The 144,179-nt window shown below is 38.8% G+C and overlaps 1 protein-coding gene across 1 annotated transcript; it reads right to left on the reverse strand.

The window, feature by feature from the left end:
• Nucleotides 1–19,503: 19,503 nt before the first annotated feature.
• Nucleotides 19,504–96,265, reverse strand: CLVS2 (clavesin 2). The gene is made up of 5 exons (XM_070377105.1): nucleotides 95,877–96,265; nucleotides 83,318–83,492; nucleotides 36,434–36,544; nucleotides 29,001–29,221; nucleotides 19,504–19,591 (listed from the first exon to the last, which is right to left on the reverse strand). Exons 1-5 carry the CDS (start codon nucleotides 96,263–96,265, stop codon nucleotides 19,504–19,506), a joined length of 984 nt encoding a protein of 327 aa, XP_070233206.1.
• Nucleotides 96,266–144,179: the final 47,914 nt, after the last annotated feature.

Genomic DNA, 144,179 nt, shown 5'->3' on the forward strand with positions numbered 1-144,179 from the left:
TCTAGGACTTTCTCTGGTGTTGTTGTGGGCAGTGTCAGGTCAGTTCATTATCAGCTAGTTCCTTGGTCCAGGTTATATTTCTCAAGATCTATAGGCCCCTTCCAATGTATTTGGTACTAACTACAGGGTTTTAATCTATTGCACTTGTCACTTCCAAGACGGTTCCCTCTGTTTTAGCTTCTTCTGTTTGCTGGTCTCTTCAGTGTCTGATTTCCGCCCTGACACAAGGGGGCGGTGGTGGACACTTTTTCAGGCTCACTTGTTCAGTTGCGCTGTGGGAAGGGAGGAACGCTGCTAACAAGAAACACTGGCCTGTGCTTGCAGTGTCTCGGCCACACTGGGACTGCCCCCACTCACAGCACGTGTGCCCTCCCTGCCCACACTGCTCAGGCTCTAGGTTGCTCCGCTGGGAACCATCCGAGGCCGGCCCTGGGTTGCATGCACCTCCCAGGTCTAAGCCGTTCAGGTTCAGGCACTCGTGTAGTCCTCAGAGGCGCAGACTCGGTTGGGCCTGCGTTTTGTGCCCTTCCCAGGTCCGAGCAGCTCAGGTGATGAAGTGTTTGGCGAGCGCCGTTGCTGCAACTTACAGCCTCCCCTGTCCCTGCCGCTCGATTTTCTGGGTGTACAACTGGCGCGCCTTCTCAGGTGGATGGTGACTGTCCAGAACCCCAAGAAGTCTTAGTTAGCAAAGAAGCCTGCTTGCAGTTTGGTAGATAATGCCTCTCTGGGGCTGCGACTGCCCCCTTCTGGCTCTGTCTGCCTGTCACTGGAGGGGGATGGTCTGCAGCCGGCTATCTGTTCAGTCTCTTGTTCTGTGAGCGGACCTGACGGTGTCTTAGGTTAGGGCTTTTCGCACGGTAGCTATCCCACAGTCCAGTTTGCTAGCCCAAGTTAGTTCCCTCAGATTGCCCTCCGGGCATTCAGGCCCGGTCCTTACACTAAGCAATGCAGCCTGCGCCTCCCTGCCCAGCCCCCGCTTGCTAATGGCGGGTGCAGGCATCTGCACTGCTTCTCCGCTGGGGGAGTTACCGCTGGGCTCGTAATCTGTGGGTTTTAAATATTTATTTATTTTTCCTCCCAGTTATGTTGCCCTCTGAGGTTCCAAGGCTCGCCACAGACTCGGCAGTGAGAGTGTTTCCTGGTGTTTGGAAACCTCTCTTTTTAAGATTCCCTTCCCGGGACAGAGCTCCGTCCCTCCCTCTTTTGTCTCTCTTTTTGTCTTTTATATTTTTTCCTACCTCCTTTCAAAGACAATGGGCTGCTCTTCTGGTTGCCTGATGTCCTCTGCCGGCATTCAGAAGTTGTTTTGTGGAATTTAGTCAGCGTTTAAATGTTCTTTTGATGTATTTGTGGGGGAGAAAGTGGTCTCCCCGTCCTATTCCTCCACCATCTTAGGACCACCTCTATATATATTTCTTAAAAACTAAATTACACTCATTATTCCAAAGCTTTTATTTTGCCATAGTTAAAAGTTCTGAAAATGGCAATCCTTATACTATTAATATGTAGATATTGTAACAATTTCTCTTTTTACAAAACAAAAAGAAGTGCTATATGTTAACAAAAAATTTAAACCATGCTAAACTGAGAAGAAAATAAGGGAAATTCTCAGATGATAAATACAAGACATGTGTGTGAATCTGAAGAAGGATTTCTAAGTCTGATGATGGTCACTAATCAGGAATTTTTGCCATTCCTGTTTCATTTAATGTTTTGGTTTAGATAACTACTGAGAGTACAGGAGATAAAGCAAGGGAAACATAAGGGGGCTGGAGCATTTGAAATATACAACAATAAGAGAAGTCAGGACTACCAAAGACTAAGGTTAGATGCTTGATGGGAGGCAATATTTGATCTCCACCATTCACTGCATATAAACAGTAATTCCACAGAGGTCAAGGATGAAATGTGAGAGGCAACAATGTAAAGTACTTTGGAACAAAGAGGAAAACATTTTTTTTGAGAAAAAAATCATAGCTTAAAATGTTTTAATATTCGAAAGACTCAAAATTAATAGTTCAGAACCCAAGTAAGAATTCATATTTTAAAAAAAAAGAATATCCACAAAATTTAACACAAAAAAAGAAGCAAATGAAAAATAATATAGTGGAGTTAGTGAAATAGGAAGCAAAAGTACAATACAGTTTCAACTAAGCTATATAAAGAAGGCATATGGCAATACAAGCAAAAAAATGTATTATTAATATGAGGAATAGGAAGCAGAGGTGAACACAAATGCAGCCTATATATTCAAAAAACAGAGATTAGTATAAAATTTAGGTAAATAAATTTGAAGAGTTTATTGAAAATGATCAAATTTCTAGAAAAAGAAATACAGAGACAGGCATGCCTCAGAGATATTGTGGGTTGAGTTCCAGACCACTGCAGTAAAATAAATATTGCAATATAGCCAATTACACAATTTTCCTGCCTTCTCAGTGCATATAACAGTTTTGCTTACATTATACCCTAGTCTATGACATATGCAACAACATTATGTCTGAAGAACAATGTACATAGCCTTAATTAATATACACTTTATTGTTAAAAAATGCTTACAGTCATCTGAGCCTTCAGTGAGTCATAGTGGTACCATCAAAGATCACTAATCACAGATCACCATAACACATATAATGATGATGAAAACATTTGAAATGGTGCAAGAATTTCCAAAATGAGACACAGAGATACAAAGTAAGAAAATGCTGTTGGAAAAATGCAGCCAATAGACTTGCTTGAGGCAGGGTTGACTCAAACCTTCAGTTCAGAAAAGAAAACCACAGTATCTACAAAGCATAATAAAACAAACCACAATAAAATGAGGTATGCCTGTACAATAGCCTAAATAACTCAACTAGAAAATGAAAATTGCAATAGTCCTGAAATCATTGAGGATATGCTATTAAGAATATAAATATTTACATAAGGAAAATATCAGCCCCAGATAATTTTAACTGTATTTGCCATTCAAAGAAGAGAAAATTTGATCTTGCTCTTTGCAAAAGCTATATTTTTCAAAGAACTACTCATAAGTGATAAAAACTACAGAGAAAATAAAATTAATAATCAACATAATTTGGGATAGCAATCTAAGTAAAATCAGATGACATCATATAGAGATGTGAGGAAGAGTTAAAACTATTGGCACTAGTCTTAAGCCGAAGTGTAGGTGTATGGGTACTCCTGTTAGTCTGTATATATACTACAAACTTTTAAACTATTAGCAATGTCAGAATGGCTTAAGACAATAACAATTTATTGCTTTTATTTGATTTTTCAATAAACAATACATGGACAAAGTTCAATTTAAAAACTACAGAAATGTGAAAAGTGCAAATCTCCTTCCCACCCTTGCTGCTGCTACTGCTGCTGCTAAGTCGCTTCAGTCGTGTCCGACTCTGTACGACCCCATAGACGGCAGCCCACCACGCTCCCCCATCCCTGGGATTCTCCAGGAAAGAACACTGGAGTGGGTTGCCATTTCCTTCTCCAATGCATGAAAGTGAAAAGTGAAAGTGAAGTCGCTCAGTCGTGTCCGACTCTTAGCGACCCCATGGACTGTAGCCTACCAGGCTCTTCCGTCCATGGGATTTTCCAGGCAAGAGTACTGGAGTGGGGTGCCATTGCCTTCTCTGCCCACCCTTGCTGGATCTACCCAATTTCCAACTCTCCCAACAGACAACCAATGCTATTAATTTTTTAATATTCTTCTGCATTTTCTTAATATACAAGCAAATATGTACATTTATTTTATTCCCTTCCCCACTTTTTTTACATTTTTTACATTAAATAAACACATTCTGTACAGTAGAAGACTGTAATAAACACAGTAGGTACAGGAGAAGACTCTTGAGAATCCCTTGGACTGCAAGATCAAACCCGTCAATCCTAAAGGAGATCAATCCTGATTATTCATTGGAAGGACTGATGCTGAAGCTGAAACTCCAATACTCTGGCCACCTTATGGGAAGAACTGACTTATTGGGAAAGACCCTGATGCTGGGAAAGATTGAAGGTGGGAGGAGAAGGGGACGACAGAGGATGAGATGGTTGGATGGCATCACCCACTCAGTGGACGTGAGTTTGAGTAAACTCCAGGAGTTGGTGATGAACAGGGAAGCCTGGCATGCTGCAGTCCATGGGGTCACAAAGAGTCAGATGCGACTGAGCAACTGAACTGAACTGTACAGTATTCTGTACCTTGATATTTTTCTGAACAATGTATCTTTCTATTTTAGTACAGAAAGTGTTTCCTCATTTTTTAAGGTTTGTATGGTATTCTTGTTTATTTAAGCATTTTGTATTAGATCTGTAGAGTATAGATATAGCACATATTTTTTTCTGTAGATATAGCATGTAGTTTTAGACATTATTTTCTTCCATATTTTGTTCTTGAGAACAATTATCCTATGAACATCCTTGGAAATATATTTAAATATATCCTATGAAATACTTCTCTTGTGCAAGTGTGTTTGAAGGATTAAATTCTCAAAAGTGCATTGGCTGAGTCTACGTACCTTTCCTTTTGTAGTTTTTAAAGATACTGCCAAATGGTCATCCATCCTATAACAATGTGAGGAAGAACTTATTTCTCCATCACCTCCTTGAGAGAGGGTGTGCTATCAGACTGTTCCACTGAATATTTCTTTCTCTCATTTTGAGCATTGGTACAGGATCTTTTTATATTTTTAGAGATACTATATTTTCTTTTCTGTGAACCAAAAGTTTAAATCATATTTCTATTAGGTTTTTCTTTTTCTCATCAATTTCTAGAAACATTTTAATGTATTAGAGAACTTAGCTCTATGTCTGTGATATGAGCTGAAAAAATTTCCCAATTGTCATTTAGCTTTTGACTTTCAAATGACTTGCATTTGAAATTTATCATAATCTGTGGTATGATGTATGAAGCATGCTGTTTTTCATCACAGTTTTGTTTCCCAAAGAGAAACCATATTTAAATTAAATTACTCTCAACTTAAATTATAATTGCATTATGAGTACTATGGTTTTTTAAGTGCATTATTTTAAGATAGTTTACTCTGTGTAACATTTATGTTACTATTCTCAGTATGGGTCTAACACCATATTTTCACACATTATTTTAAAAAACAAAAGGGAGGGATAGATGTATATATTAATATATGGCTTATCCACTTTGCTGCATAATACAAACAAATACAACATTGTAAAGCATCTAAACTCCAATTTAAATTAATTTAAAAAATAAAAGAATGCGGTTTAAAAGTCAACTAAAATGATAATGACCAAGTAACTCCAAAGCCACCATTTTCCAAACTCAACAATAGCAATGCTGAGATAATCTCAGGTAAATTCTGAAACAGAATCTTCTTACTCCCTTTTAGTGAACTGAATTAAATATTTTTGTATACTTAGATTAACGAATTTATTAAGACCCATAGTTCTCTCCAACTTTCTCTTAAGATTTGAGGAATCCAATCCATTAAAGATTTTTGTTGTTTAGTCACTAAGTTGTATCTGACTCTTTGGCAGTCCATAAAATTCCTATAGCAAATACCATGACAAAAGTACATAATAAGGTAACACATTAGGGGAAATGCGTGTGGGAAGCTCTCTCCCAGACAGTAGCACATCTCTCCCACACAACACAAAGTTGATTGGCAGCCACCATGACAGGAAAAGTCACCAGATTCCTGATCTTTGACTTGCCTTCAATCATTGCAAATGTAGAGAAAATAGTCAAGAGTTAAGCTGAGTAATTGTGCTGAGGTGCTCCCCACTCCATTTTCTTCTTGAAATAAAGAAACACATGGTTCTAAACACAAGATAGCTGGCTTCGTAGAGTGACTAGTGCTATTTTAGTCATAGGCCTGATAAACTTTCATCTTCCTGCAGGACTGGGATTGTGCCATATATGCTAAGATCCTTTCAGGGTCTTCCCTTGTGGCTCAGCTGGTAAAAAACCCACCTGCAATGTGGAAGACCTGGGTTCGATCCCTGGGTTCAATCCCTGGGTTGGGAAGAACCCCTGGAGAAGGGAAAGGCCACCCACTCCGGTATTCTGGCCTGGAGAATTCCATGGACTGTAAAGTCCATGGGGTCGCAAAGCGTCAGACACGACTGAGCAACTTTCACTGAAGATGGTTTCAAAGACTGGGAATAGTGGATATGTGGATATGTACAGTCTGAATACCAGACCACCTGACCTGCCTCTTGAGAAATCTGTATGCAGGTCAGGAAGCAACAGTTAGAACTGGACATGGAAAAACAGACTGGTTCCAAATAGGAAAAGGAGTATGTCAAGGCTGTGTATTGTCACCCTGCTTATTTAACTTCTATGCAGAGTACATCATGAGAAACGCTGGACTGGAAGAAGCACAAGCTGGAATCAAGATTGCTGGGAGAAATATCAATAACCTCAGATATGCAGATGACACCACCCTTATGGCAGAAAGTGAAGAGGAACTCAAAAGCCTCTTGATAAAGTGAAAGAGGAGAGTGAAAAAGTTGGCTGAAAGCTCAACATTCAGAAAACGAAGATCATGGCATCCGGTCCCATCACTTCATGGGAAATAGATGGGGAAACAGTGGAAACAGCATCAGACTTTATTTTTTGGGCTCCAAAATCACTGCAGATGGTGACTGCAGCCATGAAATTAAAATACACTTACTCCTTGGAAGCAAAGTTATGGCCAAACTAGATAGCATATTGAAAAGCAGAGACATTACTTTGCCAACAAAGGTCCATCTAGTCAAGGCTATGGTTTTTCCTGTGGTCATGTATGGATGTGAGAGTTGGACTATGAAGAAGGCTGAGCACCGAAGAATTGATGCTTTTGAACTGTGGTGTTGGAGAAGACTCTTGAGAGTCCCTTGGCCTGCAAGGAGATCCAACCAGTCCATTCTGAAGGAGATCAGTCCTGGGATTTCTTTGGAAGGAATGATGCTAAAGCTGAAACTCCAGTACTTTGGCCACCTCATGCGAAGAGTTGACTCATTGGAAAAGACTCTGATGCTGGGAGGGATTGGGAGCAGGAGGAGAAGGGGACGACAGAGGATGAGATGGCTGGATGGCATCACTGACTCAATGGACGTGAGTCTGAGTGAACTCCAGGAGTTGGTGATGGACAGGGAGGCCTGGCGTGCAGCAATTCATGGGGTCGCAAAGAGTCGGACACAACTGAGCAACTGAACTGAACTGAACTGAACCGAACAGTCTGTTTCTAATTTTAATATCTCTGAATATTGTGCTTTTTGCATTTGTAGATGGTTACCCAATATAATACTGGTTGAGAATTCCAAGCACATTAAATGGTATGGAAAAAAATGAAACGGGACCATACACAGGCAGAACATAGTTTAACAGAAAAGGGTGGGGAGAACAAGGAAGCAGCAACATTGCTTAAAAGCAACTACATTATCTCCAAATTGGTTGAATCTTCATTCTAGTACCAGCATTTCACTTAACTAGTTGTGTGACTTTTAGCAAGACAAACCTTATATTATACTATAAATAATAGTATATTTATAGAAATACTAATAAAATGAGCAATCTGGATTACTTAATTTCTAAAGGATCTTCCAGTAGTAATATCTATTATTCTCAAAGAAAGCAAAAAGGGAGCCAGTTTTGGGTTATGTTGAGGGGGGCCATGCCTGAGGGATGAGTAATAAGAAAGCTCTTTTTTTTTTTTTTTGCTTTTTTTCCTTGGGTGTTAACAATTCTTTGTTAGTTTTCATTAATCAAATATGTTGAATAATTATCAAATATTCTCATCATTGTTCCAAGTTTAAAATTATTTATGCCTACGAATTCTTAGATTTTTTTTAAAGTCTTGAATTATATCAATAATTTGCTTTATTATTTTGGGGAAAAATTTGTTATAACATCCATTAAATAACAAAAGAGCAACTGTGGCAAAATAGGTTTAAAATTCTTTCTACAAGAAAAATTGCTTTCAAATGCCTTTTTGTATGAAATTGTATAAAAGTCACTATTTTTTTTCTAGAGATTGGCTAAAATCTTTAGTATATAGTCAATGAGAGAAATAAATTTACAAAGACTTCATAAACATATCAGTTCACAATTATAGGCAATACTTTACCGCTTTCAAAGGCAGGATGTTTTATTATAACCATAATAGATCATCTGGGTTTTCCCCATGAATTTAAAGAATTAATTGTTGACCATCTGAAATATCCCTTTATGAAAGTATATGAAAGATGACTCAGTTTTTATTTTAATTAATTAACCTGGCATTCCATCCTGCCCTAATGTAGATACTTTTATTTAGTGATTTGTTTTCCTAAGATGGAAGTCATTTGCTGTTTTTTTTTTTATCTGTTTCATAAGAGAAACTTTTATTTGCTCTCAGCTCCTCCTAGATGAGTTATAGTCAATATTCATGGTATCCTGTACTCTGTCCAAACTTTCAGACTTTCCCATGACAAGATTCTCTATTTTACAATATGACCCATTTATAAAAAAACAAAACTCACTAAGTTTCACATACCAAGAGGAAGTAATCCTTTTCATGCTACCTAAATTAACACCTCTGGATGGACAATCAGAGCTCCCTTTAACTGTGGTACATAGAAGAAACACACCCAAACCCATCCAGGAAAACCATCGATCTGTGGTTCTCCCTGTGGATAAGTGAAAGTAACCTATTAAATGGAAAAATTAAATTACTCAGTCTATCAGGACTTATTTATCTTTGGTTCTTTAGTCTTATTTTCTGATGAAAATTCATGCTTATGTTTCACTCATAATAAATTAAAGCAGTATGGAATTTCCCTTAAAAGTGACAAAACTGAGGAGGAGACGGCACCACTGAATGATCCTGAAAGGCAGGATGCAAGATGCATTTTCTGTGAGCATGTGCAACCCTGGCAACCACCGCCAGTGCTGAGCAGAAAAGAAGAAACGGAAGAATCCTGATCACCATCCCCAAATAGCATGGATACAGAAAGATTATATTATATTTTTCCATGAAAAGTAAGGGCCCAGATTAACAAGAGGATATATAATGAGATCTAGCTCATGTTTTTGGTACAAGTATTGTCCTACTTCACAGCTGAGGAAACAAGACTGCCAGAAAATGTTAGTTGCTCAGTCGTGTCTGATTTTTTGTGATCCCATAGACTGTAGCCTCCCAGGCTCCTTTGTCCATGGGATTCTCTAGGCAAGAATACTGGAGTGGGTAACCATTCCCTTCTCCAGGGGATCTTCCCGACTCAAAGATCAAACCCTAGTCTCCCGGACCCCAGCAGATTCTTTACCATCTGAGCCTCCAGGGAAGCCCAGAGTGTCAGAGATGATACAAATTAACCTAATAAGTCTTCATTGTACTCCCACTACTAACTGACAGTATATAATTTTGCTTATCTGCTTTTTGTATGTCTTCTCCCCTAGAATGAGACTTTCAGAAGGACACAGGCTTGGTTTTGTTTACTCCTGTACCTCTGGAGCCTAGGACAGTACCTGGGACAGAATAAGTGCTCCAATAAATGTTTGTTAACATTAAAAATGAAATAAACTGAAATCATCATCCAGTCCATTCCTCTGCTTCAAGGGAGGACTTTATAACTAACACTGGCTTGGAGATATTTTGTCATTCCAGAAGTCACTAAGTTCTTTCTAGTGACTTGCTGTTTATAACAATCTCATAAAATGTATTTTATTGAGTCAACAATAAATTCAAAATAACATTACAATATGCCCACATGTTTAAAGTCTTTTTAAAAGTATTTTATACTTTCAAATACTAACAGCAGCTTCATGTCTCCATGTTTCAATGACAAATGTATTCATAGCTATTTGATATGATATGTCTTCTAAATTTACAGAAATTTAGTTTATGATGAAAAGATTGAAAGGGCATATACGCACATTCACATTTCAGAACCTGAAATTTCATTTAGCGACATTTTATTTAACAGAAGTCCATTTGTCCTCAGAAATCAACAAAGGCATGAAACAATCTAGACATTACATGAAATAATCTAGACATTAAATGAAACATTGATACTATGGGCTTAAGAATATAATAAAAAGTGACCTACTTTGTAAAATTTCTACATGCATTAAACAGTGAATGTAATTAATACATTTATCAAAGAACATATTGTTAGGATTAAATCATAAAAATAATTCATGAAAAAAATAAAATTGAGTAGAAGACAACACAACGTATAGTATCTTTAATATTCTATGTGTACTGAGCTTGAAGTCTATATTTCTGAAGTGGTACTAAACACATTCTTGAAGACTGACAAAAAAGGAGGCCACAGAGGCAAATGGCTTCCACTGCACAGACTGTCAAGGATATAAACACAAGAAAATCCTGCCTTGTTTCTGAGCAGGAGCCATTTAGTCTCTTCTCTATAGAAGATTTTCCAAACTATCCATTAACCCTGAATGCCATATTTTTAAGTAATTGACAAGAAACATGATCAACACTGAGTATCAGTGCACACAATATCCACCAAAAAGTCACTAAAGACTGGTTGTCTTCTGAAAACACTTTCAAATATCTATACTTTTCAACTTCTGGTTCCTTCTTCAATACCACTTACCCACCTTTTATTTTCAGTGTCTTCTTAACAGAAGTCCTGGTAGAAAACTATAAACCTGTTGGATTGAACTACTGTAATGTAGGAGAAGGTGTAGTGGAAGAAAAGGAATAGCATCGATTTAGTATGAATAAAAAGATAAACTGCAAAGGATAAAAATCAAAACTTGTCATACCAAGAACCAATATCTAATATATCTGTTTACTAAAACTATGAGGAAATCTGTCAAAATAGTAAAAAACAAAACAAAACAAAACAAAAACGGGCTGGGGGGGGTGGGATTGTTAAGGACCAAAACTGTGATTGTAAAATTCAGAAAACAGTATCTGCAAGTGAAATACAGAGGTGAAGGGAGAAAGTTGGAAATGCAGTTAGAATGTATAAGCTTGATCAATTCTTGTCATGTGATGTCAGGATAGTGAAAAATATGAAAAGATATCAAATATAAAACCCAGTTGAGATAAGACTTCTGTAAAGAGGGTTCATAGATGAAGTGGTTGCAATATATAGATTTCTAGATAAGAAGAAGATTTAGAAACATAAAAGAACTTCCTCATTTATCTTATAATTGTTTCAGAGGAAGGATGATCATAATCTATTTCCTTCCTTCTCCTCTTTTCCTTTCCAGTAAAAGTAAGTATATATGCATATTCTCTTAATCTTTCTTTCATATTGAACATTCTTCAATTTTTAAAGATTGGAATTAACTAGAGTAATCAACTAAGAACAATTTGCTATTGTTTTGAGTTCAAAATGACTTTTCATCTGAGATATCTTGTAGTCTCTCTAGGTGTAAATATAAGCCATGAATATTTAGACACAACATTTAATGATCTTGGCTTCCCTGGTGGGTTAGACGGTAAAAGCGTCTGCCTGTAATGCGGGAGACCTGGGTTCGATTCCTGGGTTGGGAAGATCCCCTGGAGAAGGAAATGGCAATCCACTCTAGCACTCTTGCCTGGAAAATCCCATGGACAGAGGAGCCTGGTAGGCTATAGTCCATGGGGTCGCAAAGAGTCAGACACGACTGAGAGACTTCACTTTCACTTTAGATAAAGCTTCCAAAGATGAAGCTCATACACTGATGTAAAACTTAGGCCCTGGGGTGGTAACCAGATTTGGGAGAAAAGGGAATGTAATTCTTGGTTGATGATTCCACCATCATCAGAGAGGTGAAATTCTCACTTTGATGATGAATTTTTTAAAAAATTCTTATCAATGAAAAAAAGAGCCCTTCTCAAATGTGTACTACCAGCTAATATATAACATGCTGAAACAACAAATTAAGATATTCATGCAATCTTCTTGGATTTGCTACTAAATTCCAGGCACTATTCAAGGCACTGGTAATGCAATGGTAAACAAGACAGACAAAAATCCCTGCCTGTGTGGAGTTCATATGCTATTAGAGGAAAATGTAAAGTGTATTAGGAGGTGATAAAAGCTATGGAGAAGAAATAGAGCAGAAAAAAAATGTGAAGAATCAAAGGGCCATGTAGTTTTAAACAGGGAAATCCAGAGAGTTCTAAGAAAGTGACATTTGAGCAAAGATCTTAAGGAGATGAGGGAAAAAGTTATGGGGATATCTGGTGGAAAGAAGCAGGAGCAACAGAGAGTGAAAGTTTTGAGGTGGAGGAATGCTTGACAAGTTCCTAGAATTGCAAGGATGACAGAAGACAATAAAGAGTAGATGAAAGCTTAAGAGATGACCTAAGAAAAATCAAGGTCAGGGTGAAAGAGTACAGTGTCTAGAACTTCAGAAGCAAGAAATTACTTAACAATTATGTTGGCATTGTGCAGGTAATGATGCCAGCCCAATCAGAAAATATGTTCTTCTGCTATACTGGTGCTTACAAACTTTCTATCACTCCTCAAACATCAACGTAAGAACCCTGGTTTTTACTCTTGCAGAGGGTTTTCAGAAGAATGAAATCACCTGAGCTCATCCTTGTTAATATGTTAGAAATTTACTCTAGAGGGCAAGAGCAGAAGCAAGGAGATGAGTTTTCAGATTATTATTCCAGTTGGAAAGTGAGGTCTTGGAACAAGGTACTGATGATGAAGTTTAGAGAAGTAGACAGAGTGTGGAAACTATGAGCTAGCAGATTGGATGTGGTTCTGAGATTTTTTTAAAAAGAGAGAGAAAGGATGACTATAAAATTTTAAGCCCTAGAAACTGGAAGGTTAGGACTGACTGAGTGAGATGGGAAGGTTATAAAGAGGAAGCAGGTTCAGGATAAAGAAATTTAGTTTCGTCAGTGTTAAATGCGGTATGTCCATTAAACATCCAAATGAAATGTTTAGATATATGGATTCAACAGAAAGGATATTACCAGTCTTCTCCATGAATCCCAGATACAAAGAACATTTAATAATTTTCTAGCAATAAAGTCTTATTATATGTATTTTAAAAATTTTAGGACTTATAAATCAGCATGCAAATATTTCAGTCCTATGCAACTGAGTGAATTGTGTTTTTGTGTATATAACGCAGCATTTTTTTTCCCTAAAAGATTACAAAGCATATACAGTTTCCAGAGGATACTTTTATGTTTCCAGTTAGAAAAATAGGAATAAGAGCATCTGTGTGTGCTAAGTCGACTGAGTCATGTCCTATGGACTACAGCCCACCAGGCTCCTCTGTCCATGGAATTCTCCTGGCAAGAATACTGAAGTGGGTTGCCATTTCCGCATCCAGGGGGTCTTTCCTACCCAGGAATTGAACCCATGTCTCCTGCAGCTCCTACACTGCAGGTAGATTCTTTAAGGCTGAGCCCCTGGGGAAGCTAAAGGGGAGTAAGAGGATATCTTATCTTCAGAGAAAAGTGATTACTCAGAGATAAGGGTTATGGTGCTGCTATACATCACCACCCTGCCCATCACGTCCCCATGGCCTCTTATCTTGATATTTAATTCTTGATATCAGAAACTCTTGACATTTTGAAATCATCTTCTGTATTTAGAATTAATGATACAGTTTAATGCACTTTTAGGCGACAAGAAGTACGGCTGTATCTCTGGCTTTTTGAGTATTCTCTGGTTGCCTGGGTTTATTCCCACTCAGAATGCTCCAGTAGCTGCTAGAAAACTTGGGCTTCTCCTGACAGAGCTGGGGAAAGAGGCAACTCTAAAAGACATGATAACCTCAAAAGCTGTGCACAGGAAAATCATCTGCATCTTAGCTAAAGTCGTACATCAAATATAAAGGGTTCCAGATGTCTCTTTCCCTCATCAGATGATTTTTCATCCACAGATAGGATAAACGAGGAAACTCACAGAAGATACAACTGTGTATTTATTGAGGAGGCATTTTTTTCATGTTAAACTGAAAATTTTATTTTACTTAATATTTTGAACCAGAATTATTTTATAGGATTTATTTAAATCAATGTTTTTATAATTAGCTTCTTGTTTAATCCAATAACTTTGCATGAAAATGCTATTTTACTTATTGATCATTCCCACTGCTCCATGAGACTTAAAAGTTAACTTTCTTCTTTCAAGCTGTCCTTTGAAGGCTTGACTAGAAGTTACAACATACTGAAAATGTAATTTTGATGAAATTATGTTTTTCCCTTTAACCCCAAACATACAAGTATCAGAAAATTTCAGGTGTCCTAACCAAAATGGCTAACTACAATTTCCCTCAAAATGAAATTACTGTTGTCCATTTTTAGATGACATTTTAGAAATCTCCATTTCACAGATGCAACAGATCCACACTACAAAATTCAACATTTACCATATGCAAAATAAAGACTTTTTTAAAAGCAGAAATGTATATTTATTCAAAATTATATCATTTATAATACTGTATTATAATAAACAACTCCCTCAAAAGGTCAAAGGTAGCTGAGCCAAATAGTAAAGAGTATGCTTAGTAGTATTCTTATTTAATCCGGACAGTTTTGAAAACAAAAATTACTTAGGTTGGAAAGTTTCATTTATCTTTTACAGAAATATGAAAACTGAAAGACTGAATTAGAAACAAGACAAAGCTTTGAACCTCTGTTATATGTAAACCAATTATAATCCATTGAAATTTTTTAATACGGTTTAGGATTTGTTCACTCTTAATTGTTTCGTTAATGTTTATTTTGATTCTCATCTAGGTCCCTCTCATTCACCACAAAAACTAATTTTGACAGAATAAATGCATCAGTATCATTAAGGACAAAAATATATGCAGGAAACTTGAAACTAAGTCAAATACTGACCAAACACTGTCTAAACATAACAATGTCCACTATTTACTATAAAAGTGCATTTATTGTATTTAATACCTATACTTATTTGGTTTCTAAATATATCTTTTTATTTCAACAGTACCATTTGCACTCCTTTAAAAAAATAGTACAACTTGGGTGTTTCAGTCCAGTGAATTACTATTTTATATTTTTTTCCTATGGTACAGGGGAATAAATTTCTACATAGCACAGAATAAATTCCACAGTATTATGTCCATGTGTGGGGCTAACCTATAGATATTTACAAAATAAAAACTTCAATTCATGAAAAAATTTATATTCTTTAAGTTGAGATATAATAATATTTCAAAGCCAAGCTTTCTTTTATATTGATTATTTTCTCCTTTTCAAATACTAATAGTGCTGGATATGTGTGTGTGTGCTGGGTCATGTCTGACTCTTTGCGACCTCATGGACTATACCCTACCAGGCTCTTCTGTCTGTAGAATTTTGTATTCTGTCTGTAAGAATACTGGTAACACTGCTAACTAGTGCTAATAACATATTAGAAAGCAGTTTTCTCAACTAAAACAAAAATTATTTAAAAAAATCCTTTTCATTGCTAAAGATAATTACACATGCTACCCACCTAGCCAATCCTCTATATTAATATTTTAGATAATCTGCTGATTCTTACATGATCTAATAGCCTCATAAATTTAAAATGTATCACTGTTTCTTAGACCATATATCTGTAATATCTATATAGCACATATAAAATGGAACATTTGCCTATTAGCTGGTTGATGCAAAAAATATAAATACCAAATCTGAACGTTCACACATCCTACCAGAGCTCTGCTCCATTTATTTTGTGTGTTGAAAATCATTCTGAAATAGCCTCATAACTGAAGGCAATGTTTCAAGTAATCATCAATAAATACCAAATAAGAAGCCAAAGAGATATTATTAACCAACCAAACCAGCTAGACACTTAAATAAAACAACAGAGGACCGTACAACCTTTCAGCAGGTTTTCTTGATAGAACTTCTGTAAAGGTATGTCCATATGCTTTTGGGTTATTTGTAGAAGAAAAGGAAGTCTGTTCCTAAAGACACACTGCCATGGCTCAAAGTTTCTTTTCGTGACAAGTCATAAACATATTTCTTGATGTCTAAAACAACTCTGCATTTTCTGGATGCCTTAGAGGGCCTCTGTTTCCTCAGGAATATTACAGAAACTTCAAATGTTTAATTTAACAATGTGACCTAGTTAATATTAAAGAGAACCCAGCTGCTTGGCTTTCCTGCTTATGATTGTAAAGAAAACAGGGATTTTACATGGAAACACTTGAGGAATGTCCCTGCTCATACCTACGTAAACCATTATTGAAATAAAAATAATCATGCATGCCCATTTGAAAAACCTGCTTACAAAACTCAATTTAATACTGTATTTTTGTTTGTCAATAATGTTTTCAAGTTACTATACTGAACTTACACAATAAAGACAATACTATACAAGAAAGCTCAAAGCAAGATCTCAAATATCCTTCTTCAAATGATATCTGTATCTCACCGTTATAATAGAGATGCATGTGTTTACTTTTTGGAAGAGAGAACAAATAGAATCCATATTCTAGTATCACTGCTTTATTCCATTTTAAAAGAGGCACTTCATATTTCTTAGAGGATATTTTTATGATAATCTCTTCCTTTAAAAATATCAGTCAAAAATGTGTGCAAATACCACTGAAAACATAAGGAAGCTCCTTATTTTTAACCAGCTTTGGAAGCAGCTGCCCCTGAAAAATTGGAGAAAAGAAATAATACCAGATGTAGAAGGTAGGGAAGGCTGAGTGAAGGGAGTAAATGAATTACGGGCCTATTCCAAATCAAATGTGATGATGCTTTGATGTCTACAAAGTTTAAGTAACAAGATAACTGAAAAGAGAAAGCACAGCTGTCAAAATAGAGAGGCAAATCATTAGGGCAAACAGTGTCGTGTTAGTGTCTGTGTATGAGTGGGGATGTACTATCTCAATGAAATCGAAAGAATATCAGATCAGATCAGCTCAGTCGCTCAGTCATGTCCGACTCTTTGCGACCCCATAAATTGCAGCACGCCAGGCCCGCCTGCGCTATATCGAAAGAATATAAGAGTGCTTATTTATTAAGTTATGTAACAGTAAACATAATCACATACCACAGAAAATCATGAGGAAAAAGAAAACTCCCAAATGGTGTCAGTTAGCTGGTGCTGAGGGGAAAATTCATAAAGTTGATCATATGTTCTATAAGCAGCTTTAAAAGATTACTGCAAGTTTTTTTTCGGGCTGAAGATACCATAGGCAGACTGAACTAGATACAGCAATTTCAAACACATTGTTGTCATTTGTTCAGGCATTTAAAAATAGTTCACACGACCCAGACCACTCTCAATTGCTCATTTGAAGGGGAGCAGTCGAGCAGCAGTACCAATGCAGGTTCCAAATGTTGGGTAGTGAGAGAGCGTGAATGACACTTATAAATGGGTAGGTACACATATAAATTATGCCTTCCGAGTTATTTTTACATATGACACTAGCATACGACAGGGGAAAAAAGCCGGCTATGCTGGTTGACGTCCGAAGCTGGTAGAATTCTGAATTTGGCAATAAATGGTGCATATCAAAGAAACTCATGAAAATGAAAAGTTGTCTGGCCTTCTGAGCTTAGTTGTTTCATTTTATTCCAATACATCATACTGTCTAACACTTGCTTGTACAGTATATAGAGCCCAAGGCCAAAAAATGTACGATGCCAAGCAGGAAAAAAAACATAAGAACACCTTTGGTCAGGGTTCTTAGAAAGATTAGAGTTGCTGTGGCTTTTTTTTCCAGTGCATTCCAATCTCTATAACATTTATGGGTAGAGCAGAAGACCTAATGGTCATTATTCTTCTGCACTTGATTGGAGGTTGGCATTTTAAAGGTATCTTTCATTCATAATATCTATGTGTATTTATGTATTTTTACAAATACTAGACAGTTCATTGGTGACACAGCAGAATAATGTACTGATATTAATTTTAAGATTCTGGGCTACAGAATTATAACTGGACTTTTTAAAGCTTTTGGCTAAAATGTATATTATAAAGGCTGCTACATGCCTTTATTTCTGTTGGTTTCCATAAGTTCCTTGAGATATTTTTCTTTCAAGACAATATTTTAATGGTAAAGTCTCAGTCTCAAAAATTACCACTCTGAAAAGGTGGTAAGAATCTTGCTTTTTCACACTAGAATTTGAAATTTAAAGTTAAATTTTTTAAATGTGCTATCCTTGCAAAATTTTTGTGAAAAGAAAACTTTAACATAAGGATTCCAAATCTAGATTTAAACTATAACATAGACTCTCAGATGCCCTCAGAAGCTTTCATTATGTCTCCTAGATGCAATATGTTCTTAAAATCTTTTCTGAGAAGAAAATGTGTGCTTCCAGGATCATTAGGATAATTAACCTAAATTTGAGAAAAACACTATTATTCTCTGTCACCTGATACTGCCTATGCTGAGACCTGTTGTGTTTTTTTTGAAGAAAAAATATATTTCACTGGAATGACACAGATACAAGATTGCAATACAAATTAAATTGAATTCCCTTAAATAAACTCACAGGAAGTCTGTTTCACAATACCTCATTTTCATTAACTTTAGTGGAAGTGGTTTTCCAGAGTTAACATCTCAGACAATAATCTATAACATCTCTAAGACCATTGAATATGCATGATTTATTTTATAAGCCTGTCACATCACAGATTTACCAAAGCTCAGTAAAAATATATATATGTGTGTGTGTGTGAATATATATATATTTTCAACCAGTCACAAGAATTAGAAATTAGCCCCTTATCAGTACTTGGCAACTTTTCTGCTCAAAATTAGCTGTCAAACACTACTCAAGTATTGGTTCTTTCTCTTGGTCAAAGAGTTTTTCGGGATAAAGTTCTTAAAGTACATCAGACAGGCATATAATGAGATCTTGAGTAAAGGACGCATTGTGAAGACAGCCGTTTATAAAGAATCCACTCTCTTTCAGAATTCCACGTCTTATTTTGGGGAACATATTTTTTCACAAGACTCCAGGAACTAAACAACATAGAAAGTTCAAGTGTTGAGTTTACCAGGTTATTTGCCATTTCTTGCCTCCCAAGTTCAAGGCCAGTGATAGTCACTAGGGTACATTTTCTGTGAACTGAAAATCCCTAGACAGGAAGTACATTTATCATAATAATTTCCTAGAATCATTTAGCTCCCTGTGCCCATTAAATGTACATTTGAGTATGACAGAGTTTCAGAGAAAACAATGAAACAATCACCATGATAGCTGAAATATGGCTTCATAGGAAACAGGGCTACATTTAATTAGCTTCGATGGTTTATGCGTCTTTTCTGTTCTTGTTACAGTTCATCTCACTGGCATGGACTCAAAAGCCAATCTTCCAATTTAAGTTACTACTAAAATTTACAAACTTGACGTGAAGATTACATTGTATTTACAAAGAACTTGGCACTTACAGAATAAATTATTGACTTTTCTTTAAATCTAGACCAGGGCACCCATGGTTCAGGCAAATGGGAAAGCCTGATGCCTTCCTATATATTATGCTACATTAACAAGAATAAATAAGTTTCCAGCTGGTAATTCATCCACAGCACTGGCCCTGGTGCTGAAAACATGTACCTTCCATTTCTAATCCACGGAGAGGGCAGAGAAGCTATCAGTCCAGAGAGAGCAAAGGTTGCATGTTTTCCTCCTCATTTTTATCCATGCGTTTTAGCACTGTAGGATCCACAACTGATTGGGATCTGGAAATAATAAAGCCAATGTCAGCGTGTTACTGCCAAACAATCACATTCTCTTCTATCTTTTCTCCTTTATTACTTCTCTCTTGGATGTGGATTAACTTCTACATCAAGGGATTTATGAACTGAGAATCTGCACATTGAGAGAGACGCACACTTATGGTGATTGTTTACGAAGAAGCAACCCCCTCTGGCCTCTAAATACAATAGTGCACAACAGAGGATTCTAAACACATAATAACAGGCTTAAGCTCTCATCTTTACAATCAAGAAGAGCCTTTTCTTTGAGACTGAGAACTTTTAGTACAGGACTGACATATTCCAAGAGGACATCACTAAAAGGGGAAATTATTATGGTGAATTTACCATTATAAGAAATGAAGTAGAAATAATAGGAGCCTTGATTTCTGGCTTAAAGGGCTCTATGAAAAAACTTCAACAGGAATGTGCATTTTAACCATCTTTTTTTTTAATGTATAATGAGCACATTAGGAGAAGATATTTCAATATGAGTTTTGTTAAATTTTCCACTAGAACATCTGAATAAAATCAGTCTTATTCTTGGAAATCTATGAAATGGTTTAAAACTTTAGAAGCCTCTCTTGTTTAGGCAGCAGTACTTTACTATTAGAGAAACAAATAATGTGAAAACCCTTACATATGCTTTTGATAGCAGGTGGGAATTACATCTCAATTCATCACCAGGAAACACGAAACTGAGAAGGAGGAAAGTCAATGAAACGTGCTACTGTGGTGGCAGGAAGCTGCCATCTTAATGGCTACGGCATTAAAGAAGCAGCCGTCCTTTTAAATTTCTCTTCCTTAATGAATTTTTCCCCTGCTGCTGCATTCCAGCCATTTGGCTATTGCTGAGACAATATGCGTCTTAGTAGACCTCATTAACTTTCAAAAAGGAAGACTATAAGTGAAAATACAACCACACATGCTAATGAAAATGAACAGCAATGGAAGGAATTATCAAAGCAAAAATAATTACAAGATTAACTGATAAATTGACTCTTTCATTGAAGTAAACTTAAATTCATTTCTAAAGAGAGAATGAAGAGGAAGGTGAGAACAGTTGTATCAGGAGGTTTATTTTCTAAGTCATTTTTACTGTTTTATCTCAATAATAGGTATTAGATGCATAAATCAGAATGGAGACTAACCACAGTTGAATATGGTGTGTGTGTGTGTGTGTGTGTGTGCGTGTGTCTGTGCAGGAGAGAGAGAAAGAAAGAGGGAAAGGAGCAATGATAATTTATCTTAGAACACAGTACATGAATAAAATATACTTTAACACAATTGACAATTGCACAAAACACTTAATAATTAGACCTGTAACATTCTTTTTCTTAGACTCAAATACAATAATTGGTTCCCCAAGATGAATCCATGCTAAAATATGCAGAGGTTCATTTAATGTCCTGCACTAGAGGGTTAACCTGACTACTAGCGCCCACTGGACTATAAGTTCCATAAGCAGGGACTTTATCAGTGTCTCTCCTTGCGACAGACACGATGTGTGTCACAGAGTCTGTTACACAGTAGGATTTCAATGTCTTAATTCTTATCCAATAAATACTTTCCAAACTGAAAGAAGCTGGATGTCACGCATTCAAACTGGAGAGTGATGAAGATAAAGCAATTTACCCCGTGAAGAAAAGAATTCTTTACAGAAAAGTTATTTTAAAATCTCACGAAGTATACAAATGTTGAGGTACATCCTAATAATATTAAGTACACGCTAAAGCTCTTCAGACAGCATAGAGTCTACACATTTAGCATTTGCCATAATGTTCTATTAAAACACACATTGTACACACACACACACACACACACACATCTTATATATTGTTACTTTCCTTAACTACTTCCGTGGTTCAGATGGTAAAGCATCTGCCTGCAGTGCGGGAGACCTGGGTTCAATCCCTGGGTCAGGAGGATCCCCTGGAGAAGGCAATGGCAACCCACTCCAGACTCTTGTCTGGAAAACCCCGTGGATGGAGGAGCCTGATAGGCTACAGTCCATGGGGTCGCAAAGAGTCAGACACGACTGAGTGACTTCACTTTCTTTCTTTCTTTCTTTCATGGCAATTTTAATAAAATATTTTAAATTGTAGTGCACTATTCAATCTGGGATTAAGTTTCTAGTTTGTTTTTATCATGCGCTACAGATGTTAAACTTGTCCGATTATAAACGCTGCTGGCTCCATATGCAGAGAAATTCCTCAATAAAGTAAGACAGAAAGAAACAATTTCTGATTAAGACTTTTTTGGTATTTAAGTGTCCCAAGTATACTGTTGTTTTAGTCTAGACTTTCTTTTTGCCCTCTTGTACAAAACAACAGGGTTATTTGTGCATGATTGGTTACTGAACTGGTCTTTTTCAACTACAATAAAGGAAGCTATCTGTCATTAACTCATGGTACATCTTAGTCTCCAGGCTCTGCTGTCTTTCAATGAATAACTTCTTCCCATGAAAACCTGTAGTTTAACTTTAATTATCCAGGTATCATTTATTCATTTATTATGCATTTACAATATTGTGCTATACTTTAGTGTTTGAAAGACTAGATTTTGGACAGAAATGGATTCCAATTCCACATCCTGTGATTTACTAGTTCCATGACCAAATGGAGGCTATTTGAATGTCCTAAGATTTTGTTCCCTTACCTGTGAAATGGGGAAAATAACATCTACATCATACAGATGTACTAAGGATCAAGTGCACTCAATAACGCATGCATAATCCCCAGCATTAATTCTGGCAAATAGCATATGGTAGCAGTTAAAGAAATGACTTACAGAATACTGCTGCCTGTGTTCCAATATTAGCATTGTAGCTTTGTAGCTATGGAACATGTAGAAGTTACTTACCTTCTCTGTATCTGGGTTTCCTCATCAATAAAATGGATACAGTATCACCTTATTAGTTGTTTAGAAAAGCAAAGGAGTTGATATATACAAAACATTAGATAGGATTTGACAGGTAGTAGAAATGGTATGGACCTAACAGAAGCAGAAGATATTAAGAAGAGATGGCAAGAATATACAGAAGAACTGTACAAAAAAGATCTTCATGACCCAGATAATCACGATGGTGTGATCATTCACCTAGAGCCAGACATCCTGGAATGTGAAGTCAAGTGGGCCTTAGAAAGCATCACTACGAACAAAGCTAGTGGAGGTGATGGAATTCCAGTTGAGCTATTCCAAATCCTGAAAGATGATGCTGTCAAAGTGCTGCACTCAATATGCCAGCAAATTTGGAAAATTCAGCAGTGGCCCCAGGACTGGAAAAGGTCAGTTTTCATTCCAATCCAAAGAAAGGCAATGCCAAAGAATGCTCAAACTACTGCACAATTGCACTCATCTCACACGCTAGTAAAGTAATGCTCAAAATTCTCCAAGCCAGGCTTCAGCAATATGTGAACCGTGAACTTCCTGATGTTCAAGCTGGTTTTAGAAAAGGCAGAGGAACCAGAGATCAAATTGCCAACATCCACTGGATCATCGAAAAAGCAAGAGAGTTCCAGAAAAACATCTATTTCTGCTTTATTGACTATACCAAAGCCTTTGACTGTGTAGATCACAATAAACTGTGGAAAATTCTGAAAGAGATGGGAATACCAGACCACCTGATCTGCCTCTTGAGAAATTTGTATGCAGGTCAGGAAGCAACAGTTAGAACTGGACATGGAACAACAGACTGGTTCCAAATAGGAAAAGGAGTTCGTCAAGGCTGTGTATTGTCACCCTGTTTATTTAACTTAAATGCAGAGGACATCATGAGAAACACTGGACTGGAAGAAACACAAGCTGGAATCAAGACTGCCGGAAGAAATATCAATCACCTCAGATATGCAGATGACACCGCCCTTATGGCAGAAAGTGAAGAGGAACTCAAAAGCCTCTTGATGAAAGTGAAAGTGGAGAGTGAAAAAGTTGGCTTAAAGCTCAACATTCAGAAAACGAAGATCATGGCATCTGTCCCACCACTTCATGGGAAATAGATGGGGAAACAGTGGAAACAGTGTCAGACTTTATTTTTCTGGGCTCCAAAATCACTACAGATGGTGACTGCGGCCATGAAATTAAAAGACGCTTACTCCTTGGAAGCAAAGTTATGACCAACCTAGATAGCATATTCAAAAGCAGAGACATTACTTTGCCAACAAAGGTCTGTCTAGTCAAGGCTATGGTTTTTCCTGTGGTCATGTATGGATGTGAGAGTTGGACTGTGAAGAAGGCTGAGTGCCAAAGAATTGATGCTTTTGAACTGTGGTGTTGGAGAAGACTCTTGAGAGTCCCTTGGACTGCAAGGAGATCCAACCAGTCCATTCTGAAGGAGATCAGCCCTGGGATTTCTTTGGATGAAATGATGCTAAAGCTGAAACTCCAGTACTTTGGCCACCTCATGTGAAGAGTTGATTCATTGGAAAAGACCCTGATGCTGGGAGGGACTGGGGACAGGAGGAGAAGGGGACGACAGAGGATGAGATGGCTGGATGGCATCACTGACTTGATAGACGTGAGTCTAAGTGAACTCCGGGAGTTGGTGATGGACAGGGAGGCCTGGCGTGCTGCAATTTGTGGGGTCGCAAAGAGTTGGACACGACTGAGTGACTGATCTGATCTGATCTGATCTGAACTATGATGCTGAATATTATTTAATAAAGTGGAAGCACATATTACCCATAATCTAATGAGCTTTGTATTCTTTCACTTGATTATGCTATCTCTTCACAAATTTTCACAGAACATAATCTTCTTCCTATCATGCTCAGCCACACAGTCGTGTCCAACTCTTTGAGGCCCCATGGACTGTAGCCCACCAGGCTGCTCTGTCCATGGGATTTTACAGGTGAGAATACTGCAGTGGCTTGCCTCTTCTTCCTATACAAGAAGCTGAATTCACCCAAAGGAATAGTTACCTACAACTCATTTGTGAAGCAATGACTTTTCCCCCTCTCAATCTAAAAATGATATAAAACTGGAAAAGACAATGAAGGAAAGGTGGAATCTAGAAACGATTTTCTCCCATCCTTGATGGGGAACTGCTATTCCCTGCCAGAGAGAAGATAAAAATCATGTGAAACAACTCTCTTGATTTCATTCTTCAAGAGTTTTCAAATAGAACCATATAACCTTCACAGGATGCAAAACCTATACCAAACAAAGGGTGTCTGAAATTCCAATCGGCCCAAGTTAGAAGCAAGAAACTCCGGGCTGGGGAAGTCATCATGCTATGAGCCACGTCTGCAGGGGACAAAATGGCCTAATTAATTGGAAAAGAGAAGCAGGATCCAAAAAGACTTCAAAAGGTGGATCTCAGGAACCAAATGTAACAAGATGATGTCAATCAATTAAAATAAATGTGCTGAGAAGAAAGAGCTAAATATAGAAATAGAGAGTTATGAGGATAAAGGTCTAGAAGTAAGGAGACTAGTTTTAAGGGGCTCAGTGTGAGTCAGCAGTGTGCCTTGGCAGCCTGAACGACAGCAACAGTGACGACAACAGTAAACAGAGAAAGCCAATGAGGTCTACGCTGCAGAGCCAGGATTCTGGAATCTCAGCGGAAGCAGTGACAGCATCAGATGTCACCTCTGCCTTTCTAAACACTGCACTTAAAAGGGGCCACTGACAGACAGCAGAGAACTCCTTCATTTGACTGGTACTTCGTGAGCATCCTTTCTGCTCTCTACACACTCTACTCCAGGCACCGAAGATTCAGAAGAGAACAGGATAGACAAAGCCACTGAAGTCTCCCTGAAGCTTACATGGCAGGATGAAAGGGATAAATAATTAAAGCAAATCAATAATTTCACAGGCTAATAATGAGCTATAAAGAAAATAAAGGAGATGATTGATTGGAAGTGGCTAGAAGGCAGAGTAGAGCTTATTAAGACCTGGTGACTAACCAAAAGACCTTCTGGAGGAGGTGACCTTTGATTGGGGCCAGCCATTGGAAGATAGAGGAAAAGGACATTCCAACCAGAGGCTGAAGGAGAATAAAGAAAACTGCTGTGAAAGGTGGAGAGAAAAGGGAGATAAACTTGGAGGAAAGAGGTAGGCAGAGTCAGATTATGTAGCATATTATAAGTCACAATATGAAATTGATTGTATGCCTTGTATAATTACCAGTCATTAAAAATTCAAAGCAGAGAAGTGAAACAACCTGATTTACACTTTAAAAACATTATATTGATTGACACGTGGATAATAAATGGAGAAGGATAAGGGTAGAAGCAAAGACAGCAGGTAAGAAATTCTGGAGGAAGTGCAGGTGATGAGGATACAGCTAAGGATGCAGAAGATATGAAAGAAGTGTGCTCAGAGGAAGGGACCGCCCTAGTTAACAAGTCACAGAAGGAGGGGCTGAAGGAAATAAGCATCACTAGCTGGCAAGGGAAAAAACTGAGGACACCTATGAGAGCTGTCTCTGAATCCTCCTATAGCTCAGTTCTAGAGTGAGGGCACTCTGTGTCACGCTGTCACAGAAGAGCAGAAAAGAGTTATATCCACAAAGTGAAAGACTCTGTACCTCATAGACTGGAATCCTGTTCCATTACATATAGACTATGTGACTTTGGGGATACAAATATCTGTGTAATAGGGTTGCTATGAAACTTAAATGAATTTTACCCAAAAAAAAGTACCTGGTAAGCGCTTAACTCAGGGCTTCCCTGGTGGCTCAGCTGATAAAGAATCTGCCTGCAATGCAGGAGACCCTGGTTCAATTTCTGGGTTGGGAAGTTCCCCCAGACAAGGGACAGGCTACCCACTCCAGCCTTCTTGGGCCTCCCTGGTGGCTCATATGGTAAAGAATCCACCTACAATGCAGGAGACCTGGGTTCAATCCCTGGATTGGGAAGATTCCCCTGGAGGACGGCATGACAACCTACTCCCATATTCTTGCCTGGAGAATTCCCATGAACAGAGGAACCTGAAGGGCTACAGTCAATGGGGTCGCAAAGAGTCAGACACGACTGAGCAACTAAGCACAGCACACAAGGGCCTAATTCACGAGAAAAGTGAAAGTGAAGTCCTCAGTCGTGTTCGACTCTTGGCGACCCCATGGACTGCAGCCTACCAGGCTCCCCGTCCCTAGGATTCTCCAAGCAAGAACACTGGAGTGGGTTGCCATTTCCTTCTCCAATGCATAAAAGTGAAAAGTGAAAGTGAAGGTCGCTCAGTCGTGTCCGACTTCTAGTGACCCCATGGACTGAAGCCTACCAGGCTCCTCCGTCCATGGGATTTTCCAGGCAAGAGTATTGCAGTGGGTTGCCATTGCAGTTGGTAATAAATGATAGATTGTAATAATTATCATTATTAGGATTTTTATTTTTATCAGAAGGAACCTATTCTTAGGCAATGGCTTTTAACCATTTTTGTCTTAGAAAACTTTGAGAATGTGATGAAATATGCCTTCTCTCCAGAAAAAAAAAAAAAATGCACTATACACACAAACACACACATGTATATGTGTGTGTATATGTTGGCACTCAGTTGTGTCTGGCTATTTGTGACCCCATGGACTGCAGCCCACCAGGCTCCTCTGTCCTTGGAATTCTCCAGGCAAGAATACTGGAGTGGGCTGCCATTCCCTTCTCCAGGTGTCCAGCACTGTAGACAGAATCTCTACCCTCTTAGCCACCAGGGAAATATATATATATATATATATAAAATCTATATATATTATATACACCAATATATATACACCCCCACATATACCCACACAGTTTTGAACACAACTTTAGCACTTAACAGACTCTTTTGAGAGCCCATCAATGAACCCTTTTAGCAGAGCATAAAACTCAAATTAGGAAGACTTGTTTTAAAGGGAAATGAGTTGAGAAGCCCAAACTTCATTTAAACATAATCTTGTCGATTAATGCAGAAATTAAAGCTGGAGATGTCACTAACTTTCCCATTTTGTCCAAGTTGTTGTGGAGCAATCTGGGAGAGAAAGGCATCCACATACACACACCACACACACACACACACACACACACACACCACACACACACACTAGCATCAGTAACAGCAACAAATAAAAGAGGTCAGTCTAAAATAACAGGGTTGTCACTGCATGAGTCAGTGGTAACTGAAAGACCACAAAATTGTCATCAGAGAAGGATGTAAGACATTGTTGGGGATGACATGTAAGATGCTCTTGGGTCCTCCATGAACTAGGTGAAGAAAAATTGTAGGAGCTGTGGTTCCTAAGTTTCCAGGACAGGAAATCAACCAAGAAATAATATTTGTTACCATTATCCAAATGAAGCCTGGGCTGGTACAGCCTAGGGTAGCATGAGAATTAGAAGTCTTCTGGTTTGCTACAGAATTCGAACACAGTGTCAGTTCTGTATTTGCATGTGTCTAGCAACTCCTCTGCCCTCAATCACCAGTAGACTATGGCAAGACATATGTTTTATACACACTGAATCCAAAACATTTAGGAAAGCTTCTATTACAGAGCATGTGTTGAATAAATACACATTGATTGAGAGAAAACAGGCCTAATAACACCGTAAGAGTCAAAGCAGAAAATTAGATATTCTCAAGAATGAATTCTGTAAAGATTAAAGCCGCAGGGAAACAGAAGGTTTTGCTCCAGGAATGGCTAGATAGAAATGTTTAAAGAGAAACCTGGCTGCTGCTGCTGCTGCTGCTGCTGCGTCGCTTCAGTCGTGTCCAACTCTGTGTGACCCCATAGACAGCAGCCCACTAGGCTCCTCTGTCCCTGGGATTCTCCAGGCAAGAATACTGGAGTGGGTTGCCATTTCCTTCTCCAATGCATGAAAGTGGAAAGTGAAAGTGAAGTCGCTCAGTTGTGCCCGACTCTTAGCGACCCCATGGACTGCAGCCTACCAGGCTCCTCCGATCATGGGATTTTCCAGGCAAGAGTACTGGAGTGGGGTGCCATTGCCTTCTCCGAGAAACCTGGCACAGATACTGAAAAAGGAACAGAAGCTTTGAATGATAATGTTTGAAGTGTGTGTGTATGCATGTGCTTGCTGTGGATCCCTTTCTTCAAATGAAATCTTACACAGAAGTCCAAAAAATTGGTTAGACCATCAGTCTCACGACAGTGGAGACGCTGTCCCCACGCCACCCCACTTGCCCTGAGGCACTCAACAAGAACCTTAAAATACAGTTTGAAAAGCCACTGGATTGGGTGACTTCTAAGGGGCCAGCTAGACTCTGTGAATCTGGAGCAGAACTCTGAGTTGAGGTTACCTTGAATGACTTTATCTTTGACTCAAAACTCCTAGACATCCAAACACAGGAGCATGAAAGGCTTCAAAATCCCACCAAGTATCTACTTTAGAAAAATATAAAATCTGGAGTTGTATGAAGCGTCCCCACCCTGGCCCAGCCCACTTCCCAGGTACCCGCAGCTTACCTCTTCATGGACTTGGGGGACAGTTCCTTCTCTACCTCCTTGACAGGCATGCTGTAGGAGTCCACACTGTACTCGCTGTCATCATCATACTCGTGGTCCAGCAGTGTTCTTGCCCAGGTTCCCATGTCGTAAGGGGGGAGCATTCCTCCAAACTCGGAGGGCAGAATCTCAGGGTGAATTAGTTGGTGTAGGCTGTTCAGGTTGTTACCATGCAAAAATATCTACAGACAAGAAGAGGGTGGGGTAAACCCACAGAGGAGAATGAATGCCATGTGGACGCCAGGGGTTGGGGTAGGATAGGAGGAGGGACTGAGGATAGAAAGAGCCAGAACAAGAGTTTTCCATGTCTGTTAGCATATTTAAGCCTCTCTTTTACTCTGTGAAACAGGCAGGCTGGTATCATAATCTTAATATTTCATATAAAAATCCTGAGGCTCAGGGACTTTAAGTAGCTTCTAGAAGGTCAGATCATTTTTAAAGAATTGGAACTGAAAATTTAGTGTCCTGCTTCATAGCTGGGAACATGAGCAGAATCTAATGTGCCTACTTCGATCTGCACATTATCCTGGTGTTAGTTGTGCAAAGCTGATGATGTGCATAATGAACGCTATTAAAACAGACTTTTCTCATGAGGGACTCATCAACTGCTGAGCCCATTCAAGTTACTGAACCCCAAAGCTGTCACCAGTATGGCTTTGTCATTATCATCAATAAAAATAAGAATACTGTAATCACTAAATTACTGCTTTATAATGTAAAGTATGTGATGTAAATAAAAGTAGATTAGCATCATCACAATGAAAGGTTGACTGAAGAGTCACATCCCAAAGGAGTTATGTCCTGTAATGTTGCCAGCATCTTCTCTGCTACAGATTTCCATGCTTATCATTCAAATCGTAAATGGAAAGAGTTGAAACTGTAAAGCTGTGTGTATATGTTAATCATTGTTATTACTGTCTACACAGAGCTTTTTGTTAAATTGGAGGATCACTTCAGCTACATAGTCAAGATTTGTTTCTCCCTAAACAGCTACCTCTTTTCTCTTTTATATTAATCTCAAAACTGCAGATCAGTCTTCTCTAATAAAGTACTACTGTCATCTTATATAGATTTATATGTTTATTTAAAGATTATAGCTTATAAGTGGCTTAGAAATAATCTCATATTTTAGGTTCAAGATGAAAGAGCTAAGACATTCATCTTGCTTTCCATACTTTTAGAATCCACTTAAGTAAATATTTTGGAAAACAAAGACTGTGTGTGCATGTGCTTAGTTTCTCAGTCACGTCCAGCTCTGCGACCGCATGGACTGTAGCCCGCCAGGCTCCTCTGTCCGTGGAGATTCTCCAGGCAAGAATACTGGAGTGGGTTGCCATGCCCTTCTCCAGGGGATCTTCCCAACCCAGGGATTAAACCGAGGTCTCCCACACTGCAGGCAGATTCTTTACCATCTGAGCCACCAGGGAAGCCCAAAGAAAGCCAAAGAAAGACTAGTCTATATCAAATAAAATGAGAAGACTGGGAGTCACCAATCAACAAGTAATACTAATAAATTATGGAAGAATATAAAAGCACGTGAGAGCAGGTACTGGCCAAAATGATCACAGCAAGTGGCTGGTGGAATACATAATACTACAGAGGTGGAAGATACTTTCTGACCCAAGTTAAATCAGGTTATTTGCAAATTCTCCACCTTCCCACTCCTTTTACAGAACACAACAGCCTAGGAAAATATACCCACCCCTATAATTTTCCTGGGAATATGAAATTCTAGTGCCTGAAATCCCTACTTTATTAGGTATACAACCTTTCTTTCATCAGACATGTTGCTTCACATCAGAAACCTTCTCTTTCAAGTCATGCAAGAGTTATGGTGATAAATCCATAGACAAGTAAATGCAATTCACACTACTTCTTCTCTTTTTTGCCAACACCCTGTTACCGCCTCCCTCAACATCGCTCTCAGCTTTGGCCTTGTTTCCTCTTTCCCAGAAAAAAAACAGGGCAACCAGATGAGATCCACCCACTAGCATCTGTGTCCATATGCTTCGCCTTTGCTCCCAGCACAATGGAAGAATCCAGTCTACAAAGGCCAACCCCTCCACCTGTGCACTAGAATCCACCCCTCTTCCACTCAGCTATATTTCCCAAGCAATTATCTCTTGTCTCTCTCACATCATCAGATTTCCTCTTTGTTCTGTACGTTTTCCATCAAAGAACATACATTCTAGCTCTACGCTTGCCTCCCCCCCATACAGATGCATTAAACCTATCTTGACCCTACTTCTATTTCCAGTTATTATCCTATTTTCTCCTTCTTCTTACTGCAAAACTCAACAAAGGAATTATCTGTATTCATTGCCCAAGTACATTTGTCCCATTGTCCCTGAATCCAATCCAAATAGGTTTGCCTCCCACCACTACACGGAAATAGCTCTTGTCAAGATCCTTCTCGCTGCTAAATTCAGTGTCCAATAATTCTCTATCCTTATTTTTCTTAAACTCTCAGCAGCACTGGGTAGAGTAGATGATTCTCCTCAATGAAAACACTTTCTCCCAGGATCTCTTGGTTTCCTACTATCTGATAGATGCCTCCTTCAGTCCCTTTTGCTGGTTATTCCACTTCTGTAATATCTTAACATCAGAGAGCTTCAGGCTTCAGTTCTTGGATTTATTATCTTCTCTAACTGCACTCAGGTAATTTGGAAATAAACCCCAAATATTCGTTGGAAGGACTGATGCTGAACCTGAAGCTCCAATACTTTGGCCACCTGATTCAAAGAGCCGACTCATTGGAAAAGACCCTGATGCTGGGAAAGATTGAGGGCAGGAGGAGAAGGGGACAACAGAGGATGAGATGGTTGGATGGCATCACTGACTCAATGGACATCAGTTTGAGCAAACTCTGGGAAAATGAAGGACAGGGAAGGCTCATGTGCTGCCGTTCATGGGGTCACAAAGAGTCGGACACAACTTTGTGACTGAACAAATACAAGGTTTAAATATCGTCCATACACTAAGACCTGGTGGCTCAGATGGTTAAGCGACTGTCTACAATGTGGGAGACCCGGGTTCGATCCCTGGGTGGGGAAGTTCCCTGGAGAAGGAAATGGCAATCCACTCCAGTACTATTGCCTGGAAAATTCCATAGAGGGAGGAGCCTGGTAAGCTACAGTCTATGGGGTCGCAAAGAGTCAGACACGACTGAGCGATCTTCACCATATACACTGAAAATGTGTATCCTGAATCCAGACCTCTCTTTTGAACTCCATATTACTATTTTTACTCTCTGTGTCACACCTCCACTTAAATGATCAATGGGCATCTCAAACATGTCATATCCAGAACGGAACTTATAACTTTCTCCCCTAAATCAGATTCTCCCTATTTTCAAGGTCAGCTAATGGTACAAATATGCTTCTAGTTACTCAGGCCAAAACCTTTGACTCATCTTTTACTTCTCTCATAATCTAAATTGTCAGTAAATTCTTTCGGTACTACCTCCAAAATCTATCCTGAATTCAAACATCTGAACAACTCTGCTGCTACAACCCTAACTCAACTCCTATCATCCTTTCCACTGTGTTACTGAACTAGCCTCCTAACTGCTCTCCCCACTTCCACTCTTGCCACCAGGACGCTACTCTCAACACAGCAGCCAAAGGACCATGTCAAAACTTGAATCAGTCAGATAATATTATTCTGCTCACAATCCCCCACTGGCTTCTCCTTTCTTCTTGCTCCAATCCTTTAAGATCCTCTACGAACGCCTTCAGTGAACACATCTCCTGCAACTCATCTGCTGGAGCACCCACGCACACATTTGTCTCATCGTTTATTGAAGTTTTACTACATTCTCCCTCTTACATATTTTTCTTCCTCCATTTTACTCAAGAAGTCTGGTTCTTAGGGGCTCTTTTGCCTCAGATTGCCTTACAATTATACTTAGGCTGAATTTTTAAATTAAAAATTAAAAAAAAAATTTTTTTCCTAAACTGTGCCATTAAAGAGATTATGGTAGGAGACCATAATTATAGGAAGAGGAGGGTAAAATATTTTTAAGAATTAGCAAGGAGTAGATGAGAAAGTCCGTGATACTGAGGAAGCAGTAGAAGCTTGTGACAACTAGTAGGAAAATCAGTTTCCTGTCAGCTCCTGGGGTGTGGCAGGACCACATCTATGGACCAGCTAAAAAGTTCACTGGGATAGTGGATTGAAACCTAGGCATTGGACTCTAACATCAACAAAGATGCTTGGGTCCAAAAAGAGACCTTCATTCAAGGAACTAATACTAGCTTGAATAGTGAAGATGTCAAAAGTGGCCATGATAGATTATAAGTTAGGCTGTACATGAAATATTCCAGACATTGGTGAAATTTTGAGAAGGGATCTCTGTAACACTTAAGGTTGACATTCCCATCAACCCAGCATGTTGGAAACTCAAAGTCTGCTTTAATTTAAGAAAATGAAGAACTAAATGGCCATTTGTGAAAGATGATTCACAACTTTTCTTTAGGTTTTCTTTTACCAGCTTTTCAGAACATAGATGTATAGCATTTGCGTTATAAGGTGCTTGAGTAATACTGTAAGGCTGAATCACTTGGGATTCCAGGAAGGAAATATAGCAATAGCATTGTATTGTGTATTGATTATATAAGCAGAAGTTAAGGGTGTTTTAATTTATAATTATTTTCTCATATAAAAATTCCCAAATCGTGTAGTTGTAATTAAAATGGTAAAATTCAAATACCTCCCTTCCATCTAGAATAGTGCCAGCACTGTCTTTTTTAAGGCATTGTCAAAATCATCAAATTCCACCAAATAACTCCCAAACCTAGAGCTTTCCTTGTTTTATAGATCTGACACTCTTCAGTTTTTTCAACAGAGCAGAATCATGTCAAAATAATGTCACAACAAGTCACCCCTGAACTCAGTCTTTCAAATGCTACTCATTTCACTCTGACTGAAAGCCCAGATCTGATGGCAGTGTGCAAGGCCCTCCAAGAGCTGGCACACCATGTTCCCACCCATCCAATGCACTACTATCCTCTCCAATAGCTCATCTGGCTCCAACTTTTCTGACCTCTTTGCCTGTGTGCTAACTCACTTCAGTCGTGTCCAACTCTTTGGACTCTATGGACTGTAGCCCACCAGGGTCCTCTGTCCATGGGATTCTCCAGGCAAGAATACTGGAGTGGGTTGACATGCCTTCCTCCAGGGGATCTTCCTGGCCCAGGGATTGAACTTGTGTCTCTTATGTCTCCTGCGTTGGTAGGTGGGTTCTTTACCACTAGTGCCACCTGGGAAGGCCTCCTTGCTATTTGTCGAATATTCCAGGCTTGTTTCTACCCAAGAACCACTACCTTTGCTATTCCCTGTACCTGGAACAGTCTTCCCAGTAAATCCGTATTTTCAGTTCTACTATCTCCTAGCTGAGATTTAGAGCAAATGGTTTCACCTTCCATGCCTCATTTTCCCATCTATAAAAGGAGAAAAATAATAATGCTTACCCTAAAGCCTTGTTGGAAGGACTAAATGAGTTAACATATTGAAAGTGCTTAGAACAGCATGTGGTGTAGAATGAATGCTACATTAGCGTTCACAGGTATAATTTGTACTAAAAACCCCAGCAGGTACTTTCGATCACCTGACCATCCCTTCACAAAAGATTGCTTGAAAGTGTTATTTCTGAGGCATGTCAATCCATTGTTTTGAACTATAAATTGTAAATTAACTTGATTTACAAATATTCATTGGAAGGACTGATGCTGAAGCTGAAACTCCAATACTCTGGCTACCCAATACAAAGAGCTAATTCATTGGAAAAAACTCTCTTGCTGGGAAAGATTGAGAGCAGGAGGAGAAGGGGGCAACAGAAGATGAGATGGTTGGATGGCATCATTGACTCAATGGACATGAGTCTGAGCACACTTCGGGAGATACTGAAGGACAGGGAAGCCTGGTGTGCTGCAGTCCATGGGGTCACAAAGAGTCAGATGTGACTTAGGACTGAACAACAAATTAACTTGAATCTTGGTGAAAGACATAATTCCTAATATAAATGATCATTGTCTACAGAATTCTTCCTCCTAAATTACTAAAACATATTCAACAAATTCATAAGCAGAAAACTCTCTGTTCACAAATGTTTGAAACCAACACACAGCTAACAATGACTTCACTTTTACACTTACAGTAAGGCTTTTATGGCACTAAAGTACCTGAAGGACCTTCTCATTCACTGAGAAACATGGAAAATTATCCTCTGTATGGATTTAGAAGTAACTATATTTTTCTGTGGAACTAATCATTTGAAAATTGGTCACAGCACAGTGGTAAAAATATCTCTAAATGCGAAGCTATTTGGATTCAAATGTTAACTCTACAACTTTACAGCTGTGTAAATGAGTAAGCAAGTTATTTATCCATCCTAAAACTTACTTTCCTCAGCTTTGAAATAGAAAATGATGCTACTAATCATACTTTGCAGAGATGTTTAAAGGATAAGATGAAATAATGTATATTAAATGCACTTTAAAATCATTATAATGATTAATGTGTTCGGCATTGTAGTATGGGGGTTCCCCAGGTGGCACACTGGTAAAGAACCCACCTGCCAATGCAGGAGACACAAGAGATGCAGGTTCCATCCCTGGGTCAGGGAGATCCCCTGGAGGAGGAAATGGAAACCTGTTTCGTATTCTTGTCCAAAAAAATTCCATGGACAGAGGAGCCTGGTGGGCTATAGTCCAGTGGGTCATAAAGAGTTGGACACAACTGAGTGACTGAGCACATGCACTGTGTTAAATGAGTTATATAAATCTTTGTATTCTCAGAAAAATGATTATTTTGGAACATATTTTGAGTATCCTAGTTGTTGGATAAAACTAAATCTTGGAATTCAAGTAACCTGTAATTTAAAGAAATATTAAAATTTCTACATATGAACATTCTGTCTGTAATGTATGATTGCTCATGACAATCACTACAAAATTATATTAAATATTACAAAATTCACCATATATAATGCGATACATATTGTGAAATTACTAACACCCATTTATCAACATATATAAAACTTCTGTCTAAACGTTACTTGAAATTAAGTATACCAATAACAATACAGTAACATGGCATAATTGTTTTTTTTCACTTTTAAACTGAGGCTTTAATATATGATGAATGTGCTAAAATGTTCTCCCCATTTGTGGAAAAGCAAGAGAGTTAGTTTTTAAATATTTCTTTCACAGATACACTGTTCAGAATTAACCACAAGGTTTTAAATTTTGTAAAATATCTTTTATATTAAATAGTTACATTCAGTATAGAAGCACACTTTTGCTGTAGCAAACGTTATACACGCAGTATGCATGATAACTTATTGAATGGGGAGGGAAAGGAAACAAACAAAAAAAAAAGAAGCAAGCAAATACCCTTTTCCGAGTCTTCTCCTTCAGGAAAGGCCGGATCACGGTGTACAGGGCATGGATGTACCATGGTTGGTTAACAAAATGAATTCCTCCAAATCTTGCTGGGAAACTATCCTAGAGTAACATGGAGGGGGAAAAAATCAAAACACGCTTTAAAACATTGAGAAGGTTAAGGGAAGGCGTTATGGTGAACAACTTTGTTATTTCACACACTTAAATGAGATTATCTGCATAGCAAAGGAGAAAAAGAAAAAAGAACCTTACTGCAATTAACACTGTAAATTTCATATGGAAACTGAAGGAATATGTAATAAAGCACATCTTTCTCAAGAACCGGTTGTTGATAGGAATTTCAGTGTTTTTAAGAGTGCCACATTTCAAGCTTGCAAATTCCTGATAGTCATTATAAACCAAGAAATATAAATAAAAGACCTGAGAAATCTGTTGCACAATGAATCTATGTTAGATATATGTATATTAAATTATATTTAAATTAAAATGTTTTATAATTTTCAATGTAGACATCTATAATGTAAGGACTGTCACATATCAAACACATTTTATTCTATTATCAACTTTACTATGAACACTCTCCTTATTCCAGCTACCAAAAAAAGGAAATGTGCTTAAGCAAAATAAAAACCTGGAAGTGTAGTGTAAGAAAATTCGCACACGCATTTTGTCAAGGTAAATGAAACTCGCATGCTCTGTTCTTATCCCACAGGAGGAAAATGGGGCTATCATAAAGCCAGCTTCTCTTTCAGTAAGAACTCTCTTGTGCAAGATTTGCATCTGAAGTGATGCAGAGGTGTTTTCTTCTCATCTGTGACTAAACAATTGCATTTCAAGTCCACCCCCAAATCTGAATAGAATCCTTAAATCAAACAGATTACGACATTTGACAGTCCTAAGATTCTGCATAAATGCACCTAATGGTTCAAAATTCCATGCTGAGCTGACTACAAAAGTCTCCTTTTAAAAATCCATCCACTAGAAGTCTCTCTTGAGTGGCATCATAATAATTAACATATTTCTGGATACTATATAGAGCATAAATAAAAACAAAGAACAGAAACTGAAATAATTGTAAATCTATTTTCTTAATTTAAATTTTCTCTTGAATAAGATTCAAAAGATTTGAAAACACTGTTTCGTTTTTAGGGAACACATGAGCATTAAGGGCTTGGTTGGCTCAGACAGTAAAGAATTTGCCTGCAATGCAGGACACTTGGGTTCGATCCCCAGGTGGGAAAGATCCCCTGGAGAAGAGAATGGCTAGTGACTCCAGTATTCTTGCCTGGAGAATTCCAAGGACAGAAGTGCCTAGCAGGCTACAGTCCATGGGGTTGCAAAGAGTCAGGAATGACTGAATGACTAACACTTTCATTTTATGAGCATTAGAAATTAATTAGTGATTTTGTACAGTGGCTTTTGAGTCAACAAACATTGTTTTAGCAAAGAAATTTCTATCTCTGAGAATAATATGCTATGAAAACACCATGGTACTTCCAATAATAAATTGGTAAAATGTGTCTTATTCTATGTCAGTGTCTTACTTCTTTTATAAATTTGTGGTTTTCATTCATCAAAAGATTATTACAAAACAGAAATGAATCAGGTAAAAAAAGAAGACATAGTTGTTTTTAAATCATGACATTTTTATACATAAAAAGAAGATAAATAATGTATACACACTAAAAAGAATACCAAAATGTGCCCTCCATTCAGCTTAAGAAATAGAATATGCTGGTAACCTTGAAGTTCACTGTATTTTCATATTCTTTCACTTACCCACATTTTAAAATTTCATATTTTATTTCAAACATAAGCATTTCTTTTGCTTATATTTTATGTTGTAAATATTGTGAATATATCATATTATTTTATATTTTGCATATTTTATTTATTTTTTATTTTATTATTTTGCTATGTGTGTTAGTTGTTCAGTCATGTCCAAATCTTTGAGAGACCATGAATTGTAGCTCACCAAGCTCATCTCTCAGGCAAGAATACTACATATACAAATATACTAGGCTTCCTCCGGTGGCTCAGCAGTAAAAACCTGCTCACCAAGCTCATCTCTCAGGCAAGAATACTATATATACAAATATACTAGGCTTCCCCCAGTGGCTCAGCAGTAAAAACCTGCCTGCAATGCAGGAGCCGCAGGAGATGAGAGTTAGATCCCTGGGTTGGGAAGATTCCCTGGAAGAGGGTATGGTAACCCACTCTAGTATTCTTACTTAGAGAATCCCATGGACAGAGGAGCCTGGTGGGCTACTGTCTACAGGGTCATAAAGAGTCAGATTCAACTGAAGCGACTTAGCAGCCACCACGTAAACTTTAGACAAAGGTCATAGTGAATGTCATCACATAATGGTGTTACTGAGGCTTGTTGGATCTGAAATATAAACATTTTGTGCACAGCTACAGTTCATTGTCACTATTATATAGCACACCATTGCATGGTGGTTGTTCATTCGCTCAGTCGTGTCCAACTCTTTGTGACCCCATGGACTGCAGTACTCCAGGCTTTCCTGGCCTTCTCTATCTCCAGAATTTGATCAAACTCATGTCCATCAAGTTAGTGACACTATATAACCATCTCATCCTCTGCAGCCTCCTTCTAGTCTTGACCTCAGTCTTTCTGAGCATCAGGGTCTTTTCCAATGAGTCGGCTCTTCGCATCAGGTGGCCAAAGTAGTGGTGCTTCAGCTTCAGTATCAGCATCAGTCCTTCCAGTGAGTATTCAAGGTTGATTTCCTTTAAGATTGCCTGGTTTGATCTCCTTGCTGTCCAAGTGACTCTCAGGAGTCTTCTCCAGCACCAGAGTTTGAAAGCATCAATTCCTCAGCTCGGTCCAACTCTCACATCCATACATGACTACCGGAAAAACCATAGCTTTGACTAGATGGACCTTTGTTGGCAAAGTGGTATCTCTGCTTTTTATTATGCTGTCTAGGTTGGTCATAGCTTTACTTCTAAGGAGCAAGTGTCTTTTAATTTTGTGGCTACAGTCACCATCTGCAGTGATTTTGGAGCCCAAGAAAATAAAATCAGACACTGTTTCTACTTTTTCCCCATCTATTTGCCATGAAGTGATAGGACTGGATGCCATGATCTTAGTTTTTTGAATGTTGATTTTTAAGCCAGCTTTTTCACTCTTCTCTTTCACCTTCATCAAGAAGCTCTTTAGTTCCTCTTCATTTAGAAGAAAGTGAAGTCGTTCAGTCGTGTCTGACTCTTTGCGACCCCATGGACTGTAGCCTACCAGGCTCCTCTCATGGGATTCTCCAGGCAACAGTACTGGAGTGGGTTGCCATTTCCTTCTCCAGGGGATCTTCCCAACCCAGGGAATGAACCCGGGTCTCCAGCATTCCAGGCAGACACTTTAACCTCTGAGCCACCAGGAAAGCCTTCATTTAGAAGAGGTGAGATCAAATTGTACCAATTTATACTCTTCCTTCCACCAGTTATGCAGGAAAGTTCTGGCTATTCCTCATACACTTGATATTGTCAATCTTCCTAATGCCAATCTAACGGGTATAAAATAGGTTCTCTTGACACTTTAATTTGCTAGTTGCTTGGTCTTTGCTGTTTGTAATTCCATCATTAATAACTTGCTTGATAGCATAACCATTTTACTCAGAGGTATTCTGCTTCTGAGTCCTTGAGGGCCTATCTGCTGACCTTGTTCATGATATCTTGTTTACAGTGAGTTTATATTTGGTTACTATTAATCATTGGGAATCCTGAAAGAGCTATCTTGAGGATGCTTCTCTCCAGGCAAGATCTATATCATCTCTACCAGGTTCTATCAACCTCGTTTGGCTATAATTTAATTTCTCATCTCACAGTTTCTCTGCCTGTAGGATGTATGTATGTGCAAATGTCAGATACATGAGACAACTATTACTTCAGAGTATCAGGGAAGACTATTATCATCATTATTATTAATACTGTTATTACTATTATTATTTTTATACCTGAGTATGGAAGAGGCGGACTTCCCTGGTGGCTTGGCAATGAGGAATCTGTCTGCAATGCAGGAGAAGCAGGAGATGGGGGTTTGATCCCTGGGTTGGGAAGATCCCCTGGAGAAGAGCATGGCAACCCACTCCAGTGTTCTTGCCAGAAAAATCCCATGGACCGAGGAGCCTGGCAAGCTATTGTACATGGTGTTGCAAAGAGTCAGACACAACTGAAGCAACTGAGCAAGCACGCATGGGAGAAGCAGACAGGCTTCCTTAAAAGTTTCCTGGCCAGCTGGGATTTTCCCAGCACAACCTTCCCCTAAGGATGTAGCACTTGGAGGAATGCAGGTTCTCATCAGTCACCAACTTGCCCTCAGTGTGTGGAGGCCTCATGCCTGCTCCTGCCAACCCCACAGCCCCAGCAACCATTACTCTCCAAAATCCTAGGTTCTTGTGGGTGTGTGCTCAGTTGCATCCAACTCTGCGGCCCCATGGACTGCAGCCCACCAGGTTCCTCTGCCCATGGAATTTTCTAGGCAAGAGTACTGGAGTGGGTTGCCATGCCCTCTTCCAGGAGATCTTTCCAACCCAGGGACTGAACCCTCATCTCTTGTCTCCTGCATTGGCAGGTGGATTCTTTACCACTAGCGCCACCTAGGTTCTTACAGTCAACATTTACCTGCAGAACCATTCAAACTTCACTTAAATTCTTTTTTTCTTTCAAGTAGACTCTGTGTGCTAGTCTCTGTTGGGACTTGTCTTATGTTCACGAGAGTTCAGTAGATCATCTAGACATATTTTCATTGTGATTTTTTTCAAAACTTTGGTGTTTCATGGCAGGGCGTTCTTGAAGAATTTTTAACCTATAGCACTGCCTAAAGCAGAACTACTTGGTACACTTTTAAAATATACTCCCGAGTGAGCATTTTGATCTCTAGAACAAAACTGAATGAACAACAGTTATCGATTTATTTAACCAAAAGTCTTAGCTCAGAGATTTTTCAACTTTGAGAATCATTTGAAGGTCATGCTTCTTCTATTGTGAAAAAGGAATATGCACACGTAAGCACATAACTTACAAATGATGCCATTAGACACATCTTTAAATACAGAATAATTTGGTCACAGTTAAGATGGTGTAAAAGAGAAAGAAAAGCACTGACTTTGAAATCAAGTAGACTCAGGTTAAAATTCTAACTTAATACCGCCTGTGTCCTCTCGGGCATCCAGGTCCACAACGAGGACATAACACTTGATTCCTTCCTTTCCTCACTGTGACACCACTCACTTCCTCTCTCTTTCTCTCCTGCTTGTGGTGTTACCATTATACGTATGATACGTCTTTTGTAGTTGCCCTGCAGTCCTTGGACATTCTGTTCTGCTTTTTTCCCTTTGTTCTCTTTGCATTTTGGTTTTTGAGGTTTCTATTGATATAACCTCAAGCTCAGAGATTCTTGCTTAGCTGTGTCCAGTCTACTAAAAAGTCTATCAAAGACCTTCCTCATTTTTGTCACAGTGTTTGATCTCTAGCATTTCTTTCTTCGTTCTTTTTTAGACTTTCCACCTCTTGACTTACACTGCCCAGTTTATCTATTAAACTGCTTTCCAGTTTATCTATTAAACCTGCTTTCCAGCTTATCTATTTAAGCCCTTAGCATATTCCTCATAGTTGCTTAAATTCCCAGTTTAATAATTCCAGCACCCCTGCCATGTATCATTCTGATGATTACTCTGTCTCTTCCAATTGTGCTTTCTACCTTTTTTCAGCTATGCATTATAATGTTTTCATGACAGCCAGGCATGACCTACTAGGTATAAAGAACTATTGTAAAAAGCCTTCAGTAGTATAATGGTAAGATGTGGGGCAGGGTGAAGCATTCTATAGTGCAGCAGACTAGCTCTCGTGCTTTTAATGATCCTGTCTCTGGACTGTGCACTCCCAAGGGTTGTTTTTTGTTTTATAATTTTTTTCTCCCCTCTTAGGTAGAACAACATGGCTAAAGTACCCAGAGTTGGGTATTTCTCTTCTCCCATGTGGGGACTAAAATTGGGAATTTTCTTTCCTTAGGTCAGTTGTGGTAGTTTAGTTGCTAAGTCGTGTCCGACTCTTGTGACCCCATGGACAGTAGCCTGCCAGGCTCCTCTGTCCATGGAATTCTCCAGGCAAAAATACGAGAGTGAGTTGTCATTTCCTTCTCCACATAGGTCAGTTATATTCTAAGAATATATTCTAATAACCCAGCCACTTGGGTTCTGGTTACCTGCACCTACCAGGAGATACTAAAATTGTCTCTTAATTTACAAACTGTGAGCTCTTTAAGTGCAAAGATCGTGTGTTCTCCTGAGAGCAAGCCTTGATGACCAGAACAGTGCTCTGGCATATTTAAAAATGGCTCCTTTTCCCCACCCCCAAAGCAAACACAAGGGGATTTTTCTCAAATACTTACTGAGAGAACTTGGGTCAAGATTCTGGAGGTAAATCTCACCAAAGTATGGATGGACCCCTACACCTGCACCCTCACTGGAGTTTTTCACTCTCAGAATTTTGTACAATGAGCCTCCAGCAATTTGTCAATTATAATTCAGGCTGTCCATCTCCAGCACTGGTTTCCATGCTGGTTTCTGATCGAGAGTTTCTGCCCCACTAAGCCAAGACTGCCTGTATTCACCTGTTTCTCCAGTCTTGGAGGTAGGGGATTGCCCTGTATCCTTGTATCATCTTTAAAAATCTAAGAATAGTCGTTGACTTTTCAATCTGCTCCATTTTTTCCTTGTTAGGACAGAGTAGCAACTTCCAAGCTTTTTATATGTGAAACTGAAAACCAGAAGTCTGATTCCTTCACTTCTTACCACACCCCAAGTCCTGAAATATTTATACCCAATGCTGTGCAGCTTCATATTTTCATATTCACCTTCCATATGATGCCAATGTGATCCCAGGAAAACCTGAAACCACTATCCCCATTTCTCTGCTTAGTATCATGTCACTTCCCTCCATCCCCTTCATGTCTGTTCATACTCATGTGCTGTTTATTATTTGTTGATTCTATTCCTTTTTTCCCCCCTTTTTAAAATAATCTGCTCATACTGAACCCTTAAGAATCAGCTCAGGCAACATCTTCTCCAGGAAGCTTTATTGATCCTTTTCCTCACTTCTCATCCCAGTGAAAGAAAGTAAAGTGAAAGTGAAGTCGCTCAGTCATGTCGACTCTTTGCGATCCCATTGACTGTAGCCTGCCAGGCTCCTCCATCCACGGGATTCTCCAGGCAAGAATACTGGAGTGGGTTGCCATTTCCTTCTCCAGGGAATATTCCTGACCCAGGGATTGAACCCAGGTCTCCTGCTTTGCAGGCAGATTCTTTACCATCTGAGCCCCTGGTAGCCTCATCCTGCTGCTGCTGCTGCTGCTGCTGCTGCTAAGTCCCTTCAGTCGTGTCCGACTCTATTCGACCCCATAGACAGCAGCCCACCAGTTCCCCCGTCCCTGGGATTCTCCAGGCAAGAACACTGGAGTGGGTTGCCATGTCTTTCTCCACTCTCCCATAAAAGCCTACCTCTACCATCACAGTGCTGGAGTCCATCACTCTACCTACCATGAGATACTAAAATTGTCTCTTAATTTATCTGCTTTCACTACTAAACTGTGAGCTCTTTGAGTGCAGAAACCTCTGCACTCAAAGTGTTCCATATGATCTGTTGGTGCTGGGCCTGGCATCCATTTCCACCCACTTCATGCCCAACTAAGAGAGCAGGGCATGGAAGGCTAAACCACAGGAATCTTACCACGAGGGTTCTTAACAGGAGAGATCTATATGACATCTACTTGAGTGAGATTTAAAGGACTAAAAGGAGGCAGCAGTCACCTTCCTGTGCAACGACAGCTGCTAAACAAGCACCAGGCTTCCCCAAGGGCTCAGGGGTAGAGAATCTGTGCCAGTGCAGGAGGTGCAGGTTTGATCCCTGGGTCGGAAGATCCCCTGGAGAAGGAAATGGCAACCCACTTTAGTATTCTTGCCTGGGAAATTCTATGGATAGAGGAGCCTAAAGTACACGGAGCCACAAAAGAGCTGCACATGACATAGTGACTAAATACCAACAAAAGCAAGCTCTAGAGGAGCAATTGTTTACAGCAGTATCTGGACGAGATCTTCCACTTGGTAGTTGTCACTTTGGCAGGTAAAAGTCTGCTGGGACATCAGTCAGTAAGAAGGTAAAGACATTTGTTTATTGACCTCTGAATCTCATCTGCAGGGTTGTGACCTCAAAACAAGAGATTAGTCACAGTTACCCCTAATTCTCATTCCTCCTGCTCTTCCAATGAGGTTTTAGGCACTCACTCTCTGCATTTAAATCAACTTGAACTATCCAGAGATTTCTGTTTTGTGCACTGAATGTTGATCCAGACTGTGCTTGATTCACCTTTATACTCCTAGTGTTTTGAAAATGTGTGTATATATATGTGTGTGTCCCAGAGCAAAGCTAGATGAATATTTATTAAATGAAATAGATCTTGATATTTATTATTTCAGTTCAGTTCAGTTTAGTTGCTCAGTCGTGTCCTACTCTTTGCAACCCCATGAACCACAGCACGCCAGGCCTCCCTGTCCATCACCAACTCCCGGAGTCCACCCAAACCCATGTCCATTGAGTTGGTGATGCCATCCAACCATCTCATCCTTTGTCGTCCCCTTTTCCTCCTGCCTTCAATCCTTTCCAGAATCAGGGTCTTTTCAAATGAGTCAGCTCTTCACATCAGGTGGCCAAAGTATTGGAGTTTCAGCTTCAACATCAGTCCTTCCAATGGATACCCAGGACTGATCTCCTTTAGAATGGACTGGTTGGATCTCCTTGCAGTCCAAGGGGCTCTCAAGAGTCTTCTCCAACACCACAGTTCAAAAGCATCAATTCTTCGGCACTCAGCTTTCTTTATAGGCCAATTCTCACATCCATATATGACCACTGGAAAAACCATAGCCTTGACTAGATGGACCTTTGTTGGCAAAGTAATGTCTCTGCTTTTTAATATGCTGTCTAGGTAAGCCATATTCTCTGAGCTACAATTTCTTGATCTGCAAAATGGGAACAACATTTAATAGGATTGCTACAGCTAACCATTGGTGTTACTCATTCAGCACACCTCCTTGGTACTAAGCTACCAAGTTAACAATGAACCCTCCCTTTACACAAGTGGAAATGACCATGGAGGAAATTTTACAATATGGCTTACCGGGCAGTTGCTTGGCCTTAAATAAAACTACAAAGTGCATGCATGGGCGCTAAGTTGCTTCAGTTGTGTCCTACTCTTTGCGACCCTATGGACTGTAGCACACCAGGCTCCTCTGTCCATGGGGTTCTCCAGACAAGAATACTGGAATGGGTTGTCATTCCCTCCTCCAACACTACAGAGTACAAAACAGTAATAAAAATATCAAGAAAATACAATATGCTAATCACTGGCTCTGCTGGGCACATTGCTGTTCACTGGAGACAATGAAACAAGAAATGCTTTGCAATTAATGAGAGAAGGGCCAAAAAGGGCTGAAGAAAGTTAATAGAACTTCTATCCTCCAAGAGCTTTTGCCAATTCCCCTGCTTCCATTCATTTTCCCTTGAGCAGAACATTTGGGCTTAATGCACAAACTCTTGAATAAATTCTTCAGTTAAATGCAAATGTGACCCACTAAAGCTCTAGTGGAATTCAGCATCTCTCCAAGCCTCTGTAGACCATTCAGTTCAGTTCAGTCGCTCAGTCATGTCCAACTCTTTGTGACCCCATGAACTGCAGCACACCAGGCTTCCCTGTCTATCACCAACTCCTGGAGCTTGTTCAAACTATGTCCATTGAGTCAGTGATGCCATCCAATCATCTCATCCTTTGTCGACCATAAACTTAAATAAATATCATTCTTTGGGAGAAGATGGATTTGGAAGTACTTCTATCCTGTAGTATGTGAGTTTCTTTAAGAGGTGACTGCCTTGACAAACAACTGCAAAACAAGCTCAGTTAAAGCACAGCCTTGACCATCTCCTCATTGGCACAGAAAAACTATAGACACTATAGACTTTGGCACCATTGGCCAAAGTCAATATATGGAGGAGTTAACATATTTATGGGGCCACCCAGGTGGCTCAGTGGTAAAGAATCTGCCTGCCAAGCAGGAGATACGAGTTTGATCCCTAGGAGGGAAGATCCCCTGGAGAAGGAAATAGCAACCCACTTCAGTATTCTTGCCTGGGGAATCTCATGGACAGAGGAGCCTGGCAGTTCGTGTGGTTGCAAAAGAGTCAGACATGACTTAATGACTAAACAACAACACAATGACAAACATATTTGTATCTATCAAATATACATAACTGATTATTCCCATATTTCTAGCAAAAAAATATGTTTGCTCCAAATATCTAGCCATTCAAGAAAAAAGCTGGAGAATCTATTAGCATATTAGTTTGATTTTTAACCAATCTTGATGAAATATAAAAATTGTGTAATAAGATTACTACTACTATGAATAAACTGTCAGATTTAAGAGCATAAATCAATATAATTTCTGGTGTAAAGTCTGACATCATAAATGTGAGGAAAATGAACTTTCTATTATTAAATCCACAACTTTGGTCTTGTTTCACAAGTAAGACTAGTTAGAATTCCTAAACCACACTGTCCAGGATTCCTAAACTTTTCAACTGTGTTAAGAATTGTCCTCCATGTGAATATAGGCAAAAATTCAACTTGTAGTTCACCCATTCAGAATTAAATCTATTCAGCTTCTTAAAATGTTTTTCTTTTCATCTTTTCTTGCACTTTTGTATAGCACTTAGTTTCAGCTACTGTATGTGCTATGGCAAAATGCATTTAGTGATAATGCACCAGCACCTAGAAATTAGATCTTTAATTCCATAACTCTATCCCTAAAGTTACATTAGAATAAAAAATAAAATACTATTCTCTTATGATGCTTTTAGTATAAATATAAAACATGCTTGTTGCAGAAATTTTTAACACAAAATAAGTATAATTTTTAAAAAGTCACTCATAATTTTACCAACCAGAGACAAAAGCAATACTCTAAGCATCTTGGGATATACTTCCATTTTTTTTTTCAGTTAAACTTTATATAGATGGCATGAAACTCTATCTAATAGTCAGGAATTATGATAATAGGTTTTTTTTTTAATAATGGCATGTATGTATTCAACATATGTAACATCACTCCCTCTAAAAGTATGAGCAGATATAGAAAGTAGAAGGTGATTATTATAGCAACTGATACTACTGGTTCCTTAGGTGGGCTTCCCAGGTGGCTCAGTGGTAAAGAATCTGTCTGCCAATGCAAGAGACATAAGAGACACGAGTTCGATTCCTGGGTCGGGAAGATCCTGAGAAGGAAATGGCAACCCATTCCAGTGCACTTGCCTGGAAAATCCCATGGACAGAGGAGCTCGGTGGGCTTCAGTTCATGGGATCGCAGAGTCGGACATGACTGAGGACCAAGCACACGTGCACATTCCTCAGGTAGGATCATGTGAAATGAAAATATTTCCTGCCATATCAACAAACAAGAAATGTCACAGCCATCAGCAATTTCTGGCCTCCAAAAGTGAATGCGGGCTCCCCAAACTGTGATCCAACAGATGCTGTCACCCCCACAGTAACTGCTGAGGAGCTGGGGAATTCAAGAAGCAACAAGAACAAGGAAAGAGGATGGGCCCCAGACAGCTGAGGTTCACATGAAAGGACTGAATTCAAGGAGCCCAGAGGCTTGCATCTTCCCATACAAAGAATGTTAAATTCCTTAACTGGACACCTGATCTTTGATGTTCAGATTGCCTGTTCCCTTTGTTGCAAACTTGTATATAGCCTGACTTCCCTTCCTTCCTTCTTAGAGCAGTTTTCTCAGAGCTACACATTCCCACCAAACATTCCCACCAAAAAAAAAAAAAACTCTTTCAGGTTGTGACGATATTTTTTAGTCAACAGTCAACATTAATTTCCTTCAGATACGTTCAAACTTCTGAAGATTGCTTTGCCATGCTAACCATACCATGTCTTCCTAAGTATGTACATTGAGGATATCCTTTCTAGATGGTAAAATAGTGTCTTACTACCTCATATCCATCTTCTAGAATGTTGTATTAGCTATCTGACTACATGTCATAACCATCTTCAAGGAGGTTAGATTCCTGAATGAAATGTTTGTTCTAGTTCCAAAGCCTAGCTCCCATTCCCTAACACTAGCATCCGGAGCAGTGTCTGGAACTGAAAATCAGTTGTGATCCTGTATGTTTAGTGTCATCAATGGTGGACAGACAGATCCAGGTAAGTCATTCAATTGTGTCCACAAGGGAAACAAGAATTTTTACCAAAACATTCGAACTAGTGCCTTCTGCCAAACTGTGAGAAGACACACAGGGAAGTATTTAATTATCAGCTAATTGGGATGTCTTTTTCTGTGCCTGTCTCATAACTGGTAATAAGCCATACGTAAATAAATGCAAATAACATATTGAAAATGAAGGACTTTGACCCTGGTACAGAGATAAGAGTTTACATTGAAATTGCACATGTGCAGAAGGCTGCTTCATCTCCATCCTCTTAATTTCTAACTGTCCATTAAAACCTCAAGCGACCTAGGTAGGCATACAATAAAAGAATTAGTTGGAGGCAAAGAATTGTTAAGAAACAAAATTTTACCCCCAAAAAAGCAATTGCTCTGATTTGTAGGGAAACAATAATGATTAACACTTTCTAGAATCAGTTTATATAACATTTAGAGTTTGTCATCAGAGAAAAAAGGGGGGGAAAAAAGTGAATGGTTGAAAAAATTAGTAAATTCCTGTTACAGGAAACAAGTCAGCCTTCAAAGATAGATCACATTGCATTTCGAAATAAGCACTTAGCAAAGCTTTTTATTTGATGAGCAATCTCTGAAACAAAATGCATGTAAATTACAGATTTAAATTTTTATGATTCCTCAGAAAACAGTGCCTTAATTTTAATAAGTATTTTAAGAAACATGGATTAACCATGATGGATCATTTAAAAGAGTGATGAATAGGGTACGTTAATTTCCCATTAATATGTGGCATTCTTTTAGAGTTAAACATTTTTGAGATATGAAAATAATTTGAAATGACTTTGCCCTTCTAAAGGTTAAACTCTTAAATCCAAATATGTGTTAAAATAGAAGTTTCTATATTTAAAAAATATAAAATTAAATTTTATATAAGTAGAATGTTAAATTTTTTGATTTGTAAATTGATGTTCTTAGATTTTCATTTACATACTTCAGAGTATCTGTTTTAAGACCTCTGGCACAGGTCAGCTATTGTTTAAAGTGTCTATCATGAACACAAGTGTATCAACATGTATTTCTCTTAAGGGTGATCAATAGGATGTGCTGTACCCAAGGGCAAATGCATATCATTTCTGACATTTCTGTTTAAAAAAATTCCACTTTCCTTCATTCTATATGCATCAATATTTGGCTAAACAAGACTTTATGACACTATAACTCCTAATAAATCTATCTTTTGCCTTGTCACTCTCCTTTCATAAAATTCAGTTCCCATTATAGAGACGTGCTAGCTTTGTTCTTTTTCAGTTTTGTCTGAGGGTGTTTTCTTTTTTTAAGTTAATTAGAAATGATATCCAAGTGCAATGATGTTGCCTGATATTCTCCTTTCTGGGAAACATAAAAGAAAGCTTAGAGGGATCACTGGAGGGCTGTATCTTCTCAATGCAAATAACTAGGAAAATGGCCACAGGATTCTTAGGGATTAAATTATCATGTCCTTTAAACTATGAGTGGACATGTGCTGTAGGGAGAGCAGGTCTCACACCAACATTTTGAAGGCAGAGGTATCTGACTGCATTACTCTGTTTGCACTGAGAGAGTCTTCCAACTTCCACTCCAAAGGACTAGAAGGAACATCTCTGGGTCACCCTGAAGCCAGTGGTGGCCACGGGCTGCTCCAGCTCACGAAGCTATAGACCTAGAGAAAGGGAAGGAGCGATCCTTTCCTCACCCAAGATGGTACATGATTATCACCTGTTCACATGAATATGAGACTTTTGTGATGTTCTTATCATTGTTGTAATCTTAATACAGATCACCACTTCCCAATTTTTAATTTTGTTTTAAGAATTTTAAATACACTTTAGTTGGCTTTCTTAAATCTATGAAGAACTTTAGAGAACTTTATCTCTTCTCTCATCAGTAAATCACTGCTTGTAAATCATGGTTATACACTAATTCCACAGGAAAAAACACAAGTGTTATTCCATTTTTTTCCTATCCTTGTTATGCTTCAAGCACATGTATTAAAGTAATCCATAATACTCTTGACTTTCCGGTTCCAGGGATAAATCCACTTACCTATTAGGTAAATGTGTCTCCATCAGCAAAAGTATCCTTGTCCCTTCCTCCCCAGCCACACAATCAGAATTATTAATATTAAAAAGACCAGAGGGGATTATTATGGAGAGAACACCCATGAGAGTATCTTATAACTTTGTGATCAGGGTCTCTGACATTTGTGAGCGAGAACTAATTTTTCTCAAAATCTCAGGTATATTCTAATTCCAGGCAAATCATTATTTTATTATTGTTTTCTTGTGCCTACAGTTGATCACCTGATGCTACTGCACTCTGTGATGACTTAGAGGGGTGGGCTGGGAGGGGGGAGGGAGGCTCAAGAGAGAGGCGATGTATAATTATGAGTGATTCTCGTTGTTGTACAGCAGAAACCAACACAACATTGTAAAGCAATTACCTTCCAATATAAAAGATAATAAATACAAAAGAAAGAAAAAATGACAAAAAAATCAAAATAAAACTTTGCTTCAAATACATCCCTTCCCACCCTGTGAAGAACTCTGGAACACAATGTTGGTCTATTAGTGTGGCTAAATCACTGCCCCTAGATAAAACTCTGAAATTACACTGATGACATAGTAACATCAACTTTGTACATGTCTGAGTCTTGAGCACAGTAAAATATAGGTAACATAAAGTGGGATATTATATAAAATATTCCTCCTCGAAAGAACTCTACCTAGCTAAAAATATTTCTTAACGTAAAACCAACACTGAAAATGAATTTGTAACATGTTTAGTCATCACATAACTGAATGAGCAAGAAGATCTCTTTTTTGTGAGCAGTTGGTATTTTCCCCAGCTACTTTTGCTGTCAGAGAAGGTCTGTGAAACAAATCACAGTCACAGAGCCTTAACACAAAGACACACAGCTTATTTGAATTAGTCACTGCTGGTGTGTGCCTGGTACATGCAGGGGGATGGGGGCAAGAGAGCCTGGGGGACAGGACACAAAGCCATTCTCACACCTCTTCACCATTCATGAAGCACCAATTTCAATCAGATGTAACAGCAGGAGGGAGCCCAAGGTAAAAACTACCGCCGCGGAAAATGCTAGGTTCGTCTATTAAAACAATGCAAAGCAAAGGTAAGAAACAATCGCACCATTTCTAATTAAAAGAGAATATATGGCAATTTTCTGTGATCTGTGTCATGAGTCTTGTGGCTTCAATCTATATGCTAGCTGTAGCAAGACAGCTTTACTTTTACCCCTAGCCAGAAGACCAATCGGAGAAGGCAATGGCACCCCACTTCAGTGCTCTTGCCTGGAAAAATCCCATGGATGGAGGAGCCTTGTGGGCTGCAGCCCATAGGGTCGCTAAGAGTCGAACATGACTGAGTGACTTCACTTTCACTTTTCACTTTCATGCATTGGAGAAGGAAATGGCAACCCACTCCAGTGTTCTTGCCTGGAGAATCCCAGGGATGGGGGAGCCTGGTGGGCTGCCGTCTATGGGGTCGCACAGAGTCGGACATGACTGAAGCGACTTAGCAGCAGCAGCAGCAGCAGCAGCAGCAGACCAATAACGAATCAGGTCTCCCACTTGACTTTTAAACTACTTTAGTAACACACATTCAGAAGTGCTGACGTTCTTATATTCATAATTGCCAAAGGGGAATGAAGCAGCAAAACTTCAGCCAGAGGAACTGAGAAGAGCAAATTATAAAAAGAATTAGGCAGAAGTCCTTAAGTGAATATTTCAGGTCACTCCTGCCGACTCCGGCAGGTGAAACTCGCCAAGATTGTTTGTGATGGTGAAATTCAACGCTGTAAGGGTTTGGCAAGACAGGACCTGTCATAGTCTGCCAAGGAAACAGAAACTGGTGAAACATTCTCCCCCAGTATCTCAAAGCATGTAATTTATTTCTCCTAATACCACTTCTGGAAATAAATTCCAAGAAATTATCATTAATTGGAGCAAAAATTTTTGTACAAGAATGTTTTGTACATATTTTGTAATGAGGAAAACACTGGAATCAATTTAAATTTATTTAACAAAAGAGTGAATAAATGAATGATGTATTTGTAATATATAATACTAAAGAGCCATTGAAAAGGCATTTTCAAAGAATTTTTAATGACAGAAAACAATCAAAATATAATATTAGGTAATAAATCAGGAAAAATTTTAATTTAACAAAGAATATAAAAGACTTGGAAATATACATCAAATATTGGCCTGGTTAACCCTGTGTAATAGAATAGATGGCTTTTATTTTATTCTTTGTATATTTTATATCTTTCAAATGTTCTGAAATGACCACATACTACACACATACATGCGTGCACACACACACACACACACTCTTAGAGAAATATTATTAAAAAATCAACACAAAGACAATATAGAACTAAGCATTGATTAATTCTAACAAATATTTACTGAAAACTGCTCAAGCCTAGGAAACATCAGGGGAATACGAATGAAGCAGAGTCCTTATTTTGAAGAAATATATATTCTGGTAAAGGGAACAAGTAATGTAAAATAAGGGAAGATAATGTCCACAAGATGTTATCAGGTTTAAAGGAGAGAAAGAATGATAGGTTGAACAGAAACTGGAATGATGAAGAAAGAATTTCCCAAAGAGGCAGTATCTGCAGTAAATCTTAGAATGTCCATGAGAATCCGGTCTCTGTGAATGAGGCAACAGAGCCAGGGGAAGAGGGCTTCTCAGAGAGGAGCAGTGGGGCCAGAGAGGAGACTGGGCCCTTCAGGATACAGACGCCAGGACTGTTTATCTGCAGCTGAAGCCAAGTGTGAAGAAGTATTGGCAGCACAAGTGAGAAGCCAGTTTTGCCGTCCACCCGAACTGTCCAAGCTGTCTCACAGCAGAGTTTGTGTGTATCTCGCATTGGGCCTTCGGAGAAGAGTGGCATGTTTCAGTCCTGCTGTGGGAACACTTATCTAGCAGGGCTGTGTAGTTTGCTATGGAAATTTGACATTTTAATATTTACGCTTTAGTGCAACCACTTTGACGTAGAGACGTTCTGTCTCAGGTTGAAAATAGAAAACAAGTGTCAGTTTTGTTTTGTTTTTTAAGACACAGACATCCATCCATCAGGTCCTCCCATCACCAGGCAGAGAGTTCAAGACGGTAAGGGTTAGCAATGGGATGGGCCCAAAGGAACTAACGGAGATAAGGGTGGAATGAGAGTCCTGGGTGTAGTGATTTTATGGTTTGACCTACCCAGTTCACTTAATGAAGACTTGAAAAACATCCCCCTTTACTTGATTTCAAGTAGGGAGAAAGGCAGAAGGAGGCATGAGGTCAAGGCTATTAGGACTGTGCCAGTAAAAAAACCAAATTCAAGTCATAGGAAGGTGCTACCAATAAAAGGAAAACAAGGCACACTCACAGAAACACGGGGCAGACAGACATTATATAACTGAAATGACTAGATGCAGAGGAAGCATACCAGAGAATGGCTGAAAGCAGGCTGGTACATTTTAATCTTGCTTAGTTGAAAGACCACTACTTGTACTAGAAACTGAAAGAGGGAAAGGATTATATTTGAAGGGAAGTGTGATATGTCGAATTTCAACTGGCAGAAGGCCATGTGGAGCTATCCTCAAGTTTGGATAGCTCAGACTGGAGCAGAGACACAGAAAAGCAGAAACGGAGCAAAAACTGGAGACTCGTGAATACCCTGAAAAACGTTTTAAAAGGCTACAAGCCCTCGTATATTTTTAATGGTAATAATACACAGTTGTCTCCCTAACTGAAGTTCTTGACCAATATCACGTGAGTTGCCGGCTTGAGTAAGGAGTTGGAGAGAAGAGGTCACTGAAGCCAAAGTGATGTTTTCCAATCATTCGCCAGAACATTTTTAGCTCTACCAACTCCTTCCAAGACCGTGTGGGGTCCATATGGATAGTGAAGCAGTGGATTATAAAGATAGCTTGAGAGGGTCTAAAGATGTTCAGGCACGTGTCCTTCATAGAAGTACACATGAAGAACAGCATGGCCGAGGCTCAGGGTGGAGAGAGTCCCTTCACCCAACACTGCTAATGAGGAACTCCTCTTTGGTCTCTGAGTGTCTTCTGCAAGGCCAAGGGTAAGGAGGATGATGCTTCAGTTTAGCCAACCTGGGACTATTTACTTTTTTTTTACCTGGGAGTTTTACAACAGGAAGGAAGCAAGGATATGGCTTGGGTTGATCACTCCCTCTCCAAATCTGAAAACACATAATGAATGTACATCTAAAAAAAAGAAATTCTAACTTCATTTCTCAAAGATTTGACCATGCTTTCCTAGTGTTTATTACAAAAATCAAAGGTACTTATCGATTTGGTTAATTTGAGAAGATGCTAATTAGATCACCAGGAAATTCACATGGCCTATGTAGGATTACTCTTCCTTTACCTTACCCGCTGTGATTTTATTGGCAGTAATAATTATCCAGAGTTATTCCCTGGAAGTTTGCCTTCATATTGCTGCAAAGTCCTCTTACAAATAAATCTGTTTGGGAAGTCGTATTCAAAAAGATCTTGCACCATGGTACACTTCTCTGGAGAGGAGATGTCACTAATTGGAACTTACTGCCCCCTCATAGTATTCCTACACACTGAAGGGCTCCTTTCACTGTTGAATCTTACAGTGGTATTGGAGAGTTCATATTAGTTTTTGGCCTGCCAATGTGCATGAGAAAGATATGCAAACATCTCTATTTGTCCAAGAATTCATATTCAGGCAACCACACATCCTCTTCCCATAATTTCAATCATGGCATATACATAAAAAATAAAATAAAATTCCAGCCCAGCCACATAAAGTTGCATAAAACCCTCAAGAAAGCACAGATTTCCTGAATAAAGAAATGTTATTTCCAACGATTGCTGAATGCATGGATGTATGTGTTTAAAAAGCTCCTAACCTTCACCTGTTCCTTGCAATTCATGAACAGAAGAAATTACACCCCTTTACCTGACCTTGAAATCTAAGTGAACACAACACTTCTGAACTAGTAATAAAGCTGGTAGATATCCATTTTATATAAGGTGTAAATCTGACTGGAGCATGTCATTTTAAAAATTGAAGTATGCAACATTTTAGGCTGATATTTCAATTTGTGTAATTTTTTAAAACTCACACTCTAATCTTTTGGGCTTTCTTGGTGGTTCAGATAGTAAAGAATCTGCCTGCAATATAGGAGACCTGAGTTTAGTCCCTGGGTTGGAAAGATCCCCAGGAGAAGGGAATGACTACCCTCCAGTATTCTTGTCTGGAGAATTCCACGGACAGAGGAGCCTATCGGGCTGCAGTCCGTGGGGTCGCAAAGAGTCAGACACAATGGAGCAACTAACACTTTCTAACCTTTATAATAGTCCATGGCTCAACTGTAACTTACAATTTAGGTAAATTCCAGAGATTTTGGAGACAAAACACCAGGAGCTACACCTTTTCTCTAACTTCAACACTCTCTCTGTCACATTCATATAGTTTGTCATTGGATCAGGTCTTGATTGCGTTCCTTTTTTTTTCCTACCATCCCTTCAACATGGGTCTTATCTGTGTTCATGTATGTATATATGTACATATTTGATAGAGAATTCCATATAAAGTTCTATTAACTCTAAAAAAATAACCCCCAACTTTAGGAAAAGACATCAAAAATTCCTTTACAAGTAAATATTAAAAATCAATGAGTGAATAGATAGATACAAGTACCTTCCAATTGGTGAAAAAAGTGAAAATATTATAGCCTGAATCTCACCATCAGCGTCATGGTATACTTAAAACAAATACTTGTTGAATGAGATAAACACTTTTAGTATTACTTTTGTCCAACTCTTTGTGACTCCATGGACTGTAGCCCACCAGGCTCCTCCATCCCACAGGCTCCCCTGTCCCTGGGATTCTCCAGGCAAGAACACTGGAGTCAGTTGCCATTTCCTTCTCCAGGGGATCTTCCCGTCCCAGGGATCAAACCAGGGTCCCACATTGCGGGCAGACACTTTACCATCTGAGCCAGCAGGGAATCCTTTAGGAAAAGGCATCAAAAATTCCTTTACAAGTAAATATTATCACAAGGGTAGATTTACATTAAAATGTACTGCTTTTATTTCTCTAATAGTCTCTGTCATACAGATCTGATCAAAAACAAAACAGCAAAAAATCTACTTCTTTTAATGACGCAAAATAAAAAATGTTTTCCTGAATGTTATTCTATGGTGTTCTTCAAAAGTGATAATAAAGTGTTTGTCTCATTCAACAAGTATTTGTTTTAAGTATACCATGATGCTGATGGTGAGATCCAGGCTATAATATTTTCACTTTTTTAACCAATTGGAAGGTACTTGTATCTATCTATTCACTCACTGAATTTTAAATTTTTAATTATAGACTTGCAGGAAGCCGAAAAACTGAAAGGAAGAGCCTCTGTACCATTCCCCCAGTCTCTTCCAATGGGATACTATTTTACTAGAATAAACCATCAAAATTAAGAAATTGATATTGGTACAATCCACAGAGAATGAGACGGTTGGATGGCATCACTGACTCAAAGGACATGAGTTTGAGCAAACTCTGGGAGATAGTGAAGGACAAGGAAGCCTGGCGTGCTGCAGTCCTTGGGGTTGCCAAGAGTCAGACATGACTCAGCAACTGAACAACTGAATGAACTGAGTTCAGCAACTCAGCAACTGAATCCACAGAGCCTATTCAGATGCCATCAGCTTGACAAGCACTCACTGGTGAGTGTGCACATGTGTAACTTCTATGCAGTTTGGATCATCTGTGTAGCTCAGCACATTCAAGATTCAGAAATCATCTGTCACCACAGGGCTCGCAACCCGCTACCTCTTCAAAGTCACATCCAATCTATCTGACGCCAATCCCACACCTCTGGTAGCCACTGATCTGTACTCCATCACTATAATTTGTTATTTTGAGAGTTATATATATAAGTAGAAACAAACAATAAAACCTTTTGAGACGCTTTTCTCATTTACATAATGTCCTTGATATACTTGAAAACTTTGTGTATCAATAGTCGCTTTTTCCTCATTTTATTACTAAGTAGTTGCTTCCCTGGTAGCTCAGGTGGTAAAGAATCTGCCTGCAATGCAGGAGATCCAGGTTTGATCCCTGGATCAGGAAGATCCCCTGAAGAAGGAAATGGCAACCCACTCCAGTGTTCTTGCCTGGAGAATCCCAGGGACGGGGGAGCCTGTGGGCTGCCATCTATGGGGTCGCACAGAGTTGGACACGACTGAAGCGACTTAGCAGCAGTGGCAGTGGCTTCCCTGGTAGCTCAGGTGATAAAGAATCTGCCTGCAATGCAGGAGATCCAGGTTTGATCCCCTGGAGAAGGAAATGGCAACCCACTCCAGTATTCTTGCCTGGAGAACTCCACGGACAGAGGAGTCTGGCAAGCTATAGTCCATGAGGTTACAAAGAGTCAGACACGACAGAGTGACTAATACACACACATGCCATGGTATGGATATACCAACATTCACTCATTTAAGGATATTTGGGCTGTTTCCAGCTTGGGGCTATTATGTCAAGAGCATCTGTGTGTAGGGTTTTGTGTGAACCTAAGTTTTCATTTATCTGCTATAAACGCTCCAGGGTGAAACTGCTGGGTCACATGGCTGCATGTTTAGTTTTATAGGAAACTACGAATTGTTTTCAGATCACCACAAGGAAGGTATGAGAGATCCAGTTTCTCTGGATCTTTACCATCATTTAGTATTTTCACTATTTAGCAATTCTGGTAAGTATATAGTGATATCTCATTGTGCTTGTTTTTTTTTTTTTTTTTTCAATTTTATTTATTGTCTGTGCTACATCTTCATTGCTGCAAGCAGGCTTTTCTCTAGTTGCAGTGAGGGGAGGCTTCTTCTTACTGTGGTGGCTTCTCTTTTGCTGAGCATGGGCTCTAAGAGGTTTGGGCTTCAGTCACTGCAGAACGTGGGCTCAGTAACTGTGGCGCAAGGGGTTGAACCCATGTCCCCTGCAAAGGCAGGCAGATTCTTTACCACTGGGCCACCAGGAAAGTCCTCATTGTAGTTTTAATTGCCTTTTCCTAAAGGCATAAAATGCCAAATATTGAACATCTTTTCTCATCCTTATTTGTCAACTATATATCCTTCTCAGTGAAATATCTGCTCATTTATTTTGCTCATTTTATTACTGGAGCTTTTTTGAAAATGTTAACTTCTTAAGAGTTGTTTCCTGGACAAAAGTTCCTTTTTTCAATATGTGGTTTGCAAATATTTTCTCTCAGTTTGTGGCTTGTCTTTTCACCCTTTAAACAGTGTTTCACAAAGTAAACATTCATTTTGATGAGGTTCAATTTATTTTTTCTTTTATAGATTGTGTTTTCAATATCAAGTCTAAAAAAGCTTTGCCTGTTCTTAGGTCCTAAAGATTTTCTTCAGTTTTTTAGAAGTTACAGTTCTGTCATTTACATTTAATTCCATAATCCATTTTAAGCTAATTTTTGCATAAAGTTTGAAGCTTAAATTGGGATTCATTTTTTGCCTATGGATGTCCAGTTACTTCCTACATCATCTGTTGAAAAGGCTATACTTTCTCTACTGAATAGAAATACAAAATTTCTGCAAAAGATCCAAGGATAATTTTGTAAGTCTATTTCTAGGTGCTCTGCTCTATTTTTCTATGTGTTTACCCTATACCAGTTCAACATTCTAATATTTATATATAATGTTACTGTGGCTGTATAAATTTGACACACACAAAAAAATCTACTTCTTCTAAGGATGTAAGTTTAAATTATTTTGCAAATATAACTTTATGTAGTTCTCTGAAATATAAATAAAAATTGATTTTTGAAGAAACAATTCCATCCCTAGAAACAGCTGAAAATTAACTTGCCATTTTATACCTTTCAATTTCATGGGCCAAATAGTGTTAGTTCGAAATGTTTCTGTTAGGCACAACACACAAAAAAAAGATTAATATGCCAGTATGAAAAAAAGAAACCCCAAAATCTCCAATCTGAATTAAAAAATGCATATCTAAAGATTGAAAAAAATTACTAGGAAAAAATATACAACTAAGAAATAATTTAAAAAAAAATCTCTGACATAGACAAAGCAACAGACAACAAATAAACTTTTGGTGATTATGATATACAGAATACCCATAGCCTCTTGGATACGTCTCTTGTTACATGATCTTAATTTTATAACCGAAAAAACTGAGGCACAGAAAGTTTAAAGATTTTAAAGGACTAAATTTCTAATGAAGCTGTAGTTAAGATAAGCATGGACTCTACCATAGTTTCAAGTCTACTTCTTAATCCACTCTTAAAATTTTGTCTATTAGTTAGTAAGTGAGAAAGAGACAAAAATTTGAATATTTGAGTTAAGTATCATACTAAGAAAATACGCCCGTAATAGTGGCACTGCTTCAGTCAAACTACAGTCAACACCCACCTTCATAATTTTGTTAGTTTAGGCAAAAAAGAACTTCTCATTTTATTGATGACATACATATTCTTTCAAGGAACTTTTGTTAAGCCTCATTTTTTTTTTTTTTTTTTTGCCATTCCCTTAGTGATGGTAAGAAACCATCCCTGCCACTCATAGATTTTGCCATTTAGTTGAAATAAAATTTTATATTCTATGCTTTATCAGAGAGCATTTTGGTGGCTTATAGTGATACATAAAATTATATGAAAGTAGATGAGTATTTTCTGATTTAAAAAGACAGAGCATGTATATGTGTTTTCCTTACTCCTGAGACTTCATTAAAATGATGAGAAGGAAATATTTTTGAGGAAATGAAACCATGAATAGTGAGAGGAGTGGAGGAAAAAAACATGATCACATAAACCATTTCAAAGCATTTTTAGAATAGGAGAAGGGTACGAAAGTCTAATGAATTAAGCAGAGGCAATACAGGCATGAAAACATGAAGGAAATAGATATTTTAATAAGAAACAATAGATTTAAACCAGAAATTCACTGAAGAACAACCCAACATGATAGTCATGAATCAAAACTAGAAAGCTATTAGACAAATTAGAAGAGAGAGGGTCTGGGCTAAAAGAAAAATGCTTTTTAAAAGAATAAAAAAAATTTCATGAGTAAGTATGAAAAGATGACTATAAGATACTGGCAGTAAACACCGGGAAAAAGTCTTTTAATTATAAGCTCTTATATTTTTTATGAAGAAGTAGATATCTTGATATAATATTTTGGGGGATTCCCAGGTGGCTGTAGCAGTAAGGAGTCTGCCTGCCAATGCAGGAGACATAAGAGATGCAGATCCCTAGGTCAGGAAGATCTCCTGGAAAAGGAAATGGCAATCCACTCCAGTATCCTTGCCTGGAGAATCCCATGGACAGAGGAGCCTGGTGGGCTACATACAGTCCATGGGGTCACAAAAAGAGTCAGACACAGCTTAGTAACTAAACAGCAAATAATATTTTCAAATAAAAATTAAATATAGAAAGAAGAAAAATAAGACCAAGATTCACAAAAATGATAATGCAGTAAGATATATGTAAGTACTTGTGGACTACAGATATATACCTGGGTGTTTTAGCAGCAGAATTTGGGGATGTAATTCCTGACAATCTTCAGGAAACATTCACTTAAAAGTTCATCAGATTGGTGAACAGATATGTGAGATGGAATTAGGATTAGCATTTGCTTGTGTGAAAACAAGCAGCTTTTAGAGGTGGCCTAAGAGAGACTAACACAACATAAATTCATCCTTCCTCTATTCTGTGATGAATTGAATGAAACCTTTCAGGCAGGATTGATTCTCCTTACAGAAGTATTTCAAACCTGCCCTAATGCGTAGAAACAAATTAGCAGTTAAAGCCCTAAGATTTACTCCATGTAGTTTGGCAGAGCAAGTTTTAGTGTAAAAAAGAAAGTACATGCTCTCATTGGGATCTGCACACCTTGGTTCCACCCCAACATTACCTGGACAGCAAGTCCAGTTTGGAGATATAAGAAAAAGACAAAGGGAAGCAGATTTAAAGAAAATGTTACTGAAGATAGGGCTGACCTTTACGCTTAGCCAGCAGAGAGTGAGCCATTCTCCAAGCAGTCATATATGAGTCTGAACAGAATACAGTTTTAAGTGGCATAAAGCTTGATTTCAACATGACTCATTCCTGCTGCTCACTCCCATAGCCCTGAGAACATTTAAACAGAACAGGAGATAAGGATTTTGGATACCTAGGACTCCACTGCAGATTAAACTTGACACCAAGATTTCAAGAATCCAGTCTCTTATCTGTCTCTTATAATAGCCCCATAAGACAAGAGATGAGATCAAAGATCAAGCACAGATAGAACTGAACAAGAAAAGACCTAAATTTACACACTTTTATTAACAGCCTATTTAAAAGCCTATTTCAAAGAAGCAAGGAAAAAAATGACATAAAACGAGATGTTAGGATAGCAAAAGGCAACAGTGTAACGGTGATAAACTCTTAACTTCCTGTCTTTTTCCAGTCAGGGCTGCAGAGCTGGCACAGGGCTTTGACTCGGCTCTCTGTGTGGCTCGGTAAAGGTCCCGTGTGCAGAGGTTATGAGCATTTCACTAAGGAGGGTGATGCTTCTTCAGGTCCAACAGCATTCTCCATGTAAGATGACGTATGAGAACTATTCTCATGGTGCTTTTAGCAAAAACTGCCTCATCAATATGTGTTTTCATACACAAGTTCCTTGCTACCTTTGAATTCCATGATCAGTGTTTACTACAAGCAGGGTTGATGATCTGCTTAAGTTAACCAACAGCATGCTGCAAATATTACAATGTTTGTCTCTGTTTAATCCATCCTTTATGACAGGCCCGCTAGATTTTTCTATTAAAATACATTTTTTTTCCTGTCAATTCAAACACTTGACTGATCACCCACAGAAAAAACATTCAAACTCTAGTGTAGCATTTATGACCTTTTACTATTAGGAGTCAATTAACTTTTGCAACCTTATTTCCTACTTTACTTTTTCATGAATGCTAAGATACAATTAAATTAATCTACTTTCTAATACCCATTATGTACATTATGTACATTTTCATCTCTATTTTTCCCCCCAGCTGCTCCTCAGCCTATAATGCTTTTAATGATGCATTTCCCTTCTCTCAAAATCTTTGCAGGGCCTTCTAAGAATATCTTTTTTCTTAATGGTTCCTTAAGTAAAATGTAACTGCTCTTTCTCCTCTCTATGTTATTTGCACTTTTACAGAGTATTTACAATTTTAAGTTAACATCACATTTGGCTATTTAATAATATCTTTTACTCATGATGGGCAATATTTGCACACTGATCTAAACATTTGTGGAGTAATTTTTTTTTATTTGGAGATACAGTGAAAAAAATGTTTTGAATTTAGAAGAAGGCAACTAGAAGGATACACTACTTAGAAACTCTGTCATGAGAGAAAAGGATGGAGGAACAGGCCACAGGTAACTGGAGAAGAAAACCATAAAATAGAAAATACCAGAGAGCTTCAAATGTCCCAGGGAACAGACACTCTATGATTCTGAAGTATTGTTACGTAAAGGGCCACCCTACTAAGTGTAGTAGCATTGATACTATCTTCGTGAGTTGGTCTAAGGACCCGTGGGTGCAATACCCAGAGGCAGATTTTAGCTGAAGAAAGGGCTTTGTTGCCACTCTTAAAGATGAAAAGTACTCCTTTTGAGGTGCTGTGCTAGCAGGCTCAGAATGCGTATAAACAGAAGCTGTAGAATCATCTCTTAATATTATCACAGAAGTAGTTATTACATATGATCGTCTGTGTAACGTCTGTGTTTCCTTCAAATGCTAAGATTCTAGCCACATCTACGCTAAGCTTTTCATGGTAGCATTCAACATAGAATGTGTGCCTGTGTCAGGCACCACCTGAAACTAATTTAGATCTATATAAAATGCTCAAGAGCCCAATACAGAATCATAAAATGCCAAGACATAGCATAGCTACTAGACAAGAAAGATCACACTAGGATGCTGATATTTTAATAATTGGCTTTCCATTCACATGTACTTAGTTACTAGTCCAGAAAGTCTACTGGGAAAAGAAGAATCCACTCATGAATATGTAAATGTTACACATTTAAAGTATGTTTATAATTTACCAACATTTGACCAGATTTTAGGAGAAAATCAATCCATTAAAAAGTCTTATAAAACAGAATGCACTTCCTTATAAATGTGGGGTTCTTCAATATCATAAATATAATTTATCATCATATTTTGAGCAAATAAAAGTATAAACCTTCTCAAGAAAATCTTTTCCACATAAGGCTTTTCCACGAGTAACAAGTAATTTAATATTTTAAGAGTATCTTTAAATGGCATTCTAATTTAGGTGCCAAACTCTTGCCTTCCCAAAACCTCTGGTTTGTTTCATTTGAGGTAAGCCTGACAAGCTCTGGGTCCAGGGAGCATGCCAGAACCCTTACTTCCTGTCTGTGCAAAGAGACCAAAGTGAGCAAAGACATGAGGTGGGGCAGAGGGTCTGGTGACCAGATCACGTTTTAGAAACACAACTGTGGTTTCCACATCCATGATGAGGAGGAACTGGACAGGGTACACTTGGAGGCAGGGCCACTGTTTTATCTTCAGAGAGAACAAAGGTGAGAGGAGGTAACAAAGATTTAAAGGAGGATAGGAACAAAAATGTGAATGAGAAAGAAAACAGACCAAAAGTACCCTCTCCTTCTTCTTCATATCAGCTGGCCGGCACAAATGCATGTTTTCAGCATCTCTGGGCTGGGATGCTATAAAAGTCTCCTAAATTCCCACTTTTCCAAGTTCTTTCTTTAAAACTAGTCCCACTCAATAGATACTTGTGGGTTGAAATCATGAACAAAAGAATTATGTCACATTAATTTTTCCATTGGCCGTTTTCCAAGATTTATTCTTTGACTGAAAATACTCATTGATTCTCCAGTGATCATAAAATACAGTTTAAATTTAAAATGTATCCCATTTTGACCTTACCCTATCAGATTTCTTCAGCATATCTTTCTTGCCTACCTTACAACAACTCATCACATCAGACTGCCTAGACTTATTACACATCCAAAATGCAATGTATGAATTTTCACCTCTATACTTAGCTCTGCTGTTTCCCTCCCTATGTCTACATACCAACTCTTGTCTTTGAAGATATGTTCAATCTTCAACTCTTCCATAAAACATTTCTAGCACTTTAGTCCACACACATCAACTCTTTCTTCTGATCAATTAAACAACTTCTGTCTGCAAATTTTATTTTGCCACTAATAGAATTAACTGTAATAATATAAGGATATGACTGACAGAAGAAATAAGATGTACTGTTTAAAAGCATGATTGTCTTTATCTTTTTAAGCCTTTGTTGAATTTGTTGCAACACTGCTTCTGTTTTATGTTTGGCATTTTGGCTGAGAGTCATGTGGAATCCTAGCTCCCTGACCACCAGGGATCAAATCTGCAGCCCACCCTTGCACTGGAAGGTGGTCTTTATCACTGGGCCACAAGGGAAGTCCCATGATTGTCTTTATAAGGTGTAATTTATGTCTACTTTTTGTCTTTTATTTAACTCATCCATGGTTATCATATTCAGATTTGCTTAAAGTGCTTTTAAATAGGGCTTATTAATGGCTATTTAACAATTCCACTTCCTTTTCTCCTACCAAAAACTCTTTAGTACATACAGATATATTAGCATAATATATATAAGTCTGGTAGCTTCATAAAACTTGCTTTTTTAAGCATGTCTGATCTTTAACTCCAAAGCATATTTACATTTTCACTGACTGTTTTCTTAGGTCTTGTTGTAAATTTCCTTTGTGCTCCCCAAATGTGACCCATCACAGTTATATGTGTTAGCACTGCATACTTTTCTTAAGATGAGCAGCTGCAGCTGCCTGATTCTATTAATTTTCTCATCAGACTATATCAATATCACTTTAAAACAGAAGCTAATCTTTTAAACATAGCACATTGTATACTTACTTGTTAATTTCCTTTATTTTTTACTGTATATGATGACTGCTTGAAATAAAATGCTTTATGATAAAAATGCAATGCTCCTAATGATAAAATGTATAAAATGCAGAAAGTAGGGGAAAAAAAAATTTCACCACAGTCTTAGCACTCCCATATAATCATTGCTTAGGTTCCAAAGCATCTTCTTCTCTTTAACATATTATTAATGTAAACGTGATCCTATTTTACATTTGTTTCTATCATGCACACCTAAGATTATTAATAACCCCCCTGCCCATATTACCATAAATTCTTTGTAACCATTACTCCTCATAGTTGAAAGATCATCCATCATAGAAATAACTTAGGGTTGCAGAGTCCTTCTTCATGAGGATCTATATTCTCCCTTAGCACATGGATTCTGAGTTTGAAAACTGCCTCAGGTCAGGAAACTAGGCATGTTATTCTAACTTTATATTCAGATAGCTGCCTTCATTCCTTCTCTCTCTCTCTATTCTTTGGTTGAATATTTTAAGCAAAACTTATTGTCTTCCCATCTTTCTTTCCTATAGGAACACCATGTTTAATAACCATATCCGTAGCTCCCTATGGTTGGATGAGATGGTTGAATGGCATCACCAACTCCTTGGACAGGAGTCTGAGCAAGCTCCAGGAGCTGGTGATGGACAGAGAAGCCTGGCATGCTGCAGTCCATGGGGCACAAAGAGTCAGACATAACTGAGAAACTGAACTGAACTGAACTGATAGCTCCCTAAGAGCCAGGCCCTTAGGATTGTCATTCCAACCTTGCTCCTCATTATAAAAATTGCACCCAACAGACTTCTGTTGTGTAAACGCCATCAACTGCCCAGTAGTATTTCTGAATCCAGTCATCCCCATTGCTCAGAGAATCCTTTCACTGACTTTCTCTAATGTACCAGCTTGCTTTACCACAGTCCTTTTGATTAGTAATTTCCCCAAAGCTCTCAAATGTCCTAGCTACTGCACTCTCCAGTATATGCTCTTCCAAGAGTATCCCATCCTATTTCACCACAGGTGGAAAGTTTTAAGGAATGCGGGTCTTAACACGCCTTAGTCCACCCAGAACCAGAGACATAATCCTCCTTGTCGGACAGTTGGTGAATTATTTAGCTGAACTAAATGTTGTTCTTATCGTTGAGGAACTCTTCATCTAGTTAAGTGAGGAGAGATATGTATAATAATCATGTAAATACAAATCTCTTAATTATTTCAACAGAAAATATTTGTGATATTTCCAAGAGGGAAATATCCTGTCTTACATCCTAAAAACAAACCGATGAGTTCCACATGTTATAAAACACAATATTTATTACACTTATTATAATCACATTTATCCATTATCTGAGCATCCCAGGTGGCACTTGTGGCAAAGAGCCTACCTGCCAATGCAGGTAGATGTTAAAAGACACAGGTTCGATCCCTGGGTCAGGAAGATCCCCTGGAGGATCTTTGACCTATTCTAAAGTTTGACCATGGCAACGCACTCCAGTATTCTTGCCTGGAGAATCCCATGGACAGAAGGAGCCTGGCAGGCTGCAGTCCATAGGGTAGCATAGAAATGGACATGACTGAAGTGACTCAGCACGCAGCACGCACCCATTATGTTACAACTTAGAAGAACAAAGGCAGGGACTATAAATTTCTAAGAGAAAATTATCCACTTAATTTCTTAAAAGATGGATCATTTGCTGAATATCCAGGTGGGGGAAGAGTTTCTTCCCACCTAACTTTAGTTGGTGAATTTTGTTATGATCTGCCAAATTAGACTAATTACATTACAGAACAACCATATTTTGTTCTAAAGATGTAATCATCTTATTACATAGTTTACTTAAACTATCTTCTCTGGTACAGAGTAGGGGAAAAGTGCGTGGGCAGGACTGACAGTAACTAAGTGACTTCTCTAACTAGATATCATGCCATTCTCTTTCATATATGTTACCTTATTTAATTCTCACAATAACACCAGATGCAAAGTATTAATTCCAATTTTATATGTGATAACAAAGCCTAGGATCAATTAAGCAGTCCTTCTAAAGTTGAAATCTGGATGTGACCAGGCAAGATTTAAACCCAAGAATACTTGATTCTAAAGCTTCCTATTCTAGCACTTGTCAGGAAGAGAGACAATTTTATTTTCAACTATATCCTATATAATTTTTGTCCAAATGACTCTTTATGAAGAAAGCATATAATCAAACCACCACTTTCCTAGCAATTTTCTTGGGTGAAAGAAGACAATCTCTTTCTTCCTTACATGGCCTTATGACGAAACACAAATCACTGTGTCATTTCTCTTACCCTATATCCAACTTTGGAAAGTCTTTTGTGTTTTTAAAATTAGAATATAAATAATTTATGGGAAGATTTCAAGAATAAAGCAAAGAGAGGAGATAGCTCTTATTCCAATGCCAATACATGAGTTTCCAGTAAACAATCCCAAAAAGATAGGAGCCAAATAATAATGGAAAAGAAGACTTAAAAGCAAAACCTTGGACCACATGAAAAATGTAGCTGTGACTCAAACACTGAATCATTGAAACTAAGGAATGAGACTAAGGAATAATGAAGGAAATCTCTACTTCTGTGAGGACTGGGACATATTCCAAGAGGTAGAAGGCTTACTTTAGAGACTGTGTGTGTCTGTGTGTGTGTGTGTGTGTGTGTGTGTGTGTGTGTGTGTGTTAGTCACTCAGTCATGTCCAACTTTTTGCAACCCCATGGACTGTAGCCTGTCAGGTTCCCCTGTCCATGGAATTCTCCAGGCAAGAATACTGGAGTGGATTGCCATTTCCTTCTCCAGAGAATATTCCTGAACCAGGGATCAAACCCAGGTCCCCCTGTATCGGCAGGAAGATTCTTTACTATCTGAGCCACCAGGGAAGCCCTTTAGAGGCAGTGATGGCCAGAGAAAAACAACTGCAAAGTGGAAAAGATAAACCACAGCATTGGAACTCAAGGAGCTCTCCGTGGTGCTGCTCAATTCAGCCTAAGCCTCCTTTGAGGGTTTCTATGGGCTTTCCTGGCACAGAAGGCAATGGCACCCCACTCCAGTACTCTTGCCTGGAAAATCCCATGGACAGAGGAGCCTGGTGGGCTGCAGTCCATGGGGTTGCTAAGAGTCGGACACGACTGAATGACTTCACTTTCACTTTCATGCATTGGAGAAGGAAATGGCAACCCACTCCAGTGTTCTTGCCTGGAGACTCCCAGGGACAGGGGAGCCTGGTGGGCTGCCATCTATGGGGTCGTACAGAGTCAGACATGACTGAAGTGACTTAACAGCAGCAGCAGCAGCATAGGCTTTCCTGGAGGCTCAGATGGTAAAGAATCTGCCAGCAATGCAGGAATCAAAACCCAGGGTTTGATTCCTGGGTCAGGAAGATCCCCTCGAGAAGAGAATGGCAACCCACTCCAGTATTTTGCCTGGAGAATTCCATGGACAGAGGACCCTGGTGGGCTATAGTCCACGGGATCGTTGACAGTCTGACACAACTGAGCAACCAACACTATGCAGCCCTGAAGTCACATGAGTTCTTCTTCGAGTTAATGCAGGTTCCAGATCCAAATACTTACGAAGCTAGAAAACAGCCTGTTGTGATTTACAGCAGAGTGCTTTTACTCTCCTTTCACTGACTAAATTACATCTCTAAGTTTAGCATATAGTAGTAACCCACTCTGATGCTGATTATCTACTTCCTACTGAGGCAGCAAGCCTCAAATATCACTAGTGTAGCTTGCCTACCAGTTCTGTAGTAACCCAGCACTGTCCTATGTGGGGCAGAGTGTTCTTTTCTTAGCCACTTTAGGAGAGATAATAGGTTGACTGGTAGCATTTCCTTGAGGCCTTCTTTTAAAGCCAAGTGATAAAACTGCCTATCAGCCTGAATTACTTCTTTGTTGTGTTGGTTAGTTGCTCAGTCATGTCCAACTCTTTGTGACCCCATGGACTGCAGCCTGCCAGGCTACTCTGTCCATGGGATTCTCCAGGCAAGCATACTGGAGTGGACTGCCATTTCTTTCTCCAGGGGATCTTCCTGACCCACGTCTCCTGCATTGCAGGCAGATGCTTTACCATCTGAGCTACAAGGAAGCTCCAAATTACTTCTTACTTGCAAATAAGCCTGGTTTTCTAAGTTTTAGAGTCTTAGTTGCAAATAAATCTGGCTTTCTAAGCTTTAGAGTCTTAGTTCTATAATGATTGGCAAAGAATTGTGAGTATATCTCTTGGAATTTTGGGGGGAGGGGAAATAAACTTACTCCATATTTCATTCCAAAAATTTAAAGAACATAATAATAATAATACAAGCTATAACTACATAAAATAATAATAATCTATCCCTTAGATCCTTGTCTACGGATAAAAATGATGGCTCATGACCTTCATTTCTATCATCTCATGACCATAAACTAAAAATGGTTGGTTTTAAGGAGTCAAGGAGCTTCCACGTCAATAAGGCAGACTGAATAAGCACAATTTCCTCACCTTCCCCCACAAACTTAAATGACACTAAATATTACAAACTATAATAAATTTACAACAGTATCAAAAACTAAATAAGGCAAAGTAACTTTATTAAATCAGATATTGGATTAAATTTTGAAAGGTGAAAAATACATGTTTATAGCTTCCACTTCAAGAAAGATGAAGTAATTATTTTTTTCCCTATTCTTCTCATTAAGTATAACTAAAAAGCCTGAGCACTATACATAAGATAAACATAGTTCAGTTCAGTCGCTCAGTCGTGTCCGACTCTTTGCAACCCTATGAACTGCAGCACGCCAGGCTTCCCTGTCCATCACCAACTCCTGGAGTTCACTCAAACTCACGTCCACTGAGTCGGTGATGCCATCCAAACATCTCATCCTCTGTCATCCCCTTCTCCTCCCACCTTCAGTCTTTCCCAGCACCAGGGTCTTTTCAAATGAGTCAGTTCTTCGCATCAGGTGGCCAAAGTACAGGAGCTTCAGCTTCAACATCAGTCCTTCCAATGAATATTCAGGACTGATTTCCTTTAGGATGGACTGATTGGATCTCCTTGCTATCCAAACAAATATAAGAGGACTATAAATGGTGTAGAGAAGGAGGCAGACCAGCTGGAGACTTTGGGATCCAAAGAAGAAAATGCTAGCAAATTCCCTGGGTTTGAATTTGCTTCATATAGTAGGAGTAGTGTTAGTCATTCAGTTGTGTCCAACTCTTTGTGACCCTGTGGGCTGTAGCCCGCCCTCCAGCATCCTCTGTCCACAGGATTTTCCAGGCAACAATACTGCAGTGGGTTTTATCCCAGATTTATAGTTCAGGAAATTGGCCACTGGAAACTACAATGGACACAGACCAAAAAAAGCCCTAACTAAAGTTTACTGTCACTGGACAGAAGACAGGGAAAGTTGCCTCGTAGCAATGCATAAAAGTTTTAGGCGATAACTAGTCTACTCCAGCCAAACACTATAGGAGACAAAAAAAATGTGACCTCACCCCCACCCACACAAGCAAAGGATGAGAGCACCCTCACCAAGCTGTGATGAAGTATCCCAGCCCCAATCAGTGTCATGTAAGAGAAGACAGAGTGGGTAGCCAAGACTCTCATCCCTGTTAGATGGATGTTAATATCCTGGTTGTGACATTACACAATATTTTTTCAAGACGGTACCACTGAGGAGAACATATATGAGACTTCTCTGTACTGTTTCTTATAACTGCATGTGAATCTAAATCAATTTCAAAATAAAAATGAGATACTTTAATTTAAAAACATGTGATCCAGAAACATTATGGTTCACGGAGGATTAAGTTCACAGATACAGTGTCCATACAATAGGAATACCAGAAAGGGATCAGAGAAAAATTGAAAGGAAAGAATCACAAAAATGTTTCTTTTTTAAAGTGAAGGATTCATTAAGGTCTGGTAGACACATAAAAAGATCTGCTCCCAGACGCATTCTTGTAAATGCCAAAGATGAAAAAAGATCCTGAAATCTTTACAGACAAAATACACAGAGCTACAAAAAAAAAAAAAAAAAAAAAGTCTGAATCCAGGCTTCTTGTCAGAAATAATGGATGCTTAACAACAATAAAATAATGATTTCAAAGTACTGAGGGAAATTATTTTGAGTCTATACTTCTATGTCTAGACAAAACTATCAACCAATGTGAAAATAAAAACACTTTAGAGAATGCATGTGTTCTGCAACTTTACCTCCCCTGTACTCTTACGGGAGGAAAAAAAAAAGGAAGAACTAAGAATTTAAGGACTTGAGGAAAGGAAATCTAAAAAGCAGCGAATAGAACACGAGTGAAATTCTCAAATTTTCTAGAATGATAGCTTAATATAGACTTAATAAACAAGAGGGAAAAAAATCATAACAGGAAATAAAGAGCTACTAGAATACATTCAAGAGGAAAGTGGATTCCTTATATTAATACAATACAATTCAAAAACTAAGTACTGATAATATAATTTTACTTTGTTAATTTATGTGCTAAAATTATATTGACGTTTTTGCATGTTTTGACTAGATGACTCAACAATAAGTAAAACTTCAACTGGTTTTTAAGGCATTTAATAGATATTGACAAAATGGTAAAAGTTGGTGGACTCTACATCTTAAAGTCTGACACTGATTTTAGTCTTTCAGTCTATATAATAAGACTTTATAGTGAAATCTTCTCAGTGTTTCAACAGCTAATAGTCTTTTCACGGAGTTTCTCAAAGTAATCTCAAGTTATTTAAAAAATCATGTTCTCACTTTATGAAAATCAAATCCCCAATTCAGAGGCTTCCTAACTTCCAAGGTAAAACAAAAGTATCACTATAGTCATCTTACATGCAGTCTTGAGACCCTAGAGGAATGATGTGCCTTTTTTCTCCTTTTAAAATCAGGATCTTAGGGGCACTGAACTGATTGAATCACACCTGTTCTACCTTTGTAACAGGGATACAGCTAAGTGATACAGGTGCATAGAAATTGCCAGCACCCCTACCTAGGCAAAACTAGCTGGGTACACAGATTCCAATAAGTGCATGAATTGTAGGAAAACTGCATTTACTCCTTTGAGCTTGAATGTTGGAATTAAACTTTCTTGAAACACTAACTATCACCTCTTCCTTTCAGAGGACATAAGCAAACATGCTATAAAGAGCTGACAGAAGAGTCATCAAAGCCATTTTAGGGAACCAGCCTTGCAACGAGGTGTCCACCACCCCTCTTCCTAGGAGGATCTCAAGCTACATTTCTTCACCTCCTTTCGAGTTATGCATGTCAACTTGACCAGGTTTTCTAGCCAATAGAATTCAAATAAAGCAATGTACACTGTTTTCAGCTTTGGCCCATAGAAATGTTATCATATGTGTTTCTCCATGCTTTTTCACCTTATAGGGAAATGTAATGAAATGGAACAAAGTGACCTGAGAAACCACACATAGAAAACAGCAGGGTAACAAGGTGGAAGGAACATGGGTTACTGACTCAGTAGGGAAAGCAACATACATGGATCAAAGACTCTATTTGACTTCACCATGAGATGGCTAAGCCAATGCACACATGTTTGTGTGTTACAGCAGCTATTACTATCTTTTGTAATTACCTCACAGTCACCCACATCTTAAAATTCCAATGATTGAAGCCTTGCAGTTGACTTGAAGTCATAAAAACACACTATAACTCACTGTGCATGAAATATTAGCCCAGGATAAACACAAGGACACATTCCTCTTATGAGTTTATTATGACTTCTCCAATTGCAGAAACTGAAGAAAATTAAGACCATTAAAAACAAATCCTCAGAATGGTTATAATGAAGAATAAAATGAAAGTCACTCAGTCATGTCCAACTCTTTGAGATCCCAAGGACTGTACAGCCCATGGCATTCTCCAGGCCAGAATACTGGAGTGGGTAGCCTTTTCCTTCCCCAGGGGATCTTCCTAACCCAGGGATCAAGCCCAGGTCTCCCACATTGTGGGCAGATTCTTTACCAGCTGAGCCACAAGGGAAGCCCAAGAATACTGGAGTGGGTAGCCTATCCCTTCTCCAGGGGATCTTCCCAACCTAGGAATCAAACTCGGGTCTCTTGCATTGCAGGCAGATTCTTTACCAACTGAGCTCTCAGGGAAGCTCTGATGTGAAGAATAAAAGAGTATTTTAATTTCCAGATCAATCTTGAGAATATAACAAGACTGCTATTCATGGATGGAACAGAAGAACTGCTCACCTCCCAAATTCTGGCAACATGGTACTAGAATTTTAAAACCTAAGAAAACAAAAATGACACCTTAATTTGTGATTTTTAAAGGTTTTGATTTAGAATCCAGGAGGTTACATTTATGAAGGGGAAATGACTAAGCATTTGAGAGATAAGCATGTCAATTTTATTAACATCCATGGGAAATCTGATGGCACATGGGTCTTAAACCAATTTTCTTTTCGGTTTTACTAAGATGATTGACAAAAATTGAATATATTTAAAGCACACAGCATGATGTGGTATTCCACAAACAGGCTAACAAATCAGTCACCTCACATAATAACCTTTCTTTATGTATGTGTGATAAAAAACATTTGAGATCTACTCTCTTAGCAAATTTCAAGTATACAACACTTTATTATTAATTATAGTCACCATGCTACCATTAGGCCTCTGGGATTTATTTATCTTATAACTGAAATGTTGTACCTTTGACCAGTATCTTCCTATTCCCCCCACCTCCTGCTGCTGCTGCTAAGCCGCTTCAGTCGTGTCCGACTCTGTGCGACCCCATAGACGGCAGCTCACCAGGGTCCCCCGTCCCTGGGATTCTCCAGGCAAGAACACTGGAGTGGGCTGCCATTTCCTTCTCCAACGCATGAAAGTGGAAAGTGAAAGTGAAGTCGCTCAGTTGTGTCCAACTCTTAGCAACCCCACGGACTGCAGCCTACCAGGCTCCTCCGTCCATGGGATTTTCCAGGCAAGAGTACTGGAGTGGGGTGCCATTGCCTTCTCTACCCCACCTCCTAGCCCTTGGTAACCACCATTCTCCTCCCTGTTAACTATGAATTTGACTTTTTAGATCCCACATATAAATGAGATCATGTAGTCCTTGTCTTTCTGTACCTGGTTTACTTCACTTAGCATGATGTTCTCAAGGTTCATCCATATTGTTGCAAATGGCAGGATTTCTTTCTTTTTTAAGGTTGCAGCTAAACTATTTTTTTGAAGATACATGAACATTCACATTTTGCCACTTTGCTTTGAAGAGAGTGAAAAAAAAATGTAGTTCTACTGGGAGAGAAGAATATATCAAGATACATTTACATTGCTAATAAAAAGAATAAGAAAGAACTTGCAGTTACTCATCTTCTTTGTTCTCCAGTTAAAGACTTGTCTAAACACAGCCAATAAAATGAAATGCAGAATAACTCATACGACTTGTTCAGTTTTTCTTTCTAGATAATTACTTTCTATCCATTTATCATTATTTCAATGACTCAAACAGAAAGATTATTTGCTTCCTTCCCTTTTATTGCTTAAATTATTTGACTATTTGAAACACAATGGTAACTAGTCTCCTTTTCAGTGGCTGAAAGTGTAGAGGTATTAAATTTTATTGATACTTATTGATATTCTCTACTTCAATTCAGTAAGTGTATGTTAAGTAAATTTAGAGTAATCATCTCTTCTTTTGTCAAGGTTGACAGCTACTTCCTATAACTAGACATTTTAAATAGATTTAACTGCTAATATAAAAAAACAGCAGTTTTAATGCAAGGAAAAAATTGTGATATATATGCAGATATACACGTATATAGGCACATAAATGTGATGTATGTGTATATAGGTACATAGAATTAACTTAGCCTGTTAGCAAAGATTATATAATCCTTAGCCTCCTTGCTGAACTAAATATTATATATAGCTTTTACAAGCCTATGGTCAGCTTTTAAAAAGATTTCAACATTCTACTTCTGGGGACTAAACCTCTCAACGAAACCACATTATCACACCATGAAATAAAGTAACTTTAGAGTTTTCACTTATTTGGTTTTAGGTTAAGAAACAACTGAAAGGAAGCACACTTAGCTCAGACAGCGAAGCATGTGATGCACAAAATGTCACTTTTTTTATACACTGCCCTTGTCACTGTTTCTCAATATGGTTCTGCCTGTGCATACAAAATGTGGAAATAAACGCTCCCACCTCCAGGCTGTCTGAATGAATACAGTTCATGAGGCCGTGTGTTCATTTTCAAAAAGATAGCTATTGTTTCAGACCTCTCCCATCAATGCACCATCACGCTGCCTTAAATTTACAAGGTAGCTTGCATGCAAGAGGTTTCTGCTATTGTCCAAAGTTAATAAGCATGAAAACTATTGGCAGGTTAACAACCATTGCAAAAAACAGTTGCAAAGCAGAGGCCTTTTGTTTTATTATGAAAGCCTAATTTACTCAAGATCTCACTGACTTCCTTTTTAATATTCTCTCATAACCGTCCTACATACAGACACACACACAAACACATACACACGTACAATTTCAAAGCTAGCGGGAATTGTGGGTAAGATCGGGGAAGACTAAATAATCCAATGCAAGACTGAAGTTAATGGAGCTCTTCACCCGCTGGCCTTGGATAGGGATATTTCAAGTCATTTGCATGGCCCCTGCTATTGGCAAGATCCCCTAGGTAGGACTGGGCTTCCAAACAGTTAGAGCCAGAATTTGTAGTGGCAGCACTTTCAGCCTTCTACATGAATGACCAGAGCTCTCAGAGCTAGCAGATTGGTGGCTGTTAGTAACACTGGACCCTTGAGTCAAAAGAAAGGGCCAGCACTAAGTGCTGTGAATTGATTACATATTCTTTATTCTTTCACAAGTCCCATTTATTAAGGGTTCTTACAAAATTTGGCACTGATTTAGGCACTTTGTGACAGCCCTACATCTGAGTCTTATGTAGCAATTCAAAGAGCTATTCAATTCCTTGTTAGAGCCAAACCCCTTGCCAGCAAGCCACGTCCTGACTACATTATGTACTGTTTAGCAGATGGAGTTTGGGGATTCCTGTGAAATTGTGAAAGCAAAAGCACAGAGACTCAGCAGGACAGAGCTAAGGGGAAATAGCAGATAAATGCATCCAAAAAGGCAACAAACAACAGAGTCAGGATATGTTTTTTAAAAATCACAAATGAGAGATTAAGGATTCACAAGAGAGTGAGTCTTTCATTACCCAAGAGTTTTAACAACTATAATATTTTATAAGAAAAAATTAAAACAGAGCAATAGCAACCAAAAAATATTAAAAGCATACCACTTCATTATAAATTCAATTTCAGCTGTTCCAGGTATTTCCAAATATTTCATGTTTTAATTGGCCTCCCAGGCAGATATCTTACGTCAACAAGTCACATCCACTTAATCTTCTATTGATTGTTCTAGGATGCTTCTTGTTACTATGACTACCTTAATCAATTAACGTCATGTAAGGTGCAGACAATTTTCTCTTTCTCGTTTCTTTCCCAAAAAAAAAGCCTGAATTCTTTATTTCCACAAAACATATCTGATGCTGCCTCTTATCTATCAAGGAGCACTATGTTGGTAAAAAAATGCTTTATGCCTTTCATTTGGGAAAAAATGTTTGAAGAATCTGCAGAAAGAAAGCCTACAGAGTTGCCTTGAATCGATATAATGAGTGGCTTACCAATTTGTGGTTGGAGGATAAAAGTTTTCTTTGGCTATCAGAAAAGTGCCTTGCCCTTGTCCTTCATCACAGGGAAATGGGAGGCTTGTAGCACTCAAGGAGACCACTCACTGGGAAGAAGAAAATAGTTCTGCCACTTGGTTTCAAAAAAGTGCAAGGTCAGCCATTGTGACTATTTTAGTACTGTACTATCCCGATAAAGCAATTTCATCTGTACGAAAATGTGAGGGTTTTTGGCATGGGGAGGGAAGCTACCCTAACCTGAGCTGACCCATGTTTTCTTAGGCGCAGTCTCGGAAACAACAGAAACATCAACAGGGAATGGGAGGCACAACCTATTGGATGTAAAAGAAGCTCAAGGATGTATTATACATAACAAGGAATATGTGCGATATTTTATACTAACTGTGAATGGAAATTTGTATAATTTTTTTTTAATGTTTAAACAACAGGAACAACAAGATTCACAGAAGATATTCATTCTTTGGAATCCAGACAACCTGGACTCAAGCCTTGATATCTGTTGAAAAAATTTAGGTAGGTGTCTTAAACTCCCTGAAGTTTTATTATCTGTCCTATAAAATGGGACCAATATAACTACCTCTAGATATGCAGATGACACCACCCTTATGGCAGAAAGTGAAGAGGAACTAAAAAGCCTCTTGATGAAAGTGAAAGAAGAGAGTGAAAAAATTGGCTTAAAGCTCAACATTCAGAAAATGAAGATCATGGCATCTGGTCCCATCACTTCATGGGAAATAGATGGGGAAACAGTGGAAACAGTGTCAGACTTTATTTTTCTGGGCTCCAAAATCACTGCAGATGGTGACTGCAGCCATGAAATTAAAAGACGCTTACTCTTTGGAAGGAAAGTTATGACCAACCTAGATAGCATATTGAAAAGCAGAGACATTACTTTGCCAACAAAAGTCCGTCTAGTGAAGGCTATGGTTTTTCCAGTGGTCATGTATGGATGTGAGAGTTGGACTGTGAAGAAAACTGAGTGCCGAAGAATTGATGCTTTTGAACTGTGGTGTTGAAGAAGACTCTTGAGAGTCCCTGGGACTGCAAGGAGATCCAACCAGTCCATTCTGAAGGAGATCAGCCCTGGGATTTCTTTGGAAGGAATGATACTAAAGCTGAAACTCCAGTACTTTGGCCACCTCATGTGAAGAGTTGACTCATTGGAAAAGACTCTGATGCTGGGAGGGATTGAGGGCAGGAGGAGAAGGGGATGACAGAGGATAAGATGGCTGGATGGCATCACTGACTCGATGGACGTGAGTCTGAGTGAACTCTGGGAGTTGGTGATGGACAGGGAGGCCTGGCGTGCTGCAATTCATGGGGTCGCAAAGAGTCAGACATGACTGAGCGACTGAACTGAACTGAGGGTAGCTTGGGGTTCTCTATATCTAACCCTTCCTCCTTTGATCCTGGTCATTTCTTCTACTCACCAGATCTTTCCAAAGCAGAAGGATGACCAGGTCACTTTTCTATCCCGAATGTCCCCATGTCTGGAGAACACAGGTCAAACCACAAAACATGCCTTCCTCCAGTCCAAAGAGCCAGGTCTCAGCCTGTCTTTCGCAGATCATCTCTGGTCACTCGTTTCATTTCTCACTCTAGCTACATCAAATCAGACTTACCACATACTTTCAATCCTTTATAACTGCTGTTGTTGTTGTTTAGTTGCTAAGTCATGTTTGACTCTTTTGCAACCCCCATGGCTTGTACCCCACCAGGCTCCTCTGTCCATGGGATTCCCCAGGCAAGAATACTGGAGTGGGTTGCCATTTCTTTGTCCAAGGAATCATCCTGACCTAAGGATCAAACCTGCACCTCCTGCATTAGCAGGAGAATTCTTTATAGCTGAGCCACGAGGTAAGCCCTGGTGGCTCAGACGGTAAAGCATCTGTCTACAATGTGGGAGACCGGGGTTCGAGCCCTGGGTTGGGAAGATCCCCTGGAGAAGGAAATGGCAATCCACTCCAGTACTATTGCCTGGAAAATCCCATGGACAGAGGAGCCTGGTAGGCTACAGTCTATGGGGTCACAAAGAGTTTTGGACACGACTGAGTGACTTCACTTTCATTTTGTTCAAATTACCTCCCTAAAGTTTCCTTGTCCAAACTGTTCTTCCTGCCCTTACCCACTTAGCAAACTCTTGTTCATCCCTTAAGGCCAAAATTATCTCTACAATCACCACCATTCCAACTGTGCTGGAGCTTCTTGCTAAAGAAACAAAGATTAATTTTTACCAGGTGAAAAAAACCTCATTTTTTGCCTGGCTTTCAACAAGAAAAAATATATTATTTGGCACCTGCTATGAAAATATCTAGATGCTATTTAACCACAAAGTGAAGCGATTTTTTAAAAATGTAATCTGAGCATCTATAATCTGAGCATTTAAGACAAAGTATGATATTTTTCAGATTCCCAAAGTCAATCATCTTTAAGTCTTCACAGTCAAGGTAGTCACTGAATTGTGAGAAAATCAGCACACATCCAGAAAAAAATGCCACTTGAAAAATGAGCTTATCCACATCAATTACTTTGATCATTAATATCACCTGCTAGGTGCAAGATGTATCACTTCTAATTTAATACTTTAAAATTAGTACAAATGAATAGACTGACATCCAAACAAGTTAAGTAATTTGCTCAAATATTTGATATGTGGCAGGGCTGCCATCCAAATCCAGGTCTGTCTGCCTCTATAGCCTTGTACTGTGAACAGGGGTGGATATTATAGCAATAGCCTACATATTTTATCCAAAGTATAAGGTGCTATCTCCAGTTGAGTCACTCAAAATACTTGAGAAAAAAGGGGATTGGTGAGGGTAGACAGGTTACATAGTCCCCTCAAAAGGGTGAGAGATAGGCCCTCTTCAAAACATAGCAACATCTCAATAATATACATCATTAAAACAAGTTTCCTCCCTGGCATTAGACCCACTGATAGCTTTTCTTACTTTGGGTTCAGTTCTCCAGGATATATTTTATGCTTGATAAAGTAGGTGTTCCAGGTGGTCCCACCTGCAATGTAGGAGACATTTGATCCCTGTTTCAGGAAATTCCCCTGGAGAAGAAAATGACAACTCACTCCAGTATTCTTGCTTGGGAACCCCATGAACAGAGGAGCCTGGTGGGTTACAGTCCATGGGGGTCACAAAAGAGCTGGACATGACTTAGCAACTAAACAACAAGTAAAAGTAACAATATTATAGCAGGATGATAGCATGATATAAATGATCACTGAGTTATTAAAAATAGTTTTACCTCTTAATTTCTCTGATTGGGTTAATCGGAAGGGGTTTATTATAGTAGTGGTGGTGATGATCTTAGTGATAGTGATAATTGTGTTTAACAATCAAAAATTGTGTATATGTATCTTTACTTCAAATATTTTATGATCTTACGTTATCTCAGAAGTTTATTCAAGCTCTGCATGAAACATGTCTCATTATACAATAGTATTTCTCACATAGTAAATGTAAAATAAAACAGTCTTAATTAGAAAAGTCAGAAAATGTTACTTTCGTATGTAAAACTGAATATGAAAGCGCACATGTCACAATGGAACATTTTTAGCACATCTTACATTCCTATTCAGAATCACCATTGTTTACAGATACCAATATAGACACAGACACAGATATAGATATGGAGCATTTAAAATCAATCTGAGGAGAAGCTACCACAGTGAAGAATAGCCCCTGGCTCACCACAAGTAGTGAAAGCCCGCATGCAGCAATGAAGACCCAGCGCAGCCAAAAGAAAAGATTAAACTAAAAAGAAATTAATTTGAACCAAGGAAAAACTGAGTTTAAAAGTAGTAACACGTCAAATTTATTCCCATGGAGGAGTTCCCTTCTTTTAAGTGGCTTCCCAATCAGCAACCAGGAGGAATCAAGCCTGCTTATGCAGTCTGGGTCCTGGTAGCAAGGAAAGGGAATTGGGAGAGTGATGGTGGATAGAGACAAGGAAGTTCAGTAGAGATCCCTGCAGGGAGAGGGGACCATTTCCCTCTCTGACACAAGCACAGATGTTGAATCTGACTGTAGCTCTTGCTGTGCTGACTCTCAGCACTTAAAAAGTCCTAATTGGGGCCATGAGTCATGGGAAGCTCCCAAATATGTACAAGCTCCCAAGCATGTTTTTTTCTCCAGTGGTGACTTATTACTATTAAATGACTCCGTAAAGTGTGTATATTAGTAAATAGCAAGATACTAGGCCTATCCTTGAGGTGATTTTTTTCAATCTTTTGGAAATAATATGTTTTCCAGTTCTTCATGTGCTGAAGGCCTAGCCTATGCTTCTTGCCAGCGAAACTGGAATCACAATAATCAAGGGCTAAGTTACCATTCTGTGTTAAGCAATATGCTGGCGGTAACTAATTTTTTCTGTGAAGAACACTTTACATGCTGCTGGCAATAGGGCAGAATTAGGACTGATTCTACCTGATATACACATTTCCAAGTGTTGCCCTCTCTCCAACTCATATTAACTATCGCTATGGAGTTAAAAAGGAAATGTTGTTCAAGATAAGGTAGCAGCAAGGCTGACTCACCACGAGCAAGTCAAGAAGCCTGCATCAGGAAAAACATATTCATATAAAAAAATCAGTTTTTTATTCACTCCAGAGGCAAAACCCAAACTGTGAATTCAATTTGGTTAGGACGCCCTGCTGCTTGGAAAAGTGACCCTATTTTAGGGGGTCATCATCCATCACTTTAGGTGCCTTTAGACACAGTCAGAAATTATTATGAAGAATGAAGGAGGAGAAGGGATGACAGAGGATGAGATGGCTAGATGGCATCACCGACTCAATGGACATGAGTTTAAGTAAACTCCAGGAGTTGGTGATGGACAGGGAGGCCTGGTGTGCTGCAGTTCATGGGGTTGCAAAGAGTTGGACATGACTGAGCAACTGAATTGAACTGAACTGAAAGCTCTAGATAATTTTAGTTATTTGACTTAAAGAGAACTAACATCCTGGCCTAATGAATGACAAGGATAAAATTAGTTATTTTATGATATTCTCATTGGTAAAAGTTACAAAAATTTAACTGCTTCAAAATTCTAAAATGCACGTTGAACACACTAAGAATAATTACTGAATAACATCACTTAAGAATTAATTTGCAAATCTTTTTAAGAATTTAAATTTTATTCCATAAATATTATATATAAAGTAGCAGACAGCAGAGAGTAGAAGAAGGACATCCTAAAAGCTAAAAAGAAATTGTCAATATTAGCTTTATAACATGCCACTAAATAATAATTGATTTTCTATTTCATAATCTGCAACCAGGTAAATGTCATTCACTGGAAGACACACCATTCCTATGTCAATTCCACATGATGGCCCCTCCACAAAAAAAGAGTAACAAAAATCCAAATTAAGTCTAAAGAAGTAATTCAAAACAGTGATTCCACATCTTAGGCATGAAAATACATATTGATTGACTGGCTTTCCAACAGTTGTCGGACCACATGAAGATATTGCTAATCATCCCCCAAATTCACCAGGTTAAACGTAATAATGAAGCAAACATTTAGCTAATTAACAACTATACACAGAAAAAGAAAGGGAAACAAAAACCTAAATAGCTAATAATTAAAGTCCAGATTTCGTTCTGATGAGCCAGATAAAAATCTCAGCTCATCATCCACTTAACGTTTAGACATAGTGAGGGCTTTGCCAAGTACCACAAAATTCCCTTCATTGAAAGGCCCACATCTTCTAGCTTTTCTTCTATGATCCTTTATCTTGTTAGTGTTTCAGTGTTTGTGCTTAAAAACTGTTTTTTAATTATTATTATTATTTAAGTAAGACATCCTGTTACTCTACTAGAGATAAGCCAAACACGGGAGACTGAGAAACTCGGCAATCTGTAAATCATTACCTGAAGGCCTTCGATAGCCAAGCGCAGCATGCTTGGTGTCAGTTTAGAAGCTTGCTTGAAGGTGAAGTTACTCCAGTCTATGATCAAAACAAATCCATTCACCTGAAGCTCAGGATCTTCAATCATGGCTTCTAAAGAAAGTAAGATGGCACGCAAAATATCCACCAGCGTGTACCTATCAGCAACAGAAAAGTACTGCATTAAATCTGACATTTGTAGAATGTAGAATGACCATTTGTAGAAACTATGGAATGTCTTTAGCATACTAAAAATTGCCTTTAAAATACCTCAGAAAGCTTAAGGAAAATATTTTGTTTACAAATCTTCTAAGATGAAGTTTACTTTATTCACTATACTCAGGGGACATATTAGAACTTAACATGCATTCTACCAAAACAAATTCCAATGCTTTTGAAAATTCTACAGTTTGTTTCATATTTTATAATCATTTCCTTTCTTTGCAGGCCTTCTTATAACCTTACAAAATCTCATTTTCAGCAAATGTACTATTCCCTAAAAACTAGGCATGGTACTTTTAAATAGTTCAGGAATGCTTTTAAAAGTACTGACATTTCATATCGTCACATGTGGAAAATTTGAGAATGAGATTTGAAGGAGTTTCATCAATAAACAACACCATGTGTAAACAGTTGTGGTTGAAAGTGTCAACCGATTTTAATTACTTGGACTGAGTTTATATCATAAAGATAAAAGAAAAGAAAAAAGGAAAGGTGGGATGGGTAGAAAGAAAGGAAAATCAGTAAAATCAATGAAAGGAAAAGGGAAAATGTATCTGCCTGTTACTACACAGGCCACCCACATTCAGGAGTTGAGTCTTTATCTTTTTCTACCTTGCAGCTTAGCACAGTCCCTGACACACTGTAAAAATCCAATAAATGCTCTTCCTTTCTCGTAAAACAGAGCTCGAGTGCAAAGACACTAATTGTACACGACGGCATTGTCTCAACAAAGGCAGTGGAAGTAAGAAGAAAAGAAGCCAAATTTGACAAGTATGTTTGAAGTAAACTTGTGAAAATTTAATACTTAATTAGATGTGGGGGCTAAGATTGAGGGAAAAGTAAAAGATGACACAGATTCTAGTTTCAGATCCTTGCCTTTGACAGTACCAGTAAGCTATCTAAAGTAAATGGTACTTCAGGTTTTACCATTTATCAAATGGTAAAATCTTTCATCAAAATCAATAATGCAAAAAAAGGATGCTGTTAAGGATGGCTGGAAATGTAGAATTTGGAATAGAATAGCTTGTATTTGAGAAACGGGTAGTATACCCAGGAAGATATATCAAGTAAACATCTGAGAAAGTAAATTTCAAACTCAGGAGAAAGCTCAAAATTGAACATTCCAGAACCAAAAGCATATCAATCCCATGTTCACAGAAGTGAAGGAGGTAATGCAATCAGAGCCGAGAGGAAAACGAGGTAATTGTTCTAAGAGGGAAGCCCTGCATTTCAAGAGAAATTAGTACATTTATGGAAGATAGTAACAATTTTCCTTTTTTAGCACCCTGCTTTCAAGTTTACTTTTTTGCTCATTCAGGTGGAGGTGTCCAGGAAAAGCTAGAGAAAGAGATCCTGATATCAGGGGAGAGGTGGGATGTGGGGGGGGGGGGTGGATTGGGAGTTGAAATCATTGGGATTTAGTGGAAGTGATGGGCTCACCAGGAAGATGTCTGAGACAATGAGCACATGTGAGGGAGCAGTTCTATTTTTACTTCTAAAAATATTTGGAGGAAAAGGGAGAAATCGTAGTAGTTCAGAAAGGAAGGAAAAATTAACAGTGAAACCTCAGGCAATTTCTCACTTTTTTGGGCTTCATTTCCTCATCTGTAATATCAGTAGTTTGGAATAGAATCTCTTTAGGGTCCCAGCATTAATCAAGCAAAGGGCCTGGTGTCAGAAGACTTCAAGATGGAATCTCTTCATTGTTCCTCATTAGCTGTGTGGCCCTGGACAAGTCAATGACTTATCATTCTGAGGCTGAGTTCCTTAAATGAGAGTGTCTATGACTATCTCACAGCAACTCACTGGCAGTGGCCAGGTGAGAGGAGGGGGAATAGGAAGGGAAGTCAAAGATATGATTCAGGTGAGAGCATGTGAGTAATGCTAAGTATACAGTGTGTTCAAGAAGGGTTTGTTGGAATGCACACACAGCACACTCTTCACTGTACTGGTGACCACACTCACAGTGCACTAGGCAGGGTGTAATCAGAACTAAAGAATATTTGTTTGTAAATTTTACTTAAAAAGTAAAGACAATCTTTAGATAGCTTACTGCTACTGTTAAAGGCAAAGATCAAGAGACTATTTTTAAATCTCTGGACAGTATACAGGCTATGTGTTTCATGCATTGGAGAAGGAAATGGCAACCCACTCCAGTGTTCTTGCCTGGAGAATCCCAGGGACGGGGGAGCTTCGTGGGCTGCCATCTATGGGGTCGTACAGAGTCGGACACAACTGAAGCGACTTAGCAGTAGCAAGGATATGGCATTCCCCAAATACTATGTAAGTCTATAAGATAAAACTTTTTGTAGAGCTCTGCCACTTATCTGTCTTTAAAACTGTAAAATATGAATGACTGAACACCTTTATCAGTCACTTCATGGCCAGCTCATCTCCTTTTTAAATATAATGGCCTAACACAGTACTGTGACCAGAACCCCTATGAACTTACACAGACTGAAAAGTTTGGAGCAGCAAGACTGTATTTCTGGTTAAAATTTAAAGTGAAAAGTGTTAGTTGCTCAGTCATGTCTGACTCTATGCAACCTCACAGTCTTTAGCCCACCAGGTTCCTCCGTCCCTGAAATTCTCTAGGCAAGAATACTGGAGTGGGTTGCCATTCCCTTCTCCAGGAGATCTTCCCAACCCAGGGACTAAACCTGTGTCTCGTGTAATGCAGGCAGATTCTTTACCATCTGAGCCACCGAGGAAGCTTGGTTAAAACTTAGAGCCCCCTCTAAAAAAACACTCACTTTAATTTTTGAAATTCATAATAATAACGGTTGAAAAAATTAAAAATTAGAACAATCCAACTTAGAACTTCCTCCCATTATGATCATTCTTAGATTTTCCTGTAAGAATACCAAATAGCATTAAGTAAAACTTGAATTTGAAATCAGCTTTGAAAGAATGATGCACTGTATATAATAAGAATAAACCATGACACCAGTAAGGGCTGAAAATAAGAGGCAATTTATTTTAAATAACACATTTTAAGTATGGTTTTCCAAAACTGTGTCAAATCAAGAGAAAAACTTACATGCATATCATTATTCCAAAGGAAATAAAATAAGGTAAATCCCAGGATCATCAATAGAGTAAATTTAACCAATGTTTTTTTTTTAATTTAATATCTTCTTCCAAAAAGAGAATTAAATGATCTTTATATAAATTATATTAATGTGTGTGTGTGTTTGTGCGTGCACTCAATCACATAGTCATGTCCAACTCTTTGCAACCCCATGGACCTTAGCCCTCCAGGCTCTTCTGTTCATGAGATTTTTCAGGCAAGTATATTGGAGTGGGTTGCCATTTCCTCCTCCAGGGGATCTTCCCAACTCAGGGATCAAACCCTCATCTCTTGCATCTACTGCATTGGCAGGTGGATTCTTTTCTGACCTGCCCTTTGAATGCAGTTAGCTTGGGGTGTTTTTATATTTCTTTTATTAGAAGTATATGTTATATACTATACATTTAATAGAAGAAATATAAAAAACACTCTAGCTATTAATAACGGCATTCAAAGGGCAGGTCAAAACCACTCTTGATGTTCCGATCCTCTGTTGTCAAACATGTCACATTACTACCATTAGCAGCTCAGCAGGTTATTCCTAAGCAGAACATTATTACATGCCAAAGTCCAAAATATCTTCTGAAGAAATGGAGTATTTTATGAATTTTCTGTCTTCAGGAATCTGACTTTCATTATCCTTGTTAAAACTGTTTTCTAACTGCTGTACTTCACAAATTAGATGTTACTACAGTAAGTATTTCTAAAGCTCATATTTGAGGTTTACACCCCAATTATAGTAGATCCACCATTGCTATTCTTCCTTTCTATGTTGAAAGAAAGCCATAAACAATAAACCAACATGTTAATGGAGCTCTTGACTCCTAACTGAGCTTCCCAAAGCAGCATTGGGTAAAGTCTGCATCCGAAATCGACTTGGAGATGATGAAACAATGACACCAGTAAGGGATTTTACAACTTGGGACTATGTAAACCATTGCTCTTAAATCAAAGCTGCTACAATATGTAAAAAAAAAAAAAAAAAAATTGTCCTTTTTTTTTTTTTTACTATCTGGGTGATCAAGAGCAGGGAAGCCTCTTCTCCTGCCTCTGACCTTGCAAGGTTTTGGGGAGTTTCCTGGCCTGTGCTACTCTCCTGGGGTTCACAAGGTCACATCCCCTACTAGAGCTGACCATCAGTGCAAAGAGCAACACAAATCACAAACAGGTCGTTTCCTTCCTACTCTCCAGCCCTTTCTTTAGCCTGACATGGAAAAACCAGCATCTTGGCATCACATTGAGCAGCACAACAGCAAGCAGCTTGCCTTGGTCATTAAATCAATCAGCCATTATTAAATTCTTCATTAAGGCTGCCCCCAACCCTCAGCTTTCATTAAGCCACATTTCCCAATGTCTAAAGCACTTGTGTTAGAAAGGTGGTACAGGGAGAGACAAAGGAGCAGAATTACCTTCATTAATGCCTTGGGGTATCATTGGTGCTAAAGTTGATGAATCCATCAAGGTGCTTTATATTACTGAGTGGTAATAATAATATCTCTATCTGTGTAACCATTTAAGATTTCCAAAGCAATTTCAAAAGCATTATCTTAATCTCAAAATAAGCCCAAAGTCTCTGTGCATGGCTTAGTTCCTATTATTTTGAAGATAAAGACGCAGAGGAGGTCTCAGAGAATTTAGAGTTTTTCTGAAATCACTGTAAGAGTAAAACTGGAAGCCTAGATGAGAAGCTAGGTTTTTCTGACACCACAGAGCTCTCCACTCCTTACGGTGCCAAGACCTAGAACAGAGTTTGATGAATAGCTGTTCTGTGTTTTTATGTGCCAGTGGCATAATGTACATCAGAAGAAGGATCAGAAAGTCGATACCAACATGGCACCAGGCCAGGTATCAGGGCAGCTCCAGCCTGGTCCCAGCAAGGGGCTTTGGCGGAAGGAAAACATCAAGACATCTTGAGTCAGAATGGGAAGACGCTAAGTCTACAAACCTTGGAGGCAATATGAAATCCAAAATCATCACATCATCACTAGGCATATGAAGCTGTCTCAGCCTTGCTGAGTGTTTTCCAGAATTTACTGCTATGGAAACATAGGTGAGTGAGAACAAGAAAATAATTGGAAATGAAACATCCAGAGGAAAAATGTCTTTCTTTGGAAAAAAAAAAGTTTAAAAATGTGCACCTACTGCCACCAAAATGAAATAAAACAGAATGAAGTCGTGTTGGAAAAAAAATACAAACATTGGAAAGGCAACTCTTCCTCAGGGCAAAATACTCTGTTTACTTAGCTGCTTAGTACAGTCTTTGTCTTAAGAATATTTATTCTACCAACTTAACTTTCTGTGCCTAATTGTCTACATTCTGATGTTTAATCAAGATTTTCTAAGCCATAGATGGATTTTTTTAATTATCAGAGCTTGCTTTTTTTGATATATTTGTTTTTTTCCCCAGATTTATGTTGGTTCACTATCTGTACACACAAAACAAGTTTGACCAATTCACTTACTCATTGTACAGTTCTGGGTGAAATACTTAGCTGCTCTGTGCCTTGGTTTCCTCATCTGCAAAATGTGGATATTAACAGGGCCTATCTCATGATTGTGAAGAAGATTTAATAAATGAATGTTTATAAAGTGCTTAGAATAGTGCCTGACACATATAAAATATATACGTTATATAAAATATATGACATGTATATATATGTGTGTCTGTGTATATATATATATATAAAATATTGTATATAATATATATAAAATATGACATACACTACAATATAGCATACTGTATAAAAGTGTTTTAAAATGAATGGATTAATTAAAATGAAAAAGTAAAAGTTGAATTACATTGCCCAAACAAGTGGTATTCTTTCCACACAACACAGAGCAGGCTGCTACCGCGTCTGCCCGGACTTCTCAGCACTAGCAGCAGTATCCTCATTAAACACTCACTATCTCTCTGATAGTCATTTAGCTTTTCATGTTTTTCTTCCCAGAGAGGCTGTAAGTTCCTTGATGGTAGGACAAATGTGCTATGTGTCTTTTTTTTGCCCCTAGCACCTATTAAAATTCTAAGTATGTAGCAAATGCTGGGGAAAAGTATACTTTTTAAAACACTGATTTGAATTAAGTACTATTCACACAGTTTACTTGATGTTGTAAAGATCCAGCCAACACACAAGGACATCTTTTCCCTCACATCAAGAGGGCCACTGACTATGTTAATGACTATATTAACTGTTTATATATATATATATATATATATATGTATACACATATATACCTGCCTTCAGTGGTGTAAAAGAGCTCAATCTTTTTCTCAGAATGGAGGAAATATAGTAATTTACTAAGGATAATTTGTGAATTTACTAACTGTTGGCTCATGTTTTAAAATATCTTTAAAGATTTCTTTTGAAGCATCCATTCAGAGCACTATAGTAACACCAAATCCATTGCTTCTTTTCAACTTTGTTTAAAGTTGCATATTTGAAACATGAAAACGGCCTGGTTGGGGCCAGACCCAATCAAGGTCCTAGTGAAGTCTGGCACTCCTGGTCATTGCTGTTATTTCAGGGTTATTTCTCTAATTACTGCATAATTGTCCTAGTTTTTAGAGACTGTCCTATTTTGTTCAGAGATTTGTTCCAGTATTTGATAACATTTCTCAGGACAATAATTTTTCTCTTTCATTTTTCATGGTATGAACCAAGGGCATATTTTGAAATAAGCTGCAGTTCCCAGAATATTTGTTTAAAGAGCATCCCTATAAGGAAGCAATACAGAAGCTCTGCTGAGACAGAAACCTCGTGGAATCCATACTTGCCATTTCTAGGACTGACCTAATCTTAAAATCAGGCTTCCCAGGTGGCTCAGTGGTAAAAAATCCACTTGCCAATACAGGAGATGCAGGAGATGTGGATTCAAATCCCTGGGTTGAGAAGATTCCCTGGAACAGGAAATGGAAAATCACTCCAGTGTTCCTGCATGGAGTATCCAATGAACAGAGGAGCCTGGTGGGCCAAAGCCCATAGGTTTACAAAAGAGTCAGGCACAACTGAGTTACTGAGCACAATCTTAAAATTAGCTGTAATACAGCACAGCAGTGCCTCTAGGATATTGAAGTTAAGGAATCCCGACCCTACCATGAAACAAAAAGTTGAGAAATATTTAAATACTTTAGTAAACAGAGCCAGGAAGACTTGAAAAATCAGTCCAAAAAATTAAACCTCTTTTTTGGCTTGCTTTTTGCAAATTACCAAGTAAAAGTGTTTCTCTGTAATTATCTAGTTAATTGCTTGTCTATTTTAATCTATTTCTAGTTATTTTATTTTATTTTATTGCACTTTCACAGAATAGTAAAGCTTTGTGGCTGAGAATAAAACAAATATGTATAGTCTATGGCTATTTTTTAAAAAAATTTAAGCTACCATCATCATAATCTTCATTCATTTTGAAGGTTGGCCAAATAATTTTATTTGGGACTCCATGGACTGTAGCCCACCAGGCTCCTCTGTCCATCTCCAGGCAAGAATACTAGAGTGGGTTGCCACGGCCTCCTCCAGGGGATCTTCCCAATGCAGGAATCGAACCCAGGTCTCCTGCATTGCAGGCAGATTCTTTACTATGTGAGACACCAGGGAAGCCCAATAAATTACAATATAATCATAATTCAAACTACAGCTTCAAACAGCTGGCCATTTGTATATTTTCTTTTGTATGAAAAAGCCATACTGTGGGAACAAAGAGACTGACAATAGCACATTTTTCAGGCAAATTCCAGGACAGGTTAGAGGATCTTAGCATGGTCTCACCAATCAGTCTTCCAGCCCTTTCAAACTTTCAGTACTAAAAGTGATAATCAATGTCCATTATGACAAGCCAAACATGCTGCAAGACGGTCAGTGCTTTCTGAATTGCCACTATATTAGAATCATTAACTTCACTGTACTTAATTGTTTTCTAGTGGTTGTTAATCTGATTCCAAATCGATGGTTGTCTGCTGGATTAAATATGGCATCACCAACTCAATGGACATAAGTTTGAGCAAACTCAGGGAGAGAGTGAAGGATAGGGAAGCCTGGTGCACTGCAGTTCATGGGGTTGGAATGAGTCAGACATGACTTAGCAACTAAACCACAGCAACAAATGTGACATACCAAATGTGACATACCACTTGCAGGCTAACTGACAAATTACAGGCCAATTATCAGAATATATGTTATCATTATGTTTTGGGTGAGACAATTTACTCATGAACATTCCCAATCACTACATGCCAGTGAATTTCAACCTCTCAGATACCTGCTCTCACGCTCTAGGGTCTAGAGCACAATCTACTTTCATTCCAAACTTCCTTTCTTAAGGTAGTGTAATCTGCTCTAGCTTCTTGGTACATTATCATCACATTCTGTTGATGAAATCAGGTGGGAAATGCGAAGGTATTGCTGAGTCGTGAAGCAGGGTACTGTCACTCAGGACAGCAAGACACCATGTCAGGCATGGAGGACTACTGCATCATCGTGCTGCAGGGTATCAATTCAATCGCTTTTAATTTCGTGGAATCTACTTTTGCTTTCAGAAATTATGGTGGACAATTTGAAAGAAAGAAGATAAGATTATGTGAATCTTTTCCAAGGATAGCCTGCTCAATAAATGTAATAAATCATCTGAACCTGTTCTATGTTTTTTTAAAAAGAACCACAACCACGCTGAAAGTCATTTTGACATTTCAGCATTTCGATTATTTTTTTATTTTTATTAGGTGGGCACACTGTAAATATTATACCTTCGTCTTACCGACAATTCCATATTTCTTGTAAAGGCTTTGGAAATGGTCCAGTTATTTGCAATAACCTGAAACTGACCTGCATTATATTGCAGTAGGAAGAGACTATTTTATTTATAGTCACCATCTCACATGTATTTACTGTCTCCAGTCTCCTGAGAAGCACAGAAAACTGTCCTAAAAATTTAATATAAGAGAAAGTATATATCAGATAACTTCCTACTTAGAAACCTTTTTTTAAAGAAAATGCATAATTCAATTCAACTCAACAAACATATACTGAACATTAACTCTAGTTTAGGTCCTGTTATAATACAAAGCTTAGTTTTGTTTTTGCTTTTTGTTATACAGATCAATTATTTCATGGGTCTTTACAAAGTTTTTCAAAATTCACAAAGAATATTTTGCTTATCCCCTTTGAGAAGTTGGAAATAAAAGGGGAGGATGCATTTTCTTCTACCTCATTTCTAGAATTTCCCTATGTAACCCTGATCAATTCCCACCTATTCTTTCTTTAAAACAATTCTATTTCTTCTAAAACTGTTTTTTTTTTTTTAAGTTACTGAAACCCAGACAACTCACTGAACAACTCAAGGAAGATGGCTAGAATTATGTTGAGATGTGCAGTCTTCTCCAGGGACCCAGGTTGTTTGGGCTGGAGGGATCAGAGCAGGAAGGGGAGAACACCTGACTCACAGAACAGGGGAGGGATGGGGAGCAAGAGAACCTGGCACATGGCATATCCAGCTACCAGAACAATCACAAGGTAAACATCGAGGGAAGGTGGCAGAAACTTCTGTCGGAGTCAGGTCAGATAAGCCCTGAAGATGTATGGTGAAGGAAGGAAAAGGATTCAGGCAGAAGGCAGGAAAAGGGCTGGTGACACCCTGGTACTGTCAGAAAGGCAGCTGTCCTGCTGATTTCAGAGCAGGGCAGAGACAGTCCTTATGCACATGTCCCCATGATAAAGCTTCACAGAAGATACTACGAGGATGGAGCTGTTTATCCACTGCTGCTGCTGCTGCTAAATCACTTCAGTCATGTCCAACTCTCTGTGACCCTTTGTATGTAGCCCTCCAGGCTCCTCTGTCCATGGGATTCTCCAGGCAACAATACTGGAGTGGATTGCCATGCCTTCCTCCAGGGGATCTTCCTGACCAAGGGATCGAACCCATGTCTTTTATGTCTTCTGCATTGGCAGGTAGGTTATTTACCACTAGCTCCATATGTATACTTAGATCTGGGATGGGGGTGGCAGGAGGCAAGGAGAAGCAAGGGGGAACTTTTTTAAAAGAATATAGGAGGAGGAAACTCAACTGAATTTTAGACAAGCTCTAAATACCGTGTATACATTTTGACCTTGAAGTACTATTACTTGATCATACCTATTCATTTAAACCTTAGAAATAGAATTCACAATTATTAGTCTATAGATCCTGTAAGGTATTTTTACAGGACATAGCTTTTCATTTTAATGTCCCATATACATTAATGTTACATATGTTGATTTAAAGAAATAATTCTATATATCAATTAATAAGTCCCCTCCCATTGTAGATTTCTAGGGAGATATTTTGATTACTAGCAACTTATACTTTATATGAAAGCATGAGATAGACAACTAAAACATAGTTTCTTTAGTAAATCCAGAATAATCACCTTCTCATATAGGTGAGAACTACAAGTGATTTTCAACTTAATTAGGTTTATAAATCAATGTGAATATTAGACCACTTATAAAAATAAAGGAAAATAGGTCTAATGTAGATTTATGTCTCCAAGGGCTATCTGCCTCCCTAAGGATATCTTTAACAGACTCTGACACATATTTAAACATACCATTTCCACAGCTCCCACTCCATGGTAGCTCAATAAACTAAGTTCCTGCCTAACTGACATATGAAATATTAGATTCTTTCTTGAATAAATTTTTTCAACTTTGATCTACACAATAACTGGTTTGCATAAATCTTCAATGTACTCCTTAGATGAAATAAAAACTTTTTAAAGAGAAATTGTGGTCAAAGATGGCATTTCATGAGACTTTCAACTTTGCTACCTGATAAAAAGCAGAGTAAAATCTCTATAAATAACCAAAGTAACAAACAGAAAGAGAACTTCATTTCACCTCAATGGCTAACTCCTTCAATGAGTGTCTTAGCTTTATGATTCTTCAGGTAGTAATTTATCTTTTTATTTATTTAAAAAGGAATTAGAGTAGTTCTCAACCTAAAATTAAAGAGAATAGGAGACCAATCGAAGAGTTAAACACCTGTTAAAAATATTAATTTGCATTCTAAGATCCCAAGACTCTGAGAAGCCATAGGAGATCTGTAAGATCTATAAGGCTTCCCAGTAACTATAAAGTCTTTTAAAATTGCTTCAGAGATGGTTTAAACTAACCAGATGCATCAAAAATCACGGTTCACAGAACTAAAAATACACTGATGTTTTAACGTAATAGGCTTCCTATTATTCATAATTCTGGTAACATTTTTAAGTTTCATGAAATTTATTTAACTTTGAACTTAATTGAAACTACCTTCCAACAAGAGTCTTTTATAATTTCTTATATCTTTCAATCTAAGAAAATAATTCCCCCGACTGAGGAAGGAGAAGTCATTGTCTGTTATTTTCTATTGTCATGTAGATGAAATAAGAATATTAGTTCTCCTCTATTAAAAAGACAGAGAGCTCAAAAAAGTCTACCAACTGACAAATCTGAACATTTTTCACTTCCTTCCAAAAGATGAAAAATCACATCAGACAGGAAACACATTCTTTAGATTGGTGACAGGTGTAGAACAACCACACCAGTCGGCCTTCCTATTCGGTGTCGGCAGCACGCTCAGCAACAGAGGGGACAACTCTTCCTCTTTATTGAAGTGACATACATCGCATTATTCCTTCATCTACACATCACCAAGCAGAAAAGTTCCCAAGCAATAAAGCTACTTGATATTGGTTGAATGCCAGGCTCTTTTTTAAAAAATAAAATAACATTGCAGTGCTAGAGAGAGAGAGAGATGCAAAGGAGGAGGAGGACATGGAGGGGAAGGAGGGTGGTGATGATGAATCTAGCTTAAGAATTTCTTTAGGAAAAAAAAAACAAACAAGAATTTCTTTAGGGAGGCAAGAGGGAAAGTTGTCTCTATTCTCAAACTCATTTCTCCACAGAACAGTAAACTTATTCAGGAGCTGAAAAATGTAGCAGCTTTATTTAGAAGCCAAATGATTTAGATTACACAGCACAATAATAAGGTTCAGGATATACTTAAATCTCCAGTAGAAAAGGGTGCTAGTGAAGTAAGAGTTTCAACTGTAAAAATAAAAGCCCCCGCCACCCCTCAAGGCAGCCACCAAAAACTCTTGCCTTAGTTCAGGTTTCTCTCTTTCTCAAGAGCCAAACAAACAGTACCCTCAAAGCAGTAAAACGGTGACACTGGCCAGGATACCTTCTGGAAAATGGGAGAGTAAAAGAAGACCCAGCACAAGACTGCACTTAGGACTTACCTGCTCTGATCCCAGTTGGCAGCGAAAAGGACTAGAATCTTCCTGCCATAGTGGTCCAGATTGGCCAGGCCCCCAGGGAAACCATCCTTCAGTGCCTGCTTGATGCCAGGGTCAGTGGCCTTGAAGCTTTTGAACATGTCCAGGTTCTGCTGCCGGTACTCAAAGTATTGGGCCAGGAGGCGGAAGGCCTCAAAGTGATGAAACTTCCTAGCCCGCAAGAAGCGTAAGATGAAGGCATCATCTGTGCGGAGAAAGCCAATGTCTGGCCTAGTGATGACCATGTCCCTCACCTCCTGGATGTCCTGGTGCAGCGTGTCCGGATTCTCGTTGAGCTCCAGGCGGGCTTTCTCCAGGGTCTCAGGAGAGAGACCTGCTTGTAAATGAGTCATTGTCCTGCGTGTTCCTGAGCCTTGCCTCTCTCTTGCTGACTGTCCCACCACCAAGCTGGCCCTGGCCACCACCACACTCCAGCCTCCAGACCTCCCTGCTGCCTGCTTCCTCTTCTTTACAGGAAATGATTTGTCTTGGTGTCCAATCAACTACCCTGTTGCTCCTGCTTCCCTGCACCTTTTCTCTGAAAGATAGGAACTTCTTTCCCCACCCCTCCTTAAAAACAACGTCCCGCTCTGGTTCCCTCTTCCTTTACCTCCAAAGAGATGCGGCCCTCCGGTGGCCCAGGACCCCTCTTCTTGTCCTCTCTCTCTCCTAACAAAACACCCCTAATTGCACCCTGCACAGGGGGTGCTGATCTTGGTACCGTCCTCTTCTCTTCCGAGATGGAACAAAAACAACCCCCACGCACATCTCAGCCCCAGCACTCTGATGCTTCTGCGGTCCCTACTGAACGATGCTCCTGCCAGGGATAACGATGGAAATTCTGATTAATAATAAGGTGGCTCTTCAGCGCGCTGAGCTCGGGGCGGGGGGGAGAGAGCGTCTTTGCCAGAAGGAAAAAAAGAGAGAAAGAGAGGGGAACGAAGCTTATTTCTCCTACTTATTCAGAGATGCTATTTCCAAGACATTTGTGGGATTCCGTTGAAAACGATTAGGATCCAATTAGGTGGCGACTGCAGAGAGCGCACCTTCCCTCCTCCCCTCCTGGATACTCCGTGATCTCTTAAGACACCAGAAGGGTTTTTGGTGGCGTTAGCACCCGCGTGGGCTCCCCCCCAACCCCACCCCCACCAACTTCTGCCTGCCTCTAGCCCTTTATTTCAACGGACTTGCTGCGGAGGGGGGCGGGTGGGGGGAGGGCTATCTCTCCGGAAAGGTACGTTTCAAAAGCGAGGCTGGGGGGAAGAGAGGGTGGGAAAGAGGAGTGGAAGATAAAATTAAAATATCTCTACCTTTTCTACAATGCCCCAAAGCAAGAGAGAATAAAGAGCAGCCGGCTCCTACCAGCAAACCCGGAGGCGGGGACGCTAAGCAATGCGGCACTCCCTGGCATCCATCAGCCGCGGCTTCGGAGGCGGCGGCGGCGATCGCAGCATCAACTCCTCTCGGTGGGATGGAGCGAGCAGAGAAGAGGGACGGCAGCGAGGACCCGGGCCGAAGACGCACTGGGAGCAGCCCTGACCACATCGTCGGCAAGCAGCGCTTCCTCTCCTCGCGGGAGGGGTTGGGGGATGGGGGTTGGGGGGAGACCAGAGCTAGGGTCACCGCTGTCCCAGGTCCTCACCCGGCCCTGCCATTCTCGCCTGCCGGAGAAGAGAAGGAAGGGAGCGAGAATCGAACGCCTGGATGGAGGAGGCCACGCGGGGCAGCCGCCGCCTTTGTGCGCTCGGAGCCGCTGGGGCCGAGGGCGCGGCTGCTGCGGGCCCCGGGCCCTCACCCTGTGCGCGCCCGGGCGGCCGAAGTCAGACGCGCCCCTCCGGGCTGCCGCGGCGGCCGCTGCTGCTGCTGCGGCTCCGGCTGCCGCTGCTAAAAGAGGACTCGGCTCAGCCCAACTCCTCTCTAATTATCCCAGCACAGATCTCGCTGCGACGTAAGCACTCACTCAGCTCGCGCACGCACTCCGCTCCTCTCGCCCCGACTCGTTTGGATAGGACCGCAATTTCCGTGGCATTCAAATATCCCGAGCCCCAAGTTTAGCCCGCTCCTGGTCCCCCAACTCCCGGGCCGGCTACTTGGGACGGGCATCGCGGGGCCAGGCGGGGTAGCGACGCCCCGCAGCCTCCCCACGACCCTTTCTCACCCTTTGTGTGCAAGACCCTTGAGCTGCCCGGCGACGAGTGGCTGTTGTAGATGGTAATTCAGCGACACATTTTCTAGTTCCTGTAGGAGGTAATTTTGATGTGGAAGAAGTAGGGAAACATTTTGTACTTTCCGCATTTGTTGTTGACAGAAATGTTGAATTTAGAAAAGACCAGAGTGGTTCCACAGCATTGGGCTGATGATTAAGCCTCCGGAGGAACTTATATGAATAGTATTTCAAACTCTGGAAGAGGATGGAAATGAGCCGGGGTGGGGGTGGGGGGACCCGTTTTCAGAAGAAGGAAAAACAGGCACTCTTTGACTTACATTTCATAATAAAACATGTTTCTGGAGATGCATTTGATAGTTCCCTCAGTTTGATACATCTGTATACTAGAATCATCATGATTGAACCGATGAGGTTAAGATGACTAAGGATTTGAGAAAAATGAATGCCTTGTATTTTCAAAGCACAGCATGTATTACTGAGCCTGTCACTTTATAAACTTTTGGCTTATAGAGTGTCCAATGGGGTCCTGAGTTCAGATTAACTCAATGCAACAAATATCTACTGAGCTCCACTGGCTGTGACGATGATGGCTACTCCATTTCTCCGTGAACTTCCAGATGTTCAAGCTGGTTTTAGAAAAGGCAGAGGAACCAGAGATCAAATTGCCAACATCTGCTGGATCATCGAAAAAGCAAGAGAGTTCCAGAAAAACATCTATTTCTGCTTTATTCACTATGCCGAAGCCTTTGACTGTGTGGATCACAACAGACTGTGGAAAATTCTGAAAGACATGGGAATACCAGACCACCTGACCTGTCTCTTGAGAAACCTGTATGCAGGTCAGGAAGCAACAGTTAGAACTGGACATGGAACAACAGACTGGTTCCAAATAGGAAAAGGAGTACGTCAAGGCTGTATATTGTCACCCTACTTATTTAACTTCTATGCAGAGTACATCATGAGAAACGCTGGGCTGGAAGAAGCACAAGCTGGAATCAAGATTCCTGGGAGAAATATCAATAACCTCAGATACGCAGATGACACGACCCTTATGGCAGAAAGTGAAGAGGAACTAAAAAGCCTCTTGATGAAAGTGAAAGAGGAGAGTGAAAAAGTTAGCTTTAAGCTCAACATTCAGAAAACGAAGATCATGGCATCCGATCCCATCACTTCATGGGAAATAGATGGGGAAACAGTGGAAACAGTGTCAGACTTTATCTTTTGGGGCTCCAAAATCACTGCAGATGGTGACTGCAGCCATGAAATTAAAAGACGCTTACTCTTTGGAAGGAAAGTTATGACCAACCTAGATAGCATATTGAAAAGCAGAGACATTACTTTGTCAACAAAGGTCCGTCTAGTCAAGGCTATGGTTTTTCCTGTGGTCATGTATGGATGTGAGAGTTGGACTGTGAAGAAGGCTGAGTGCCGAAGAATTGATGCTTTTGAACTGTGGTGTTGGAGAAGACTCTTGGGAGTCCCTTGGACTGCAAGGAGATCCAACCAGTCCATTCTAAAGGAGATCAGTCCTGGGTGTTCTTTGGAAGGAATGATGCTAAAGCTGAAACTCCAGTACTTTGGCCACCTCATGCAAAGAGTTGACTCACTGGAAAAGACTCTGATGCTGGAAGGGATTGGGTGCAGGAGGAGAAGGGGACGACAGAGGATGAGATGGCTGGATGGCATCACCGACTCAATGGAGGTGAGTTTGAGTGAACTCTGGGAGATGGTGAAGGACAGGGAAGCCTGGCGTGTTGCAATTCATGGGGTCGCAAAGAATCAGACACGACTGAGCGACTGAACTGAACTGAACTGGGTGTGAGCCATGGTCCTAGAGTCTGTGGATGGGTGGTCTTGAAGATAAGAAAACATTGTTGTATTTATGACTATTAGAATCTTCAGATTAATAAACAGGCTTTCTGTTATTACTTTCAAGGTGATGGTGCTGACAAAGAGAAAGAGGGGTGGCAGACCTGTATCAGTTCAGTTCAGTCACTCAGTCGTGTCCAACTCTTTGCGACCCCATGAACCGCAGCACGCCAGGCCTCCCTGTCCATCACCAACTCCTGGAGTTTACTTGAAGTCATGTCTATCGAGTCAGTGATGCCATCCAGTTATCTCATCCTCTGTCATCCCCTTCTCCTCCTCCCCCAATCCCTCCCAGCATCAGAGTCTTTTCCAATGAGTTAACTCTTTGCATGAGGTGGCCAAAGTACTGGAGTTTCAGCTTTAGCATCATTTGTATAAACATGCACATCTATATGTGTATATATATGGGCTTCCCAGGTGGTGTTAGTGGTAAAAAAAAAAAATCGCCTGCCAATGCAGGAGACTTAAGAGAGAGGGTTAGATCCCTGGGTGAGAAGATCCCCTGGAGGAGGGCTTGGCAATCCACTCCAGTATTCTTGCCTGGAGAATCCCATGGACAGAGAAGCCTGGCAGGCTATAGTCCATAGGGTCGCAAAGAATGGAATACCACTGAAATGACTTAGCACTACATATTTCATATATGTATGCACTATATATATATAGTGCATACGTATAAAAAAATATGTAGTATAGAGAAGGAATATATATATATATATGATACATATGGAGAAGGAAATGGCAATCCACTCCAGTACCTTTGCCCAGAAAATCCCATGGACGGAGGAGCCTGGTAAGCTACAGTCCATGGGGTTGCAAAGAGTTGGACATGACTGAGCGACTTCATTTCACTTCATACATATATATATATCCATATATATATATGCACTATATATATTCAAAGTCCTTCTAGGACTTTATGTGTTTATGACTCTCAAAAGCATTCTGAGTGCAACATGAATTGTTAAAATTTTGGGGTTCCTATTTCCAAAAAAATTGAAAATTTCAGTGTAGGACAGTAGTCAGCTTTCAATTTCTGAGGAAAATGATTCATATCAAATGCATAGAGAGGTTTTAACTATCACCAATAAGGAGACACAGTTCTCCATGGGTCTCATGTTTCTTCATGTCTTATGATCAAGGCACTAACTATCCTTTTTTCGAGACCATCTTTTCAAGGCTGTGTGCATAGTGAGCAGCTTTGGAAGAGCCTTAGAAGCTGCAGATGGTACTTCCATCTGAAGGAAGGACTGGTTTGCTTAGGGCTTTAGAGGAAGAAGATACTGTCTCCCTCCTGAACAAAGCAGATTTATTTGGTTTCCTTCAACTCAAGAGTTACTCTCCTGTAAGGCCACCCACTGGGTATGCAAATATAACTCTTCTCTTAGGCTTGTGGGAATTGGCCTCAGAAAACCAGCCCCAAATATGCTGACGTTCAGACCGCTTGCTGAGTCTGAGTCTTTCATCTGTAACCCAGGAGTTTTGCATCCTTGAAACTGTGGCCATCTAACTTGTTGGCTTGCAGGAAGGGTTAAATCTCAAATCCTTCAAGGTACTTGCTTGCTGCTGCTGCTAAGTTGCTTCAGTCATGTCCGACTCTGTGCGACCCCATAGATGGCAGCCCACCAGGCTCCCCCATCCTTGGGATTCTCCAGCCAAGAACACTGGAGTGGGTTGCCATTTCCTTCTCCAATGCATGAAAGTGAAAAGTGAAAGTGAAGTCGTTCAGTCATGTCCAACTTTTTGCAAGAGTGTCCGACTCTTAGCGACCCCATGGACTGCAGCCAACCAGGCTCCTCCGTCCATGGATTCTCCAGGCAAGAGTACTGGAGTGGGATGCCATTGCCTTCATTGCTTAATTTTGTTCCCTGAGATGGAAATATTAAACTATAATTTTAGAGGAGAATTTATAAAATAAAACCTGTTGGTCATTGAAATGGTATAGCCCATGTTCAGTGATGATGTTTTCATTATATATCAATAATACAGTTGCCTCAAAAAGGTTCATTTCAACATATCAGTATATGATACAGATAACTTCTGTCATGTAGTAACATTGTTGGAGTTGGCCAGTTAGTTGTATTTACAAATTGCTAAGTCCTTCAATGATTGTACTTTTATTCTGTCCCCCTTGTACACTTGAAATCAGTTCTGAAGCCAAAATAAATATGTAAAGCCTTCTAAGAATGAAACAAGATGTTTATCCAGATGACACCAGAGCATTTCATTCTCATTCAAAATTAACTTAACTCGCTTTGACAAATTAATGGAAAGTAATGTAAAAACTGTTGTTGTTCAGTCACTAATTCATGTCCGACTCTTTGCCATCCCATGGACTACAGCAATGTAGAAACTAGAATATGAAAATAAATTAACTAAGCAACAGGAATAATTAAGTCATAATTAGAAAATGATTAAATTAAGGACTTAAGGTGTTTTCAAACAACCAAAAAGACAGTTTGCTTTACTGCTGTACTAAGAGACATTTTCTAAATGAAAGGGATTATTGAATATCCATAATAATTTCCAATTAGTGAAGAAAGACATCTAGCCTCTTGTGGTTTGTCACATTCAGGTGAAAAACTCATTTGGATTAAAAAAAAAAAAATGGAGAGAGTGATTTTTGTTTTAAAGCATTTTATCCCATTTGTTGTCCAGTAAAATATATGTACCATAAGAGGCACAAAATGAGATGTATAATTCAGTGACATATTATAAAGTAAACACCTACCCAGGTTAAGGAATAGAACATTGCAGGTACCAAAAAAAGCCCCCTTATCCTTCACTCATAACTACTGGCTTTTCTTCCCCAAAAATGAAACCATTCTATCTTCATTTTGGAAATGATCACTTCAAATCACTTGTCTTTCTTTAAATTTTGCAAACTAAGTAATTATGCCCTACAAATTAGTCTTTTTTCTTTGACTTAAATAAATATAATCATTCATATGTGATTTTGTGATTGGTTACTCTCTTTCAATATTATAGGATTCACCTAACTGGTTGCATGTAGTTAGTTCAACCATAATCAGTGATGACACATAGAAATCCATTTTACAAATGACATTCTTATCCATTCTCCTGTTCATGAAAATTGTGTTGTTTTCTCTTTGGGACTATTAGGAGTCATGATGTATGAACATTCTGGTACAAGTCTCTTAGTGCATGTGGACATAACCTAGGAATGAAATTGCTGGGTCGCGTGGAATATGCATTTTCAAATTCAGTTGTTATCATTGTTGTTTAGTTACTCAGTTGTGTCCAGCTCTTTCTCAACCTCACGGACTGTAGCCCGTCAGGCTCCTCTGTCCATGGAATTTCCCAGGCAAGAATACTGGAGCAGGTTGCCATCAACCCAGGATGGGCCCCATGTCTCCTGCATTGGCAGGTGGATTCTTTACCGCTGAGCTGCCAGAGAACACCATCAAATTCAGTAAACAATGCCAAACTATTTATATCCTAATGACTGTGTCATTTCACCCTGCTTCTAACAGTATGTAAGGTTTTTCACTGTACCACAGTTCTCATAAGTTTTTACTATTGTCTATCAGATATGCAGATGACATCACCCTTATGGCAGAAAGTGAAGAGGAACTAAAAAGCCTCTTGAAGGTGAAAGTGGAGAGTGAAAAAATTGGCTTAAAGCTCAACATTCAGAAAATGAAGATCATGGCATCCGGTCCTATCACTTCATGGGAAATAGATGGGGAAACAGTGGAAACAGTGTCAGACTTTTATTTTTCTGGGCTCCAAAATCATTGCAGATGGTGACTGCAGCCATGAAATTAAAAGACACTTACTCCTTGGAAGGAAAGTTATGGCCAACCTGGATGGCATATTCAAAAGCAGAGACATTACTTTGCCAACAAAGGTCTGTCTAGTCAAGGCTATGGTTTTTCCAGTGGTCGTGTATGGATGTGAGAGTTGGACTGTGAAGAAGGCTGAGCGCCAAAGAATTGATGGTTTTGAACTGTGGTGTTGGAGAAGACTCTTGAGAGTCCCTTGGACTGCAAGGAGATCTAACCAGTCCATTCTAAAGGAGATCAGCCCTGGGATTTCTTTGGAAGGAATGATGCTAAAGCTGAAGCTCCAGTACTTTGGCCACCTCATGCGAAGAGTTGACTCATTGGAAAAGATTCTGATGCTGGGAGGGATTGGGGGCAAGAGGAGAAGGGGATGACAGAGGATGAGATGGCTGGATGGCATCACTGACTCGATGGACTTGAGTCTGAGTGAACTCCGGGAGTTGGTGATGGACAGGGAGGCCTGGCGTGCTGCAATTCATGGGGTTGCAAAGAGTTGGACACGACTGAGCAACTGATCTGATCTGATCATTTTAACTATATTTTAATTAAAACTATGTTTTGATTTTAAACAGGAGAATTTCATAGTGGTTTTCATATATATTTCCATGATTGTTAATGAGGTTATGAAGTTTCCATACATTTGACCATTTGCATAACCTTTTTTGTGAAGTATCATTTTGAGAATTTTGCCCCCTTTTAGAGTGGATTGTTTATTATAGTTATAGTTCTTTATAAATTCAGAATATGAATCCCTTGTCAGTTATATATGTTACAACTATCTTCTTCCAGTCTGTGACTTGTTTTTTTTTTACTCTTTTTAATAGTGTCTTTTGATTAACGTAATTTAAAATTTTAATGTAGCTTAATTTTTTCCTACATATAGCGTTTTTGTGTCCTGTTCAAGAATGTTTTAGGTCACTGAGATATTCTCTGATATTACCTTTTAGTTGTTTTATTCTTTTGCCTTTCACATTTGGACCTCCTGTGGTCCACCTGAGACTGAGTTTAGTGCAGGGTGTGGGAAAGATCAAGCGCTGGTTTTTTCCCCTATGTGAATATCCAGTTGACTCAGCACCATTTACTGAGACTGTTTATTGAAAAGACTATGTTTTTCCTAATGAGCAGAAGAGCTACCATTGTCACAAAATAACTGTTCATATATACATTGATTTTAACTATATACAAATTTTAAGTCCCACAAGACATCATTGTTTTACAACCAATATTTCTCAGTGTTTCTCAAAGTAGGTACCCCAGGCCAGTACTATCACCTGGGAAGTTGTTAGAAATGTAACTTCCCAACCCTGACATACTGAATCAGAAATCCTGGTGAGGGATCTCAAACTGTCATCCAGACAGCCTTTCAGGCTTCAATAATTTACACTAAAGTTTGACAATTGTTGCTCTAGATTTATATACATATTTATCCTTTTCATTATTCTTCATTCCAAATTATCATTTGTAGTCTCTATTGTGATAGTCAATAGGCAAGATTCTTTTATCCAGAGGTTTATTTTGTTTTTTTATCCCTCTCTCTTTTTTTCCTATATAGGTAGTAGTACAGATAAGGGTATGGTCTTTAATAGTATTACATAGATGAGGTGTTGCAGAAGTAGTTGACAAATTCTCATTTCATCTTAGTATTGTATTACTGGTAATATCACACCTTCACAGAAACCAGTAATGGGAAATTGATCCAGCTATTCCCTTGATGAACAAATGCTTCCCAGAGACCCTATTTCGTGCAGTCTAGGTGACTGAACTGCTCTCTCCCTTCTTTCAGAGAAGTAAATGTACTCAAGGAGGTGATTACGTTAAATTATTAGCCTGACAGTTTTTGTTAAATTTATAATACATATTATATATAACTATTTTAATTATATCTCATATCACAGATCTATATTAAATCAATTTCTTAGTTATTTTATTTTACTTTGCAAAGTTGTTTCCTACTTTTAAATGAGACTTTACTAAAAAGATTTGCCTGGATCACTTCATTCTACGTGTCAATAGTTCCAATATAGCTGTGCAGATGAAACTAGATTAAAATAATCATTAAGGACCACCTCAAGGAAAAAGTTTCCATAAATGGTTTAAGAGTCATGTGTGTGTGTGTGTGTGTGTGTGAAGGTCTGGATGGATGTATATGAACCTCAGCTATATTTAACACAATCACCAACTGAATGCTCACTCCCTGGGCAGCAGTTTTTATAAGCAACACTAGACCCCAGATGAGTCCCCCCAAATACAATACTAAAGAGTCTGTCAAATGGAAGATACTTCAAGAGAAAAACATGTAGAAAACTAACATTGTGCTGAATTTCCCAGACTTGTCACTCTGTAAATAAAGGCAGCGTATCCAGGCTTGTCCGCGACAGTGAATATGCTTGTGACTAAATGTCATCCTGTTGATGATGTCTCATTAGTAGATAAGAACAATTTCAGTTCTGCTTCATTGCTCTTACTTTGAGGCATATAATTTCAGTTATAACATATTTTCATACCAACTGCTCAAACTTGAATTTCTTTCATTTTTATTCTCCAAAATATTGAGAATCCTGTTATTGCATCATATCTGTTAACAATCAGTTAATAGGACCTAGGTTTGTTCTAATGGAACATAATTAGCTAAACTTCATGAAAGTTTGAAGTAAATTTTGTACAAAAAGCGCATGGAAGTCATACATATATTTGCCCTGCTTATAGCCCCAAGTGTTCAGCACACATTAAATGCAAAAAGGCCACCACTGAAAACAAGTAGAAGAAAAGTAAAACTTGTGGAGTTAAAAAAATCCCTGTGTGTTCCAACTATAAGTGGGCATTTTTAAGTGGAAATAGACCACATAATATACCAGTGAAATATTTTAGATTCTTGAAAGCAATTGTTTTTGACATTTGACTGTATGTTATAAATTGGTTTTCTAGGATTTCTTTTCCAGTTCAGTTAAATCATCCTTTGAAAGTGCCTTCCTTAGATATCCATTGGTTCACTTCCTTTTAGGCTACAGTTACAAACATTCAAGTGCTTTTCCCAAACTGTTTATCTTCTGGCTTACTAGAGAGGATTATGTAGTAGAAGAAAGTCTTGAAACTGTCCAGCTGGATCTGTGTTGACAGATTATTAAGATGACACTCTTACTGATACAAAGAGTACTTTAAATATCATTCTAGTAAGTCATGGACAATTCTCAGATGAAGTTTGAAAACAACAAAATGTTTTTTAAAGATGGGAATGCAGTTTCAGTTCTCTGAAAATTCATTTATTCTTTCACCAAATATTTATTGAAAACCAATGTAGACCCTGTGCTAGGCAACTTTTGCTTCCTTTTTAGCTAACCACTGTATAATATACTGTAGCTAAATTATCTGAACTATTAGAGGATTAATTTGCAAAAGCCTCATTTTTAGGGTTGTTTTGCTAAGATCATGTTTTCTGGTTTCAGATTGGCACAGGTGTATAAATTCAAACAGAATCCTTTGGGATAGTGACCATTACAGGTGATACTATGGCTTTTCAAATTGTAACCTAAAGGATATCCTTTAGCATCTCTTTAGGAGCACCTAAATTTTATCCAAAACAGGTTTCCTCAACCTATTTAAGATATCGTCCAATGACCTCATAGGTAAGATAGACCTTTGGGTGTTGTGCAATCTCTGGAAAGCTTGCTTATCTAGTTTTCTTCCACTCAAATAAGTATAGAATACAACCTGGAGTCCTTATAAAATGTGTCTGTTCAGTTCAGTTCAGTCACTCAGTCGTGTCTGACTCTTTGCAACCCCATGGACTGCAGCATGCCACATTTCCCTGTCCATCACCAACACCTGGAGCTTGCTCAAACTCATGTCCATTGAGTTGGTGATGCCATCCAACTATTTAATTCTCGGTTGTCTCCTTCTCCTGCCTTCAATCTTTCCCAGCATCAGTGTCTTTTCCAATGAGTCAGTTCTTCGCATCAGGTAGCCAAAGTATTGGAGTTTCAGCTTCAGCATCAGTCCTTCCAATGAATATTCAGGACTGATTTCCTTTAGAATGGACTGGTTTGCTCTCCTGCAGTCCAAGGGACTCTAAAGAGTCTTCAACACCATAGTTCAAAAGCATCAATTCTTCGGCACTCAGCTTTCTTTATAGTCCAACTCTCACATCCATACATGACTACTGGAAAAGCCATAGCTTTGACTAGATGGATCTTTGTCAGCATCAGAACAAGACCCAGTTTTCTCCACAGTCAGTCTCTCCCATCAGGAAGCTTCCATAAGCCTCTTATCCTTACCCATCTGAGGGCGGGCAGAATGAAAACCACAGTCACAGAAAACTAATCAAGCTGATCACATGGACCACAGCCTTGTCTAACTCAATGAAACTATGAGCCATGCTGTGTAGGGCCACCCAAGACGGATGGGTCATGGTGGAGAGTTCTGACAAAACATGGTCCACTGGAGAAGGGAACGGCAAACCACTTCAGTATTCTTGCCTTGAGAACTCCATGAACAGCATGAAACGGCAAAAAGATGTGTCTGTTAGTTCCCTGTAATTAAGAGCAACTGGCCTTGTTTTCATCAATTGACATGAAGTTTAGCTAGTTTCTGTGTCAGAGTAACCAGACGTCTTTGATAGTACTTCTAATGACAGTTTTCCCTTTAGCAATGTCAGCAGCTACTTTACCTTTTCTACCTCTGGTTGATCCAGCTTCTCACAGCTGGATCCAATCTGCGTCTGAAGATTCCAGCCTTTCTCAGCTTTACAGGTCAACCAAAACAAAAGTAAGGTGTTCACCAGAGTTTCCAGATTCAGATGGCATTAGGGACCCAGCAGCTGGGTATCTTAAAATGTGGAACAGCCTGTGTAAGGCCACAGGGAGTGTTGGTAACTGTAACAAATGTGAAAGCATATTTAACTTTCAGATCTTCTGATTTCTTTTCACACTATGTGTGTGTGTGTGTGTTTGTCACTCAGTTGTGTCCGACTCTTTGTAACCCCCTGAACTGTAGCCCACCAGGCTCCTCTGTCCCTGGGATTCTCCAGGCAAGAATACTGGAGTCGATAACCATTACTAAGCCCCCAAAACATCTGCTGGGCTGTCAGTTTCCATCCTTTAATGTAAGCTGGTATTTTCTGCCTAAGCTTCTTCTCTATCGTGCTTCAAACCTGAGACTTTGTGAGCCACTGTCCCTGCAGCTTCCAGATGTTCAAGTTGATTGTGATGCCCCACTGACCTCTCCCGCCCCTCAGCTTTATCTGCCAAGCTCCCTGGGACACGGTGTGCCAGAAGTTCATTCCCATATGATCCATGAGTCACAGCACCTCAGAACTCCTTTATATCTGACACACAAGTGGGCTCATTCTGCAGGATTGAGCTATGAAGCCTGCCTCCGACACTTCCATGCTGAACAGCCATCTGTTATTCTGCTTTGCTGGTTCTGGTTGCTCTCCTTGTGGCCAGAATATTGCCTTGTGTCTGAAACCAGGCATCAGTCCTCAATAGAAAATTTCTCCAGAAGTTGACCAAGAACTCTCTGACTTGTTAATGTTCTCCCACCAGTCTGAGCACTGGAGGCTGCAGCATCACTTTCTGTCCAGGCTGTCAGAGTCATGGCATGTCAAGGGCACGTCTCTCCTACAACCCTGTGTGGGAAAGATATAGGCCCTTCTGGAGAATAGAGCCCAGCAGCATCTCAGAGATAGATTTTCTGGCTCCACATTTCTTCTTTATCCAGCCAACAACTGTCCTGAGTCTACCAAAATTACAATTCAAGGCAGAATATACCTTGAATTGGCCAGAATATGCCTTCTGTTTTCCACTCAGTGGATTATGCAAGTTTCTCCTCACATTTCAAGAAACTGATGAGGAGTTTGATGTTGGCCACCAGATGTAAAGCTGTTCGTAACATGCAGGCCAGGGTACGCTGCCCTGTAAAATTTGCATTTGGCTCAGTCAACCTGCTAGCTGTCCATTTTCATACTACCTGATTCCAAAGGGTGAAAGACTTATTTACTATAAATACTTCCCCACACCTCAGCAACTTTGCAGCAGGTGCCTGTCAAATTACTGTGGAAAAGTTATTATGGAAAAAGGTCTGAAGGACTCTCACAAAGAAGCAAAATATAATTTAAAAATAACATTGTAATGAAAAACAGAAGCCGTTTCTCCAATTAGTAGCGATTTTCTCCAATTAGAAGTTAGTTTCAAATTGTCTATTTCTCATTCGCTCAGTCATGTCTGACTCTTTGCAACCCAATGGACAGTAGCCTGCCAGGCTCCTCTGCCCATAAAATTTTTCTGGCAAGAATACTGGAGCAGATGGCCATTTTCTTCTCCAGGGGATCTTTTTGACCCAGGGATTGAACCTGTGTCTCCTGCATTGGCAGGCAGATTCTTTACTACTGTGCCACAAACACTAATCACTAGAAAATAACATCCTATTTCTATCTTTTGATCTTACAACCCTCAAGAAGCTACAAAACAAGACTTTAAAGATAGTTGACATTTTCTGGGATCCAAGTTACAAAATAATTTTGTAGTAGTTTGATGTATATTCATTATGGAGTAGAAGAAATAAAACACAGGTGTCATGATTCCAAAAATAATTGAACAAAAAGTGACTTCATATGACTGTAAGAATTCCTAAAATATAAAATAACTGATAGAAAAAAATGTATGGCCCAGTTCTTCAAAATACCCCATGCTTCATATAAATGGATTTACTCACTATTCCCCATTATCATCTTATACTTTCTTCCAGAACTACCCTTTGCTCACTGCTCACAGCTTCAGAGCAGAGCTCAAGTCAAAAATGTGGTTTGGCTTCCCAGTAGAGGGTGCTACAAACTTGAATGAGCTTGGCTATCATCCAGGGGCCAAAATACAGTGGTCTTCCAGGGTCTGGGCTACCAAAAGCTAGTGGAAAGTATGATTGCCTGATTCAGAAAAAAAGAGAACAAAATTGCCCAATTCAGAAAAAAATTGATTTTCAAATAACAAAATTTTACCATGAATATGCCCCATGAAATATCTGAGATATATTTATACTAAAAAAAAACACATTAAATCTAAATCTAATCTGGACAGCCCACTGTTTTATCTGGTGTGCTGTGCTTAGTCGCTCAGTTGTGTCTGACTCTTTGCGACCTCATGGACTATAGCCTGTCAGGTTCTTCTGTGCAGGGGGATTCTCCAGGAAAAAATACTGGAGTGGGTTGCCATGCCCTTCTCCAGGAGATCTTCCCTACCCAGCAATCGAACCTGGGTCTCCCGCATTGCAGGTGGATCCTTTACTGTGTTGACCACACCAGAGTAGCCTTAGTTGAAAAGCCTGTTGCCCACAGAAGGGAAGAAAGAAGCTTTAACAGTAAAAGACAGGTCCTGTTTAATCAACACCAGAAATGGAAGCAGGGAAGATATAGGCAAGGAGCTGGTGAATAAGACCATACTAATGCACTGAACCTGACAGCTAGGAGCTTAGACTGCGGGTCTGTGGGGTAGCCATGACGGAGAATAGGAGCAGTGGATCCGGGAGGCACTTCCACTGGAATTCACCACGGGTTTCTGTAGTCTGGGAAGACTACATTTGATTTATCTGGTCATTTGATTTATCTGATCCATCTTACATGATTGCGTCGACCCTTGTAGGAAGGGCAGAGGCTCCAGGACACTGCTTTGTCTCATGCAAGGGAATAGAAAAGCTGGAGAGTTACAAATTCAGAGAAACTCAATGGATGTTTGAGTTACATGTGTCTTTTGAGATAATCCCTGTCTTTGGAGTGTGCTTGGTTTAAAGGACCCAGAAACAGCAGGCACAGTGGGGTCTGCTTGCATCCTCAAGGAAATACTTGGGCTTTCTTCAGGAAATTTGTATTGACTTCCCAACACCTGATGCAATCGTGTCTCAAAGGAGCTGCTGTGGATGTTTGTGTTAATGTTTTGTGATTATGAGACTGAAACTTATTTTTCTCCAAAGACAAAAAATGGAACTTTCAGAGCCTCAAGAACTGTATGTTTGTTTCAGAAATGATCAATGAATCAAAATGTAATTGAGACTTTCAAAAAGAGGGGGAAAAGTAATCTGGTAAAAAATAATTGCATCTCCTTATTGCTGTAAAGCTGAAATATTTCACTGTGAATACTAAAACTATTGAAGCTAAATCCGTGCAAGACCCGGTACTCCTGTCTTACAGAAAATGGTTAGCAATCCTCCAGTGACAGAGTGATTTTAACGTGACCAGGGTTTAAGTTATTGGATAAGCAAGGAGTACCACGTGGACTTTATTAATATCTGGTGATGTGCTTCTGGACTTATGTCCCATCTTCTCCCCTTCTCATCTCACATCAACTAGCCCAGTGTCTGGACTTGCCCTGCTCACCTGTATAAACAGCACAGCACTTCTACCAAATGAATGGTAACATTCACAAGGAAGACTGGTATGTCAGCCTAAGAGGCTTAACCCTGGAAAAAAATCATTCTGAGCACAAAATACCATATTAAACACCATGAGAATAAGGAAATGGCATGAAATTAGGAACACCAGTCAAAGCAAGAGCTTTAGTTTAGCTCATAAGCTTTATCTTTTATTATAATGCCCAGACTGTCTGGTTTACATGAGAATTTACTTATCCTGCAGGGCTTAAGCCATCTTCTAAAGTTCATTTTCCTGTTTGTATAAAAATATGTTTTAAACGTTTTCAAAATTGAGAATTTCTCATAGTGTCAAATAATAAATCAACATTATACTAATCCTGATTAGTGGTCATTTTACTTGCAGGAAAATGACACAGTGAGAATGTATTCTTAGTTTATCTCCTGAGGAAGTGTCACCAAATTCATAATGCTGGTAACTGTTCAGCTGAAGGCAGAGAGATAAAATAAAAGAGGGGCACCTTGGGGCTTTAAGCAATTTGGCATTATCTTATTTTATAGTATATAACTGGGTGTAAGGGTCACCTCATAATATACTTTCTATGTCTATGTCTTACATGTTTCACAATAAGCTTTTAAGAAAGAAGAAACCAGAGTTGCTTCAATAATATACATGCTTCAGTGACTCAAATATACAAATCAAAGTATGTGATACACATTTACTTAGTATGATTTTTATCTTTTGGTACACAATTATCCTTCCTGTTTGATGTCTCTATATTCATCCAATTACAAGTCAAAGAAAAATATTTTGATGAGTTCTCAAAATGATTTTGTATTTTTTAAAAATGTTGTTGTCTATGGGGTTCTTCAACCTCACAAATCTCTCTGACTCCCACCCTACCCCTCTCCTCCCCACTCATCTCTTTTAAACCTTTTCAAAAGGCTATTTAAAGTCTTTGGCACCAAGACAAATTTGGCACCAAGGTAGAAGAAACAGAAGCAGATCCCTGTAAACTGTGTAAGGAGATTAGACTCTATCCTAAGGAGAATGGAAAACCAATGCAAATCAGGAAGTCACCTAGCAAGCTGACTACCCTGACCACAGAGGTGCCGGTCCCTGCCCTTGGACCGCAGTGAACTTTGTATCTCCTCCTTAAACCCCTTCACCAGATCTCTATTCCCCTCAATTTAAAGTCCAAATATAATTGAACCTTGCATACCTCTTGACTCATTTCTCTTGTCATTCACTTAGCTTCAGTAAAATCAACCTCCTGTCATATCCTTGAAAGTATAAGTACTGCACAGTCTCACTTCTGAGCCTTTCCACACTCTGCTTCATACTCTGCTCCCTAATCCTGGAACATACTGCGCTGTAGTGGAAACAACTATGAATCATTCAGGGCTCAGTTTGAAACCAACCTCATTACACAACCTCGGGCTAAGATTGCTCTGAGCTTCTACCCTGCTCATAATGCTGTATGATAACCGTACTGTATCACACATCAAGCTCCAGTGTAATTGCCTGCCTTCTCCTGTTTTTCCTGTCCCTTAGTGTGCATGGGCTTCCCTGATAACTCAGTTGGTAAAGAATCCACCTGCAATGCAGGAGACCCCGGTTTGATTCCTGGGTTGGGAAGATCCCCTGGAGAAGGGAAAGGCTACCCATTCCAGTATTCTGGCCTGGACAATGCATGGACTGTATAGTCCATGAGGTCGCAAAGAGTCAGACATGACTGAGCGACTTTCACTTTCACTTTAAAGTTACGGCTTTGTCTTGTAGGGATGTGATAAATATATGTTGAATTAATGAGTAACACCATTTGTCTTTCTAGATTAAGGAATATGCCAGGTTTCTCAGTGGATTTGAAAATTCAAATAAATATATCAAATGATATATGATAGCAGTGATATAAAACAGATAAGAAAAAGCTTTATGAATTACATGGTAGAAATTATGTGAGTAGGAGTCAAGAGACCCAATATTAATTATGTCTTTCTCACTTTCTGCACTTTAGATTAAGTTATTTAAGATCTCTTAACCAGTTTTTCTTCACTTATGAAGGTGTTCAGTTAGACACTTCCCAATATTTCTTTCAAATTTAAAATTCTCTACTCAGATAATAGCATCAAATGTAGGCAGCATCTATGTAAAGTATGACTGTTTCCCAGATTATTTAACCAGAAATAGGGCTTCCTTGGTGACTCAGCTGGTAAAGCATTCACCTGCCAATGTAGGAGACACAAGAGATTCGGGTTTGATCCCTGGGTTGAGAAAATCACCTGGAGAAGGAAATGGCAACCCACTCCAGTAATCTTGCCTGGAAATTTTCATGGACAGAGGAACCTGGTGGGCTACAGTTCATGGAGTCACAAAGAGTCAGACATGACTGAGTGCACACGCACACACATGATGGTTTGTTTACTTCTATTCAGTTGTGTAAAATGGGAGTAAATTAAATAATATATGTATATTTATATACATATAAATATATATGTATATAAATAGTCATTATTATTTGATTAAATATCTTTCACACTCTTTATAAATCAGTTTGTTTTTGTGATTTTGCTATAGAATGAAAAACTTAATTCTTAACTAAAATTGAAGTGGAAAACAAGTTTGTCTCAATTCTAAATGGTGTCTTGAAACCCACTCAAGTCTACTTTTAGTAATTCAATTTTAATTACTAGGATTCAATCTCAGATAGAAATTCACTTTTCAATTAAATGGTCTTTTTTTCCTCTGACTCTGGGTCTTTTATTAGTACCTTTTTATGCATCCTTCTTTGATTAGCACAATATGGAAGCCGGCATGGATAATTCAAAATGTTAGCATTATTCTCTTTCAAATGAATATGATTTAATGTCAGTGTGTTGCTATGAGGCCATAGAATTAGAATTTCCAGTTTTCAGTGAATAAGGTAATATCACCTTTGAGAATCCACCACAAACTGTCAGAGCAAAATTAAAAGCAATTCATCAAAGAGCATACTGGTTGTCTTAGTAGAATGGACATTGATGATGTACCAATTAAAGCAAACATGACTCACTCTGAATGGAAATCAATTGACCCTATCTGTATGATAAGCATGATCCTCCCTTCACTGTCTAAGACAATGGCACTATGAAGATGGCTGGGGAGAGAGAAATGTTTCATCCGTGTGTCACATAGCAAAGTTCAGGAAGGCTGAGGATGGTCCCAAGGAATGTGAGGCCAAGGGAAAACAAACACAGTGCACCATGTATGTCTCCCCAGTCCAGCTGACCTGAGGAGGGTACTGGAGAGAGAACGCTGTGCAGTGCTGGCCCCAGGGAGATTCAGGTCTTCTCCGTGGAAGAAGCTTGCACTTCCAGGAACAGCTGGGTGAGAGGCAGAAGAGGCCCCTTCTTCCATTGTAGCCAGGGGGTGCGAATTAGGCGGACGGAAGCACAAAATATGGGCCTTTAAAGAGTTGGATGTCGATATCCTTCCGCAGCCCTCACAGCGGTAGAAATTCCACAACACATCTTCCCTATGTGGCTATGTACAACACGTTCAAAGACTCCCCCCACAGTATTTTTAAAATGGAAAAAAAAAAAAAAAAAAAAAAAAATCTCAGTTTGTTACTTAGTCCTAGAGTGGTGAGAGCTACAGCCTTAAAATCTCGTCAACTCCATCTGTTAGACACTGTAAACCTTTTGTGGCTTCTGCCTACAGTTGAGTATTGTAGGGTGATGAGACAAGAGCAACCACCATGGTGACAGAGTAAGTAAGCCCTCTTGTGTGAATTCAGTAAACCCCACACAAATCACAAGAGCAGCTGCTTTGACTAAAAAGCTTCCTGTAATTCTATGCCATTTCCCCCACAAAAACTGTTTAATTCTATATTCCCTAAGCCATTTCTCCACAAAAACTATTTAATTCTGCAATGTTATTTCCAGGTGATGCTAGTGGTAAAACACCTGCCTACCAAAGCAGGATACATAAGAGACATGAGTTCAGTCCCTGGGTCAGGAAGAGTGGCAACCCACTGCAGTATTCTTGTCTGGAGAATCCCATGGACAAAGGAGCCTGGCAGGCTAAAGCCCATGGGGTCCCAGAGAGTCAGACACAACTGAAGTGACTTAGCATGGCACAGCATACAGCACATTTAGAAAAACTGCTGATTAAAGTTCTTTCTAGAACTTTCTGTCTAGAAGCAGACCTTTATTTTAGCATGCTTTTCTCTATGACACATTTGTAAGCTCTTAAAAGGCAGTGCCCATGGCTGTTTCATCTTAGCACCTTTCACAACCACAAAATATGATACTCTCCAAAGAGACAAAGTTTCAGTATTTTCGTGTATAATTGAACATGGTTTAATTTAACCAGTTCAAAATATTCTTACTTTAAAAAAAAAAATAGGGGAGAACATAATTTCTTGCAAAAATTATGTTGCTGAAGTTGTCATAGGCAGCTAGTAATCAATAAGAATTCATGTAAGAAGATTCATTTCATCACCATGTTAGGCAACAAAAATGCCCAAACACATAGGTTGCAGATCTGACACTTAATGTAAGCAGTGAAGTGAAGTGAAGTCGCTCAGTCATGTCTGATTCTTTGCGACCCCATGGACTGTAGCCCACCAGGCTCCTACCTCCATGGGATTCTCCAGGCAAGAATACTGGAGTGGGCTGCATTTCCTTCTCCAAATATAAGCAGTAGTATGCAAAATATAGCATTTTTCTTGCTATTACTACGTAATAGTAAAGCCTCTAAATGAAGAATGAAAATATCTGTCCATTATATGGTGTTTTATTGGCAAAAGACTAAAAGTCAAATAATCTCAAGGTGTGTATACTTTATATACACTATATGGTGGTGGTGGTTTAGTCACAAAGTTGTGTACGACTCTTGCAACCCCACAGACTGTAGCCCACCAGGCTCCTCTGTCCATGGAATTTCCCAGGCAGGAGTATTGGAGTGGATTGTCATTCCCTACACCACGGGATCTTCCTGATCCAGGGTCGAACCTGTGTCTCCTGCATTGGCAGGTGTGCTCTTTACCAACTAAGCTAACAGGGAAGCCCATAAACGCTATATATTCTATCATTGTGACTAAATAGCTACCTGCTCAACATCAGTTAAGCAAAACATTTGGTGAAGTGATTTAACTTTATCTGATATGGTACAGATAATATCTTTAATTCATTTTTTATATACTTGTTCTTCCATTTAACACATAGTTATTTGGTGCTTTTATGCTAAGTTTCTATTAAAGTTGCTGTTGTATTTGAGATTAACAGAGTACATATGTATGTATGTATACATCTTTGTATATGGCATATGTAAATAAGTGTTTGACATATACTTAAACAGTAATTAATAATATTATGCTCATACAATATACATTCCTTTTACCTAAAGTAAATTTTCTATTTTAAATGAAAACTAGTAGATCACAGGCCAACACATCATAGCCTCTGATGCTGAAATATAGTTTTGATTCCTCAGGAATCAAATATGCTGTTTTAATAGAATAGATTGTTTGCTTACCCAGAATCTAACTCTGTTCTTCCTTTATAACAGAACTCAATTTTTCAATTTGTTTTTATTGTGGTAAAAAATAAATTGTGAGATTCCTCTTAACAAATTTTGAAGTGTACAGTGCAGTATTGTTAACCATATGCACACTGTTATACAGCAAACCACTAGAATTTTTTCATCTTGCATGAATGAAACTGTGCCCACTTAACTGCAACTCCCCATTTCACCCTCCACCAGCCTCAGATAACCACCAATTTGTTTCCTGCTTCTATGAATTTGATTACTTTAGATGAAAGTAGAATAATACAGTGATTATCCTTTGACTGTCATATTCCACTTAGCATAATGCCCTCAAGCTTCATCCATACTGTAGCATATGACAGCATTTCCTTATTTTTAAGAATCAATAATATTCTGCTGCCTGTGCATACCACGTTTTCTTTATTCACTCATCTATCAGTGAATATTTAGTTTGTTTCCACATCTTGGCCACTATGAATAATGCTGCAATGAACACAAGAAGGCAAATATCTTTTTCAGATCCTGTTTTTTATTTCTTTGGGGTTATACCCAGAAATGGGATATGGGACTGAATCATATGGCAATTTTATTTTTAATTTTTTTGAAGAAACTTCATACTGTTTTCCACAGTGGCTACACCATTTTACATTCTGACTATCAGTGCACAAGAGTTTCAATTTCTCCACATCATGGCTTTTTATTTTGGTTTTATTTTTATTGCCCATCCTAACAGATATGAGGTAGTATCTCCTCATGGTTTTGACTTGCATTTTCCTGATGATTAGTGTTATTGAGCATTTTTCCATATCTTTTGGCCATTTGTATGTCCTCTTTGGAAATGTCTATACAAGTCATTTATCAAATTTTTAGTTGGGTTATTTGTTTTTGTATCATTGAGTTGTAGGAGTTTCTCATATCAATATATTTTGGATTTAACCTCTTATCAAATACATAGTTTTCAAATATTTTCTCCCATTCAATTGTTACCTTTTCACTCTGTTGTTTATAGTTTGAAACCGCACTACTTGTTTATTTTTGCTTTTGTTGCCTGTACTTTGAGTGTCATATCCAAGAAATCATTGCCAAGACTGATGTTGTGAAGCTTTACCATAATGTTTCCTTTTAGGTGTTTTGTAGTTTCAGGCCTTACTTTTAACTCTTTTATCCATGTTGAGTTGATTTTTGTGTGTGGTGTAAGGTGAGTCCAATTCTATTCTTTTGTATGTGGATATCCAGCTTTCCCAACTGCCTTTGTTAAAGAGATTTTTTTTTTCCCATTGTGTAATGAAGGATGGGGAAGCCTGACATGCTGCAGTTCATGGAGTTGCAGAGTCAGACAGGAGTTGGCGCCTGAACAACAGTCTTAGCACCCTTGTCGACTATTATTTGATTGCATTTCCCTGATGTTGGGAAAGATTGAGGGCAGAAGGAGAAGAGGGTATCAGAGAATGAGATGGCTAGAATGGCATCACTGATGCATTGGACATGAACTTGGGCAAACTCCGGGAGATGGTGAGGGACAGGGAGGCCTGGTGTGCTGCAGTCCTTGTGGTCGCAAAGAGTCAGACATGACTGGGTGATGGAACAACAACAACCACCTAAATTTCTTTCAAGTCTCTCCATTCTATTCCATTAGCCTATATATCTGTCTTTATGCCAGCACTATACCATTTTGAGTACTGCAGTTTTGTAATATGTTTTGAAATCAGAAAGTATGAGGCCTCCAGCTTTAGTCCTCCTTAATAAGATCCTTTTGGCTTTTCAAGATCCTTTCTCATTCCATATGAATTTGAGGCTTGTTTTTTCTCCTTCTATATAACATGATGCTAGAATTGTGATAGGAATTGCATTGAATATATAGATTACTTTGGGTAGCATGAAAATTTTAATATTAATTCTTTCAATCTGTGAACATGGATGTCTTTCTACTTATTTGTCTTTAACTTATTTCACAATATTTTGAAGTTTTCAGTGTATGAATCTTTCACCTCCTGGTTAAGTCTATTCCTAGCAATTTTGTGCTTTTAGATGCTATTATAAATATAATTGTTTTCTTAGTTTCCCTTTGGGATTATTCATTTTTATCAATTAGAAATGCAATTGAATTTTATGTGTTGATTTTATATCTTGCAAATTTACTGGATGTACTTGGGCTAACAGGTTTTGTTGCTGTTGTTGAATCCTTGATAACCTATTTAGCTCAAATCAGTCAACACTGGAGCCCACCCTTAGCTCTGAATTTCGTGCAATGTGAATTCTTAATGTGTAAGTTTGAATAAAAAATTCTAATAGTTGTAGACCAAAGCATAGTGGGATGAATTGAAGAATTTTTTTAATATCTCTAAAGCTCATCTCTCTGATCTATAAAGTTCTTGTCATGGTTAAAAGTGATAATTTTTGTAAAGTTTCTATCAGTCTCATGCACATTCAGTTCTCAGTATGTATTAGTTCCCTCTTCTTTCTTGTATACTGAGACTCAACATTTCTTTCTCCACATACTCTTAGACTTATTAAGGAAAGTGCTTTCTGTCTCTTGTTTCCTCAGGTAAAAACAAATAAATGTCACATGGTTCCCAGAAGAAAAGAGTACAATTCCTCCATCAGAAAAATGTTTTTTTGTCTTTTGTTCCAAGTAACAAGATCAGTACAAATCCCTTGTCAATTTCCACCCTCATGCCTCAGCCACAGTTTTTCTACAAAATTTAAAATTCTTATACCTGAGAGAATTGTTGTTTATTTTGTAATAAAAATTGGAATATAGGAACAAAGGATCCAAAGCTGGTAGTTGATGTTCAAAGTCTAAGGGCAGAAAGAGTGTCCCTTTCCCAAACTCTATACACCAGGCAGTAATTTTTTTTTCTTTTGCATAAAAGCAAAAGAGAAAATCTACTAGCCCCTTGTGGGCACTGGAAGAGTCCATTGGGTTTTACTCAGTGAAAAATACACAAATACATATGCCAAAGGAGTGGGATACCTAAGGTCCTGCATGTTACCATTTGTAGTTCAAGAAATCAATTGGTTCAGCAACTTCTTTCTGTAATTGTGATCATGTAAACGTCCATCTTTTTTTCCCAGACACGTTGGAGTATCAATCATATGAACATTATGCCTTGTAACAAGCTAAAACATATTTAAGCTGATATAATAAAAGTTTAGTATTTTGTGTTCCCTTATGGAATATTTGTGCATTTATGAACTGTGTCATTATATGGTTTGTGTAGTCATTAGATAAGTGACACTGATTCAAATAGTGTCCATGGTGCAACATAGAGATTTTTAATTTTGTGTGTTACCAGGTGATGTTTGCTGCTGCTGCTGCTGCTAAGTCGCTTCAGTCGTGTCCAACTCTGTGCGACCCCATAGACAGCAGCCCACCAGGCTCCCCCATCCCTGGGATTCTCCAGGCAAGAACACTGGAGTGGGTTGCCATTTCCTTCTCCAATGCATGAAAGTGAAAAGTGAAAGTGAAGTCGTTCAGTCGTGTCCGACTCCTAGTGACCCCATGGACTGCAGCCTACCAGGCTCCTCCGTCCATGGGATTTAGCTCTAAAATAACTCTACTACAGATTTTTGCTCTCAGAACACATTATCATTTTTTTTTCAAACTTAAAACACATCAGTGCCCTTCACTTGTGGATTTAGCTTCCTCTAAGTTGTTATCACTTCTCTCACTTACATTTTCTTTTTAAACAAGTGTTACACGTCTTCAGTGAAGCTGCTTATAGTTTGGGACTACATGGTTTCAAGCAATATTGGCCATGTTACTTTTTAATCCATCAATGTCCATAGCTTTTAAAATGGAAAACCCCTGTGGAAAAAAAGCATATAAAACTAACACAGAAAGTTCTGATTCAATAGTACCTCAAGCTAGCTACCCTCTATGTGTAACTATCTGCTGCTAATAGGGCACTTTAAGAAGTTCATTAACTCTGGGAGACTGCTTAATAACAACTCACGGAGAACAGCGTATTTATCCTGCACACATATAATTGTTCCATCAATAAATTACTGATTTATACTTGAATCATTTATTTTATTCCATTTCATATTTTTCTTCTAAATCTCTGACATAAGCCTTCAATTTAAGAGCAACTGTCTATAAAGGTCAGTGGGTTAAGAATTACTATAACTCAAACAATTTTATGCAAGCTCAAGTATTTATTAAACACTTTAGCACCAGGCTAAATTGAGAACTAAATAATAAAAAAATTATAAGGCCTAGTTCCTATTTTAGAATTTCATTGAGAAAAGAGAATAAACGTTGTGGAGACATGCATATTTTTTAATGTCACACTTACATGTATAAGAGTTTTTAATATATACACATATATGTATGAGTTATGGAGAGCTAAAATTATATATTATAATTGTTGTTGTTGATGCTGTTCAGTCACCCAGTCATGTCTGACTCTTTGCGACCCCATGAACTGCAGCAGGCCAGGCCTCCCTGTTGTTTATATAATGTTATACAGTGTATACAATTGTATAGCATATAGAGTTGTGCTAGTAAATAATATTTATATATTATATAATGTATGTATGCATCTAATATACATGAAATTAATATATCTACAATATACATTTTATTTGTATGAATATACATTACATTTATACATTAATATATGTACAGTGAATATTATAAAATATACATTATGTGGTCTATGATAATATAATTATATGATAAAGTATCAAAATTGAAGCTTTTTTCATTCATTCAACAAACATCAGTGGAGTAGAAGGGAGGTTGGCAAACTCTTTTATAAGGAGTCAGATAATATCTATTTTAGGCTTTGCAATCCTTATTGTCTGTTGGAACCAGTCTACTCTGCAGTTCTGCAATGCACAAGTGAATGGGTGTGTCTGTGATCCAATAAGGCAAAAGTTTTTTCTGTAACCTAAAAGGCTCTACCTGACCTATCCTCCTGTTGCTCACTGTCACATTCAACCCTTGCTTGCTCACAGACACAAGGACTCCTTGTCTGTGGCCTTCACCACAAGGCTTAGTATTTTTTTTTTTTTCTATCTGGAATTCTCTTTCCTCAGGTATCTGTATAACTTGCTTCATCACCCCTTCAAGTCTTTGCTCAAATACCGCTTCCTAATGAAGACTTTCTTACTGTTATTTACTTCACAGTATATAATATTGTCCCAAAACATCCTATAGCCTTGTCCAAAACTCTACGTTTTGTTCCATGGCACTAATTTAGCCCTGTGGTTGGGAAGAGCATAGACTCTGGAGCAAAAATGTTTGAGTTGAATTCTGTCTCTTTTACTTACTGTGTAACTTTAGGCTAATTTTCTCTCTCTAGGGCTCATTTTCCTTTACCCATAAAATTAACATACTAGTAGCATATAACTCATGGAACTGTTTGAAAGAATTAGCTAATATATAATTCATTTTATATACATAAAATGCCAAATTAATGTTGAGCTGAATGAAATTTCTAAAAATAATATAAGAATAAAAGAAATAATCCAGCAGGAGGCAGGAAAGAAGAAAAATAGGAAAAGAAAACATATATATATATATAAAGTAGAAAATACAAGACAAGTTGCAAGAGTAAACCCATGCTGTTAACCATTAATTATAATCATTAGGTCCAATATATGTGAATGGATTAAATCCAACTATTGAAAAAAACATATTGTTGGGTTAGATTTTTTTTTTTTTACAGAAGTCCAGCTTTATGTTGCTGATAAGAAAAACATCCAAAACACTCTTACACACACACACACACAACACATGTACATATACACACACATATGTATTGAACTTAAAATGATGCTGCTGCTGCTGCTGCTAAGTCACTTCAGTTGTGTCCGACTCTGTGACCCCATGGACTGAAGCCTACCAGGCTCCTCCATCCATGGGATTTTCCAAGCAAGAGTACTGAAATGGGTTGCCATTTTCTTCCCCTTAAAATGATGAGAGGAGATATATTTTGCAAAAACTAATCAAAAGAAAACCAAGGTAGCATATTAATTTTAGATAAACTATAAGTTATGGCAAAATTCATTATATGATAAAAAGACAGATAAAAATAAAAATACAATTGTATCAGAGATATGATGAACTTGTATGTTCCTATCAGTCTGTTATCATAGTGTGCGTGGCTTATGAACAAACATTTATTTCTCACAGTTCTAGAAGCTGAAAGTCTGAGATCAGGGTGCCAGTGTGATTGGATGAGAGCCTTCTTTCAGGTTACAGACTTCTTGTTGTATCTTTCCATGGCAGATGGAGCTAGGGAGCTCAGTAGGACTTATTTCATAAGGACACTAATTTAATTCAAGCAGGCTCCACCCTCATGAGTGAAACACTTTCCAAACTTCCCACCTCCTAATATGGTTACACTGGGTATTAGGATTTCAACATTTGTATCCTTTGCAGTGGGAGCAGAGATAAAAATTCAGATCACAGCAGTACCTAAAATACATGTGCAAGGATTTTTTCTTGTGGCACTATTTATAACAGCAAAAAAATTATGTTGTTAAAAATCATGATTAAAAATTCAAATTATAAATATATTATATATGCTATGTTTTTTAAATATGTATATAAATTTATATTTGCATAGAAAAAGAAATTTAAAAGATATCAAACACTTAACAGTAGTCGTTATTTCTAGATGTTAGAATTGTAGGTGTTAATTTTTAAATTTCTTTCTTAAAAATGTCTTCTTATTTAATACAATGTACATCAATATGCATAATCTTTAAAAGCAGGAAAATAAATAATTTTAATTCAAAGTTTTACTAGTAAACCACAGTTTAAATATATATGCATCATGAAATCAACATTAACTTAATTTTTAAAAAGGAACTTCTCACAGAGTGCTTATTAAACAGCTATTTCCAACTGAATATTGAACACATTCAGATATTTCAATTCTTCGTTGCCTCAAAGCTGAGTTCAGCACTCCAATTTTAACTATATATCCATCGTAGAAGTTCTTCAAATATTTATTGAGAACATAAATATTTATTAGCATATCTTATTTTCCTCCAGGGTAACCTCAATCTCTATCAACACTCCAAACGCTCAGTTTCCTCACTTCAGTTTTGCAGGGATGAGGGTATATTATTTATGTTTTCCCACAAGTACATTCTAAACATTTGAGATATGAAAATCCCCTGCTCACATTATCACTCATTTAAATCGTTTTGGGCAATACCACAGGAGAAATGGTAAGAAAAAATAAAATGGGCTTCAGTTGTTACATTTCATGATCTAAACAGAAAGGTCTGGACAAGGAGCTTGGTCGGCTACAGTCCATGGGGTTGCAAAAGAGTCAGGCACGATTTTACAAATAAGCAGCAAGATTTTAAAGGAGGTTTTCTGCACTCATGGGTGTTTCTCTCTTAAATCTGCACTTGACCTCAGGTGCTGCCTAGCTGTCCTCTCTCTCTCTCTGATTCTCCTTTCCATCCCTGATCTTAAGCCTTGGGTTAGGCTTGAGTTAAGAAAACGAGAGAAGCCTTGAATTGTAAGTCAAATTAGAATTTTACATTAGATTCCATTTTTCAAATATTTGAAAATGACTGAAAATTATGAAATCTTCCCAAAATGCTGAGAAGAAAGGATAAGAAAGATTGATCCTGGAGATTATGTTTGAGTGGTGGTGTTGGATCCTACTGAGTTGGATCCATGTAAAGAACCAATTACAATTCATTCCTCTGGGAGTTCAAACCCAGTGCTCTGTGACAACAAAGAGGGGAGGGGTGGGGTGGGAGGTAGGAGGGTGGTTCCAGAGGGTGGAGACATATGTACACTTATGGCTGATTCATGTTGATGTATGGTAGAAATCAACACAATACTGTAAAGCAATCATTCTTTAATTAAAAATTTAAAATTTTTAAAAAATTCATTCTTATTATCAGTCCATTCCATGTCATGCTTACTGTACTTCTCATGGGTTGTTGTTTTACCAGAGTTTCCAAGTTGATATGAGCTCTGAAGGTCTTTCCTGCAGTCTTAAAATATTTAATCCCTCTCTAGGAGCTGCACTGCAGTATGTATATATATATATATATATATATATATATATATATCTTTTTTCTTCAGTGCAGCTGTCCTTCATATATTGTGCATTTGTTTACAATAATCACATTGAAAAACTAGATCAGATCAGATCAGTTGCTCAGTCGTGTCTGACTATTTGCGACCCCATGAATCGCAGCACACCAGGCCTCCCTGTCCATCACCAACTCCCGGAGTTCACTCAGACTCATGTCCATTGGGTCAGTAATGCCATCCAGTCATCTCATCCTCTGTCATCCCCTTCTCCTCCTGCCCTCAATCCCTCCCAGCAATTGCACTCATCTCAAACGCTAGTAAAGTAATGCTCAAAATTCTCCAAGCCAGGCTTCAGCAATATGTGAACCGTGAACTTCCTGATGTTCAAGCTGGTTTTAGAAAAGGCAGAGGAACCAGAGATCAAATTGCCAACATCCAATGGATCATCGAAAAAGCAAGAGAGTTCCAGAAACACATCTATTTCTGCTTTATTGACTATGCCAAAGCGTTTGACTGTGTGGATCACAATAAACTGTGGAAAATTCTTCAAGAGATGGGAATACCAGACCACCTGATCTGCCTCTTGAGAAATTTGTATGCAGGTCAGGAAGCAACAATTAGAACTGGACATGGAACAACAGACTGGTTCCAAATAGTTTCCTATTTGGAGTTCGTCAAGGCTGTGTATTGTCACCCTGTTTGTTTAACTTCTATGCAGAGTACATCATGAGAAACGCTGGGCTGGAAGAAACACAAGCTGGAACCAAGATTACTGGGAGAAATATCAATCACCTCAGATATGCAGATGACACCACCCTTATGGCAGAAAGTGAAGAGGAACTCAAAAGTCTCTTGATGAAAATGAAAGTGAAGAGTGAAAAAGTTGGCTTAAAGCTCAACGTTCAGAAAACGAAGATCATGGCATCCGGTCCCACCACTTCATGGGAAATAGATGGGGAAACAGTGGAAACAGTGTCAGACTTTATTTTGGGGGGCTCCAAAATCACTGCAGGTGGTGACTGTAGCCATGAAATTAAAAGACGCTTACTCCTTGGAAGGAAAGTTATGACCAACCTAGACAGCATATTCAAAAGCAGAGACATTACTTTGTCAACAAAGGTTCGTCTGGTCAAGGCTGTGGTTTTTCCTGTGATCATGTATGGATGTGAGAGTTGGACTGTGAAGAAGGCTGAACGCCAAAGAATTGATGCTCTTGAACTGTGGTGTTGGAGAAGACTCTTGAGAGTCCCTTGGACTGCAAGGAGACCCAACCAGTCCATTCTGAAGGAGATCAGCCCTGGGATTTCTTTGGAAGGAATGATGCTAAAGCTGAAACTCCAGTACTTTGGCCACCTCATGCGAAGAGTTGACTCATTGGAAAAGAAAAACTAGATATATGCTTCTAAAGTGAAGTGAAAGTGAAAGTCACTCACTCATGTCCAACTTCTTACGACCACGTGGACCATAGCCTGCCAGGCTCCTCCGTCCATGGGATTTTCCAGGCAAGAACACTGGAGTGGGTGGCCATTCCCTTCTCCAAGGGATCTTCCCAACCCAGGGATCTAAACCAGGTCTCCTGCATTGCAGACAGATTCTTTACCATCTGAGCCACCATGGAAGTCCCATATGCTTCTAAGTGCATTCTTAAATCAGTCATCAATACATAACAAGTATAACACTCTCATTTATGTTTGACTAATTCCTTTGGCCAATATTATAAAAGACTTCAAGTTGCAGTCAAAATGACATTAGATGTTTTTGAGAAGGAAGAAATATATGAAGTATAACAATTATAACTTTCTCTCTCTGAAGGCTTTACTGTGTAGAGATTGGCTGTAATTTATACCTGGATCTTGAAAAACATGGGAAGACATATATACTCCTATGCCTAAAAACAGAGAATGTATGTATACAATGTGTATGTAGATTTATATCTACATATATATGTGTATGTATATACATACATATCTATATGTGTATTTAGATTTATATACAAGTCATTTTTGATATAATAAATCTCTTCAGAATTAAGATGTTAAGTTGCTGATTACTGTTTTAAATGTGTCTGGGCTAGAGCTTCTGAGTGTCTGCCCAGCCAAAACAAGGGGCCCTGGAAAGATTCTCAAAAATATTCTTCTCATTTATGCCAATTAAGGGTTATTGAGTTTTCAAGATCTCTCTTCGGATCATTAATCATTCACATCTAAACATGAACTAATCAGCTAATTTTGAAATCTTACAGATTAGCAGATTTAATAGATGAGTAATATGAGTAAACTAGACATACTTTGGGGAAAGAAAGGCCTGAACAGAATCTCAGAGTAGACAATGTGAGAGCAGTGACCAGTTTGGGTTTAGAGAAAACAGGAAAAAATAGCTATAAAGAATAGGAAAGAGAAAGAGAACTAAATGAACACACAACACAAATTCAGCATCTTTGCAGTTTTGACAGTGGCAAATCTTGATGATGTCCCCAGGATACACCCCTGAACTCAACATCCGAGCTGTCATATGTTGTTGGTCTTTGCATATATCTTTCTCCACTCTGCCTGAATTAGTCTTGTCAGCTGAGGAGTAATGGCTTTATAAAGTGAATATCTCTGTATAGAAACAGAACCATTAAAGTTCCCCTCAATCCTTTTGTCAATTCAGAAATGAGAAAACACATCATCTGCCTGTTAGTAGTAAATAATGAGACAAGTAGACTTTAGTATAAATGCTGTTGGGACTGGAGGAGATATCACGTCTATATCTGAAACAATACCCTGCAATAAAAAAGTAATAATAGGAGTAAATTTAAAAGATCATGAAAATTTTAAATATGATTACAAAAATAAAAATTCAACTGAGAATTAAGTGAGAAAATGAAGATCACCTCTCAGAAATCACAACAATTAAAAAGAGGTGAAAATGTAAGAGCAAAGAGAAAAAAAGAGAAAAAAAATAAAACTTAGAAGACCAGTTCATGACATCTTCATCCAACATGCAATTAAAAGAATTTCCAGAAACAGAGAATGAAAAAGAGAAGTGGGAGGAAATAGTCATTTGATCGATAAAACTAAATGTCCCAGAATGGAAGTAGATCGTAAAACCCTAGATTCAAAGATGAGTGGCACTGAATGAAAAAACAAAACACAACATTACATTAAGAAACTGTAGCATGCCAAGAATAAGGAGTATATCCTAAAAACCCTAGAGGATTAAGCTGATCACCTAAAAAGGCCTGTTTGGAAATTCTCATCACTGGATCCTGGTTGACATGGAGAAATTCTTTCAAAGTCCTGAGGAAACACTTCTTTCCATTCTCAGAGTCCGAAAGTAGGCAATTACCTATCTTTTGGCAGATAAAATTGAGACATTTTCACATATGCAGGGACCACCACAACCTACCTCTGTGCACTTCTTAGGATACTCTTTCTGGCAATGTGGCTCAGAACAGTGTGGTCTCGGTCCAAAAAAAATAGTATTTCAATAGCCAATCTTTCCATTTTTCTGCTTTTGGGGTCGGGAAGGGACTGGGTAGTTGTCTCTCTTTCTCCCAGATGGTCTTGGAATGGTAATCCTAGCTCCTACCTTATAGGTAAATTTTGATTATTTAAGCCAACCATACTAATTTCATTTTCTTTGCCAACATTTTGTTTAGGAGTGAGACAAGAGCAGATACCTGCATAGGCTTCTAGGTTAAGTCTTCCTCACCTTGAAGTAGAGAAATAAAAAAGCGATGATATTTTCATGCCTATGTGTGATCCTTAGAATTGTGACTTCCATGTCGCCATCCTGACAGCAGGAAGACAGTCGGACAAAGAAGATAACTCTCAGGCTGGCAAAGCAGAAAAATGGAAAGTAATTACATCCTTGTTTCCATTGAGTTATTGAATTAAACAGCCCTAGAGTCACTCCATCTCAGGCCTTCTTTTGTGTGAGGTGAGTATTTTTGCAATTACTTAGGTCATCTCAGTGTAGTTTTGTTGCTTGTAGTCCAAACTATTCTAGTGATACAAAGAAAAAGATGTGCGATTCAGGAAATTGGAGGCTAAAATATGAAAAACAGAGAAAGTCTCCAGATGATAGTTATGTAAAAGGTCCAGATGGCAAACAAAACCAGAAAAAATTCCTAAGAGAGCCTCTAGAGAAAAAGTCAAGCTAATAGAATGCTTGATTGGTAGATTAAAAAACAAAAGTATGATAAACCAAATAGTACAGGGAAAAGAAAAAACAAGGGAAATGAGGAAAAATAAAAAACTGTACACAAAAGAAAAAAACTCATGGCAAACCATTGGTTCTGTAAAGAGCAGGATTTTACTACTCACAGTAATGTAAACACTGTTTTCGTTTGAATTTTTAGAATGAACTTATGGAAAATTGAACAGCTTAGCTTGGGTTATAGAACATAAAATAGAGTTGTTAGCATTAACAATGCCAAAGTTTAGATGACAAAACTGTAAAAGGGAAAAGATGGAAAGGAGATTTTAAAACAATGAAATCCTTATCTTATATACTGCAAAAATGAAGATATGCTAATAGAAATGGAGCAAAAGCAATTTCTTAAGTATGCAAATGTGTCAAAATTTATGTAAAATGTAATTACTATCATAATGGAAAAATTTTCAATTGTAGGGTCTTTGCTTTTGCTTTTTTTTACTATCTTGGATGTACAGCCCAGATTTCCGTAAAAGGAATCCCTTTATCCCAGTCCTAGCTCAAGATCTCTTTCCAAGCAAGACTTCCCTGACTCTATGTAAAGCTGTATGTGGTTCTACCCACATTTTCCCTTAATATTGCCATGCTTTATTGCCTTCATTTCACTCCATTAACATTTGAATTTTCTCATTAATTCATTTACATATTTATCTCTCTCCTCATATAAGCATATGCTCTTTGAAAGCGTGGACCTTATCTACTTCATTAATTGTTGTATCCCCACGACCTGGCACATTGTGACTATATCTTAAATGAATAAATGAGGAAGGGAATGAGAAAAACACAGTAAGCCAGCATAACATGAAATCAAAATATAAGGCATAAAATCAGTAACATAATACATAAATTATTATATAAATTATATTAATTATATAAATTATATTATATAAATTATAAATAACATAAATTTCAATGTGAGGATATTATAAAGAGATATAAAGACAACCAGAGAAGAAATAGTAAAAAGATTTAAAAATGGTTAAGTTACCTTTTGGAAGGCATTGTCAACAGTCAAGTATGAACTTTCTATATATTGTGTTTCAGACTGCATTTGTAATATCCTATTTTTTTGTGTGATGACATTTAATATCCTTAATTCATTTTTTTAACCACTTGCACATGTCTTCCTAGTCCCCCCATGCTGGGACTGAAGATCATAAATTGAGGAAGATGGTGCAGCAACTTCATTTCTTAGACAAATGAGTATAATACTTGGATAAATCATTATCCTGCAGGCAGTGCTCTCATAAAATGCTTTATGCCTCTAAAGAGTCTGAAACAGACTCATCTACTGGAACATTGACCTACCCTTTCACAGCCAACTGACAGTTTGATCTTGACTATAAACTTATTACAGAAAACAGGAAATTTAAAGAGAAAGACATTTGTCTATAAGTGTACCAGTGTCCCTTACCTATCCATGTGCTCAGTCGCTCAATCATGTCTGACTCTTTGCAGCCCCACAAATTGTAGCCTGCCAGGCTCCTCTGTCCGTGGAATTTTCCCAGTAAGAATACTAGAGTAGGTTGCCATGCCCTCCTCCAGGGGTTCTTCCCAACCCAGGGATAATCCCGCATCTCTTGCATTAGCAGGTGGATTCTTTACTTGTAGCACCACCTGGAAAGTCCTACTATCTATAGAGAAATAATTTATTTTGTAGATTTCATAATGAAAAGATAATTGTTTTGTCTGAATTTAATATTCCTGGGAGAAGTAACAAGGATTCACTTAGTGTTTAAAGATAAGAGCTGAAGGAAATATTATTTATTTTTAATAAAAAATAATTATTGAAGGATGCTGAAACAAAATTGAAATTCCCTGGGGTTTTAATTTCATCCTAGACCTCAAAGAAATATAACAGAAAATTTTTCCTTTTTATTCTGTATTACAGGCAGAGTTAAGACATTTCTCAGCATATCATTACTGTCTGTTTATTCCTAATGTCTTTTATATTGCAACTCCTGCTGTTATGAGGTCAATAGAGTCTCCTATCAAATTGGGTAATCTGTACCCTATCATTAAGTGTTTGGTATGAATTCTTTGATTTGACTCTGAATAGAGTAAATGACTCGTGGAACAAAATTCTTTGATGAACTGTGTATACTCTGATTTGCTATTTTTAATAATACTGTTTACTTTCACCAACAAGGATGAAAAACAACTTTTCCCCTATAAGACGACAGTAGATCTGATGGAGAGAAGTATGGAATATGACAGTACACAAAAGAGAAACAAAAATGAAATCATTTAATGTTTTTTAAACTTCCAGAAAAATCTTTATAGATAATTCCAAGTTGTCCGAGTCCTCTGTTTACTTACTGATTTTTGAAAGTTTGGTGTTAAAGTTTTCAATTATTGTTTTGCTGTCTGTTTCTCCCTTCAGTCCTGACAATGTGTGCGTCATGGTGCATGTGTATTTATAATCGTTATATCTTTCTGATAAAGTGACCCACTTATTATTATACAACGACCTTCATTGTAGAGTTGATTTACAATGTTGTGCTAGTTTCTTCTGTGCAACAAAGTGAATCATTTATACATATACATATATCCCCTCTCTTTTAGATTCTTTTCCCATATAGATAATTACGGAGTATAGAGTAAAGTTCCCAGTACTATACAGTCCCCCTTAGTTATCTATTTTATATATCAGATCAGATCAGATCAGTCGCTCAGTCGTGTCCGACTCTTTCCGACCCCATGAATTGCAGCACGCCAGGCCTCCCTGTCCATCACCAACTCCCGAATTCACGCAGACTCACGTCCATCGAGTCAGTGATGCCACCCAGCCATCCCATCCTCTGTCGTCCCCTTCTCCTCCTGCCCCCAATCGCTCCCAGCATCAGAGTCTTTTCCAATGAGTCAACTGTTCGCATGAGGTGGCCAAAGTACTGGAGTTTCAGCTTTAGCATCATTCCTTCCAAAGAAATCCCAGAGCTGATCTCCTTCAGAATGGACTGGTTGGATCTCCTTGCAGTCCAAGGGACTCTCAAGAGTCTTCTCCAACACCACAGTTCAAAAGCATCAATTCTTCAGTGCTCAGCCTTCTTCAGAGTCCAACTCTCACATCCATACATGACCACTGGAAAAACCATAGCCTTGACTAGACAGACCTTTGTTGGCAAAGTAATGTCTCTGCTTTTGAATATGCCATCCAGGTTGGTCATCACTTTCCTTCCAAAGAGTAAGCGTCTTTTAATTTCATGGCTGCAGTCACCATCTGTAGTGATTTTGGAGCCCAGAAAAATAAAGTCTGACACTGTTTCCACTGTTTCCCCATCTATTTCCCATGAAGTGATGGGACCGGATGCCATGATCTTAGTTTTCTGAATGTTGAGCTTTAAGCCAACTTTTGTTGTTGTTGTATTTTGTTTTTGTTTTTGTGTTTTTTCCTTTTTTTAAATTTTATTTTATTTTTAAACTTTACAATATTGTATTAGTTTTGCCAAATATCGAAATGAATCCGCCACAGGTATACATGTGCTCCCCATCCTGAACCCTCCTCCCTCCCCATACCATCCCTTTGGGTCGTCCCAGTGCACCAGCCCCAAGCATCCAGTATCGTGCATCGAACCTGGACTGGCGACTCATTTCATACATGATATTATACATGTTTCAATGCCATTCTCACAAATCTCCCCACCCTCTCCCTCTCCCACAGAGTCCATAAGACTGATCTATACATCAGTGTCTCTTTTGCTGTCTTGTACACAGGGTTATTGTTACCATCTTTCTAAATTCCATATATATGTGTTAGTATACTGTATTGGTGTTTTTCTTTCTGGCTTACTTCAGTCTGTATAATAGGCTCCAGTTTCATCCACCTCATTAGAACTGATTCAAATGTATTCTTTTTAAGGGCTGAGTAATACTCCATTGTGTATATGTACCACAGCTTTCTTAACCATTCATCTGCTGATGGACATCTAGGTTGCTTCCATGTCCTGGCTATTAAAAACAGTGCTGCGATGAACATTGGGGTACACGTGTCTCTTTCCCTTCTGGTTTCCTCAGTGTGTATGCCCAGCAGTGGGATTGCTGGATCATAAGGCAGTTCTATTTCCAGTTTTTTAAGGAATCTCCACACTGTTCTCCATAGTGGCTGTACTAGTTTGCATTCCCACCAACAGTGTAAGAGGGTTCCCTTTTCTCCACACCCTCTCCAGCAACTTTTTCACTCTCCACTTTCACTTTCATCAAGAGGCTTTTGAGTTCCTCTTCACTTTCTGCCATAAGGGTGGTGTCATCTGCATATCTGAGGTGATTGATATTTCTCCCGGCAATCTTGATTCCAGCTTGTGTTTCTTCCAGTCCAGCGTTTCTCATGATGTACTCTGCATATAAGTTAAATAAACAGGGTGACAATATACAGCCTTGACGAACTCCTTTTCCTATTTGGAACCAGTCTGTTGTTCCGTGTGTAAATGTCAATCCCAACCTCCCAATTTACCCCTCCCCCACCTCCCCCCTGGTAACCATAAGATTGTTTCCTACATCTGTGATTCTATTTCTGTTTTTAAAATAAATTTATTTGTATCATTCTTTTAGATTCCACATACAAGTGATATCATATGATATTTGTCTTTGTCTGACTTAAATCACAATTTTGAGTCATTTTGCCTGCTTTTTATTTCCTTTTTTTTTTTATTATAATTAACGTACAACATTATATTAGTTACAGGAGTAAACCTAGTAATTTGAAATTTAAATTCCTTATGAATTGATTGCCATAATAAGTCTAGCAAGCATCTGTCACCATACAAAGCTGTTAAAATTATTGACTAAATCATTTATTTAGAACTTGAAATGTGTACCTCTTAATCCCCTTCACCTAGTTTGCCTGACCCTCTGCCACCCCCTCCTCTGGTGACCACCAGGTTGCTCTCTGTATCTATGAATCTGTTTCTATTCTATTTGTTCGTCTCCTTGTTTTCTTCTTTTCAGTGTGTAGATTCTCATCCACTCATCTGTCAGTGGACACTTAGGTTGCGTCTGTATCTTGACTACTACACAGGTCTGGCCCTGGCATGACTGGCTGTGAGACCTAGCTGCAGCTATTCTGGGTACACTGGTGTGTGTGGCTGGCCCCCAGAGTGAGAGCCGCTTTGGAGGGGCACTTGTGCTGGCCAAGGCCACCATCCACGCTTGGAAGGACTGGGCCCCCTCCCCCAGATCAGGAACCACATTGAAGGGGTTCAGGGATGTTCACCATGTGTGATGGAACAGGAACTCCTTTGGAGGTGGCAGCCAAGCCCTGTAGGTGACATGAGGCAGATCCTCAAGGGAACACCAGTACAGGGTGCGTGATATTAGCGAGGTTGATGGAGAGTGACGAAAATGGCACCCTCCGACACTGAACCTCATAGTAGGAGCTTGAAACTTGGCGCCTACCAGTATTTCTGTCTTCGAGAAAGTTCCACCAGAATCCTGCCCTTCTGGCACACATTTTAAAACTAGTCAATGAACTTCCTATGGCTCAAGCTGCTGCCTTTCCTGAGACTCAGAGTAAGTGAGGTTGTGTATGAGCCTTTCAAGAGGAGAACCTCAGTCTCCCACAGCCTTTTGGCTCTCCAAGATACAAGCCCTGCTGGTTTTCAAAGCCAGACACTGCGGGTGTTCATTTTCCCAGTGCAGTTCCCCCAGGATGGGGAGACTAACCTGGGACTTGCATCCCAGATTCTTCTGGATGAAACTGCAGTTGTGACATCCATTTGTGGGTTCCCACACTGGACGTGTGGGTTCTGACATCTCTGCACTCCCTACCCGTTTCAATGTGCCGTTTTCTTTATGTCCTTAATTGTAGAAAATCTGTTCTGCTAGTCTTCTGGTCATTCTCAGAGACAGTTGTCCTCAATGTAGTTGTTAATTGTATTTTGGCTGTGTTCATGGGAGGAGTGAGTTCAGGATCTTCCTACTCTGCCCTCTTGATCTAGAGCTGCAGCTATACACATCCTTAAATTGAAAATGAGTCTCCTGTAGACAGCATTGAACTGAATCTTCTTTTTTGTCTTTCTCTCTCTTTCTTTTTTTTAAAGTCTTTTCAGCCCCTCTATGATCTTAGGAGTTTAATCCATCTACTTTTCTACTTTTAACATAATTAAAGACAGTAAGTTGTCGTTGTCTCAATTTTTTTTTTTCTATTCTGTAGTTCTTTCGTCACTCTTTACTTCTCTTGCTGGCTTTGTGATGTATTGATTTGTTAAGTAATATTCTAGATTGATCCTTGTGGAGAAGCCCAGCTCCGTGCCTTCTCTCAATCTCACAGAGCTGTGCTGAATACGAGTTTCTTGTTCTTAGCTGCCTCCACCGAACTTAGCAGGTTGTGTCAGCCGTCTTGGTGAGACAAGACAGAAGCCAGCCCCTCAGACAACAAAGTAAAAGATTGTGCTCCAGGACACTCCCCTCTCCCCTGGGGAAGAAGCCTCAGGTTCTGTGCCTCACCTCCCTCTCATAAAGCCATGTCAGCCACAGTAAGTCACCTGCTCTTTTTCCTTTGATCTTAATGGAACCACGGTATCTGATGCATGCCAGATCCATCAGTTCTCTCCATAGGAGGGGAGACAGGAGACTGGCCCATAGGGCGGTGCACCAAAAGATCTGTTCCACCCTCTCTTTCCTGCCAGGTGCTGTCTTGGGGAGGGGCTGATGCAGGTAAAGTGAGATTGCTGTTCTCACTCACTTCTTTGTGGCTTCTTTTGGTTTTATGCTCATCTGAAGTAATACAACTTTTTAACCAAACTCTAGACTTCTCATAAAGTTCTTTTGATCTACATATCATTGTTAAATTGTTGCTTCTGTGGGGGTAATGAGGGCCAAAAGTTCTTATTCTGCCATTTTTCTATAGAACTTCTTCTATGAATGTGTATTTTATAAATTTTTTTCACATTCCTAGCTAACTTCTTCAACTTTCAAGGCAACTTGAATTATTTTAATATATATAGTTAAAAGACTAGTGATTGTAGTCAAATGCCCTATGATTAATTTAAATTATGAGGCAAAAATTTTTACTATGAATATTGCTAAAATTTTAATGTTTATTGCAATTGAAATGACTTAAAATCAGGGGGGCTGGCAATACTAATATTTTGTTATTTAAATGCCTACCCATTTAACTGTACTTAACTGTATTTATAGTATTTACTTGTGTGAGTTATGAAAAAACTAGGAATATTTACCTTTAAAAAATTAACTTACTGAATGATAAACATCCCAATGAGTGCTACCATCCAAACAGTCCATTTGAAAGACTCAACACGAATGCCAATGCTGCTGCAACCATTTTTGGAAATTCTCCTTTGAAATGCCTTCGCAAGTCAACTTAGAAAACAGTATTCACTGTTTCTAGTTTCATATTTTATTTATGATTCAAAATTTCACATTTTACCAAACATAAAATGAGATGTAAAAAAAATTATTGCCACTGCATTAAAGTGTAGGATCCACTGACAGCACAGCTGATGTGGATAGATGTACTCCTGACAGATGGAGAGCCATAGGTGGTCACTATACCTGGAAGAGTTTAAGGAACAGATGGTATTTCTCTGTGCTTTTGAGCAACAATGAAAAGATGCTTATTCTTTTTATTTGAAGTGATATCCAGAAAGATATGAAAGAACAGAAAACTGCCTTGAGAATACCATGGTGAGCAAACAATGAGGACAAATAAGTTTTATGTGCTACAAAAGGAAAGAGCACATTTTCTTTCCATTTAAAAAGCTATAATCTAAAGAAGTTTGATTTAAAGCCTAAATTAAACTATAGAAAATGCATATTTTGAGATGCAATAGATCCTGATGTTTTTACTAGCCCAATTACACAAGCACATTGATGTCAACTTTTTGGTAGAAATTATAACGTTTCAGAATGCCTTTTGCTTAGGTATTGTGAGAGGCATCAGTAGGCAGACACACAAACCATAATCACAGAAAACTAGTCAATCTAATCACATGGACAATAGCCTTGTCTAACTCAACGAAACTAAGCCATGCCCTGTGGGGCCGCCCAAGACGGGCAGGTCATGGTGGAGAGGTCTGACAATGTGGTCCACTGGAGAAGGGAATGGCAAATCACTTCAGTATTCTTGCCTTGAGAACCCCATGAACAGGATGAAGGCAAAATGATAGGATACTGAAAGAGGAACTCCCCAGGTCAGTAGGTGCCCAATATGCTATTGGACATCAGTGGAGAAATAAATCCAGAAAGAATGAAGGGATGGAGCCAAAGCAAAAACAATACCCAGTTGTGGATGTGACTGGTGATAGAAGCAAGGTCTGATGCTATAAAGAGCAATATTGCATAGGAACCTGGAATGTTAGGTCCATGAATCAAGGCAAATTGGAAGTGGTCAAACAGGAGATGACAAGAGTGAACATTGAAATTCTAGGAATCAGCGAACTAAAATGGACTGGAATGGGTGAATTTAACTCAGATGACCATTATATCTACTACTGTGGGCAGGAATCCCTTAGAAGAAATGGAGTAGCCATCATGGTCAACAAAAGAGTCCAAAATGCAGTACTTGGATGCAATCTGAAAACAACAACGATCTCTGTTCATTTACAAGGCAAACAATTCAATATCACAGTAATCCAAGTCTATGCCCCAACCAGTAACACTGAAGAAGCTGAAGTTGAACAGTTCAGTGAAGATCTACAAGACCTTTTAGAACACCCCAAAAAGATGTCCTTTTCATTAGAGGGGACTGGAATGCAAAAGTAGGAAGTCAGGAAACATCTGGGGTAACAGGCAAATTTGGCCTTGGAGTACAGAATGAAGCAGGGCAAAGGCTAATAGAGAACACACTGGTCATAGCAAACATCCTCTTCCAATGACACAAGAAAAGTCTCTACACATGGACATCACCAGATGGTCAACACTGAAATCAGATTGATTATATTCTTTGCAGCCAAAGATGGAGAAGCTCTATACAGTCACCAAAAACAAGACCGGGAGCTGACTGTGGCTCAGACCATGAACTCCTTATTGCCAAATTCAGACTTAAATTGAAGAAAGTAGGGGAAACCACTAGACCATTCAGGTATGACCTAAATCAAATCCCTTATGATTATACAGTGGAAGTGAGAAATAGATTTAAGGGCCTAGATCTGATAGATAGAGTGCCTGATGAACTATGGAATGAGGTTCATGACATTGTACAGGAGACAGGGATCAAGACCATTCCCAAAGAAAAGAAATGCAAAAAAGCAAAATGGCCATCTGGGGAGGCCTTACAAATAGCCGTGAAAAGAAGAGAAGCGAAAAGGAAAGATATAAGCATCTGAATGCAGAGGTCCAAAGGATAGCAAGGAGAGATAAGAAAGCCTTCCTCAGACATCAATGCAAAGAAATAGAGGAAAACAACAGAATGGGAAAAACTAGAGATCTCTTCAAGAAAATTAGAGATACCAAAGGAACATTTCATGCAAAGATAGGCTCGATAAAGGACAGAAATGGTATGGACCTAACAGAAGCAGAAGATATTAAGAAGACGTGGCAAGAATACACAGAAGAGCTGTACAAAAAAGATCTTCATGACCCAGATAATCACGATGGTGTGATCACTCACCTAGAGCCAGACATCCTGGAATGTGAAGTTAAGTGGGCCTTAGGAAGCATCACTACGAACAAAGCTAGTGGAGGTGATGGAATTCCAGTTGAGCTATTTCAAATCCTGAAAGATGATTCTGTGAAAGTGCTGCACTCAATATGCCAGCAAATTTGGGAAACTCAGCAGTGGCCACAGGACTGGAAAAGGTCAGTTTTCATTCCAATCCCAAAGAAAGGCAATGCCAAAGAATGCTCAAACTACTGCACAATTGCACTCATCTCACACCCTAGTAAAGTAATGCTCAAAATTCTCCAAGCCAGGCTTCAGCAATAAGTGAACCGTGAACTTCCAGATGTTCAAGCTGGTTTTAGAAAAGGCAGAGGAACCAGAGATCAAATTGCCAACATCCGCTGGATCATGGAAAAAGCAAGAGAGTTCCAGAAAAACATCTATTTCTGCTTTATTGACTATGCCAAAGCCTTTGACTGTGTGGATCATAATAAACTGAAAAATTCTGAAAGAGATGGGAATACCAGACCACCTGACCTGCCTCTTGAGAAACCTATATGCAGGTCAGGAAGCAACAGTTAGAACTGGACATGGAACAACAGACTGGTTCCAAATAGGAAAAGGAGTACGTCAAGGCTGTATATTGTCACCCTGCTTATTTAACTTATATGCAGAGTACATCATGAGAAACGCTGGACTGGAAGAAACACAAGCTGGAATCAAGATTGCCAGGAGAAATATCAATCACCTCAGATATGCAGATGACACCACCCTTATGGCAGAAAGTGAAGAGGAACTCAAAAGCCTCTTGATGAAAGTAAAAGTGGAGAGTGAAAAAGTTGGCTTAAAGCTCAACATTCAGAAAACTAAGATCATAGCATCTGGTCCCATGACTTCGTGGAAAATAGATGGGGAAACAGTGAAAACAGTGTCAGACTTTATTTTTCTGGGCTCCAAAATCATTGCAGATGGTGACTGCAGCCATGAGATTAAAAGACGCTTACTCCTTGGAAGGAAAGTTATGACCAACCTAGATAGCATATTCAAAAGCAGAGACATTACTTTGCCAACAAAGGTCTATCTAGTCAAGGCTATGGTTTTTCCAGTGGTCATGTATGGATGTGAGAGATGGACTGTGAAGAAAGCTGAGTGCCAAAGAATTGATGCTTTTGAACTGTGGTGTTGGAGAAGACTCTTGAGAGTCCCTGGGACTGCAAGGAGATCCAACCAGTCCATTCTGAAGGAGATCAGCCCTGGGATTTCTTTGCAAGGACTGATGCTAAAGCTGAAACTCCAGTACTTTGGCCACCTCATGTGAAGAGTTGACTCATTGGAAAAGACTCTGATGCTGGGAGGGATTGGGGGCAGGAGGAGAAGGGGACAACAGAGGATGAGATGGCTGGATGGCATCACTGACTCAATGGACATGAGTTTGGGTGAACTCTGGGATATGGTGATGGACAGGGAGGCCTGGTGTGCTGCAATTCATGGGGTCGCAAGGAATCGGACATGACTGAGCGACTGAACTGATCGGAACTGAATTATCTTTGTACTCTTCTTCCTCCTGGGTTGCCTAAGTGACAGAAATTAATATGATAAACTAACTGGTCTATGGTGGTAAATAGTGGATGCTGAAGTAAGTTATTTCTCCTTTAAAAGCCTTCTAGAAATAGTGGTAAATTAGTAAGATATCTTCTTTGAAACCAAAGGTCATGTACATATAATTGAAAGTTATTTTCAGATTATCCTTCATCTTAGAAAACTAAGCTCAGTTGGTAAAGAACTCACCTGCAATGCGGGAGACCCCAGTTTGATTCCTGGGTTGGGAAGATCTGCTGGAGAAGGGATAGGCTACCCAGTGCAGCATTCTTGGGCTTCCCTTGTGGCTCAGCTGGTAAAGAATCTGCCTACAGTGTGGGAGACTTGGGTTTGATCCTGGGTTGGAATATCCCCTGGGGAAAGAAAAGGCTACCCACTCCAGTATTCTGGCCTGGAGAACTCCATGGTCTACAGTCCATGGGGTTGCAAAGAGTCAGACATGACTGAGAGACTTTCACTCACTTACTCATTCCAGGGAGGCTGTCACTAGTTAAAATATTTCGGGAACTTTTTTTTACAATTACCTTATTCAAGTTCTGAAACCAAAATAAAAGAAACAAAAAAGCTTATATTTACATACACATTGTAATGATCATGCATATAAATATAGTAAAACACTTATTATATTACTTTTGGATCCCAACAACTTTTGGGGGATCCGTTGAACCTAATTCTAATTATCCACTAAACAAAAGGGATAGCAATCTGCCACTATTTAAGATTTCTGTAAGATTTTGACACAGAGTCTAAGGACTCAGACATGAGTTTGAATTCTACCTCTACATTTATAACCATGAGACTTTGAACTAGTATTACTTAAACTCTTCAAGTCTGAGTGTTTCTGTTATGAAATAATAGTGATAATATTGCTAATGTTTGAGCCCCACATCATGATGCTGGAAGATGCTGGAACACTAGAAGTAAATTTTATGCATTCTATATCCTCAGAGCCATACATATCATACAGGGCATGCATTTAGAAGATGTTTATTGTCTACATAAATGATGGTTTCATTTTTCAAAACTATGATTTCTGCAATGAGAATTTATATACTTTAATAAGATTATTGAAGGATTAAAAAAAACACAATTTGAGGACTGTTTGAAAAATGTGTGATGGGTTAAAAAGAGAATGTTTTAGAGAAATGGAGAGCAGAACCTCTGCAGAAACTGGAAAGGAGATAAGATAGTTTGTTCAAGGTCACAAGAACACCTGAATGCATTCATCAGCCAGGATGCAGTGTGATAACATTAGAACAGGAAGAAAAAGAGGGGTCAAGTGAGAGAGATTTCTAAATTCAGAGAAAATACAAAATACTGATTTCAGACCTGGAAACTATTCTTAGTAAGGATGAATGGATGATACTGGGTCTTAAGCAAAAAAAAACCTACTTCCTTGGAATCCATGAAATCTCTGAGAAATATTTCTAGTATCGTATTGAGAATACTATTTATGTGGTTTGTAAATCCAAAGTCACCTGTCCATGTGCACTGAGAAGCAGAAAAAGGCAGTCTGAAGGGAGTGAAAGGAAAACATACCGGCTTGTAAAAAACACCGAGAGACCGCACGGCCCTGAGAGATGGAGTGAGGAGCACCAGGTCATCACTGCCCAGCTTCTGGTGCCAGGGACCCCTGAGGACCATCTGCACTTCTAGTCAGTCACACAAAGCAACTCTGAATACGTCCAAAATTTCCCATTTTCATTAAGCTAACTTTAATGGGCTCCTGTTCTTTGCAACCAGACTCTCTAGACTGTCAGAGAAAGATTCAGAGAGTGCAAACTTATCAGAATTTATAACACATTTTTGGATGCAAACATGCTTGAATTTTAATTTTGAAGCTACCAGATGTCATTTTCCCAGGAACAAATCCAGTATAACAGAACTATTTCCCATGGCCCCAGGTAATGAGGTTGAAGTAGGAAGAAGCCATATCCTTAAAGACCTAGGGGAGTTAAATAAGATAAGGAGAAAGAAAGAAAAGGAAAGAAAGCAAAGAGGGCTTCCCTGGTGGCTCAGTGGTGAAGAATCTGCTTGCCAGTGCAGGAGACACAGGTTCAATCCCTGGTCTGGGAGGATACCATACACTGAGGAGCAACTAAGCCCATGGGCCACAACTACTGAACCCATGATCCAGAGCCCATGAGCAGCAACTACTGAAGCCTTCATGCCCTGGAGTCCGTGCTCCAAAACAAGAGAAGCCTCGGCAATGAGAAGCCCTCACACAGTAACTAGAGAAATCGTGGGAGTGGCAATGAAGACCCAGCACAAACAAAAATTAGATAAATTTAAAAAAAAGTCAAAAGAAATAGAAGAAAGGGAGAAGGGAGGGAGGGAGAGAAGTAGATAATAAAAACCTTTCAGAGAGCTGTTTTGGTGGAAAGTTAAGGCAGAAATCAAGGTTTCATTGAAGGGTAAAAGCAATAGAACAGTTGCTGGTTCAGAGTAGGTCTGGTTATTTTCATACAATTGTTTACTTGGCTTTTTATGTTTTAAATTAATTTAATAAGGAGTTATATGAGTGTGTTTAAATTCCAGTGGAAAGAGATAAACCCTAAAGAGTTGTCTCATTTGACTGAAAAGTGAAAATGTTAGTCACTCAGTCATGTCTGACTCTTTGCAACCCCATGGACTGTAGCCCACCAGGCTCCTCTGTCCATGGGATTTCCCAGGCAAGAACACTGGAGTGGGTTGCCATTTCCTTCTCCAGGGGATCTTCTCGACCCAGGGATCGAACATGGGTCTCCTATGTTGCAGGCAGATTCTTTACCATCTGAGCCACCAGGGCTCATTTTATTAGGTAGAAAAAAAGACAATTTGATGTAAATATACATAATTAGGTTTATAGGTTCATGGGCAACATTTTGAAAAAAGATGTTTCATGGATTTATTTTCTTTAAGAAGTAACAGACAAAATTATTTGCCCAAAATATGAGGGAGCTTAATAGAAAGTTATAATGAGAGGATTAAGAATAGAATAAGACTTTCAAAATAGCACCTATGGAGAAAGAGAACTGACAAGGGAAACAGAATTCTTGACAACCTTAAGGGCATGGTTGGTGTGGTCCCCAGGTTGATTAACATGCAGTGACAATTATCTGCTTAATTGTGTAATTACTTCCAACAATTCTGCACAGTCCCTATGCAGACATTAAAAAATGTAAATAGCTGAAT

This window comes from Bos mutus, chromosome 9 (assembly GCF_027580195.1).
Source record: "Bos mutus isolate GX-2022 chromosome 9, NWIPB_WYAK_1.1, whole genome shotgun sequence".
Classification (NCBI taxonomy): Eukaryota; Metazoa; Chordata; class Mammalia; order Artiodactyla; family Bovidae; genus Bos; species Bos mutus.

Excerpts from the sequence above, each read along its gene's own strand:
- CLVS2 (XM_070377105.1), bottom strand. The coding sequence starts at position 96,265 with ATGACTCATTTACAAGCAGGTCTCTCTCCTGAGACCCTGGAGAAAGCC. Across the intron at positions 83,493-95,876 it reads GCCAACTGGGATCAGAGCAG|GTACACGCTGGTGGATATTT; the intron begins GTAAGTCCTAAG and ends TGTTGCTGATAG. Across the intron at positions 36,545-83,317 it reads TGGCTATCGAAGGCCTTCAG|GATAGTTTCCCAGCAAGATT; the intron begins GTAATGATTTAC and ends ATGTTACTCTAG.